Source organism: Gymnodraco acuticeps, unplaced genomic scaffold (assembly GCF_902827175.1).
Source record: "Gymnodraco acuticeps unplaced genomic scaffold, fGymAcu1.1, whole genome shotgun sequence".
Classification (NCBI taxonomy): Eukaryota; Metazoa; Chordata; class Actinopteri; order Perciformes; family Bathydraconidae; genus Gymnodraco; species Gymnodraco acuticeps.
In genome coordinates, this window is record NW_022990014.1 from 424,797 (window position 1) to 551,606 (window position 126,810).

General features: G+C 40.6%; 6 protein-coding genes across 8 annotated transcripts; 3 read left to right on the forward strand and 3 right to left on the reverse strand.

The window, feature by feature from the left end:
- Positions 1–10,017: 10,017 nt before the first annotated feature.
- On the forward strand, positions 10,018–29,429 carry tbl1x (transducin beta like 1 X-linked). The gene is made up of 15 exons (XM_034213274.1): positions 10,018–10,333; positions 21,655–21,760; positions 22,281–22,426; positions 22,698–22,917; positions 23,992–24,124; positions 24,295–24,436; positions 24,532–24,595; positions 24,733–24,830; positions 25,296–25,356; positions 25,476–25,597; positions 25,678–25,752; positions 25,836–25,963; positions 26,855–27,020; positions 27,115–27,216; positions 27,529–29,429. The coding sequence occupies exons 2-15, from the start codon at positions 21,703–21,705 to the stop codon at positions 27,553–27,555; spliced, it is 1,542 nt and encodes a 513-aa protein (XP_034069165.1). The 5' UTR covers positions 10,018–10,333; positions 21,655–21,702; the 3' UTR covers positions 27,556–29,429.
- Positions 29,430–29,439: 10 nt separating this feature from the next.
- gpr143 (G protein-coupled receptor 143) lies at positions 29,440–51,378 on the reverse strand. Of its 2 annotated transcripts, XM_034213276.1 has the most exons (10): positions 51,261–51,378; positions 36,958–37,251; positions 35,506–35,615; positions 34,847–34,941; positions 34,355–34,447; positions 34,019–34,128; positions 33,821–33,929; positions 32,936–33,053; positions 32,052–32,304; positions 29,440–30,153 (listed from the first exon to the last, which is right to left on the reverse strand). In XM_034213276.1, the coding sequence occupies exons 2-10, from the start codon at positions 37,211–37,213 to the stop codon at positions 30,050–30,052; spliced, it is 1,248 nt and encodes a 415-aa protein (XP_034069167.1). In that variant the 5' UTR covers positions 37,214–37,251; positions 51,261–51,378; the 3' UTR covers positions 29,440–30,049. The 2 variants fall into 2 exon arrangements, with proteins under 2 accessions (XP_034069167.1, XP_034069166.1); XM_034213275.1 differs by lacking the exon at positions 51,261–51,378 and having other exon boundaries at positions 36,958–37,334.
- Positions 39,933–52,764, forward strand: LOC117544336 (ankyrin repeat and SOCS box protein 9-like). The gene is made up of 7 exons (XM_034213277.1): positions 39,933–40,352; positions 40,485–40,564; positions 40,725–40,832; positions 49,731–49,881; positions 50,095–50,229; positions 51,283–51,474; positions 51,606–52,764. The coding sequence occupies exons 1-7, from the start codon at positions 40,268–40,270 to the stop codon at positions 51,755–51,757; spliced, it is 903 nt and encodes a 300-aa protein (XP_034069168.1). The 5' UTR covers positions 39,933–40,267; the 3' UTR covers positions 51,758–52,764.
- Positions 52,765–55,761: 2,997 nt separating this feature from the next.
- On the reverse strand, positions 55,762–73,378 carry mospd2 (motile sperm domain containing 2). Of its 2 annotated transcripts, XM_034213296.1 has the most exons (16): positions 73,079–73,378; positions 72,932–72,989; positions 72,339–72,494; positions 70,573–70,659; positions 69,999–70,153; positions 68,746–68,806; positions 68,577–68,615; positions 68,370–68,494; positions 66,748–66,921; positions 61,789–61,907; positions 58,507–58,600; positions 58,148–58,244; positions 57,639–57,759; positions 57,374–57,476; positions 56,867–56,896; positions 55,762–56,175 (listed from the first exon to the last, which is right to left on the reverse strand). In XM_034213296.1, the coding sequence occupies exons 1-16, from the start codon at positions 73,109–73,111 to the stop codon at positions 56,023–56,025; spliced, it is 1,605 nt and encodes a 534-aa protein (XP_034069187.1). In that variant the 5' UTR covers positions 73,112–73,378; the 3' UTR covers positions 55,762–56,022. The 2 variants fall into 2 exon arrangements, with proteins under 2 accessions (XP_034069187.1, XP_034069188.1); XM_034213297.1 differs by lacking the exon at positions 56,867–56,896.
- A 59-nt stretch (positions 73,379–73,437) lies between these two features.
- fancb (FA complementation group B) lies at positions 73,438–87,959 on the forward strand. The gene is given in 9 exon segments (XM_034213295.1): positions 73,438–73,984; positions 73,986–74,606; positions 74,695–74,850; positions 74,945–75,034; positions 75,911–76,039; positions 76,883–77,052; positions 77,838–78,262; positions 78,344–78,584; positions 85,726–87,959. Coding segments are annotated over 9 exon segments (2,541 nt in total). The 5' UTR covers positions 73,438–73,681; the 3' UTR covers positions 86,132–87,959.
- Positions 87,960–93,313: 5,354 nt separating this feature from the next.
- glra2 (glycine receptor, alpha 2) lies at positions 93,314–104,883 on the reverse strand. The gene is made up of 9 exons (XM_034213474.1): positions 104,424–104,883; positions 103,668–103,789; positions 100,876–100,943; positions 99,269–99,492; positions 97,873–97,955; positions 97,656–97,793; positions 97,347–97,561; positions 95,783–95,932; positions 93,314–94,996 (listed from the first exon to the last, which is right to left on the reverse strand). The coding sequence occupies exons 1-9, from the start codon at positions 104,507–104,509 to the stop codon at positions 94,712–94,714; spliced, it is 1,371 nt and encodes a 456-aa protein (XP_034069365.1). The 5' UTR covers positions 104,510–104,883; the 3' UTR covers positions 93,314–94,711.
- Between the last annotated feature and the right edge of the window lie 21,927 nt (positions 104,884–126,810).

Genomic DNA, 126,810 nt, shown 5'->3' on the forward strand with positions numbered 1-126,810 from the left:
TAGTAGAAGTCTCAAGTTTGTAATGCAGACTTTCTGATTTACAATTTAAATCTCACCTGATCGGGGTTATTTTATTCAAACTTTGGAAAGTGTCTCCAGAACTGAACTTATTGAGTTACCTTGGTAAAGTGCCCTTTTCCTGTAATACAAATGTTGACTTCCCAAATGTACTAAAAGGTAAATAATGACCTCAGTAATAATATGTGATATTATAACTATGGAACATTAAAAAAAAAAGAAAAAATTTGCTAAAAAAATTTGTTTATTAATTTTGTTTATTTCCATTGATCCTTCTCTCATTTCATAAATAAATTCATTTTTTGGCAGTTAAAGGTTTGTGACGGTAATAATTATGCTCCATCTACTTATTCACACATGATGCACAATGGAAAGCTAGATACACACCTGTCTGCTAAGCAGGAGGGTTTGCCCTACTGCCATCTACCGATGACACAACTCATCAGAAATGTGGAGAAGCCAGGTTTCCTGTATCAAACCCTCACATATGGCATTACTGAAGCTTTCCAACATCGCAGGGAAGCCCTTTCCCTTTAGCTCTCACTTCCCAGCTTAACAGTAGCTTGGAAAAGCAAATCTACTCGGAAAACTATTAAAATCATCCTGACTAAATTCCTCAAGCTGGACTACTAACTTCTGGCCTGAGGTATGGAGAAAATATGACATGTAGGAAAAGCCTGAAATCCTTTGCTATTTATTGGTGTTAAAGAGTGAGTATTTAATTAGAAAGTTCCCTCGAGGGTTTACAAGACACCCCTGCTTTTGTCAGCTCATGGAGTACTTCCCTGAACCCCATTACAGCAGCAACATAATGAACTTTTATAGGAGTTGCTCTTAAACTCTGTGCAGAGTGGGAGTGAACACACACTTACACGCCATCATTAGATTTGGCTTAAGTAGCCATTTTGCCGTTGGCCAATTATGCATTGAGCAAAATAGTTCGACCCATGCCTCTGTACTGAAACTGTAAAATGCCCATATTAGCAGATCCTGAACAGCAGACACTGGCTCTTTAATGGAGATTGTGAAATAAAAAAAATAAAAACATCAGACACATACCCCCATGTCATTCGTGAGTACTCAACACCCTCCTCAGTGACAGTAAACAGGCCGCTGTAATGAGAGCACTGCTCATAGTTTTGCTAAAGTAGGGCTATTTATCATACAGATCACCTCACAGCTTTCACATGATAAGATAGATGTCCAATCATTTCCCTGGTGGTCTCAGACACACAATGTAACTTGTAGGGAGAGATCCCTTGCTACTCTTAAAATATTTAAACACGGATGTCTGTGTACCTTAAAAACAGCATAATGGCTTAATTTGTTGGCTTATTACAGCCATGTGTGGTGGGGTTTTTTATAGTGTGCAGTGAAGGAAACACACTGTCTGTGTGCGGTCCTGATGTCTCCTGCAGCCTGTGGGACACGTACCCCTCCGACGCCATGCTTTCATTGACTGGGAAAAGCTGTGAACCCAAGACTATAAAGCTTAGAGAGGGATGTTTTTCTGACTGGATTTCATCTCTTACTCACGTCACTACAATATTTCACACCTATATTTACAATGAGTCACATGAGGCAACATATGTTTGCCAATGTAAATAGACCTGTGTGTACATAAATGGGTTTGTTATCCAATACAACATATTGTTATATTATTTTTCTGAATGCTGCACCCACTCTTTTATGACTTGATTTGTTTAGAACACATTGCTCAAACTTATATCCGAACGCAAACCAGTGGCTTAACACTTCTTCAAAATATGATTACCAGTCATCTATTGATCTCACACTCAGCACTATCTTTATAGTCATATCCCCACTCCCCAATTTACAAGCCAAATTTGCCGCTTTTCACAAAATACTATTAAAGTCATAAAAGAAACAGTCGATCGATGTCCCCAGGTGCAGTCCAAACCAAGAGGTGATGTTTTGTTTCTCTTTGCTCAATAGCTCCCTTTGATACACTGCAGCCTATTTCCCCTCGCTTTAGTTTGTATTTTTAACGATGGATATGCTGGTGTGGCGAGGGACAAGCTACAGACCTGGAGAAATGTATAGGTTTCTACCACATGATCTGAAGAAAGGAATCTCAAAAGATTACACACCAGTATCTTTTTTCAGCCTGCATACTCCTGAGAAAGATGGGGTATGGTGATCAAACACTTGAGTATCTTTGATCCTTGAAGGTGCAGGTGGGCTCGGAGTTCCCATCTTTGAAGAGAGGCCACCCGGATCAGAAGAGACGACCTGCTTCTGTGGTGAACACTGGCTAATAAAAGAGAAGGAGATTAGTGCAGATGAAGGTAATATTTCAACATGGATAACTGAAGTTTTATGACCCGGAAGTGAATTAATAATTCTAAAACATATCTGTCTTCTACTTCTAATAATATTTGCATATGTTTTTTATGTTTGCATTACCTCACCTGCTAAAAAACAGGTTTACCCCATGAAACAGAAAGAGTAAAGTCCCTTGGCGACCGAAGCTGTGAGTCTATAATTCCACCACACTTGACATTATCATTGCTGAATCTGTATGGGCTATGATTTAATTACATTGGATAATACAAGGAAAATGGCTTCAGGCAAACCAGCAGCCAACGCTAAATAAAAAACATGAGGTCTATCTCTAAGAGCAACAATGATGTTGCTAAACATGATGTCAACAATGACATCATGTCAAAAGATATCTTCAGTATCATCCACCTGGAAGGGGAGGAAACACTGAAGTCTGCCAACCTCAAGTCAATACTCAGTTAATTGAAACACCTTTTATCACATGCCAAGTTACGTAATTGCTGTTCGTGAAGTAGCCCACAGACAGGCACACACGATACAAATATATTTCGAAATGCATTTTGATTATTGATTCTCTTTTGTTCCATGTATTGAGTCATTAAACGTGTTACAGCGAGACACGGTTTCACTAGCAGTCTATCCCAAATATTGGTCATTTGAATGTATTATTCCATTTCACCATCAGACATTTATGTAGTATTGATAAGCAGGTACATTAGTTGTAAGCATATCTTGCAGAGGAGAGGGGGTAGATATTGATTTACAGTGTGCTTCATAATTTGGGTAAGAATCTACATTTTCATTGGTCAATTAATTGATGTTGCTTTTATTATCTTGAGTAACGCCTTTAATCCTGTGACTCTGTGCACAGCTATCCTTTCAGGTGAACCCTGAGTGGATGCTTGTTTCTTGAAACTAATAAAACATAGCTGTTGGAAAATATCTCTAAATAGGCTGTCTCACTGATAAAAAGCACTTCTGCTATACAGCCACTCTTTTGTCTATTCATATTTTCAAGTGTAATCACTCCTGGTGTGTTCACAGGAATTTTTAACTATCCCTGTGAAAATATTTATCTTGTATATGAGGTTGGAAAAACCTACTTCGCATGGAGGACTTCTAAATAGATGCCTGCATGAAATATGTTCCTTCTTTTACCACGACCCAAAACAATGCTGCGTTGTGCAATGGTGGAGGATGATAGTCCAGTACAAGCTGTTATTCACATATAAACCACCCACTCAGTTTTGGTTTCAGTTTAGACAGTGATGGTTGACTGACAGCAGGGTGTCCCTTGGTGGTTGTTAGCAGGCTGGATGGTCATAACTGCGCCTTTTACGAAGTGTGCTGGTGTTTATTTTCTATGCATAGACAAAGAGGAGACATGAGTAGGGAGTCATGGAGCACTGATTCAAATCATGTTCTCAGCATAAGGGCAAAAAACATGTTGTACAAATGTGGATGACCTCAATGCTTTTTAACAGGGAGTGTACCATTTTGTACCACTAGATGGCAATGTGTCCACAGACAAATTGCAGGTCCAGACATGTGCTTTGACACCTCTCCCTCTCTCTTTCTCACAATATTTTTCCATCAGATGATCCAGCTTTAATACCCAACAATGGGGAATTAATCAGGGGAATTTTGCTCTCTCGTCTGAGGCAAACAATTATCAGAAATTATGAAAACTAGAACACATGTTGAAACTCAATGTAATCTCTCTTTCTCTGTGTCTGTCACACAAACACATGCTTTCAAATACACTTTCAGGCAGATTAGCACAACATTCACACAACTCTTACATAGTGAGGTTGGATTTATTCATGTTTGATATACTCATTTGGTAGGGAAACGTTACCAGATGGTTATGCTATCTGGATCATTTTTTATTTTACAGATTAGATGGCATCATGAATGGCTTTATCAGGATGTGTGATAACACAGTTTGTTCCTTCCTGTCTGTTATACAAGCCTATCATTCTCAGCCACATGTAAAGCTCCATGCATCTCGTTTTCATCATCACTCATATTTGGAGGGAACCACGAGAACCATGACAGGCTTGTTGAAATGTCATCTGTTGAACCTGGAGGTCAGGGGGGTGATTATGTATGTCACATGTCACATGTCACAATGTAGTAATGGGTGTCTAGCTGTGCAGAGGCCCATTACACAGCATTATGTTGCTATGACAAAGCATGAGGCTGAAATCAGTGAACCACAGCACCGCAGACATGCCCATCCCCCATACCGCCTCTAAGCTAACAATACAGTGTCGCTGGGAGATCACTGCTCCTGTGAGACTCTCCCAGCTAGAAATCATACAGCAGGAATGTTTTATAACACCCTCGGGTTGTAAACTGAACAATAACCCCGCCCTTTATTTTCCACAAGAGCTCACCAGTCTGGTTTCTATAGATCTATTATGAGGTAACTCAACATTAACTTACAAGAAATAAGAAAAATAACTCAAAGGAAAAAGTTGGAATGTAATGTCATGTTAAGGGATAACATGTATTTGCTTAAGGCATGAAAATATGTCTGTTGTTCTGGGTTATTTTGGTTCAATAGAACAAGCAAACAAAAAGTGAATGGTGTGTTTTATCACTAAAACAGGGAGAGGAGATTATGTTAGCTGAAATTATTTTGGGTATGAACAAATTATTGCACAACTCCCCCATATGCCATGTAATTAAATCACAACATGAATACATTGTGATAAATAGCAGGAATATCACAAGATTGATACAATGGTCTCCATGGAAACCCATCTGTGGCATTTGTGCTGCGTAGATCTCCATTCAACTTCTCCATCAGTATTAACCATTATTGTTTTAAACACACTGGTTAAAACAAAATTACATAATGTAAAGGCCTAACTGCTATGTCTGCAATTTATACTCAATTATTTAACTGACACAAATGATTGGTCGGGCTCTTCTGACTAACACATGAATACATATAAACACTTTATAAGGATTGGTTTGACAGTTCGATAAAAATAGGCTTTATTGCTGAATAAGATGAAATAATTGATAAACCTGGTATGGAAGAATGCTGTCAATCTTTCCACCTAACTTTCAACAAAGATATTAAGAAGAACATTTCCTAAAAAATTATGTAGGCTTACTATGGTTTATGTGGGATATTACTCTACATCTTGAGTGAACATTTTGAAACTGTGTCACTTAAAGATTTAAATGTAACTGTAAGAAAAAAAGCTTTGTAAAGTCAATGACTGTCTTTGTGCCGGAGGGGGAGGAAAGAGAAGGCGAGTCTGTTGGATGCCCAGGTCACCAACCCTTGACCTTTGTCCTCAACCCTTGAATCTATGACATCTGTCTGCTTTTCCCGCCTTTTCTCCCTCCCCCTGTTCTGTCAAAGGAATTTGATTATGACGGAGGAGGAATGTGGCTTCCTAAAGTGACACGTCTGTTTAAACACCTAGATTTTCTTTGAAAAAAACATCTTAAACAGTGTTATATATAAACAGCATGTTTGTGGCATTTGTCATCACCTGCATAGAAAATTAAAGCTCAACTGTCTAGATGCTCATGTGAAACTAAAGCAATTACATCTGTAAATACAGATGTCTTTCTCTTTCCTTTTGCTATGCTTTGTCTGTAAAATAGGTCTGTAGACGATGACATAACAGTGTAGGCTACTACAGGAAGCCTCCTGCATATCAGGCTGTGTGGATGGTTGCAGTGGGGGAGGGGAGGAAGACACTGGGGGTGGTGTTGTACAGTACACAATGCTCTCTTTTTCCCTCCATTAATGCCACAAGCTCATAGTGAACTGCACACACACACACACACACACACACACACACACACACACACACACACACACACACACACACACACACACACACACACACACACACACACACACACACACACACACACACACACACACACACACACACACACACACACACACACACACACACACACACACATTGAATCATTTTCCTCCAGACTGGCTCTGACAGCCAGGCCCCCGTGCTCCCATTCAGCCGAGCTTAGGGAGCTAAATCCAATATGTCAATGGACACCAGAGCACAAAGAGGAATAGATACCGAACTGCATATTCCCCTGCTACAAACTGAGCTTTCCACGCATTTGCTCAGCCTAATAACGACACAAAAAGAGTCGTGTGACTTGCAGCACCCTTCCCCCACCCGTACACATTACCATTGCTCCTCAGTGCTGTCTAGAAAGGTCATGTGACCCTCATCAGCTTCCTGAGTTGGGGGAGGGGAGGCAGATTGAACCTGTTCTTTGTTAGGAGGTCAGCCCCAGCTCTATGGCAGGAAACGCGCCTACCATAGAGCATATAATAGAAGCGCAGAAAGGGGCAAAAGGCAGTGTGAGGGGATTACTGATTTGGGTTTCAGAGCATTCATGCAATAAAGAGCAAGCAAGCGAGATCCACAGTTCTAAAGCTTGCTTGACAAATGCAGCTCCAGTGGTTTTTATAATGGCACAAGGCTGATGTAAAAGAAAGAAAAATAAGTGAACCAAATGCTTGGTCTCTGTTTTTATTAGTGCTGGCTCAAATATCTGTATAACTTTAATAGAAGCATGACATTAGTACTGTTTTTGAGACAGCTCCAAGGGTTCAATTCTGGAGAAAGACAGCCAATTAAGCTGCAGTATGTGGTTATAAATTAAGGGGGCATTATTAATTGAGGGGAAACCAGTACAGAAGACTACTATTTTTGCAGATGAAGTTGTCCGGCAGACTGTAACCTCCGGCAGTTTGCAGCAGGGTTTAATGGGGCAGGGCCGGCCCTCGGCATAGGTAGTATAGGCGAATGCTAATCAACCCAGAAAAAAGCGCCGGAAAAAAAGGAAAAAAAAGTTAGAAATTAAAAATAATTGTTTTTTAAAATTTCATAATACACAATTTCCCGATTTTGGATCAACAAAGTACATCTTATTATCTTATACTAACAGAACTACTGAAATCTTGCCTAGGGCGGCAAATTGGTCAGGGCCAGCCCTGTAATGGGGATTAATACTTTAATAGTCTTTGTTATAAAGCTGAACAATAAAACACGCTTTCCTCTTCACTTTTCACTTTTCCTTACTCAAACTCAATATTGTTTCAAAACGCCTTCCACAGCATGCTGGGCTGAATTGAGTACTACAACAAATTATTACAGATTTAGAGAACTGGATCACTTTTTGGGTATATCCTTGAATCCAATTAAACAAAAAATACCACCTACAGATGACAAACTAATTAATGGAACCACCATACATTCCAATAAGCTTGCCAAAAGGCGAAGACCATTTTAAGCAAGCGTAACATTTCTATTTGTTAGTTGAGAAGCTCAGAGGTGATTGAACTGATATGTATTTTGTCTTGTTATTAAGAACATTTCATGTATGGGCTAACACCTCAGCGTATACATGTTGAACTTAAAGTTATAACTTCGAATTGACATCTGAACTAAATTGTTATTCAACACACCATGCAGTATAGCCCTTGTGTGCATCAGTATCTGCCAGTTCAACCAGGTTAACTGCAACTCCTACACTGTACTGCATCACAGCAACATTGAAGCATAATGTGGAGAACGCTTTGCAGGGCTTTTCAGAATTACACTTCTTAATAAGTGTGTTACATAACTCATCTAGTATGCACCACACATAATATATTGATAATTGCATTTTTTGTAATCATTAGACAAAGAAAGTAAGGGGATGAATCTTACAGTGAGTAGCATGGAGCAACACAAATAATTCTGTAAAATGCAGACAGGTCATATCTTGAATAAGGCCAGATATGAATGGGGAAACGTTTTCATTTGGCCTTTTCTTGAAATGAGATTCCTCACTTACTCCCTGAAATCTATATAACTGTGAATAAAGCACTCTGTAACTGTTATTTGGCAGGCTACAGGGATGAGCTCATATCCATTTATCTGCTCTCATCAAATATAGATTGCTCTAGAGAACAGCTCTGACAGAATCCTCTGTGTTGCATATGGTCGTGCAAAATATGCACATCAGAGACTGACTGACATATGCATGTCTTCTTTGAACTGTGTGTTTGTTACATTGTCTAATTCAGTATGTAATATACCACTATGGCTGGGTCCTGTGAGGATTATGGTCCAGAGAAAAATGTGTATGAAAGAAAAGAGGACAACAATGCCCGGCAATGGACAAAGCCATGAGGTGCACTGATATTCAAGATCTTACAGAAAACATTGTATGTTATGCAGGAAATCAAGAGGGTTGGTGGTATTCAATATGTGTTTCGTTGTTATCAAATGCCATGCATGAAAACACCAACATTTAGCCATAATGTTGCTATACTGTTATCAATGGAAAACCAAATCATGATGTAATTATTGTAGTTCATTCCTCTGTCCATTAGACCCATGTTGTTATCCAAAAAGTTTTAGAAATACATCACTGAACGACATGGTTGAATGGGGTGATATGTTTCACAATGAACATAGGCATTGTTTGTTTGAAATGAATCCCCCATGCGGTATCTTGTTGAGTATCCATATACTCAGTGGAGCACCACATTGATATTTCTCTATAGCTGATCATCTTCCTCAATAAATACAAAATGAGTTACTGACCTTAAGCTTCTAAAAGATTTGCTGGGATTTTGCTGTAGGTCAATTTTCCCACAGTCTTTGATTACATATGGGGACTTTTTAGTTTATAATCAGGGCTTTTGCCTGATTTTTAGAAATACTTTCCTTCAGTCCAACAGACATATCATTTGTTTGTTTACGGCCTGAGAGTAATCAACATATTATGCTTCTAAATTACGACCAGGCTTTCCAATGGACATGACATGTACATTTTTTAATTAAGAATGGTAATTCCCTCTTGGTTGACAAATCCCCCAAATTAGGCACCCTCGTAGATTTGGCTCTGTTTACAACCAAAATGGCTACAGTGTAGGGCAGGCTAATTCCTACCAACTGTCTTGTTTGGAAACAACAACCAATACTCACGTAAAACGTGTAGTAGGCTATGCAACTAACAACATGCAGTAATATACATTTCAGTTGAAGCAGTTATGGTTTAAGAATGGAATATTAAGTGCGCAAATACTGCCGTTTGTACGGTAACCAAAGGAATGTGTCACACCAGTGTAGAGCCGTAATGATGTCAACTTGTTATTTACTTTCCAAATCTGAATGACTGAGCAAGGCGAAAGGAGAATTAATCAACCGCTGGGTGACCGGGCAAGCGAAAAATAGTGTGAAGAGTTGGGGGAGGGGAAGTGGCTCAGACTAGGCCAGATAGGCAACACAGTAGACTGTACCCTTTGAGACTCAGTTTAGCAAAAACACCCAACATATTAAAGTAATAAGTCATTTTATTGGTTTTTCGAGAGTGTGCTATTTTAATAATATAGGTGGGGCAACCACATGTAGGTTTTTAGCCCAAAAAAGCGCCATTTTAGGTACATTTAATCTATACAGTAGCTATGTGGTAACAGCACACAGCCATTGAAAGCATGCAGTTCAATGAAATGTTATCTGGTATACGTTTATAAACTGAAATTTCAGCACGTCATTTAGACAACAGTTGGCAGATAAACACGATATAAACTACAAGTAAATCAATTAATAACCTTGTGTTTTAAATGTTTACCCCCCACCACCCCTCTCTCTCTCTCTCTGCTCTGTGTCTACGTCGCTCTCCCGCTCAGCGCCTGCTGCTGCTGCGGTGTCTACGTCTGAGCTCTCAGTGAATGGTGAAACTCCTCAGAGTAACTAGCCTCAGCCACAGAAACTCGGGTGTATTCCAACTTTACCGCCACTTAAGATTGTGTCTGAGCGATTACAGCTTTGTTAGCTCGCCAAATGAATCGAGAGTGAGTCACATATACAGCGGTGGTCGGAACTTGAAATATGACGATAAGCAAAATGGGAGGAAAGTCGTCGTTAGCTTGCTGAAGTTGGAGGTTCTCCTTGTGGAAGAGGAAGAGGTGGCGGCGGACACCACGAGTTCACTCTCACAATAAAAGGTAAGCCAGTTAAAGAGGCATGCTTTGGGCTGCCCTGCATTCAGCCTGCGTCTGTGTTTGTGTGTACGCGAAGAGGATAATGGCATTCACAAATTGGCGATTATGGTGTTGATTATGAGGTTACCGGCACACAGCTCAGTCACCCTTCGACTCCACACGTGTGTTGAAATTCTGCTTGTGTCTTTTGATTTTCTCCCTTTCGGTTGTCCAAACGTCCTACTTTCTGAGACTGTTTTTAACACTCTTGTTAAAGCATTCAAGGCAGAGAAGCTGTGGACTGCTCTTCAAAACACAATAAGTTTTAGAGGTGGTCACATTTTGGACAATTATTAAGATATGTCCGATTTGCCCAAATAGCACAATAGAAAACCTACACCACATTAAGTTTCCCCAGTGCAGTTTAAGTATTTTTGTTCAAGCTTAATATGTTTACATACATACATATTTACATTGCCATTCAGATTTAGGACGTGCATGCACAAGTGGGGTGAATACATCCGACTGTACTAGACAGTGCCAGTTCATAGTACTCTATTACTACAATGTGAAGCTGTTTCCTGACTCTTTGTAACCTTTAAAGCACAACAGAGGCACCAATGTATCAAAAGAAACCTAGTTAAATGAGAAGCTTGTGATGTTTTTATGTTAACATTTTCACCAAACACTTAATAAAAAAGTATTGTGACCTATAAAGTCTTGTATTTTCCAAATAGTTGTTCTTCTTTGAATTATGGGATACACCATGTACAGACACATGTCTTATTTAGCTTCTAAGAATCAAAGTGTTTGTATCTCCATTAAAGCAACACAGGAGAAGGATTCAGATGAACATAACTGCTAAAGCACACTGCAGTTTGAACCTTCTTCTACTTTAATGGCCCAAATAATTGATGCCTTAGTGATGCCCCCATTTTCATTGACCTAGTGGCTGGTGTATGTTCACACTAACTGATGTCAGAAGGAGGAATTTGAACAAAGAAGTTGCATTGATGTGAACCTCTGCAATGAGACACACTGACTGTCTGTGACTACATCCGACTATTTGGCTGCCACCGTTTTTTGGTCATAAGCTGTATGACACTTTCTAATCTTCACTAATTTCCTCACCAGAAAGATGCCTCAACTAATGTTAAAAAAAAAAGGCTATATTGAAAGATAAATTGTTATAATAAATCTTAACTTAACCCACTTAACCTCTTCTCACATTTTGTTTTGAAAATGATTATGATGTTTTCTTTGTTGACATCATAACCTAACAGATGACTTCAGGTTAGGTGTCTTGTTACTCTTGTTACTGTGAGGCCGATCCAAATCACAAACAGCCTAACTTAAATTCAATATTTTTTATATCTATCTATCAATCTAACCCTCCGATGCATTTCTTTTCAGACTATTTGGGGTCAATACTATTTTCTACATTTTGCCAGCATAGTTACTGAGGGATCAAGGCATGCTTTAGCTCAGAGCCCCCCCTGGAGCACTGGGACTGTCCTGTTGCACAGTCACAGTGTGTTGTTAGAGTTTGGTTAAATATATCCAACATTTTTGATAAACAGTGACTGTCCTATCATGAAGATACTGCAACGTCTGTCTTACTTATTATGGCTTTCACTAATTTAGCAAAATCTGGGGTTAAAGACACATTTGTGGATTTTATGTGATTTTGTTAATATTTTCTTTTATTTAAATTGTGAACCAGTTGTGTCCCCAAAGTGCAGCACTCGCAGTCAACCCTAATTGCAGTGGTTACAGGTTTAGTGCCACCTATTTAAAGAACAATAGGAGTTTTATTATGTCTTAATTGCATGTTTCACACCACTTATCATAGGCCTACCACATAACCTTTTCATTTATTATTCAATATGTCAGTGTCTAAAGTCATTCGTTACCTCTTATGGAGATGTCTGATTTTTAAAGAGTGGGTAGCTTTATGTTTTTTAAATCATTCCTAGTTTAACATTTTGTTCTCAATGGCTTTTATTGACCCTTTTTGATTTGGTTTTTCGGAAGAAGGACACGGTTACCTTTGCACTGAGCGACTGTGGACATACATTGATAATGCTGCTGTCCCACAGGTTATTGTCTGTCTGCCTCCTGTTCAGGGACAGGATTTGAGATGATTGTCTTTGGTTTTCAATGCTGTATGTTCTGACAAAAGAGGATTGCCTTCCTTATGTGAAGAATCATAATTCATTTACCCATTGGCTTGTAGTCACATCATTCTTTTCAATGTTATTATTACAATGGGTTTTGTACACTAAGGCCACAGAAGGGACGCCTGCAAAGCCAGAATACATTTGTGTTGGACTGTTCAAAACAGAAATGTATCCTCTGCTCATAAGTATGGCAAGGACGTCCTTGTCCCTGAGAAAGCCATGTCGGCCTTGTGGTGCTGCAAAGCTCTGTATCTGGCTGTCCAAACATCTCTGTACTGTAGCAGTATTTATTTATGATTGGCCATGGGGGGAGGTGAGCCTTTCTCTCCCTCCAAAAGAGTCTTGCAGTGTGCATGGGCGACCAGCCAAGTGGCACTCTAGTGGTTACTCTGAAATAACGCCCCTACAAGTTCTGCTAGTTCAAGGCTATAGTTATTCATTTGGATTTAGGGCGGCTCAGATAGCCGTGTGAACTTGTATCCATTGTGTCTTGACTCTGTCTTTGTGTGTATTATAATTAAAACAAGTATGAGGAAGCCAGATGTATTTACGGGTGTTTAAATGTTCTGCTGTTTGCGGTTGATTTGTAATCTGTAATGTTTGAACCCATCATAGCTTAAGATTCATTTTTCTTCTTTAAAGCCTAATTTTAGCGGTCCATCACATTCACTTTTCAACATCTCTCCTAATGTGATTTCAAAAATATTGACAACAAGCAATGTTTGAAAGGTTATGATTTATGTTTATATCATTCTCATTTTTAACCAGTTTTTCATGAGGAAGGGGTTTGAAGCACTATCGCGCCAGCTGGATGAGTGTTACGGAAGTTGTGCAAGCAATTAAATGCCCGAGTGAAAAAACGTCTTTACTTGAGCCAAGATTTGTGTGTTTTCATCCCCTTACTGATTCAGCAATGTAAGCTTATCTTTTGTAGACGGTGTAGCAAGTAAGTAAGAAAAGAGGAGCGTATCCTTACAAGCGGAACCGTGTCTGAGAAATATAACTGTTACAGGAATTTGTATCATTTAGTTCTGGTGATTCATGTCCATACAAGCCAAGAAGGTTCCTACTCCATTGTCTATGGATAAAAGATGAATGGGCTGTACTTTCCAACATAGCACCGTTGTATGACAAATAAGTGGTGGGAGATATTTCAAATAAACTACATTTTGCAGCTTGTATACTATGTGGGAAATGACTGTCGGCAACATTGAGTGCAAATATCAGGGACTCAGCATCTCTTGTGGCCGTCTCTCTTTCACAGATGCGTGTTTCTGGTCTAACTAGCTGCCAAGTTGTTTTGCTGCATGTCAACTTAATAAGTATTACAATTAGCGATACATTAAAGAAATTGAAATCGAAAGCCAGAGATGTTGGTCGACCACCCGAGAGCAGAGACAGTGGTTTCGTTCAACTGCATGAGTAGTTAGTTATCTTTCTATAAATTAGATCATGCAATGTTTTAAACTAATGAGTAGTTACCGAACCATTCATTGGTCCCGCACTTGCATGGAAGTCTGCAAATGTCTTTTTTATAAAAGGCAGATTTCAGTTTTTACTGATTGGTGAATAGCTTTGACCGGGCAAGCTTTGGTAGGTTTGTTGTTGCACGAAACTGAAACACGGATTTGAACGCAATTCTACTGAAACGAAACGACCACCTGCGAGATGTCAGTGAAAGTTTTGTGTTTGCTACTGCTGTAACTTCCTACTCCTTGTAGTGTGTCTCCGGTTCTTTCAATAGCCTACCTGTAACAAATGCCTGGCATAGTCTTTGGGGAAATGTTCTACATGCACCTTATTCCTTTAAATCACATCTATATGTCTATAGGTCATCTTTACCGGTTCCCTGTGAAATATTACAAAGTCCGTTTTTATTGCAGAAGCTTAATGGTGTATTTATTACCTCCCAGCAAGACAGTTTTTTCTGGCCCAGTGTCTTTGTGAGATATGTACTTCATCTGCTATTGGTATTTATCAATAGCTTTGTGTATTATCATACCAAATACTCATATAGCTAAACACAATTGTATACATTGTCTAAAGTAACAGTCTCACCAGCGTTGTGTGCAATCTTAAGTATCTTTATTTACAAGGATATACAAACATATATTCCTCATTCGCAGTCAATGGCTAAGCAGGATACACACACACACACACACACACACACACCCACCAAAGGGCTGTGTGTAGTATCAGTGCCATGTGTGTGTAAACTCTAGGTAGGGAAACATTGCGGGGGCAGCTTAGAATGGAGATCAGTGTTTTGGTTGTCTTTCTTGTTTGTTTGACCCTGATGTCAGATGGAGAGAAAGCTCAAGGAGAGTGGGGGGTATTTAGGGTGGCATGAGCAGCTGTTGACAGAGAAGCAAGATATTCTCGTCACCATAGCAACACTCGTATTGCCCACACTGTCGTCTCTCTATTGCTCGAAAAAAAAAAAATGGCCTGGCTGAGGCCTCTGTGTTGACTATTACAAACTCAAGGGCACTGCTTGTTACTACTGAATAAATGTAGGCTAAACTTCTTGGGTTTTTTTCTAAGTGCTTTGTGGAAGACTAACTGTTTGTCCCTTAAAGAATACTTTCAGTTCCAGTCAGCGGTCCAGACAAAAGGTGGCATGAACAATAAGTCCAGACTGCTAAATGTTCTCCGTTATAGAGTTTGTTATTTTGATAATGTGCAAATCGTTTGATCTTTATTTTAGACGCAGTACGCAGGAGCTTTTACAAAATAAAAGTCCAAAGCAGACACTGCCCTAGATTTGAAGACGCCTCATTCTACAAACTAGTCATTTTGAATAGCATTGCATTTGTTTAAGCTACACAAAAGGTATTGTGTTTAGTTCTTCTTTAGTGTCCTTTTCAGGTTATAAAAGCGCAACAACAATCCTTCCTTTACTAATTGTTACCTTCACTTACAGTTCTATGAAACCAGGGCATAGTATATGGTTGTTATTTATTGTGTAAGTATGAAGCAACAAATGATATGTAGAAAGTCTATAAAGCCTGTTATTCTTTCAAAGAGTATCAGTAAAGGACATTCTGTATGTGTGCTGCAGTGAGCATCAAAAGAGCTTTGTGTGTCCCACGATCTCCTCCGCACAACATATTTACTCGCCGCCCGCCTCCACACAGCCATATACACATGCATGCCCATTGGCCTGCAGCGCCCGGTCCCCCGTGTGCTTACATATGCGCACATATGAAACCAGGTTATTTTCAGAAACCACAAAATCGAATTGTTTTCAATGTTCTGCGAAAAACAGATTGCTGTAAAAGCTGGCTTTACATGTTGCAGTGCTATATCTTTTTTCACCAAGATGTACATATTAAAGACTGAACGATAGGAGATTATGTTAAAGCAAGATGTATTAATAATCTAGGACACATTTTAAATCCTTTTGTTGCTGCATTGATTTGAAAATGTGGATTTAGAAAGAAATGTAAATATGAAACCTCTGAAGCATGCTCCACATTTCTGCTTGAGGCTGGAGGCTGTATTAGATTCTAACACACCCACATATTATAACCAATGTTGCAACATCCGGTTATGTTGCATTGTGGATAATGTAGGCATCAAGCTCTGAAAAGGACAAAGAAATCCTACAGTGGTTTGAGAGTGGTGTAATGCTTTTAGCACGGCCACTACTACTTGGTATTATGCACATAAATATCTTAAACAGCTCATTGCAAGGATTTGCGTGGTTTGGCTATTCTGCTACAGGTACAGTTACAGGATCAAATACTGTTCAGGAAGACAGGTTGGAATTCTAATTGTAACTGAAATACTCTTCACCTCCTTTTACCTTATGTAATCATTACAGGTTTCCTTTGTGGGTGTATTGCCCAGATCAATAGGAAAGAACCCAAGCCGTTCTCTTCTTTGAACAATGCATGGCTGCTGATTTCCTTTGTTTCTACAGATAATAATAAATGACACCAATGGGCAAATGGGAGTCGCCATTTGTATTTGATGCTAATGGCTCCGGCGCTGAGGGTGGATCGTAGGTCCTGACGCTCCAGATTAGAAACCATTATGATGAATTCTTTCAATGATCTTTGCTGTCTGTCACCATCCCCCATCCCCCAGTAAGGAGAACACTTGATGGTAGTGCCTGTAATGTGCAATACAAGAGAAGAATACACATAACACCCACATTTCTGCAGATCTATATAGGTGTATTTCAAAGATGTCTTATTCGTGTGAGGATCATGGCATTGGGGGTGTGTTTGCAGTATCAGTGGCTATAACCCTGAGGACCCTTTTCATTGTTAACTGCTGAAAGACCCAGTTGATTAGGCCGACTGGTTCCAAGGGTGCCAAGCCCTACGTGTGTGTGTGCGTGTGTGTGTGCATGGAGAGCCAGCAGTTTTAATGTCGACCAATCACCTCAGCAGGTAAATTCACAAATCTCCTTCTTTACTCAAAGGGGTGCTAATCGGTGGGTAGATGATTTGGGTTGAATGAAAACCTGCAGACTGTTGTCTCTCATGGCGTGGGAGAAGTGTTTCCCCTGGAGACCAAGGGCTCCCCTCCCCCACCATTGGCCGACCTACATTGGCTGTCGCTAAGTGACTCATTGAGAGAGGCAAAGAATAATGCACAAATGGTTGTTGTGATTACCTGTGCAGGAATCATTATTATTATTATTCATTCCACCATCCCCCCACTCTGATTCCCCTCCCCCATTATATCTCCCTCACTCCCCTCCTCTCCCCCCTCAAGTCGGCAGCCCAACCAGAAGCTTCAAAGGCGGGTTTTACTCAGCAGAGCCGTTCAAGAGAAAATGGCTGCTGTTTCCAGGTCTTGTTTGCACATCTGTCAGGAGGTGACTGTTCAGGAGAAAATGGGGTCCGTGGTATGCCGCTTTTCAACATCATTCTGTGTTAAAACCCGCATGTGAAGCAGACGGCTCGTGTAGCTCATTGCTCCAGTATCTGTGTGTTCAAATGTTTATGTTCAGAAAGCATTTTTTTGTTCTCAGCGATGGATGGATCATTTCACACGATGTTACAGATTTGAAAAGGTTGTTCAAGGAGTTATTTGCAGTGGCATATTTTGTGTAACCAGGAATGCTGAGATCTAAAAAAAATAGGGTTTATCAATCAACCCATTTACTATTTATTTATGTACTCAACATGATCTCTCTTCTAGCTGAACATCTATCATCACAACCGCACATCAACAAAATGAGTGCATATTCATTCCATTACCTTAGACACTACTTCCTTCAAAAAAATCTTGATGATATCAAAGACACATTTGCCAATGTCTTAAATTGCTGTCATGTAGTCCTGCTTGGATTTTAAACACACATCGAAAATACAATTATTGCTATTTTACAAATGTAATATTGGTCTTTATTCCATCTAGTATGGTAATGACGAGCGATACATTTATGTTGTTTTTAAAATGTCTTAATTAGTTGCACGTCTGTTGTGACTTTTTTCACTCGTAGTATTTTCAGATATTTGATCTTACACAGGCTTTTGTTTACTTTCTGGGTCTTGTCATGCTTTATTTCAAATGGCTCATTACATACAGTTAGCCAAATAAATGGTGTTTATCAAACAATTCTCATTCTCATTCTGCTACACAGGGTTACAAAAAATGGCAGCTTTAACTTAATCCATTGTGCGGAAACAGAACAGTGGTGCATTCCTGAAGTGCACTTCCAAAGTTTGCCACAGGAGTAATGTGAAATGAACAGCACTAGAGCCACAAAGCACCACCTATGGATACGGCAAGCCAATGGTATCGTTTACATCGTAAAGTCATTGACCAACATTGCCGTACACATCCTAAAGTTGACCCTAATGATCGAGCTGACCGCAGCGGGGGTTCTCATCATTGACCCATTCAGGTTTCCATTGCTCAGTTTCCTTTCTGTTGTGTTCTGCTTTGGTCTCCTGTATGCATTTGGAAAGTTTGACATGCTTTCAAACTAATGTTACTCAACTGCAATGCAGTGGTGAAGCCTAAATGAAAATAACGATGCTATAGGGAATAGTTTTTTCACAATTTCCAACAAAACACATGGTGTCTTAGTAACTGTTTTTCTACTTAAGAGTTGTGGTCTTTGTTTCCGGTTTTATAAATGAGTCAGCAACAGTATTTTGTCACCAAGAACAGTTGTTCATGTCCTCTTGTTGTCAGTACTGAGTGATTGACGAGTCACAAGTCTAATCCGCTAGCTTAAGGAAAGATATTTTACAGCCGTGCAAGGAATGTCGAGGGAGAAACTTCTTTCGTCAGGATCTTGTTGTACAAAAAGTTTCGAGGGATACAAAGGGATAACAGAAGCAGCAAAACAGATGTATTTGTACTATGCGCTTGGCCAATTTCAGTCAAACAAACTAGTCTGGGAAACAAGATGTGGGCGTTGTTTTAAATGTTTTGGGGCGTTTTTCCAAATGTAAGTATGAATCAATCTCAACATATTTGACTGCTACAGCTGTAGTGCTGGGAAGATAGTCAATGTCAAAAAGCTTGATGGCCATGTTAAATTAAAACATCCCTAATTGATACACTGATGGGATTGAATTAGGAAACAGGATCCCTGGCAATAAACAAACTAAATAATTCCCATATGCAGTTAGAGAAGTTGAAGAGTAAACCGGAACATCTAGTTATACTTGATGTCAATAGAAAGGGCTGATGCATACACAATATACGTATCACTACGAAAATCAGTTGTAAGTCCTTAACTTCTTCAAGCTTGAATGCAATTCGTCAAAACTCAGCACACCGATAATCCTCCTGCACCCGGGTGTCTGGACCTCTGCGGTAAGACACAGAATTCTAGTTTAATCGTACTTTTTAAAAGCCGCAATATCACCTCACTACTATAACCATATGCAAGGATGAACGGCTGTCTATTTGATCATCAATATTGTGCCATTCTTTGACATGGTGGACATGTTCTTGGATTACCAGTGTTTTTGTAGCCTTTGAAGTAAGTGTTTTTCCTTGTGTGATGTTTTTCTCTCAAAGGCACCATATCTTCAGGCTCTGACTCCACTTATCACTACAGCGGATAAACCTCAGAGCCGTTGCAGAGGTTGGCATTTAGTCTGGTTTCCCGGAAGCCTCATTGTTTGGTCAAAGGAGGCTCGGATGCCCAGGGAGTTGTGTAATGGGTGGTGGCATCAAGGGCCCATCTGATAGAGGGATTATTGCTGCGGCCCGCACCAGTGGGACCTGAGCCCCTCCAGGCTGCCTGTTAATTACGTTTCCAGTTGTTTGGTATGTAGCTGTGGCCGCTCTGAAAACAGCGGCGCCTTGCTTTGATGTGGCTAGTCGTACATGTAGGCTGAAATAAACACGGTAGCTGTGGTCAAATGGGGGCACGGTGGCTTTTGTTGACAAACTACAATGTTGTTGTGCTGAAGAGAACGTCAAGCATTTACTTTGCAACAGTGATATGAACCCAGTATTGTTTTCTTTTGATTAACATTTTTGTTCTGCTATTTTTTGAAGTCTCAGGATTATTATTTTCCGCTCCTCTTGTTACCTCAATCTTACCTGTGTGGAGTCTTGTATATTTATGAGCTGGCCCCTGCCTTGTTTGTCTTTTGCATGAGAATTCATATGCATGCCATACACAGCCCTGCATGCGCCAACAACGGGAGTGAAGAAGAAGAAGAAGACGGCTACCTAGAAAACAGGGAGGGAACAATACCGGACTTCGAATGTAAAATCATCCAAGCAAATGTTTTTATGAAGAAGGAAATATGAGTTAGTTTGACGTCAAGCTTCTGAATGAATTGAAGTGAGAACAACAAATGTAAACATAACAATTGTTTTATGTGGAACTCCGCAAGGCACCTTTTTAATAGCTCTTCTTTTTGGATTCAAAGTGTATATTCATTTCATGGCTGCAGCAGTTACAGGGGTTGTTCTAATTCCAGCCCATAGCACGTCCGCTGTGGTTGGTACAATAAAGCAGGCTCCATCTGAAAGAATATACCAAGGTGAAAGTGAATAATTCATGTTGAGTAACATGTTCATCCCCTCTGGCTGTATGCCTACTGGTAATTGGGACAACACCATTCTCTGTCTGTTTTGCTCGATCTCTCCTGTTGCTATGCTACCGAAGGGAACTTGAGTGGGCCTGGAAAGTGTTTGCAATGAAAGTTGGACAGCCGTGGCGTCTTCATACCTGACACTACCAGCCCTCTAGGTGTCTTTGTACTCTCAGCACAATGTCTGCCATCTCCCAGTGAGAGAGCAGGAAAGAGTTGTATCGTTTTTATATATTTGTATACTTGCCGTGACTCATTCTCAACTTGCTCTTTTGTTTTGTTAACAATCTTTCCTAACCATATTCTGCGCACAGAGAATTACCTCTCTTCGTTTGTAGGCTACTGTACATTTGTTTGTGTTTACACTGTGTGCATGAATGTATGAACAATGTGGTTCCAGCTTCATTCAACCTACTCTTGTAAAGCATATGCGTGAGCCGTTGGGGAAATGATGAGCTCTACAACAGTATTCTTACATTGTTCATCAGCCTGAAGACAAAAACAAGATGGAATTAAAAATGTAATTGCTTTCTGTCTCCTTGGCTTCCTTCAGTTTTGAGACAATCTCAATTGAAATGTTAACACAAGCTCTGTTAGGCAGCACTATTTGTTGGAAATAACTCAGAAGTGAAGGTCAGGCTTGCTGCTATGAATAATTTGCCTCTTGCTCTCTTCTGTAATTCACTAGATGGGAAGTAGACAGGCATTTCATATCCTTACTGCTTTATCAGGACTCTTTCTATCTGGATGGTTGGCCGGGTCACCAATGGGAAGCACCATACAGCTCTCAGGGAAAGCCAAATGGATAAAGACACTCCTATTAGGCCAGAGAAGAGAGGTTGGAAATTCATACATTCAGAACTAGACAGATGTGACCCAGCCATTGACATGGTAATAGAAAGGAATCATGAATGAAGGGTACAGGACTAGGCAGGCACTAACTCAGTGGGCACGGTGTTGGCTCATGTCCGCACCACTAAACAAGGATCACTGCAGATTTGTGCAGTGTGCAGAATTTGCATCTAATTTCATTGCAGTGTGATAGAGATAGCATTATCTTCGGAATGTCATATGCAAGAGCATAACATATAAATAAATATAATTCCCACTCCCATTTTTTTTCTGTCTATTTTTCCAGGAGTGAGCCCAGCCTTCCAACGTAGCTCCTCCCTCTCACTGGGCTAAGATGAGTATTACCAGTGACGAGGTGAACTTCTTGGTCTACAGATACCTCCAAGAGTCAGGTTTGTCTCACGCTGGAACTGTTGTATGCGAACATTAAATGGGCCATTATTATATGCACATCGTATTTGGTCAATGTATAGAAAGCACATTCATCCTGCTCTTAATCCCAGGCTACTATATTCACTGTTGTGCAGGATCAAACTTGAAAATACCTTTCCTCAGCATATAGTGGGTGTAAATAGACTGACCATTCAGCCCCTGTAATACGAACACCTTGTTGGTGCACTGAATATATCCATGGCAACAATCTCTTCATGCTTCAATATTATTTTGAACAATGAATCAAATCTAATACTTCTGAAAGCATCCGACAGAATACAAACTAGTATCCCTGAGAGGTCAGCATTGCTATAGACATGCCCTAAAAACCTCTCAAATATCATACTTGTTGTTTGTTGTATCCGTTTACTTTAGTTTTGGATCACACAAGACATTTCTTTGAATATTTGTGTTGTGTTTTTGTACATCTTGTGCTTGGCACTCTCCCATAAATGAATGTGAATGGTGTTTTGGTGTCAGGTTTCTCACATTCAGCATTCACCTTTGGCATCGAGAGCCACATCAGCCAGTCCAACATCAATGGAACGCTAGTGCCCCCTGCAGCCCTCATCTCCATCCTGCAGAAAGGGCTTCAGTACGTGGAGGCAGAGATCAGCATCAATGAGGTGAGGGCAGGGACCTGCTGTCTCTAACTCCCACAGAGGTTTTCTTTTTGCTTAATGATACAAAGACAATCTTAGATCCCTCTGACAACAAACTAGATAAAACTGCCAATGATTATAACATTTACCCTTCTACTATATATAACACTGAAGTCAGCATACTATCACTGTTCACCTCTATAATCGGTTATTATAAGGAATCATGACTCTATAAAAGTCATTTGTTAAACGACATAGCTTAATGATGTGTTAATAAGTCTTAATGTCCCAATAGGATGGTACGGTGTTTGATGGTCGGCCAATCGAGTCGCTGTCGCTCATCGACGCGGTGATGCCAGACGCGGTGCAGACGCGGCAGCAGGCCTTCCGCGAGAAGTTGTCCCAGCAGCAGGGCGCCTGTGACATCGCTGCCTCCACCTCCGGGAACCAGAACAACGCCCCAAAGAACGGAGAAAACACGTTCAATGGGGAGGAGAATGGCACGCACAACATGAGTATGTTGAATCCTTTATACAGAAGTGTCCCAGTTACCTTGAATTAGGAACTCAAAATAGTTATTTGATCAAATGGTACTCAAGAACAAATATAAACAAGTAGATCCATTATGAGCTCTTTAGCAATATAAGTAAAAAAAAATCTAAAAAAAGCTTCTTGAAAAAATGGGTAAAATTACGAGTTATTAAATGTGCTTGTTTCTGCGCAACATTGTTATTAATAATCTATACATTTAATTTCTTTAGTTTTAATTTTCACTTCTAGTAATGCTTATTTTTGAATTTGAAGTGAACACGCAAGCACTACATTAATGTTTAAAACACAATGTTTCAACCGCACCAGGATATAAATCTGGATTTGGAACATTTTCAAAGACATTGCTGGCAACAGTTCCTCTGCCTGCACTCTGTTTTTTGGCTCAGTGCTGTCATAAGAAAGCATCCAAGTAGCTGCATTATTAATCAGAGCAAACAACCCATACTTTACTTCGGGTAATACTTCTAAAATAAGGCAAAACTTTACACATGGAAAGAAAGACAGTCAAGTGGTTTTCACAGATTTCGATATAATTAGCAGCTGCTAAGCTTCCTCTGAGTGAAACCAGAGAGGTGTAGATTAGGTGGAGCTCTAGACAAGAGGAAGAGGAGAAGAAGTTTGTGTCAGCACTTCCCTAAGAGTGTAATCTGAAGGTGTTGATGGCAACAGGAAGAGTAAGGTGTCACTGTCTTTCAGGCTTTTAGATGATCTGAAAGCGTTCAAATATCCTGAAAAGCTGCATCCTCCACTGTGACGGTGTTCTCATTATACTGTGTAAACGGCACACTCCAAGTGGGTCAGTATTCTCAGACGGAGATAAATAAAAAATAGCACTGGCATATACCAGCAGAAACCCATTATTGATTTCCTTTGATATCTCCCTGTTACTTAAAGCTATCCCTCCACCTCCTGAAGCATCCATTAGCGCTACATTTATCAGCATTTTATTTATAGCTTGCTGACAAGTGTGGACCGATGTGTGTTTGCAAGCATGTGTTAATGCATACTGTGTGTGTGTCTGTGCTCTCTCATCTCAGATAACCACAATGAGGCCATGGAGATGGATCTAAATGTGGAGATACCATCCAGTAACGCCACAGTGCTGCGAGGCCACGAGTCTGAAGTGTTCATCTGCGCCTGGAACCCTGTCAGCGATCTGCTGGCCTCAGGGTGAGTCCCTGTCTGCGCCGATTCCAATCATAATGCTACTCAATGAGTCGTATTATATTATGTGCATGCCTTGGCTTTTATTCTGTGAGATATACGGCCTCATCAGATCCATCGCTGACAGCTTGTATTTCAACCATCTTTTGACCCTCTCCTGCCGCGTTGGTATTCAGCTCGGGGGATTCCACGGCCAGGATCTGGAACCTGAACGAGAACAATAACTCCAACTCCACCCAGCTGGTGCTGCGCCACTGTATCCGAGAAGGTGGCCAGGATGTCCCCAGCAACAAAGACGTCACCTCACTGGACTGGAATGTAGGTTCCTGATCATCCATCTTCTTTTTCTTTCACCATGTGTCGAACAGCTGAAGACAGTTAACTAACAATTCTGACATCTTTCCATCCCGCAGAGCGACGGGACTCTCCTGGCGACGGGCTCCTACGACGGATTTGCCAGGATATGGACAAAGGATGGTATGTCCTCCATTACAGCACGGTGTCGTCTCTCGGTCATTAGGTCTATGCCATTGTTATCGAGAATAATGCTACCTCTGTGACAATTTTTTGAAGGATCATTTCTAAAAGAAATGGATATGGCTCTAATCCATTAGGAAATCTGGCAAGCACCTTGGGACAGCACAAAGGGCCAATATTTGCTCTCAAGTGGAACAAGAAGGGGAACTCGATTCTCAGCGCTGGTGTAGATAAGGTATTTCGTAATGTCTTAATAATAATATCCTCATGTTATTCTTTCTTTAACAGTGCGAGTCTTGAAATGGACTGTTTGATCAAGAGCCAGAGTGTAAATCTGTAACATATCATTGTTCTAGTATTCATAAACCACAGAGCAAACTGCAGTGTTATCAGTAAATCTTCTGTGCACTATAAACTCAGCATATAGAGCCCAGAAACGATTAGATGTATTTTACATACGTTATTAGATATTTCACATGCAGCATGTAACCATATACACATGAACAAAAAAACATTATTTATGCAAGATTTATGCGCTACACTGACATGACAAGCATATATGCATATTAATAACTGTTGGTAAATATGTCACGCCCTGGTAGTTCTCAAGTAAACGTTTTATGAACCTTTGATATTCTTACTGATGGTGCATTCATAAAGGTTGCATTTGTGGTTTGTGACGCTCAATTCCATTTTACAGACGACAATCATTTGGGACGCACACACAGGAGAAGCAAAGCAGCAGTTCCCTTTCCACTCCGGTAAGCAAGTTCTCCCTGTATCAACACATTGGAAAAAATGATCATTGCAGAACAAGATGCAACATGTTTGCCGCTCTGTTGTGATTGTATAATAAACCTTTGTTCCAAATACTCCCCAGCCCCCGCCCTGGATGTGGACTGGCAGAACAACACCACCTTCGCCTCCTGCAGCACGGACATGTGCATCCACGTGTGCCGCCTCGGCAGCGACCGGCCCCTCAAGACCTTCCAGGGCCACACGGTGAGCAACTCTTCCTCCGTGGCTCTTCTGACCTCACCATGAGAAGATACAGGCTGCTAACACATTGTTGTGTTTTACAGAATGAAGTTAATGCCATTAAGTGGGACCCATCAGGTATGCTGCTTGCCTCCTGCTCAGACGACATGACCTTAAAGGTGAGTCCTCAGTCTTTAGAGCTTCAAGGCAACAAACCTCAAAGGTGATTCCATTCACACTTTGCTGTTCCCCTCACACACAGATTTGGAGTATGAAGCAGGACGCCTGTGTCCACGACCTCCAGGCTCACAGTAAGGAGATCTACACCATCAAGTGGAGCCCCACGGGCCCCGGCACCAGCAACCCCAACTCCAACATCATGCTCGCCAGGTGGGTCGCACATAGCTCACGTTCAGCACCGTAAAGAGCAATCGGGTTCCTAATAATTCAAGAAAAGTCCAAGTTTGTGTGCCCAGAACAAGCTGTGTGTACATGTGTGGGAAGGGGACACTTGTCATAGCCTGACATTCAGAAGAAACCGTGTTCCCAGTGCTATTTACTGTCAGTGGCCGACAGCGCAACACCATGACCCAGATCTGCATGCATGTGTAAATGTTCCAGTTCAAATACCACAGGAATTTACAGCCCTTACTGACAACCCCGCATACCTGCCTGTAATCCGCTCCGTCATAAAACTGCCATTGTTGCCCCCGCTCGGAAGGAACCTGATAATCTTAAGTAAATGGCAACGTTGAACAGTACGTGTGCAATACATTTTTAATTGACTTCACTTTTGCTCCCTCCATAATATCTTTCTGATTTCCCTTTCATTTGTTGCCAAAGGCTCCCATAGGAGATTAGTCTATTTATACCTGGGTGAAGAAGATGTGTTAATTGAAATCCTCCTTATATTATCATCGTTTTGTTTAACAGTGTCTCAGTCTTATTCACACGATCTTTTTTGTGTAGCTTTTTCCCTTTTTAAAGGAGCATTTATTAATTGTTTCCAAGATGTTTTCTGTTGCTGTTTCACTTGTTGGCTTTTTGAACTCGCTGAGCACAAAACTGATGCTAACGAAAACACAAATGATGAGAATTTGTAGCGTCTTACTTACTAAATAACTGCCCCTTTTTGTATTTATTTATGAGCTTTTTGGCTTCATTCACCGCTTCAAAAATCTATTAAAATATTGAATGCTATTTTTAAAGAAACAAATTCCTTTGAACTTCATTTTTATGACAAATATTGTTTTCTAAATCAGTCATTTTCCACACCCACAGTGCCTCTTTCGACTCGACAGTGCGACTATGGGATGTGGAGCGGGGGGTTTGTATCCACACGCTCACCAAGCACCAGGAGCCCGTGTACAGCGTGGCCTTCAGCCCCGACGGCCAGCACCTGGCCAGCGGCTCCTTCGATAAGTGTGTCCACATCTGGAACACCATGGTAAGGGTCTCAAACAGCACAGGGGGGGGGGGGATTCATTGTGAGGATTCATCTTTAAGGAACGGTCATGAACACGTTTGCCCTCTTGTTTCAGTCTGGCGCCTTGGTGCACAGCTACAGGGGGACTGGAGGTATTTTCGAGGTGTGTTGGAACAGCACCGGGGACAAAGTTGGTGGCAGCGCGTCCGACGGCTCGGTAAGCCCCGCCCACTGGGACGATGATTATGTGATTCACTACTATTAGCTGTTTTTAAGACGATGAGGGCCACATGGAACAAGAAACTGTCAGAATTACGACTTTTTTTTTTCTTTCACATCCCCGATTTTATTTTATTTTCGTGTGGCCCTAATCCTCTTCCGTAACTCTACTTAATGTACTTTGGTATTGTTTAACTTGGTTTGGTGCCTGCAAATTAAATTGTCTGAAAACACACATTTATAGTACTAAAAGTTATAAAAAAGGAATGTTCAAATGTGTTATTAATGCTCCCTAATCTTTGCCCTCTAGGTATGTGTTCTTGATCTCCGAAAATAGCTGTCTTGAGACTCTGTTGATGAATCCTGGAATGTGCAGCGGATTGCCTTCTCCTGACGTCAGCAACAAACCCTCTGTGCTCAGTTAGAGCTGTGAGGTGGAGCGAAGCCCCTCGTAGGAGTTAAACCATATGACTGCAGAAGCCTCTGAGGAAACGACACCAACTGACTTCAGCGCACCTTAAAGTTTGTTGATGTGTGTTTTTATGATATGCCCATTGGAAACATAATGGAGGGAGGTTAAGAGATCCCGAAGACGGGATGGATTCCAACTCCCTGGGTGCATCCGTGTTTTAACAGGTTTCTAATGAGAACGTGCTGCCGTCCCTCCGGGCCTCGTGTCCAGCTGTTATCGGGGTGTAGGGTGGAAACGCAAAGATGAGTTTTATATAAAGAGAAAAAGTGTTAATGTGTTTGGCAACAAATTAGGAAAGAAAGGTTATGGTTTGAGATTTCCTCTGAGCAAATGTTACCTCATGTCCAAACGAACGAACTGTGGACGTGATCAAACTGATGCACTGGTGTTGTGGACAGTGTGCTTTACTTCTTCTCAGTGGGGAATAGTTTGTTTCAAGAGCACTTCTTGCTTTTTCCCCCACAGATGGACTTTTGAAAGTCAAAATTGAATGTGCCGCTACAAGGTAGTTCTCAGCTCACATCTAACATCGGGTCAACAAAAGGAAAACCTGCCGAGAAAAAGTCCTAACCTCCTAAAGTGACCTGAGATTAGAAAAAGTCATTTTCTGGACAAGTGTGGTTTACAAAGAGAATGTTCTCCCTTTTTGGATGTAAATTAAAGAATGTAAAGATATGTAAATTAGATGAATACACACTTATATACTGTGTATATATGTTTATATACAGTACACTTTATTGCCATCCTGTAGGGGCTCATTAGCTATCACACCTTGCTGATAATGCTTGGCAAGACCTCTTTTTAAATGAAGTGCATGTGTCATCAGCTTCTTTTAATAGTCTTTTTCAATCATATCCAATGCATCATGTTGTTTTGCTTTTCGGTGAGTCACAAACAGCGTTGACACAGATGTGTTAAGCAGCTTTGCTTTCCACTATTGATCCCTGAAAGCCATCCTTACCAGCATTCAGGCAATTATCAGCTCAGCAATATGAGAGAAGAGTAATCACAGTATTCTACGTGGAACAGGACATCATAAGAACAATGCTAATGGTATAATGCAGACCTACGGAGGAAACAAGTACAGCTACATTTAGCATTACCATGGTTTCTCTTTGGCACTTCCCTCTGAACAATCTACTGAAAATCAGAGCACATTTTGACCAGAAGGTGGAGGTCAAGCAAAAGTCCTGCTGACGTTAAGAAAAAAAAAAGCTTATGTTAAGTCCCGCCACATACCGCTGGCTGGTCAGATTTGAAATGCGCAGTAAGTGTTGCTGACAGGGATCTCATGGAAAATATAGTAACTTCAAACCAACCTGCCACCACTTTGATTTGCCTTTTCCTGGACCCTTTCCCTTTCAGTCAATGTCTGCTAGAGCAATGTCAAGTGCACTTTTTGTAATGGTGAATACTGCAAATGTTCAGATTTTGCTGAAAGTTGAAGGGCCAATGTTTTATTTTTCTCTTTTTTTAATGTCAAAATTGGATGTTAATGGGTGGTTCATTGTTTTCTGTACTTTTTCATTTGCTGAGAGCCATTATTGTCTGTGTCAGACTGAGAATCGAGCTGTGGGATGGTGGCCGTTGTTGGCATGCTGAGGAGCCCGGTTTGGAATAAGTGCTGTGACTGCTTCTATCTCTCTCACCCTGGTCCGGGGTGCAGTCACCCGTTTCAAAGACAAAACGTTGAATTCATTCAGTGTCTCAAATAAATCACTCTATTTTGATATCAGAAACCATGGAGCCTGTGTGTTTAATTGTGTTTTAATTAGCACAGAAGTATTTGTGTTGGTCTGCAACCACTCAAGACATACAAAAAGTGTCATCAACAAAATGTTTTCAAATATTTTGGAAATGTAATATAGTACAAAATAGATGTGTGCAAAAATACAAGATGGACAACTGTAAATACAGTAATTGTTTAAAAAACAGACACTAGTTAGCTTATTACATTCTGTCATGCTTTCAGAGGTTAATGACAATAATTGACAAACATTAATGTAGTAAATCACCCGGGATCATTTACTGAAGGCACTTTGAAAGGTCAGCCTGTTGGCTGGTAATATTTAAATGTCGTGTTTGTTCCATTGACTGGCTGCTAAAGAGACAGTGACATATTGTGTACTGTTCAGCTTCAGTTACAGTACTACACTTAAACAGATTGAAAAAAGCTTTGAAAGGCTTAGAATCAAGAATTTCACTTTTTCTGTTTTACCAACTAATGAAATCTCATGACCAGTTAATATCTGGAGGAAATCTCAATGGGAGAAAATAGGCTAAGAGAATAAATCCTAAAACAACAGTAACTTAAAGAAAGATGTCCCACAGGAGGAGCAGAGGGAGGCGGGTTGTTCAGCTAGTGCCTCACAGAGTTCTCCAAGGATTCTCCGTCAGCGTCTACATCCTCATACTCTCGTGGCTCGCTGGAAATGTGGAATTCAACTGTACTAGACTCTGAACCTATCGAGACAAAATAAGGCAGAATACCGGGTGTTACTGCACAAACACCTTCACAGCTCATCAATGGACTTATCTATAGAGATGCTGATCTTTGATTTATACATCCCTCAGCACAAATGTATTTTGGGAACGTTAACATATCCTGTAAATGCAGTCTGTAATGATTCTCATGTCTATACCTGAATTTGAGTGGAAGACGGAGTCAAAACTATATGAATGAATGAAAAACATAAATCCTTTAAAAAATCTTTACTTTATTTCTAATGAATTGTAATTTCAGAGACACTGAATATTGACACAAAACATTGAATAGACTTCTAACATGTACTACATTGTGCACAAACAATGTATACAATGCTTTACCGAATCATCCCAAAATACATTTAGTAATATAGAAACAGCACAGAAGACATATCAAAGTAACAAAAGTAAATGTGTCCCAGTAAAAAAACACCAAATCGATGTTCAATATACACTCAGTAGCACGATTATTTGGTAAACCTAGCTAAAACTAAAGTGATGTAATACAACTGTCTTGCTTTTAATCTTAGTTGCAAGTTTATACTATTAGCGGCTCCCTTCATACATATTAATGAGTTTAAACATGTCTCTTAGTACAATACAAATATAATTGAACAGTACAAAAAAACGACTATCAAGTTTTACATAGTTTCACTTAATGGACATTTATTCCCATTCCTAAAGATTAATTATAAGACTGTTGTATTAAACTGGACTAGTTCTAGCTGGCTACCATGTACACATGCAACTGAGTGTATTTCACATGTTTATCCTAATAATCTACAGCTGTGCCATTGTTCTCTGCATGTCATTAGATGCATTTCAATAATGACAAATGATGTGAAGGAGCCACAGTTGCAGCACCCTTAACAGAAGGTCAGGATATGCACACATGATGTGAAAAAGTACGCCCTGACCTGACACGGTGAAACACATGCTGAATTATGAAAATACCCGATCATTATGAACAAAAAATCCGTAACAATTTCATGCTACTGTACTCAGTCGGCGTGGATAGAACAGAAAATCCTGCAGGGGGTTCATGACCCTGAATGCCTCATGACCCTGAATGCCTCATGACCCTGAATGCCTCATGACCCTGAATTACTGCATCCAGAAGGAGTTTTCTTGACTATTAAAAACTAATCACAGAGAGCTTCAAGTTCAAGCTGGTCAATGTCACCATGTCACCAATCACCATTATAAAAAAAATTAAAAAGCTTTCTTCATTAGAAACACATCTCTCAGTAGATAATATCACAGTATAATGATTCCCTAAAATAAATCACATGCTTCATATAAGAAACCAGTTCAGCAGACATCATGCAGCTAGAGGTGGGAAGTAGTGTTATTTTTCTTCTTACATTTTGAACACAAATATCTGTACTTTCTACTTCTTACATTTTCAAAACAGGCTGGTTACTTTAGTTTTAATCTGTGTTTGGTGGCGTGATCATTATTATTTAGAGTCATTGCGTGCCTGTTGATTTTAACACGATCCGTGTATCCATCATTTCCTGGTCTTCTCTAAAGAAGAGGGACCAATGAAAACGTTGTAATTTTGCCGTTGTTCAGCATGGAAACATTCATTAGCTAACAATGACATTATTGTTCTATTAATATAAAGTGAGGTCAGTTGGTAGTTATGGCTACTTTTTACATTTCGAAGCCCATATTTCTTTACTTTTACTTGAGAAAAGAAGTTCATGTCAGTACTTCTCTTTTTACCAGAGTATCTTTAAACACGAGTATCTGTACTTCTACTTGAGTAAAGGATGTGTGTACTGTTGCCTTCTCTGCATGCAGCCCACAGGAAGCTTTAGAGCGTCACCAGCCCTGATACACAGGTGAGCTGTTACTGGCACTAGCCCAATTACCTTCTGAGAGCACGCTGATGGCGTCAGAGTGCTGTCCGTTGCTCATCATGTTCTTCTTGGCTTCCTGGACATGGCTCTGGTAGAGCAGAGTGGTGCCCACCGTGGGATTGTGCACCTCTGTGTTCGGCACTGAAGTAGAAGCGGAGTCCCAGGCCAGCTTCCTCCTCTGCTGCAGTCTGAAGTCAACATCTAAGCCCGTCCAGCCGTGAAAGGCCAGGGTGTTGAGGAACGCTTGCATAGGGTTTAGGATACCCTGAAAAGGTCAAAGGCAAAAAGTTGAAGGTTTTAGACAGAGATGACAAAAGTACACACATCCTTTACTCAAGTAGAAGTACAGATACTCGTGTTTAAAAATACTCTGGTAAAAGTAGAAGTACTGACTAAACCTCTTTACTCAAGTAAAATTAAAGAAGTATGGGCTTCGACATTTACTCAAGTAAAAAATAACTACCAGCTGTTTTAAAGATTAACTGACCTCACTTTATATTAATAGAACAAAAATGTCATTGTTAGCTAATGAATGTTTTGATGCTGAACAACGGCAACATGACAACGTTTTCATTGGTCCCTCTTCTTTAGAGAAGACCAGGAAATGATGGATACACGGATCGTGTTAAAATCAATAGGCACGCAATGACTCTAAATAATAATCATCACGACACCAAACAGATTAAAACTAAAGTAACCAGCCTGTTTTGAAAATGTAAGAAGTACAAAGTACAGGTATTTGTCTTAAAAATTTAAGAAGTAAAAGTAAAAAGTCGTGGAGTAAAGTACTGATACCAGAAAAATGTAACAGTAACGAAGTATGTGTACTCAACTAGTTCCCACCTCTGGTTTTAGATATTGATAAAACTAGTGTGCTTCATTCTTTGTGTACCTACCATTATAAACCATGTGATGAGGGCTGCGTTTCTGATATTCCTGAAGCCGTTGTCATTGATGTCTGTCTGCATCTCCAGGTAGAAGAGGAGGCTCTCGTTGATGATGTTGGGCACCCAGCTGAAACATCAATATGTCTCATTAGCATTTAACAAATCTGTAAATGAACCCCTCTTAAAACCAACAGCTTTAAATGACATTATTATTTTCATTAAGTAAATATACAGCTGATATCCAGCTCTTATTTTGCTGTGGACCATGGTTATCACGACCTCCTATAAACGACAATCATGCATGGATTTGCATGAATTGGTCACATTATAGCAAGTGTTACCCTACTACAGCAAGATGGCTCAATTATAGATGATCTTATCTGTTATAAAATGTATAACCTAAGTAATTCTTGACTAATGCATGACTCATGGTGAGGTGATGCATGAGTTAATGCAGGGTGCATTAGAGGTTGTGTTGTGAATTGTGATTAGCTAAGGAATATTGATTCACTGTTACGTCATATATTCATTACATGCAATAAAATATAGAAATGCATGGTTTAGAGTTGAGAATATAAAACATAATGATATGGTCCTTTGAATAAACATAATAAAATATTCTTATAAGAAAAAAGTGTAAAAACTAAATTACTTCCTTGAGTCTTTAGTTAGCTTTAGACTAGAGGTGCTGTGTGGTAGATTGTATTGCTTTGGAGTGCCAGGCTAGCTCGTTGTGCTAAGCTAACTGGCTGCTGCCTAATACCACTCTCCTGTCTGTATATTAAATATATATAAGTTACAATCTTCTCCCTTAAACCTCAGCAAGAAACGTGCTGCTGAAAATGTCAGACTATTTCTTTGAGTGTATCCCTTTGATAAACAATGTTAACATACCAGATGAAGAACACCAGCATAATTTTAAAGAAGCGTATCTTTATCTCATTGGCCAGCCGTCTCTCATTTTCTGTGTAGATTCCTTGTCGTCCTTTTAGCAAAGATGTCACTAGATTGGAAGAACAAAATAAGTAGATATTGAAAACCCATGCATGTACATGTGTAAGAAAGTATATAACATAAAAGTATCGGAATTACCTGCAGATATGGTCCGATTAAAGAAGATAGGATTGGCCACGAGGACCAGCAGCATTGGTGCGTATGTGGTGACATAGTGAGGGATAGCATGCTGGAGGCCTTGCTCACAACTGCACACAATGCAAGAGAACATTAAAGTTAGCATTGGTAATCACAACTACATCACTGGGAGATAAGTTCTTAACCCAGTTTCAACATCTTTTTTCTATGGGCATACACACTGACTTATTCATCCACAGTTTTACTGATAGCCTCAGGCTCTTGAAAGACAAAAGACAGTGACAAAATGCTGGAAGGTGCTAGATCGTGCATCTAAGGAACAACAAAGGGACTTACTCAGAGATGGATGGATAGTAGAGCATGGCCACTCCTTCCACACACAGCAGCACGGCCAGACCCCATGTAATCATGTGGTAGAGGATAATGGTGCTGATGGGAAGAGAAACAAGTCATGAGACTGTGCTCCCAGCACATGCTGCTCTTTTATCTTGAGGATACATTTTCTTTTCAATGGAGAAAACAAATGTCCAACACGGACTGAGGTTTAAAATGTATTGTTAGCCCATTGAAACACAGGAAGAACGTTAAAACAGTATAACTGATCCATCTGTACACCTTTAGGAAATGCTCTCTCTACAAGAAATTGCAAACTAGTTTTAGGGTAAGTCATGCGAGACGAAGCAACACATGACTAGCACACAGGAGGAATAAGTGAGAGAAGGATGTTTCACACATTCTCAGCTCAGTTTAAGGCTTTGCGCTTCATCTTGTGATTAATGGAGAAGATGTTAAGGTGATAATGAAATATGGAAGGTGATGCTCAGATACCTGATTCCTGCAGAAGTTTTCACCACCAGGAAGACATCGACAGCATAACAAAAGGTCCACCAGAAAGAAGCGCTAAAAAACAACTGGATCCACATCTGTAACGCATAAATGAGACAGAAGACCCTTACTATACAGGTCATAATGTTGATCATTCGTCATAATAAGAAGCATGAGTAACTGAGGTAAATATGTTATGTGTGACTTTACAGTTGAAAAGCCGTGGGCTAACAGATATTTTACAGTCAGTCGTGCATGCTTGCTGAGCATGAGTGAAATCTGGATTTCCCAGGATCACGCATGATTTAGAATAAACAGAATTATTACATTACATTACATTACATTGCATTTAGCTGACGCTTTTATCCAAAGCGACTTACAATAAGTACATTCGACCAGGAAGACACAACCTTGAAGAAAACAGAATCATAAGTACATCAGGTTTCATAGAGCCAAACATTTCAAGTGCTACTCAACTGGCTTTAGGTAAGCCAGTCCTTTATTAGTATTTTATAATTATGAGTTTGTGTCCGCTATAGCGCCTTGTTCTGTCATCTGTCAGGCATGAAGCTGAACTTAAACAACCTGTATGGTAAATGTACTTAACTTAACTGTTTGACTGTTAAAAAAGGGGAAGATTTGTCAAAATGCATCATACATACTGCGCTGCCGACACAGAAAACCTCTGGCCAGACCTCGGTGCTGTTGGCCACTGAGATACGCTCAATGACGTTCGGCAGGCCCAGCCAGACAGATGACCGCACAATGATACCTGGAGGAGGAAAACAACACATGATCTCATGTTTGTAACCTGTTGAGAGAATCAGACGAGGAAATAATACAAAACAAAACAGGGATCTGGATTTGATTAACATTTAAAGCATCATTTCATTCTGCATTATTAAGTGTGTTAATTAAGTACATTCAGTCATGGGAGTCCTTTTAATAGCAGATTTATGTCATGGAAATATGAACTACCTCCAGGTGTGTTTTATAAGGGTGTTTCCATTTCCTACACAGGACTCTTCACTGTGGATGGAAAAACAGGGAGCTCTCCCAGAATGTTAATGTGATGCAGACTACATGCTATTATTTCTCTTTAAACTGTGTCATGGGTGTGCTTCTAGCTGTTATTCCGCAGTTGTGGATGGATCTCGCCGGCACTAAGCACACAGTAATACATGACTTCATCTGCCTCCTCTCTCACCAGGCAGGAGCACAGGCAGGGTGGTGAATGAACAGCTCGAGTGTCACATTGGTTCGGTGCGCTGAAAATACTCTTACAGCCTTTTTCAGCAGAGGTGGGAGAAGTACTCAGATCGTGTACTTAAGTAAAATAAGAAGTACAAGAGTGTAGGAATACTCTGTTACAAGTAAAAGTCCTGCAATTAAAATGTTACTCAAGTAAAAGTGAAAAAGTACCAAAAGTAAAAGTATATTCATTATGCAGATTGCCCATTTTAGAATGATATATATTATATGTTTTTATTATAAATGATTGATGCATTAAAGTGTTATCAAAGCAGGTAAAGCTGCAGCAAGTGTTGATTATATTCACATCATTAATCCATATCTGCAGAGTAACTAAAGGTATTAAATAAATGTAGAGTAGAAGTAGGCTACATTATTTACCTCTGAATTGTACTGGAGTTGAAGTACAAAGTAGCAAAACAATGAAATACTCAAGTACTACTTAGTTACTTTACACCACTGTTTTTCAGTGTTAATAACATGTAGGTAGTGGTTGCTATAAGAACAATGCTGCATTCAGATCAACAGGAACAAATGGTTTGCAGGAGTCATTCATGACTCACATGAGAGGATAATGATTCATTCTTTTGTTTCGTAATAAGTTGCTTTAGAACCAAACATCTCAAATAAAGCTATCACTTTGAGTTTAGATTTGCGTATTCAAAGTTTGTTATCAAGTTTTAAGTTGACCAAGAGCGGGCAATTTTTAAAACTTGTGTTTTATGTTATTCTCTGTTTCACATGTCACATAAACTGATGCCGTGCAACAAAACGGTTAAAAACAACATATTTGCGAGTGTCATTAAATCCAGAAACCCACGTTGTGAAACAGTTTTCTGAGTGAAAGCAGGACTGTTCTTTACCTATGCATCCCAGTATGTCACATAAACTGATGATGAACACTATCCGGGAGGAGGATGCGGGTCTCGGCAGCGGATACTGCCCGAGTCTTCTGTATCCTTTGCGTTTGGGCAGAATTTGTAAAACGGCAAACAAGAGACTGAGAGTCGCGCTGGCCAGACCCAGAGCAGCGAACAAATCGGGCTGGAAGGAGACCACGAAGTCTGTGGCCGCGTCCCGGTTCGGACAGCAGAAGGTCTCCAGCCGAGGGGAGGCCATGGTTCTCCGGGGAGAGAGGAACAGAGAAGTGGGCCCCGCTGTCAGGAGAAAGCAGAAAAGACAAGGAAGGTAGAGGAAATGATTGGGTGCATCAGCCGACTCAGTGAGAAATCACGGGGTTGAATCATCATGTGCTTCTATTTAATCCCTGCAGTTGTAGCTTAACTGTGCCACAATGCAAGAAACCGACAAAGGCCTGTGTGTGATTTAGGTCTCAAGTTATGAGTTCAGCAAGCTACTGAATATCTAATATTTTAGTGAAATCATGAACAGTATTTTGCTGCAGTATCCCTGAAGAAGATACAGCAACATAAAAATACAAGACGACATTTTTGATTTCATATACTTTATTGCAACACTGAGGCTAAATTGTGTAGCCTATAGGCTCATAAAACACTGCTGATTTATTACAAAGAAAGTACAATGCATAATGTAAGTGAATGCAACGACTTTATTCATTATCTACTGTGAACATAGATTGTGTACTTTTTAATTATAACAACACCACCAATTACTAAATTCATAGGCTTCATAATCAAAAACGTAATTGTTGAGCTAACGCCTATTAACACCAGATGTACAACAAATCATGTTTAACAATGAACAATTAGGTCAAGTTATCAATAAAAAGCATACAATATTTAGAATTTAGATTTTGAATAGATATACAATATGTGGCTAGTTTAAGGTGGTCCGTCCATCCATCCCATTAGCCTCACTGTGTGTGGTATATTCTGGGAGGCTGTAACAGGGATGTATGTGGAGCCTGCTGGAGGGGATGTGAGCCAAACTCTGTAACTCATCAACAGTCTGACCCACTGATAACCCTTGTGACGTACTGATATATAACAGACCTAACCATGTTACATGTGAAATTGGTGACCAGTGAATGTTGCTTGATGTCCTTTGCAACAACCACTTTACCAACCTGCCATTTATGGGGCACGCTTTTGTAATAACAGACATTTTCCTGAATGTCAGAGCGACTTTAGGACTGGTCTCACATAGACAGACTGAATTTGAGTTTTAATCCGAAAGGAATTACATTTATGTTGGTCTAGCCTAATACAATTATTGGTTTGAACATGAACACAAAATCTGATTTTGATAAAGAAAAAAACCAATGGCTGTCCGTATAGTAGAGTAAGCAATGTCCTCTTTTCTCTTTGTTGTGGCTGTAGTGGAAAGGTCAGAGCTCAGGAACAAAGAGTTAAAAGCACATTTGTTTTGGCATAAACAGAAATGGTCAGCCTAAGAAAAAAAACCTCTCCTGTCCTCAGTCTCATAACAAGGATGACATGTGGTGTTTATGTGAGTGACCAAGACCTTGCCTTGATATTATTTCCCTCCCAGTATGTATGCATGAGACATTGGTCCACGTCCAAATACTGGAGAGGTCAGGGCAGCGGCTGGATCTGCCTGCTTGGACAGAGATCTGAGGAAACGGGTGGACATTTCAAGCAGATTTATTTGGGAAACAAAGCATCAAGGGCGTCCATTATTCAGTACTACAGAGAGGGCATTCATTGAGTTTGTCCAATGGCTTTCTAATCTATATGCACCTTCTCCGACCAGGCACAAAGTCAATTGTATGGCAAGCTTGTAGCCTGCTGCCAGGGATTAACAACTCCCTGAAGAATATGGTTAGCATCGATTTGCTGTTTAAATATCTGTTGCTGCCCTCTGCTGGTGTGCAAACAATGGAGCTCAAGAAACAACAGATATTGCTGCTTTTGGGAATATCTTTTTGTGGAAAAATATAGCTACTATTACACATTATTGTACTATATTTATAGCCTACATGAAGCACTAGAAGCAGCCTAAATCAATACTTATAAGGGTGTATACTACGCCATAACACAGCTGTTTGAAGCACATTTATTTTATTTTAAAGATACAGACTTTGTGTGGGAACCTGATTGAGCTTTTTTAGGGAAGTCAGAGGTTGTGTAAGTTTATTGCCGGTGGTACTGATCCCTGCCTTTACTTTAAAGAGAGTCTGTCTAATTATCATGCCACCCATCCGCAGTCTGTTAAGTCTGAAGTGGATTTCCTGGTTTCTACAAAGCAAGCCATGAGATTATCTTTGTTAAGATCACTTGTGACCAAAAGTAATTAGGCAAAATGTTTTTTTTTGGGATATTTAAAAAGACAATTCTGCTGTTATCTCCGCAAAATGTCATTACCATTACAAAAAGGACAAAAAAAAGAATTGAACAACTAGGTTGATTTAGAATTAAATTAAAGAGAAGAAAACAAGCGAAGAATAATTTTAAAAGTATTAGTACTGAATAAAAAAAAAATCATCAAAATCGATTCAGATTTTAGGGTATCCTATGAGTCAAAATACACGGCCGTCTGGAATCAAACTCTGCACAAACATCATTCACAGTGACACGTCTTAAAACATGTTTAACGATGTGCACCTCTGCAATGGCAGCACAATCATTCCTGAGGCACTTTAGATAGTTTAGTAATGCCTTTATCCAACAATTGAAAGTAAAGCAACGGATTAAAGGATTGCTATCAGTGCAACAGGTACTGTGTTATTCTAAACAGGCACAATATGAAGAAATATAGGCATATGGTACATCTTTAAAAGTAAAATCACATTACAGCTTGCTACATGGTGACTACCAACAATACATAATGCCCACAGATCATTATGTATATAAATGGTTTCACTTCCATCCAGTTTATCCTTAGTTTTACTCAAACAACTGAACGCCGCCCATCTCCTGCTGGAGAGGATGGGTGTGGCTGTACAGTGTCAAATTACACTGAAATTACAGACCTGCTCAACAGGCCCGTCTCCCACTCCCTCTGCACCTTCATTGGTTGAGAACCAGCAGCTTCATTGTACCAGCCTGTTTCCTGCAGGCAAATACTTTGTCAAAGAGGAAATGACATCACAGCAACCAGACCTGCCACCAAAAAAGTGAAAACAGATGAGCAGCAAACGCCTCTCAGATGTATTTTGACTTCGAGCAGCACACAGTTCAGCCTCTGTTGTAAAAACAGCTTAAAACAGCTTTTAGAACGGCAGTGAGAAGTATGTCTGCTGGACACAGAGAGACTCCGCCAGACACTGCATGTCAAAACAGAACTTCTGTTTTTTTCTCCAACCCTTTGATGAGTGGTGAGTATCTGCGGGCAGCTTATGCTGACACTGCAGTTTGTTTACTGCTCTGGACAGAATGTTTCTGCTTTTCATTTGAATGCACATTTATGTTACTTAAAGGTTGTTGGTGGCCACTGTTTCTATACCTAGATACTGAATCAGATTGGTCTCCAATTCACGATGCTGCCTTTAATGGACGTGTCCTCGCTCTGCAGAGACTCATTGCACAGGTCAAGTTTAACTGCATGCTACTTTATAAAATGAAATGTATCTATGTATTTATTGAGAACAAATCTGAAACTCATCACATTGCTTATACTGAGATCTTGTAGTAACACTAAACGTACTAATATGCATCTACAATGTTACATTTGCTGTGTGTGTTCACAGGGTATGTGTGTGAATCTGAACACTCTGGACCAGGTCTCCCCCCTCCATGGAGCATGTTTGCAAGGCCACACAGCGTGCGCCAAGCTTTTGATGGAAAATGGGGCAAATGTCAGTAAGGCTCCATTGTCTGGATATGTCTTTTCTTTTATACATATAAATACATTTAAGATGATCTCAAAGGAAGACAATATGTTTTGTGTCCTTATTTACCAGAATCCTCCCCTAGTCTAGTAAGGAAGCAGCCCATCAATTATTACTAGGTGTATCTTTGTTTTGGTGCATTTAGTAAGAGATTAACCAAACAGAGACAAAGCATGCAGACACATTAAGGCATGCACGTTTAACATAAATCTGAGGATACAACACTGCAGGGGCGGATCTAGACAAATATTCATGGGGTGGCAAGAGAATTTCAGGGGTGGCATCCCCTGGCAGAAGTATATGCTGATTTAATCCCAGTCATATCAACAATGTTAACTTGGAAAGCCACAATATTTATATTTTAACTCAATAACATTAGGTGACATTATTGTGGTACAACATTAAAGCCTTACATATAAATATATAAGGTGGCAGACATCATTTAATGAATTTTAACTGAACAATAACTGAATGAGTTTCTATCTATGCAGACTGCTGCAATAAGTACATTAATTAACTGTCTCGTCGATGTTTGTCTGAATGAATATGATACTATTAACAATCATATTATTCCTATCAGCTGTCAATCACTGTTATGATTCACATATTCAGTGTTATTATTAAATAAACTATATCTTTTGGAGGAGTTAATGATGAATGTTCCTCAAAATGCTTGCTCACCCTCCTTCAAATTTGAAAGACAAGTAATTATCATAAATCAAAAGATTCAAAAGAACAGTTCAGCGCCCCACAACTTCATTGCAAACAGTTACAACCTTGACTTTACATCAGAAAGAACAAACATTAAAGAAGTGACTAACTGCATCAGTTAGGGTTAAAAAACGTGTATTCAGCTAAAATATAATCATTGCTGCAGTTATTATCCAGTGGAAAGTCCTTACCTACTGGCCTAGTTAAATCATAGTGGTTACTTTTTTTGGCTGGGCAGTGAAGTTTTACACACTGTCTTATTTGACTTTCTCAGGACTTGAAACAGTTTTTGGGGGCAGACCCCCACAAAGAAGGCAAATGTTATACACACACGTAAGGTCATCATTTTAACAGTTTATTATTCTCATCGACTCATCCGTGAGCAGAGCATTAATTTGGCATGCCTATTACAGCTGAATGTGGCGATTACCATCTTGATCAGCAAAACGCCTCACAAACTTATTAAGATTTAAAGCTATGGTGCTATGGTTTTGATTCAATGCTGAGTACAGCCAAACTTGGCAGGCTCTTCTCTGTCATTGTAGACCACAAACAGTGGCAGCTCCAGAGTATTTGTGTTGGGTAATCTATGGTAGGGCTAACCCATACAGTGGTGGGGCTCAAGTCAGTATTTGCAATGTAATTACATACACGCTCCCCTTGACAGTGAAACGCCACGCGTGAGGTTTAGATTATTTCCCTGTCTCAATCCAAATTGAACTGTATGAAATAAAAAGGCACATTTGTCTTGTAGTAAATAAAAAGGGCGACCTGGAGCCAATCCTGCAATTTCCCCACAGGTGAAAGAGTTGACATGCTGAAAACCCAACCCCTGTAGGGGGGTCTGTGGGGATTCTCCCCCAGGAGATTTTTTGAAATACTAACATAAAATACACATTCTGGTACTTGAGAAGACAAATAAAAAATACGTCTATTACTACACTACATATGAAAAAAAAAAAATGAATGCCATTTTAGTTTTTTGTTACTTTGTTCTGAAAGCTGAACCTGCTGCTCCTCACAGAGAGAAGAGGGAAGAGGCTGTGTGAATTACTTTACATTGTGGATAAGGGTGGATAGCCCCCATTGTTCTGTGTGTCAAAATGAAAGACAGCCCACACACACCTATCAATCATCAAACCGTGGGGTCTTATTTCATTACGTGTTGATTTCTATCAACACGTAATGTTGTATCGATGTATATGTACTACAGCAACATTATTCTCCGTCGGGACTTCCTGCAACAACACCACGCCGTTATTGTGATTCTGATTGGCCAGAAGACATTATCAAAGATGTTCTATTGAGAAGACGATCACTACGTGTCAAAAGTTTTCAAAACCGTTTCTAGTCTTCGGTATTTCCAGACAAGTGGCTACTGAAATCAATCTTACTAACTGCTGTCTGTGCAATTTACTCCGCGCGAGTTGGCGGACTTTATTTTTGCTTACTTTAACATCATTTTTCATGGTGGGGCTAAGCCATTTCTTGGTATGGCTGTCGCCGTAGCCTACCCCAGCCATACCCTGACCGCAAATACCTCATTCCTTCCGTCTACTTGGATCCGAAATGCTTCTCGTTTTGAGCTGTCTCCGCGTTCAAATGAAATCGCCGCCAATCATATTTCCACGCTCGCGCCATGGCCGGGGGGCGTCTATCGTTTTTCCAACAGTTTAGATCCCACTTCCGCATTACGCAAGCATCGACGCGGCGTTACGTCACAGCATCAACCTGGCGTTACATCCCTATGGCTACATCACTGCCTCACGCGGCACACCCGCGAAATCTGAATCTGACAAGCGAAATACCATCCTTTTAAACGCCACATGATATACAATATACAATATAATAGTGCTTCTTTGTCAATATGACTGACGACCACACTTATGCAGTGCTGAGGAATGTTTATTCATCATTTAATATTAATTCCTGATGGATATAAGAGGGATACATTAACAAACATCTGTGTGGTGACACCATGTTGGACCATAATTTACCTCTTGTATTGTGTTGCTACACGGACCCTTTAGTGGGAACACTGAGCTGTAGCTAATCATTCCTGCTAGGCTAGCTTGTCATGCAGAGCAGTTCATGTATTAACATTAAACGAGAGTTTAATGAATAATAAAGTGTGGAAGTCAATTCTTAATAGCCTCCGACTCCCTTTTCACGGCACTACACTGGTGACCCTGACGTTTCCGAGATAGTTTCCGGAAACTCAACGAACATGGCTGAGCGCGATGTTTTCGTAAAGCTGCCGGAATTCTGGGAGCACGCCGCGGAGGCAATGGCATGGTTCGCGTGGAGGCGCACTTCGCCTGCCGACAGGTCCGTAACGGGAACCTGAAATATTACCATGTGGTAGCAGCGCTGGGAAGCTCCACGTCGTCCAGGTTGGTTGGATTTGTCGCAGCCCCCCCACACCATGGCAAATATGAGGCGATTAAGGCCCTTCTCCTTAAGACATTTAGCTTATCTGCTAAGGAGAGGGCCCGCCAGATACTTGACATTCAAGGCCTAGGAGACAGCAAGCCATCTCAGCTAATGGCGAAAATGCTAAATCTGCTAGGGGGGGAAGATCCCCGGATTTTATTCACGGAGATTTTCCTGCGTCACTTGCCTCCCCGGGTCCAAACGGCACTGGCCAACACGCCTGTCATGGAGCCCCGTGCCTCGTTTTTTCCTGGCTACACAACAGCCCGGTGCAGAGACGTTAGCCGCGACGCTCAGCGGCCCATCTGCAGTCAAGAAAGCGTGGCGGAGGGCGGACACGGCTGTATCGAGCCGGCGTGGAGACACCGGAGAGTGCTTTTACCACGCACGTTTCGGGACAATGGCAAAGAAATGCATCGCTCCGTGCAGCTAGTGGCTCTGAGCGTCGGCGGCACGTGCAGGCTCCTCTTCGTCAGCGACAGCGTTTCGGGGAGCCTGTTTCTGTGTGACACGGGCGCTCAACGGAGCGTAGTTCCAGCGTCGAGTGAAGACGATTCTATAAACAGAATAGCTGAAACTTTTAACAAAATAAATAACTCAGTTACCTCTAATCATTAACCCATGTTTGTATAATTGAGTTAACTCCGTGTGTTGCTGCTAGCATACATAACACCTGACGTGGAAACGTTACTCGTGGATGGGGCTAGAGCTACTAGAAAGACAGTCGAACCCGGTGCATTCCTCCGTCTGAATGTGGTGCACTTTTGCTAAATGTTTAAACAAATTGCTCGTGTTACCGCCCTTACATGCTAAACTCTTATTCCACTTTTGGCAACGAGCATTGTCGACATCGAGACGGGTAAAGTTTAACCACACCTCGGAGCCATGCTCGGAGCGCGTTCTCTCCGCCATCTCCTCCGTGTGTTGCTGAATGTAGCAGCTGCGTGTGTGTAAACTGCCCCGCCCCCTCGCACACAGACGGGGGAGAGAGATCTCGTCTGATCGAAAATACATCATAGACGCATTTGTTTGTTTTTTTGCATATTAGAAACTAGTTGGCGACACTAAGACTGCGATATAATGTTTTTGTAGCAATAATACATGACATGTATTTTTTAAATGTCTCCGGTGGCGGTACCGATAAAAAGACCAATAACGTTGGAGCTTAACGGCGCGTAAAACACACGTGATGACGTCACCAACGAATCGACGACTGAATTAGTTGGCAACTAATTTGGTAATCGATTTTAATCGATTAAGTCGATTAATTGTTGCACCCCAGTAAACATCCACCAGGATGGTCCATTGCCCTCCTCTCAGGGCTTTTCCTACCTCCTCCTCACCATGGTGGACAGGACGACCCGTTGGCCGGAGGCGGTCCCGCTCGTTTCGACGTCGGCCGCTGACGTTGACCGGGCCTTCATTGCAACGTGGGTGTGTCATTTTGGCACCCCGTCGGACATTTCTTTAGACAGGGGCTCTCATTTCACTTCCGAACTCTGGAACGCCGTGGCAGGCGGTTTGGGGGTTAAGCTGCACAGGACTACCGCTTACCACCCTCAGGCTAACGGCCTCTGCGAGCGCTTCCATCGCTCCATGAAGGCGGCCCTCAAGGCCGGCGGCCTTACGGACGGTAACTGGGTCGACAAGCTGCCCTGGGTGATGCTGGGCCTGAGGACCGCACCTAAGGAAGATCTGCAGTGCTCTACAGCGGAGATGGTCTACGGTTAGCCGTTGAGAGTTCCAGGGGAACTGATGCATTTCCTCCCGAATGCATCAGCTCCCTGGTCTGCCACGGCCCAGCGGGTTTTCCTACGAGACGCAGCGGAGGCTTTCGCTCCAGTTCCGTCTACCCAGCATGGTGCGCCAAGGTCTCAAGTTCCCGCGGAGCTACGCTCGGCTGGGCACGTCTTCATACGTCACGACGCACACAGAGGCCCCCTGCAGCCCCCTTACGAGGGACCGTTCCGGGTCTTGGAACACGGTGACAAGCACCTGATGGTCGACATGGGCGGCAAGACGGAGCACGTCTCGGTTGACCGGGTGAAGGCTGCTCATTTGGACGTGGTGCTGGCTCGACCACCGAGACGGGGCCGCCCTCCGGCTTTGATTCCTGTCAGGGAGTGTGGATCTGTTGTTCCGGTCCCTCCTTTGACGGGGGCCGCACAGGCGGAAGTCGCTGTACCGGCTCGGTGCGCAGGACTCGTGGGGGTTGGCTTGTTGTTCCTCCCCGCCATATGGATTTTGTTTACTTGTGAATTCTGGGGGGGCTTGTGTGGTGACACCATGTTGGACCATAATTCACCTCTTGTATTGTGTTGCCACACGGACCCTTTAGTGGGAACACTGAGCTGGAGCTAATCATTCCTGCTAGCTTGTCATGCAGAGCAGTTAATGTATTAACCTCAGAGAGTTTAATGAATAATAAAGTGTGGAAGTCAATTCTTAATACCGCCTCCGACTCCCTTTTCACGGCACTACAATAGCCTATATATATATATGTGTGGGGGGGACATTTTTAACGGGGGGTGTATTCTGGTGCATTTTAACAGGTGGTTTGATACTTTTATGTGGCTATACTAGCATGAGGGAAATGATGGGTGCATTTTGTAATTTCATCCAGTAGTAAATAAAGGAAACATATTTGATTATTAATTCAGAGCCGTCTTTTAATTAATAAAAAGCAGTTTAAATGCCCATTTTTTTGTACATTTATATACAACAATAACTATTTGTGAGTGCATTGAGAGATATTGTTGTGGAGAGTCATTTATATATAAATCGCAAAATACATTTGTGAATCCTTCTGTGAGCATGTATTAATATTGAGACTGATCTGACTCCATACAGATGTTAAGTTCACCTAGGAATGGTATCATTGACTTAAATGTTGCTCTTCTGTCTATATTGGTCATATGATGCCCCTTGACTGAAATGCTTCCTGTTCAATATCCCCACTGATTTCCTTAACATTCTGGGATGAGAGTCCACATCACAATTTACTCTAAACTGTCATTTCCCTTTCATCACTCACCTCAGCAACGAACCTCTCTCCACTGTCCCTGTGTTATGCCTCTGACTCATTCTCAAGCACCTAGATGTCAAGAGAGGTGGTGAGGTGATCACTATTTATTGTGCAGTATACTCTTTCACATTGAATCATAACAAGTCATACTGAATGTAAAGCCTGGACTCTTACTTTAGAGTCAGTTGTTGACTCTAAAGTAAGTCCCAGTCTGTGACATTGGACATTTTGAAGACTCAAAGTCCCAAGCAGTAGGTAGAATATTAGCTGTCTATGTAATGTGCGCAGAAAATAAATAGTTAACTGAATACTGGGATGGAAATGGCCTATAAGCACTCAGTAAAACATAAACACACACAAAAAGCTTCTGAATGATAAGAAGTATAATTAAAACATAATGCACATTATCATTTTGAGAGAGAGTACCGAAGTTAAAGAACTCAGAAAATAATCTCTTATCGAACTGAGGCTCCAGTAAAACACACTGACTGCGCCTCTACAGTACATCATGGTGTTTACATGAGCACAGAGAGATCGGGTTATTCATGTTCCCTGTTTACATGATAAATACTAGTAACCTGGCATTTCGATGCCTTTTCTCATCTAAACTATTCAGTATTTGTATCTCTCTATCATGATATAAAGACGAAACTCCTCTCCAGAAGTGAGACGCTTTTGCCGCCGCCGCCATCACTGTTAACTGATTAATTGCTACCAGCTGATGACTTACTTTCCTATTCTTTAAAAAAAAAAGTGTTATGTCCATGTTGTCTGGGGGAGAAAACATATCAAACCAAGAGATCGTCAGTTTTGATTTTCGCTGTATTAACCATTTCCTGAACACTTGGTGTGTGTGCCTTACCTCCGCTACCGGCATCGCTTCATATAACAGATCTGAGCTGTCCAACTATGACAACACTCCTTGAACATGCGCGCGCTATGGGAGAATCTGCCTTGGTACAACTCAGTGAAAACATGGTACGGAGTTTCATTGATTTGGGCATTCTCTCAATAAGCAAGTGGAATGGATTTGATAGTGAAGCACTGACACAGCGCTCTACAAAGTGCGGCGAGTTGAGAGACCGATTCACGGACTTTCCACATGGTAAAAGTGGGGGGGGGGTCTAAACTAATCATTTGAAAAAGTGGGGGGGACTTGTCCCACCCTCATATAATGGCTGCGACGCCCGTGATATAATGTTTCGTTTTTTTGTATGTCATGTAACATATTAACGTTTTGACCTTCTGTTTAGGATGTAAAGGTATCTATTTAATATTTTATTTAAAGGTAGACATTTATAATATGTTATAAATGTCTATTTTATTATATAATACAACATATAACATTTATTTAAAAATAGACATTTATAATATGTTATAAATGTCTATTTTGTTGTATAATACAACATATAACATTTATTTAAAGATAGACATTTATAATATGTTATAAATGTCTATTTTGTTATATAATACAACATATAACATTTGACATTAATAATATATTAACGTTTTGCCATGTAAAAATGAAACAACTGTCAGGTGGTGTTATTGATTATCTTTGCAAAAGAGCCCCCACCAATATTGATTTTGAAAAATATATTTTAATTGAAATATGGGAGCAAAAACAAAAGGGTAGAATTGATCATACCATATCATGTTATTATTGCAACTGTTGTACAGTGGTTGTGTGTTTGTACAAATGAATTAATATAAAGTGTATATATGTGAGTGTGTATAAATGAATGAATACATCTGTGTGTATAAATGAATAAATACATGTGTGAGTACATATAAATGTGTGTTTATATATATATATATATTAAATGAATAAATGTGTGTATATATATATATATATATATATATATATATAAAATAGTATCATTAAATAATGCTGTCAGATAAATGAAGTACACAGTAATAGTCAAGGTTATATTCTGCACTTACACCAGCTGATAAGATATTTAAAAGGTTTTAAACGACATTTGAGGATACACACAGGCTATTCTGATAAGATATTTATCTAACGTCTTTTGTTTGTCCTGAAAACGACATTTGAGGATACATACAGGCTATTTATAGATGATAAAACACCAGTAATACAATCTCAGGACTCTTCGATATGGCTTTGATTATAGGATCGTTTACAAAGGATTTGTTTTAGTCAACAAATCCTTTGGAAAGACAAAAACCAACTATTCAATATCCTGCTTCACCGCGACCGCTAAACTGCCGAAGATGAAGTCTATGACGCTATCGCGTAGAGTTACGTCGATCCTTGCATAATGCCGAAGTGGGCGTAGTTAAATCTAAACTGGGTTGGAAAAACAATAGACGCGGCCGGGGGAGGTGTTACAAGGCTCGCGTCTGGTGCTGCATTCACTTGCACTCGGACATTAGAGATTTTCTCTCATAAATGTTCGATGAGCCACAACTTTTCTTTTAAAACAAAGCTGCCAAATGGGGTGGCAGCTGGGGTGGCAAGGCCTTTTTCTGAGGTGGCAGCTGCCACCCCGTAGAACCATCACTGCAACACTGCATGTTTAAAGGCAGACCCTCACTGAATATGGTATAGCCTACATATAATCGAGGCTATATGAGGTTTATAACTTAAAAATGTAAATCTTTACACTTGCTAAACAACCTTTTGGTCTTGAATTTCTGGTAAATCGTCTCAAAACTATCCTCCCCCTTGTCAGGTTAATGGTTCAACAGTGGATGGACAGACTCCCCTATCAGAAGCCTGCGCTCGGGGTCATGTGACCTGCGTAACCCTGCTCCTTCAGCATGGAGCCAGTCCTCTGGGGACCAGCCTGACCAGCTCTCCAATCCACAGGGCTGCGGCCAAAGGTCAGTTTAATCAGTCACTACATAATGCACAAAGGTTGGCAACCACATCAGAAAACATGTATAACTCATCAAAACAGAAAATGTGTGTTGTTTTAGGCTACAAAGTAAAACAACAGCATATTCTTCCCTTGATACCAAGCGAAGGCACATTTCAAAGCACATCCCTTGTTGTACATCACTTCTCATTGTGATGATTCTGGTAACTCTGTCTAGGTCACATAGAGTGCATCGAGCCTCTTGTTCAGCATGGTGCAGATGTGGATCAGTTTATCGACCAATCAGGGTTCCCTCTCCACGTTGCCTGCTCCAATCAGCATCTGAGTTATGTGAGGAAACTGCTTCAACTTGGTAAGAATGCCTTCAGCTTCAAATTTTAACCTCCAAAGAACGTGTTAGTATTTAGGTTATTTAGACTAACACTTTTAATGGTTTGGAACGAAGGATAGAAGGATGGAAGGATTATGATGCAATGTTATAGAGTTTAAAGAACCAACCTGTATATAAAATGGTTTATTTGAGCAATTCAATCAATTCACTACAACATTTAAATGCTACTTACACATTAAAGTACCAGTAATAATAATAATAATCTTATAATATAATGAATGATCATTACACTCAAAGGAGCCAAGTCTACTAGTACTTTTATTTGGAATACTTTAAGTACGCTAATCGCTAATCATTCTCACACACTTAAGGGCCCTTTTTTATGTAGTATTCTTCTTTTTTTTTTTAAAGATTACTCTTTCTTGTAAAGTTACGTGTGTTTTAATTTTAAAAAACACTGGCCAGGTAAGTGTAGTGTATTAATTGTATAAAGTGACATTAAAGGGACATTTTAAAGTAAATACATTCTAGACTAAAAACGTTTTGAGCAAGTGTAAAGAGTTATGTTTTTAAGTTATAAATCTCATATAGCCTTGATTATATGTATACCATATTCAGTGAGGGTCTGCCTTTAAACATGCTGTGTTGTATCTTCAGATGTATGTTAAATGTGCATGCCTTGATGTGTCTGCATGCTTTTTCTCTGTTTGGTTAATCTCTTACTAAATGCACCAAAACAAAGTTAAACCTAGTAATAATTGATGTGTTACTCAACAGTAAACCTAAATGCAGTGCTTGTGTCCACACACACTGTTATGTTTACACTGCTGGCTGATTCACACATTATATAACACGCCTGATGTATCATATCTAAAACATCCACTCATTTGGGCTTTCTAATTTGAATATACATAACCTGAGAGTAAATACAGTCCAGCTAGGAAATGGCCTAAAGTATTTCATGTGAGCAATACATTAGATAAGTGGTGCTGTAGGAGACGGGGCTGTCAGAGACCCTCTCCCCCAGTTATGTAATGAGAGCAGGATCATACCTCATCACTCTGCTGTGTTCAGGTGCCAGAGTGAACAGCAGCGTGTCCGGAGAGTCTCCTCTGCACATCGCCGCCCGCCTCTCCAGCCCTGAGCTGGTGTCTGTCCTGCTGGACCACGGGGGGGATCTATCCCTCCGGAACTCTGAGGGCAAACAGCCGCTGGACCTTGCCCCCCCCAGCAGCCTGGTGGAGAGGCTGCTGAGACAGGCAGGAGGTATTCAATCCAAACTAAACAAGTAGTGGCGATTTGCACGGCCTTTACATTAGGCTGGTGCCCTAAGCCGTAGCTAATAATCAAAACATCTCTCTGTCATGGCTCCTCTCCCCCCTCCCCCCCCCGCCCAGGAGCCTCTCCTCTCATGCAGCTGTGCCGGCAGAACATCAGGAACACTATGGGCAAGCAGAGACTGGGTAGGATTCTCGACCTTCAGCTTCCCACAGAAGTGAAACAGTATCTTCTCTACAAATCAGACCCAGGGGGAGACCAATTGCACTGAATAAATCAGACTCTGTGTCAGACTCGCAGCATTTAACTTCTTGGTCAGTAGGGGGTGCAGTTGCATAATCTTGCAGTGAGGCGTTGTGGTTTTGTTAGTAATTAACTCTAGTCTCCAGTGTGACCGGCCTCTGTAAACAAATCGACTCTCAAGATCAATCTGGACTTTTATCTGAGAACTTGGAGCAAGTTTTTATCATTAACTATTCATATCCATGAGGTCATACATATTTAAAATGAGAATATGGGCTCATAAAGTCTAATAAATGTTGCATTATTAATGTTAAATAAAGGTTTCACAAACCGAAACAATATTATTTTAATTAGACAACCCTCTACATTCAGCTTATATGCTTTTCTTTTGTTATTTGAAACTGAAGATCCTGTTTTTGATGCTGCTGTTTTGGTTTTCTTTAGACATAAAAACTAAACTAAACTTACTTTCAAATGAAATCCTGTAAATGGTGTATTGTATATCATCCTTATAGGGCATTTAGGAACATGTTTCCAGAGCAACTTTTTAAAAAAGCATCTCAGTCGATTTAAAGACATCATACAGTAGAAAAGTGATTTCAAAGGCAAATCTCTGCAAGTGAAAACATCTTCAAATCTGGACTCATCAATAGAGGGATAGGACTTGATCAATTCCACAAACACATTCTTGTACTGCGATTGTCATGACTAAATAATTCAATCGTGGCAGATTTTCTCCTCCCTATTTTAAATAAATCAGATATATCTACAGTCTCTCTCCGGCTGGGGGAGATTTCAGTGTTTTATATGTCCTATGTGGCTTCTATGCTAAACCAGATATTTTAAACTTGGTCATGCTCTTCTGAGGAATTAGTCTACATAACCAGAAACTATGACTCGGCAGATTATGAGCACAAACCACTAGAGGTTTGAAGCAGAAGTTATTTTGGATTGTAAAGTGTATTTTATAATGTTCCTACAGATTTAAAAAGAAACAAAATAAATAAATGGATCTCCAGATGGAGAGTGAATAAACATGCATTGTTCATTCAGCAACAGCATCTGATGTAAGGGCTTTGTTGTTGTGCACAGGAAGTGTTGAGAAATTATGCAAATTCTCCTGTGAAATAACTGCTTCTCCCCAGAGTCTAAAGAGTATATTTTTAATAAAAAACGACCACAAGGATCAAGCAAACAATAAAAACCCAAACATGATGTGAACACTGAATGTATACAGGTAGAAAAAAGGCAACACATGTTATTATAACCAAGACAAGACACTTCACCCCAAATTGCTCCTTGTCCACAGTATTGAGTAAGTTGCTTTGGATAAAAGCGTCTAACAAGTAACATGTAATATTATAACCAGAGGTGGGAAGTAGTGGAGTACAAATACTTTGTTACTGTACTTAAGCAAATGTTTCTGGTATCAGTACTTTACTCCACTACTTATTTTTCTGACGACTTTTTACTTTTACTTCTTACATTTTTAACACAAATACCTGTACTTTCTACTTCTTACATTTTCAAAACAGGCTGGTTACTTTAGTTTTAATCTGTTTGGTGTCGTGATCATTATTATTTAGAGTCATTGCGTGATTTTAAAACAATCTGTGTATCCTTCATTTCCTGGTCTTCTGTAAAGAAGAGGGACCAATGAAAACGTTGTCATGTTGCCGTTGTTCAGCATCAAAACATGAATTAGCTAACAATGACATTTTTGTTCTATTACTATAAAGAAAGGTAAGTTACTCTTTAAAACAGCTGGTAGTTATGGGTACTTTTTACTTAAGTACATTTCGAAGCCCATACTTCTTTACTTTTACTTGGGTAAAGAAGTTTAGTCAGTACTTCTACCAGAATATTTTTGAGTATCTGTACTTCTACTTGAGTAAAGGGTGTGTGTACTTTTGCCATCTCTGATTATAACCTAGTTATTACTATTTTCCCAAAACTTCAGTTTTGTTTAGCACAGCCACGCATATACAGTCCTACATCGGAATAATAAACATCTAGAAATCTTCATGTCTCAGACAAACACAAGGAAGAGTATTTATGTGAGGCTTCTTATTTCCTTGGCCTGTTGCGTATTACAATAACCCGAGATAGAGAGGGCACGGCAGAGATAAATCTTTGATCTACAATTCCCTATTCCAATTAATTCAGATGGTATAAACCAAATAATACAACGTTTTATTTAGGTCACTACTCCTTTCCATGGCCCAGATCTAGTATTTAAGATGTGCTGGCATGATTTCATGCTAATCATTTTGCTTACCCTCAGCCTGAGGCGGGAACACCCTCTTAAAAGTGGATCCATCTTGATTATCTCAATACTTTTGGGCTCACAAGTTGCATACATATTGAGTGGAAGTGAGGCATCATTGGTGATGTTTTCCAAAGTGTCAAGCAGCATGACAGCTGTCAACACATATCCTTCAAGGGCTCACTGACCTCTGACCTGTGTGTGTCTGTCCATGCAGCCAATCAGTGAGGCTGATGCAGCCCAGGAGGGAAAGCATACAACAGGATTAAGACAGATGGAAATGGCAAGGAAAATAGTAAAGATGGAGAATACACTTTTTTAATATGGCATCCTCTTTCTGGTTACAGCCCATAAATACATTTTACTACATAGTTAGGGGAGATTAGTAATATGGACCACCACTCTATAGGCATTGATTTCAATGAGTTCATTTACAGAGATGATGAAAAGGGCAGCATGTGGTACACCAACATCCTATCCATGGGGAGGAAAGCACAATATGCTCGTCACCCACCCCATCCTTGTTAAATGTAGCACTCATTGACTTTCCATCAACTCCCCCCCATGTCCCAATTTGCTACTTGAACTTAATCATTTCCCCCCCTTAAACCTTGTATGAGTGCCTGGGGCCAGTCGCACATTGACTCGGGTTTCGATTCAAGTGGTGTTTAATGTTGAATCAATACTGTGGAGGAGCCTCTGCCTGGTGAAGCTGCGGAGGAAGACATATGGCAACCACTGTAAGTAATTACTGACAAATAGGCAATCAGGTGAGATGAGTCCGCCTGGGAATCAGTGTCACATGACCGCTCAAATAATTTTCCACTTCAGTCATTGTGGCATCACTGATAGCAGTGTTGTGTTTGGCCCTGTGCAGTGCAGTGTATCTGATTGACTTCCTGGGTTCAGTCAGGTACCGTGTGCCACTCGGATGCACTTAAAGTCAGCCCACCTATGTGTGATACCAAGGCTTTTACTTTTATCCTCCAGAGGCAAACACTCCATTTACCACCATGCTTTCTTTTAGTACATATGCACTCACAAATGGCGCCAAATGCATCTTACTGAAAGTTTTAGTGGAACACAAAATGCAAGTTTTACATCGAGAGAACACACTCACTTAAAAACCAATTCCTTTGACGAAAAGATATTACTGGAGAGATTTTATAAGAACCATATGAAGGGTTGGCACTGAAACAGAATGCAGAACAAGCGACGCAATGCAATCTTCAGGGATAAACACTTTGCGGCTCCCCAAAACAGCCCAGTGTTTATAATCACCGTAGGATTAGTTTACCCGTTATTGCACAAGTCCTTCCAATCATCTCCACGGCTACCACCTACTGCGAACAAGCAGCAAGTGTTTACGCCCGACAACCCTTATGTGCACACATCTAATAACCCAATTGCGATCATTCCTATTGCGACGAAGCGCATCCTGATTGCTCAGAGCTGGATCTTGTTATAGATATCAGCGCTTTCCTCTAAGCTACAAGTGGGTTGCGCTGTGTCCTTGTACTCGCCAGTAATTGCTTTGGTATTTTTAGTTTGCCAGTGTCGGGGTAATTAAAACAAATAGAGGAGATAGTGGGAACAGAGATCTCCTGTGGCTCCTCGGGCTGAGTGTGGGAGAGGTTTAGTGGGGTCGCACACGGCAACGTTTTCAATTAAACACCTCTGTACTAATGAGGGTTTATTAGGAAGTAACCACAACCTTCACATGTCTGGATGAAGGCGCATGTGGAGAGACAAGGAGAAAAAACAAGTTGACAAAAAGTGTTTATTTTGTATTCTCTAGATTTATATAATATGTAAAAATTTGTACATTATGATCACAGAATTAGTAATTGTTCCTCCATGTTTTGTTTTTAGTAATAAATACACATTTATATTTTGATGCATCTTAAAAAATACATTAATGCTTTGATGTCACATTGTTAAAAGAGTCCCTCTCAAGTGCCTGAAAAGAGACCAATACAGTCTGTTCAGGAAGTGTGAGTGTCTGCGGTGGAGCGGGCGGGGGCAGGTCAGGATGGCTGCTGGGAGCTGGTCAGCAGGCGCAGACACAGCAGGTTCAGCAGGACCAGGATCAGCACCAGCCCGATCAGAACCTTCTGCACCCACAGACACGAGTTCAGCTTCTGCTCCAGCCGGGCGTTGCAGGTTATCACTCGCATGAGCTGGTGAGATACAAACTGGTTTAATCTAACACCGTTGCAATGAAAGAAGTCATGGCAGCAAACCAGGCTATAGATGTTCGGTTAATTTGGGGGAAAAGGGTGAAATACGCCTATTCTTTTTCTAGAGTTAGATGATGGATTCTACTCTCATGTGTGATATAGGAAGACTGGAGGAAAGAGATACAAATAGCCTGGCTTTTGCTAAACTATAACTGTCTCTAAGAACGTATCAACCTGAAATTCAAAACGACAATTTGTGGTTTCAGGGGGAGTTAGGTGCTACTGTGTGTCAACTTCCTGGTGAGAAGCGGTTGATTGCAGTGACTTCCTAGATCATAACTGTGAAGTGGTGAGGAAATAAGCAGAGAGGCTACACACAGACATATCAGTTCTATTGAAGAGAAAGAGTACTAATTAGGGAACTCTAGAGGGGCAGGGAAGAGGACTTTGACATTATTATACAGAGCTAGGCTAACAATTTCCAATTTGTATGCTAAGCTAGGCTAGTTGCCCCTCTTTTCCAGCTGTAACACACAGACATGAGAGTTGAGTTTCTCATCTAATGAAAGTAAGAAAAGCAAGAACAGTTCCCCGAAATGTTACCATACCGTTAAACATGTAACAAATAGACGACCAACAAGACATAATGCTACGACCTAATGAATCTACACTCAACCTACATAATACTTACTGATGTGAAATGTATGTTATCATCCAGTGCCTGGGTGTGGGATGTTTTTGGAGTATGCAATGCAAATACAAAGACATGTTAATGACATCTGTAAGGGTGCGTCTTCATCATAGAGTCATATTGGACTACAATGTGTTAGGGATGGCAGAGTATAACATCTAAATTGGTGGTCAAAAGGATCTCCATGAACAAATGTATTGTGAGTAGGGCTGCTCAATTAATCGGAATTTAATCGCGATTACGATTTTTTTTTTTTTTTGGTTTTTCAGTTGAAATTATACTTAAAGTTCGGGGTAATCAACTGTTAAAAACATACTGTTCCATTTTTTTTTATCCAATAAATGGATGTTTTCAAAGTCAATGAATAATTTGAAAGCATTTAATAAATCGCAATTACAATTATTGACCCAAATAATCGAGATTATTTTGCCACAATCGAGCAGCCCTAATTGTGAGTCAAAGATAACGAGTACTGACGAGAAGAGGCTCCTCTCCAGCAGAACTCACCGCAGTGTGAAATTCCTGCTGCTCGCCGGAGCCCGTCTCCACAGGGCTGTCTCTGAGAGGACTCACTGTTTGTTTCAGGCTCTCCACAACGTGACAGCGCAATCTGTGGGAAATTCACAACCTAATGAGCGGAGGCCATCAGGGCGATACGCAGCCGACAAGCTCACGGTCACGACTGTAATGAGGACACTGGGGCAACGGGACAATGTACTCATCATTTGACAGATTTACTCTCATGGCTGTATCAAGGAGCACAGACTCGTACCTGTGTTCCATGATCTTGGCTTTCTGCACTTCTTTCCAGAACTGTGCGAGTTCTTGTGATAAAGAATTGTCCATCTCGGCAGCCATGACCAAGAATCTGTCCTGTGGCGATGCTTGAGAACCTGCCGGAAACATCCAGGGCAACAAAACACACGGCAAGTCAACATAAATAATGGAAAGGATTTGATTTGTTGAGGAAATCTTCAGCCGGAATGAGACAATGCATTGCTTGACATGACATTGTGAAAAAGCATTAAAGCAACCCTGAAATAGGTAGCACTGACTCTTCCAAGGTATTTGCAATAGAGTGTCGATACACGATTTGAAGGCCCTAACATGCTTAACCTCAGTTGTTTTGGGCAGATTCTTCTTTTATCACTTTTAAAATATGTATGCTGGGCAAAGAAGAGTGGCTGCTAGCACTCTGAAGGTAGAAGACCAGACTTTTTGATGATTCTGAAGTGCGGCTTAAGGAACGATCTATTGTGAGACAGAGCTAGAGTGCAGTACCTCCATGTAAAGACACGACTATATCTACTGACGCTCCTGGTTCACAGAAGCTGCTGCTGGGCTTCACTCTGTACTTCTCAGGTGCTGTGGTCCGTACCTGGAAAGACACCAAGGGCACTCTAAATAAAACATATTTATTTTCAGAAAGTGGTTTGTCTATGAAGATCAGAAAATGGTCCAAACATAGAAATTCCATGAACATTGATATAAAGTTGCAAAAAAGCAGAACAACTTCACATTGGAAAAGATGAAACCAGTGAACTGCTATTGCGCTAAACAAATGACTTGACTAAATGTAATTTTACTGTTGATCAAATAACAGAAAATGTTACTTCGGCACAAACGCTCCTCATTCTCACCTTGAAGGCCACTTTATTTTTGGTCACATTGCTCAGGATAATGAGGCATCTTTTCTCCGTCTCTGCAGAACCAAAGCTGAGCTCCTCTGCGGGGCTGGAGGGAGAGAAAACCCACAATGCGAGACAGGAGATACGTTAGGAAGCTGTCGTGGTAGGAAGGAAGCGCCTGTTCGTGCACTTGTACGACTGCTCTACATGCAGACTGGAGTTCCCTTTGCTCCCTCAAATGCTTTGTTCTTTCTCTCTTAGGCTTCGTATGAATACAGATTGGGCGGATACTTCATGTGCTTTGCGGTCTGTGTGCTATGATTATCCTGGGACTTTTCCTGCTACACATCCCTCTAAATATCTGCTATAACCATCGTTATTCCTGAAGGATGTTATATAAAGATTTGCAGCAAAAAATAAAAAATTATACTTTCAAATACAGGATACCTGTTTTTACATTAATCTAGATGTGGTCAGAAATCAATAAACCATGTCAAAGTCCGAGGCTGAATCACCGCACTATGGGCCCCTGGGGGACAGAATTGAGTTGTAGGTTCTTGTTGACCACAACAAGTGCATCTATACATGCGTCCCAAGTGACTACTTGTGATTGGATCTCACTTAAAAACACGTTCATAATTTCTGTTGACAGCTGCAAGCATTGACGTATTTTCCTGTTACATCCTAGTTGGGGACACATCAGGAGGCCTCAGCATTTACACTATAAATATGTGGTCCTATGTGGACAAACCACCATGGCAACCGTGATCAAATCACAACGAGTCTTTGTGGTTGTTGCATTCAGAGCTGTGGTCTTGTAACCTGACCCCCTAAGACACATGAATACTCGATGTAAACAGGGTCTAGGTGCCTTCACAGGCTATAGGAGGAGTTAATGCTTTGATTTAAACTGAAACCACTTAGTAGTCCTTTATGTCATCACATTTTTTTGGTGTATCGTACAAGACATTTGCAGGTAAGATAACATAATATTTGTTGTGCCGCAACAGAGCAGATAGCTAATGAACTATTTATCATGAAAATCAATGTTTGCCGTGCTCTTTCCCCCGGTGAATGTTTGTTTGGTGGCTGGTACAACATGTCAAAGTGCAGGACAAGGTGTTCATGTTGGTTAGTCAGATCAAAAGGATACTTTGTGTGCTGTGTAGCAGGATGTGTGTGGCTTTTAGTCAGCGTGAATGTCTGCACATGATTAAATGCTTTTGTTACTGCTTAACGCAAATATGGTTCCAAATGAAGCGATCTGATTGGTTGTATGGAAACAAGATGTCCATCTATCAAAACGGAGAACTCATGGTATTAGAATAAATGATTGTCACTATTTGGTTTCAGATTTTGATGCCGAGTAGAACACAGGAGATGTGAATACTCTAGCAACTTATTTTCAGTTGGACTTTAAACTGTATGGAGCGCTGATCAGGCATCACATCTGATGTGAAATGTTGAATAAAAACAAATCTGTGACCCAAAAACTTGGGATGAGGCTCTTTCTCTCGCAGTTTGTGGTCAGTGGTGGTAGTTGCCGGCTCTCGCTGTTTCCTCTAAGCAAGTTTGCAACAGTCTAACTTAGCTATAAACAGCATGTTATTCGATATATTCAGACAGATGAAACCCTTTTTTATTGGGAGTTTTTATCAAGAAGAAATTAGAAAAAAGATCTGAATATCTGCCTCAGCTTCTCCTTGATGCCTCATGGACTGACACGGCTAAGAACAAAACGTATATTTCTCTTACGCAAGTCTCCGTGTTATTTCCCCGGTTCTAGACATAGAGGCTCTTTCCCTCAAAGTGAGTTTTCGGTCTCTGAAAACCTTTTGCAAACATGAGATCAAAGCCCCCTACTCCCCACTAAAGCCCCCCCCAGCATAATTGCATTTAAGGCTCATTTAAATCTGTTTATCACTATAACTCACAGCCCAGAGCTGTCAGAATCCTCACATCAAAGCCATTCCTCCGTTAAAACAGAACTCAACGGACAAATATTCATGAAAATGAGAAGTAGTATCATTCAGTGTGAGAATGCACCGCTAATTCTTTACCCAATAGCCAAACACATACTTGTGTGATTGCTTTTTTCTTCTTTGCAATACACCGCTCTTGAAGTCGACCCCTCTTTTGCAATTCATTGAATGCTGAATTAAAACATATGATGGTGTGTGACGACATGTTCAGAGTGGACGAGTGCTCCTCTCTTAAAGGTTAATTGATCATTGGCCAGTCTCTCATTGAACAAACGATCGCTAGCATCCTTAATTCCTGCCCCATGTGAGCGGATCAATCAGGCCATAAAAGGCGCACACATCAATAATGACTCATGGCTTTGAGCCGATACATGAAGGGGACATTTTCGTCAATATATACAAGGCAATTAAAGTTATATATTTTTGCTAATGGCTTCTTAACGGGCTTATTCCCAGTTACCAATTTATTACCGCAGTATCATGTAACATCTTACCTCCAAGGACGTTATAATGTTTAGTTTTAGCTACAGCTCTTGAAAAAATTAAGAGACCACTCCAAATGATTCTTAAATCTCAATCTCTACACGTATGGCAGCCATTCCATTCCGGGGTCTGTTGAATGAAATATAAAACTATTATTTTACTCAAACACATACCTATAAATAGTCAAACGTGAGAAACTGATAATGCTGCAGTGGTCTCTTCATTGTTTCCAGAGCTGTATCTGTACATTGACCCTAACCCTAACCCTGAAACCAGCGTTGGAGTGGAGATTGGCAGATAGGACGGCAAAGGAGGATCATTTAGTAGATACATCTACTACCAGTTCTTCTCAGCAAACTAACAATCCTTAGGTGTCCAGTCAACCTTTCTGGCTACCTTACTTTATGTTTCCCAAACACAAATGAGTTGCAGTTGCAGTGCAGAGGTGCTGAACATGTGTGCATAAAGTCAACACCAGTTGGGTTAGGTCAACAACAAATTCAGTGTACAGCTAAACTGTTGGTTTAAAAAAAAGCCTCTGACATTTTCTGGGTTTATTTAGGCTCGTGTAGAAGCTGTCAATGTTTCCAAGAACACTTGAAAAGGTAGGATAGGAACACTTCCAAGTAATGGTAGAGATGAGGATTTAGCATTATTACCAATGATAAACCTCAAAGAAATCCATCAGCTGATTGTGAACTGTCTACATGTCGGTTTTAGAGCTTCGTCATCCAAGTAGATAACGTCTTCTTTTCCAATATAACTGCAACTTGAGGAAATGACGTGTAGAATAGTGGTAAGAAAGGAGATTGTGAGCAAGATGGCCTACCTAACATCTAGCAGAGCGCCTTTGAAGGTCGTCAGTGGCTTTCTGGTCCCTTTGGTCCTGGAGCTAGTGTCTCCTTTATCATTGTCCTCTGCTCTCAAACTGTCTTCCAGGAAATTCACCTGAAACAACAAAGAGCAGCTAATTAGAAAAGAGACTCAGAGAATTGATAAAGCAACCGTGTGACCTTTGTCTGGTTCCTTCCCTGAAAATAAAATGTTTGAACTTTGGCCTTTAAGCGAGGAAAGCTATCAGTTAATGAAGCTATTGCTCTTGATTGATTGATTGATTGATTGTGAAATAATTGTGAAGTGTTCAAAACATGTTTTTACTACTGAGAAACCTCCGTGATGACTCCTCACCCGTGTTCCTGGTAGTCTCACAAACACATGACAAGACGCTTGAACATAAATAGTTCAGTGAGTCCAGGAGTCAGAATTAAGACTCCCACAAGGATACTTTCACTTCAGCAAAACATCCGTACACTTTGACCCAAATCGTCCTCGGACAGATCACGAGATAAGGAAACAGCTGACAGGATAGAAATTGCGAAACGTCAGCCTAAGCACTACGGATAAAGTTGTTGGGTTGGGAGGAGGATGCCTTCACAGTGATGCTGGCAACACATATTGTGTAAAACAGATGGGAGAGTGAGCACATCATGGGGGAGGGGGGGGGGGTGAGGGGGCAAAGGTGAGCGGGCTCTGCATGTGATGGGAACATTTGTGACTCGGAGGGGTAAGTGTGTCATTTGCTGTGATAAGCAACACAACATGTCATCTTAATTCAATGGCTGACTGTCATGCAACTGCCACAATGAAGACATCAAGAGATGATCAGCTGCTGATGAAAGGCTTCATTTATTCATCATTTCAACACAATGAGGTCACAATGTGAGTCGAAGAAGTCAAACATACTCACATTTTTAATTAGAAATGAAACGTGAAATAGCAGGCTGTGTCACACACATATCATCATTAAAATATCACTGTCTTTAAGAGCTTTGATCCTTTTCGTAAGGCTCATGGAAACAACATTCCATTGTAGATTAACAAAGAACAAAAACATTAGGCAATTTCTTTCAATTCAAAAAACACTATAAGCAAATACAAATAATTCAGATTTACTCCAACACAATTAATACTACATTTGATACCTTCATGTTTTCTACACATTGTGTAAGATTTGAAATGCAAAGACAATAGAATTATTAAAATATTAGTGAAATGCTCATAAGAGGAGTGTCAGTACATATTAGTAGGCTTTACACATGATACTTGATATCGTCCCCAGTGTCACAGACCTGGTCAAAATAGTGTTAAAAAACAAGGCACTCATGGTGTTAGTTAAGATATGCATAAAAGCAAAGAAGTTAGAAAACGTGTTAATAACTGGTTTTACTGCAACATAGCAGTAATTATTTCAGTCGTTTTTATCTGAGGTTAGAACATACAGGTCATGTAAATGTGTTCCTGGCGGGCAGGGACTGTGCGATTAGTTTCTCAATTTGAAATGTAAGGTCCAGGACAGATGAACATGTGCAGGGATGAGATGACAGCAGGTGACTGAGGCAGGCGCACTCACAGTAATTCAGTCACGTGAGCACACCTGCCTTTCCAGCCGGGAGAAAGCGCCTGGACTCTGAGCTCCGAGTGTGGGTTTGATCCTAACCTGCCTTACCACAGCCAGCCCTTGTTCCAAAACAGAGAGAAAGGCAATTAGCTCCTTTAAGCCATCAAGTAATCAGCGCGATTGAGGAGGGACGGCGGCGGAAGAGTCGATGGTTTGTTTAGACAAGATGGAATGTGCTCAGACGGGCTGAGGAGCCGGCAGGATGGGATATTACAGAGCAGCAGGTTTAGTCACAGCACAGGCATCCAGGAATTCATCATGCCCGATGAAACTACGCCACTCTGTGCAACAGAAGTGAAGCTGGTTTGAAAGATTCCCAAGAGACATCATCTCACTCTCCTTTCATCTTGTTTTAAATAGTAAACCATAACTTTCTGTCCATATTGTGATTGTTTTGATACTCTTGATAGTTGGACAACACCGAACGTATACTTACTTTTGTTCAAAACTATGGGCTTTAAAGGAAGTACCTGTGCAGGAGTTATTATTAACCATGAATTAATACATTTCAAAAAAGAAAGTTGGGCTTGTAAGGTTTCCAGAATGAATTTATAATTAGAATGTAACCTTCAGCCAGTGGCGATATTTAAAGTCACATGAATTACCATTCATTTTCAATCGTTATACAATCCACCATTTAAAGACAAACTGTTGAGCTACTATTCTCTTAGTCTGAACATTCATCAACTACTTGAGACATAGTGATTGCTGTCAGGCATATTTCAACATCAATCATACCAGACTTTCTAGCTCTTCAGGCTAACATGAAAAATATCTTTCCCTTTCCCACAGACAATGTTTTGAATGTCAAATATGAAGTCAAAAATGCTTGAATATGGAAATGTGTACCTTTTCTCTTGGGAATAGTGGGGCTTGTTCATGACGCTTACACCAACAACATTTACAACCTGTAAGTTATTGCTTGGGCTAACATTTGAGTGATTTGCATATCTTTGCTTTGTAAATCTGAATCTGTTGTGCATGACCAATGTGGTATTTATTAACAATAAGAGCTCCGTTTGTTTAGTGGGTCTTAGGAGGCTCATGGGAGAAGCTGTGGGTGACACAGCAGCAGCTCTCACAGGGTGCGTCCTATAGGCAACAAAAACTCATGAGAGCGGCTATAAATCACAACACAGTTATATCACGACCAGTGTTGGGACTAACGCGTTACAAAGTAACTAGTACTCTAGCGCATTACTTTTTAATTCAGTAACTCAGTTACCGTTACTACATGGTGCGTTACTCCGTTAGCTTTTTTTATATAGCCAACAGCCAGGCGAACAGAGATGAGAACTGTACTTAAGTACAGTACTTGAGTAAATGTACTACAACATGCTGGGACGAAGCTAGTAGCTAAGACCACAGAGACTCAGCCGACGCCACTCCACCTCCACCTAAGCAACAGCGGCTGGATTTTAACCAAGGGACTGCTGGCCAGGGAAAAGTCGATAAAGCCATTGGTATGTTGTAGAACACATGCAGGCTATTGCTACAGTGGAGTCACCCGCTTTCAGGGAGCTAGTTAGCATGATAGCATGTCCGGGCGGCACACGGCATATGGGACGGAAAACTTTTTCCAACTACCTGGAGAAAGAATATACAAAAATGGAAAGCCAGCTAATATCGATGCAATCCAGATTGCATATAATGCATGTTAAGTTGATCAACAGATTGTATTATTCTCCAATGCAATAACAGTACTGAAATGAAGGCTATAAGGGCATTAATGGGAGCCATTTTGCCAAGTAACTAAAACGTTACTTTTCACAGTAACGCATTACTTTTTGGTGTAAGTAACTAGTAAAGTAACTGATTAAAAAAAACAGTAACTAGTTACCATAACTAGTTACTTTTGAAATGAAGTAACTAGTAATGGTAACTAGTTGGTGGTTTTCAGTAACTAGCACAACACTGATCACGACTCACGTCGAATGCAGGTCAACCCCAAATCTGCTGCTCTTTGGCTTTAACAGCAACATATCTGTTATTCAGAAGGGCACAAACCTCCCCAAGGCCGATTCCATCGGACTTTTATTTTGTATATATTGATTGTTGTGTTTTCATTTAGGTCTTAATGTGTGCACATGTGTCTTTGACTGTGTATATACATTTTCTGTATACATTGTTTTCATATCTGCAGGTCTCCCTTGAAAAAGAGATCATTGATCTCAATGGGATTTTACCTGGATAAATAAAGGTTTTGAATTGAATTGGGATTGTGGGAAACAGTATTTGGATCTCTCCATCTGTACACACAAACTGGAAGATTTACATTAAAGTTGACTTTGATGATTCGGCTGTGCTTTAACATTTAATGACTTCTTGCTTGACCCATGCTTTAGTTAATAACGGCTGCAGCAAAATAATAATTAACCATGCTTGAAAACAACCTGCACCAACATATTGCAAATGTACAACTTTCTAGAAGTCGAGCATATCCTGAGCCCTCCATCTATTTCCATGCAGGCTTTCTCTGCATGACGCTGTGCGGGAAAGTAGCTAAATAGATTAAGAAACTGGATTGTCCTGTAGGAGAGTAGAATATGTGACATAAGCTGCAGCCTTACTGCATGTGGGTGGAATCGGGTGACACCAGAGAGAGAGGGAGGTTGACAAGTACCTGCAGACATAGTTAAGATAAAGCCTGCGGGGCGTCTCAGTTATGTTGTTGGGCTGCTTGCTGTTGTTTGGCGAGGAAGAGGAATCCAGCTGCAGCAGGGAAGAGCTTAAGTAGCTGACTTGACAACCTCTGCGGACCGTATGAGGGCGGAGAGGAGGGGAGGAGGAGAGGACAGAGCGCCGGCTGCGAGGCACTGGCTTTGTTGGCAGGATTTAATTGCAGCCGTAGACATTAGGAGTCACCTTCACATAGACAATGAGCAAGAGCTTACCATCTTCCAAATCAGGACATTACTTCCCATTTCATTCACTGCGGTGATTACATGCTGTAATCTCACGCTCAATTTATAGAATGTGAGTGAAAGAAGAAACGACTATAGGCCGCTCAGTTTGATTCGTAGCAGAATGCCACAGCTATAAGAGAATTAATCATGACTCAATTACAGACGAGAGCAGCTACACTGATAACAACGTCACCACAAGTCTTGCTAACTATATTAGTTTCACACATTTTATTCATAAACACAACATTCACTCCATATTCAGAAGTTCGCTGACTGAAACCGAGTCGTGCCAGAGTGGAGACTGACAACACAGAAGGAGCCCTCCTACCTTTTGTCAGTTTTGTCTTAATTACATTGAAGGACTTTTTTAAGCCGGCTCCATTCTGAAACTATGATAATAACTAGATATAAACAGAAAATGTACCTTTTTGGGCTTTACTGCTACCTCAGAGCTGAAGCTGGACTCCAGGGCGTCTTTGCTCTCCATGTCCCCCTCTTTGCTCTCCAGCTCGTCCTCACTGACAATCGGCCCGTTTTCACAGATGGGTGTTTGGAAGTCGTCATCAGGGAGAGGAGGGTAGCTGTACTTGAAGGGGTCCTGGAATGTAGCCAGAACAAATATATCAAAACATGCATGGTTTTTAAAAGCGTGTACATTGTCAATCTCAATGAAGGTCATCATACTGACTGTTCTTGTTAAGCAGAGAAAGTCCCATGACTTGAATATGAATGAACATAATGATATGGCTTATGCTGGTTAAATAAACAAAGTGATTTCCGTCAGTTAGAGCAGTGGTTCTCAAACTTTTCTCAATCATGTACCCCCTTTGAAAAAAAAATTCAGCCAAGTACCCCCTGATCAGCGCAAAAACAATTTGTTAAGGAAAAAATGCCTATATAAAGAGGTACAGTAAAACAACAACCTTGTAACTGAGAAACACTTAAATGCTACATTTCAAATGTTTACAATCCATCACTAAATTCATGACAAAACTATTTTAACATCATGCAATAACACAGAGACGACATTAGTTGCATTGAACTGATCTTTTTAATAAGTTGTACTTAAAATGTAGTGAGAAACATGGGCTTGTGCTTCACTGAGGATCTTTGTCATTCTGACAGGGAGGCAAACTGCAGTTATTACACTTCGCGTTTTGAAATATGTGAAACTCTGTTAATATAAAACCCACACTGCTCAAACTTCCTTACTTTTCCTAAAAATGGGTATATTTATTTATTTTGGGGCGTGGGGAATGAAGAGGAAAAAATATGAGCATTTTATGAGCATGGGATTTTGACCCCTCATATAAACATATGCTAATGCTGCGCTATACTTTGCAACCACAAGCCGTTGCCAAGCAACGCTTATTGTTTAGGTGTCCTTTGAGAAGCAGGCAGTCATATCATTAACTAGAACTATCTAGATCTGATAGATTTGGACAAAAACGCGAGTGAAGTATAACCGGACGAGAGAGAGATCAGATCAGCTGCTGCTGACGGAGAACACGCAGCTCTACCGGATCACAGCTCGGCCGCGGACCGTTGAGTGGACCAAAATTAAATACACTAAGAGTTAGACCTAACACACTTAACTAGTTTATCTACTCTGGAACTAGCTAAACTGGTTATAAATATATGTATTCTTTACTGTCGGGTCACTTAGTACAGGTTCAGCGAGCTGCACGAGACTGACGGGCTGTCAGGAGAGGGAGAGGAAAAGAGAGCACCACGTTTATTTTTCCCATTTTATTATCCAGAATTACTGTAAACCTTTGAATAAAGTTGTTAATCTACTATTAGTAGTTTGTTTAAATGCATTACTTATGTTGTTTTTTTCATTAACATTTGTTCAGTATGAATAAAGGTTACACAACTGAAGTATTCATCAAATCATCATTAAACATTACTGAGTGATGATAAACATTCAGACGAGTCCTAGTTACTTCTGCATCGTTTAAATCTGTCCTTTAGGCATTAGCTAACGCGCTAATGCTGTATTTGAGATATTTAATAGAACACGTAACGAAACACATTGTAACATACCGTTCCCCCCATATGGGCTGGCAGGTACTCGGGGTCTATGAATCCATGGACCTCAGATCTCGAAGCAAACTTGAGCTTGCTGACTGCCTCGGGACCCAACCATGACTTCACAATTTTCCACGCAGCTGAAAAAGAGACATGTCATGCTCCAGAAAATAAAGAGAAATAAACATGTTTCTAGGATGGGCTAGGAGGACGCTTTCTCACCATTCATGATCCAAGGCATATCCACGATGATCATTTTGGCTGAAATGATCAAGAAAAGTACAAAGCTTGTCCATTAGAATTGTTCTTAAAATACCCAGGTTTGGTTGTAAATCATAATTAATATGTATAATTATTTTTTCTGCTTTTGTGAGACTTTTATGTTACTTACATAAAAACGTTGGATAATATACTTTGAAGCAATTGATGATGTACTTTACAAACTCCATGTCCTGAAACACAAAGTGGAAAATGACAGGGATTTTAAAAAGTTAAACCGAATACAGAACCATAAAACAGGCATTATTTTAAATAAGGAGAATGTATGTTAATTTTAAACACCTCTAGATCTGAAGTACTTCAATAGAAAGAAAATGTATTAAATGATCCAATCACAAATACTGACCATATTACCTATTATAGTTATTAACCATTTGCAAAAAAGAGAATTATATTACACCGTTTGAATGCATTTTAAAGACTTGACACATTTCTAAGGAGACTGTGTTCCCAGAAAACTAATTAAGTTCACATTATATGGCTCTTTGACTTAAATGGAACTAAATGATAAAGGGCTTCGGATTAAAACAGATTATCTATCAACGCTTTAGTTAGTGGAAGAAAATCAACAGATGAAATAGATTTTATAAATCTCATCTGGAACCAACTGTCCAGGTGAAACACTTCAAACCAGTTTGTATGTGAATATGATGAATGATCATCTTACTTTTGAATGTTAATCATCAAACCAAACCGGTGGCATGTCAATAGAAACCGCGTCTAGATCCTGGCTGGGCTCCATAATTGGCTCGGAGCCTCATTGCTATGCAGGAGACTCTCCAGAGCTTTAATGAGATCATACTGGCTAGCCTTAGCTCTAGCTTCACTGTGGTTCAACAAGGCGGCAAACTGATTTTCTAATCTACTCATTTCATATTTGGGTTGCATAGCTATGTATTCTTTTTGCAGTGCTTGTGCTGGTATATTTGTATTTAACTGAGCCATTTCTCTCCAAGAGAGCCGAGCCAATGAAATGCACTCTCTGACAGAGAGCTCAATCAAGGAGCTAACGCTGTGCGACACAGCGAGTCTGCGGATTAGACAGTGCACTCGAATTGACCAACGGGATTTAAAGGTTACTTTAATCTACGAAGAGTAAAACCATTAAAGAGCATCAGTGCCTGCAAGACCACCGCTCAAACAGCAAGAAGGAAGAGGACACTCAACAGCATTTCAAGGACACTCACTGGAAGGAAACAGTCTTTTATAACATGAAAGTAAGCTTATTTAATAGAGGGAGAGCAAAATGAAATATAAGCTTCGTCTTGGAGACCTGGATATTATTACAAGAAATGAAAGAACTTGACAGAGAAATAAGAAGTGATACGATGACAAAAAACTAATTAAAACACATGATGGACTTACTATATTGCTGAGGCCAGACTCTGCCATATCAAAGATAACAGTGAGCGGCATCCCAGGTTCCTTCTTCGCATACCGCTCCAGCCAGAAGGCCACGTACTTCTTCTTGTCCACGATAGTTTTAGTATCCTTGACGTGAAGCTTTACCTTGAACCAGACTAAACATAGTAAACAGAGATTCAAAGTCTTATTGTCATATGCACAAAGCTACAGTGTAGAAATGGCAATGAAAGTCTTATGACCTGAGCTCCTCCAACAATCCAACAGATATAAACAAATATAAAAAATAAGAATACAAAAGTAGTGCAAAAAGTCTGTATACATGTAAATAGAATATCATATGTACAAGAACAGAATGTTAAATAAAATAATGTAAATTAAGACTAAATTAAATACGGTTTATTGCTTGGATAACTATTTATATAAATAAGTATATTGCAAGAAGAAAAGTTGAAAAAATAAAAGTTGTATATTTGTGAAGAGAATCTTAATGCAACAGATAACTTGTAAAGAAACGCTAAGTTGAACATGTTTAAGAGTGTACTGTAAGGAGGGCTCTAATAGAACATGTACATACAGAGTTTGTTGCCCTCTTTGTCATAGCCGTGGAGATAGACAGCGCCAGTCTCGAACATCCATCTGGGGATGGCGCTCTCAGTGAGATCTGAAACACAGGCAGAAACACAACACTGTTAACTGGTGTTTGACATACTTTAAATATTAGCTGTACAGAACATGAATTGTAGGCTAAGGGCTGAAGTTGTTTGAAATAGTTTTCTTCAAGACTATTGGCTTCTGAATTTAACTACTTATCTAAATTTGAAAGGCACATCATATTTAAAGTATAACTCTTTACGTTTTTCGTAATTTAATAATTGTTATCATGTCTGGAAGGGTGTGAATCTTTTGGCATCTCACAATTCAGTTTTCAGTGCAATTCGGTGCATATGGGTGCTAACTTCAGGATCTACTCCAGTCCGCTGCGTGTTAGTAAAGGCACATTATTGCATGAAAGCAGAGTAAATTGTGTATAAGAATATGGAGATGATATAGTGTACTCTAAAAAGTTATATCCAATGAACTTCCTTAACTAAACGTTTTTTTATATTTTTTTCTCAGTGACTGTAACTATAGCAAGTTCAAGTTATAAAAAAAAAAATGATGCTTGTTACTACATTCATAGAATTGTTAGGCTTTGAATAGTTGCCTTTTCGTTTCTCAGAAACTTCCTAATTCCAAATAATTTTAACAAAAAACTGTATTGTGAGATTTTTATAAATATCACACAACAATAACTGACAACAATTTGCTATCACTAGCAATAACTAGCTTATTTTGTAGAAAATAATGATTTTAATGACCATCAATACTTTCTGTAAGCAGTTAATCAATTGAGGATCCGGGTTGATAAGAATCTGCATTATTCCCAAAGATAAGTCATCGGAATTTATAATATAAATATTATTCAAATTGGTTTGTAACATTCATGTAGGTGAACCAGGACTGGACAGATGCACTTTTCCATTTTAGAGCAAGAGGTGTTTCGCAGTTATTATTTAATACTTAAAACAATTTTTTTTTGAGGATCCCAGCTTCCCTATAACCTAAAGTGCTTCAATCCCTTTCAATAGATCAATAAACAAACTTAACAACATGACTTAATTATATCAAGTTATACTAAAACAACTAATTGCCATATTGAATTAGCTGGATTAAAGACTAACAAACTCTGGGAAATTCCTCAGGAAACAGAGAGAGTGGGGCTTGTTCTCGGGGGTAATAGCCTTTGCAAGGCGATATGGGTGTTTAACACACAATGGAACTCTGTCCGGATTCATTCTAGAGCAGCACAAAGACAACCGCTGATGTCTGTCGAAACCTTCAACCAACAACAAATAAACATTGCATGTCAACATTTACTTAGAACGGACCGGTTAAACTTGACACTGATGAAGCTATGCATGTCGCACTAGATAAGGAAATGTTACAGTATCCAAAATATATCATTGGTCTGATTCATTATCTTGGTCATGTAGATCCCGTTGTATTTTTGACTTTTTAAAAAAAATTATCCAGAATATTTTATATTGTTTTCTTTTAATCATATTTTTCCTTTTATTTTTAATTGTTAATTCTCTTTTCCACTTTTTAAAGTATTGTATTATAAAGTCTAAACACACTTCTGCTTCAGTGGAAATCTATCTATCATGATTTTGAAAAACTACAAACAAAAATTCCAAAATATTGTACTCAAGATTGGAACTAAGATTGCCTAGCCCCACTTTTAGGTAACAATTTTCATATCATAAGACACACTTTTAAGCATGACTTCAAAGTTCTTACCATTTACACCAAATTCCTTTCTCCACTGAAGACTTTCGTCAATTAATTTCAAGGCATCTTCGACAACACAAAGTCTCCATTGAAGGTAGCCCTCCACTAGGGCATCATCTTTGTCAAGCCTTTCCACATCTCTGGAGTCATATTTATCCGTCGATTCTGTAAACACAACCCTGTAAGTGCTTAGTCACATGACGCTCGGCATACAAAAAGGTCAAACACAAGGGTTCACTTCCAAAACATAGAGTGTTTTATACTTTAAAATACTGCTGAAGCCATAAATGACCACATTGTGCTGTCAACTCATATAAAGTTCACCTAGAGGTCATAACGATATATACACATGCTGTATTAGTCAAAAACAACTAGCTGCATGTGGTAATAAAGAGTTAGCTAGGTTAGTTGTATATTGGAGCTTATCTAAGCTCTGAGCATTTAGGTCATGATGTTCACAAAATGAAAGTGAAGCAACAGATCGTTCACTTTTAGTAACAGTTAACATTATATTTGAAGATAACATTACCGCCACATTATTGCATTTGCAAGTGGCTGGTCAGGGAGCAAGTGTATGTCAAATGACATAATAAGTGAGTTACCTTGCAGGAACTCATTCTTAAATTTCTGTCTCGTCTCCTCAATTTTCTTCTTAATGTCCTGTCAAAACAGAGTAGTTTTATGTTACAGAGACACGTCTTTTGATTAGACAGATTAACTAACGCATTACTAACGGTAGTTAACGTTACCTGCTCTCCTTCGTGTTGCTCAAGTTCGGCCATGTTCCCCTGTCACCGGGTTTCCGTCTCTGAGCTGGTTCCCTGTTAAGCTAGCTACTCAGCTAACGTTTAGTTCAGGATAATCAGTGCAAACTGAGAAACTACCGTCCTGTCGTAGCCATTTTGGCTCCAGCATTAGCCACACCTCTCCGCTGTGTTGTTTGTTTAAAGTAAAAGGGCAGATGGAGTGTTCAACTGTACTCAGCAAAAGGATTTATATCTAATCATTCATGCAGTCGATTCGTTTAATTATGACTAGCGCGGATAACTGTTTATCGTAATATCGTCAACTCACTGTTGTTTATCAGTCTTACCCACAATGCACTTGGACTGACAGGAAGCGTTCGATTTGAGTTGGCGCGCCACTTCGAGTGTGCAACAGTCTCTATGCAACGTTCAATACGGCTTAGTTTCTTTCTCACAAGTACATTTAGCAACTAGTCGTCAATATGTACATATTGTTGAGGCTTCTGTCATGAGAGTGACAGCTCCAAGCTTAGCAATACCGTTAACTCAGCTTGTCAATAAGGAAAGATCGAACCAGGTCGGCATCCGAAGCTTCCCTCTTGCATAATGGAGTTATTACCCTCGGCAGATGTGTATCTAAATCTCCATCGTCTTTCCCTCTTTGGAAAGATAATCTTATTTAACTGTAAACGAGCTTCAGCCACACATGACAGCGAAAAAAGTGAGTTAATATTCTGCAGTCTTTCATTTGAACGGGAAGACAACACGTTCCTGAAGGCAGCTGATGGAGCAGCTGTCATCAGCAGGAAGAGATCTGCGCGTGTGGATATTGTAAAATGTAAATGTGCCATAAACGTTCAGAAGAGAGTCGCCATGCCGTGCATTTTAGTGACAAAGAAAAGCGAAAGGGGGGGGAAGTTTCCACTATAGTCTTCTCACACTGAGCAGCTCTAACAGACTGGAGCCCTGCATTGAGTTTAAACTCCCTTATCAAATGAAGGAGAATGTGTCTATCCTCCAGGGCCCCACAGTGTTGTGGAGCCATGCTGGGAATGTCTTCTTTGCATCTCTGCAGGCAGGAGAGGTGAAACAGATACCCATTGAGTTGTCCCATAGTGTTATTGGAGAACTTCCCCTCCACAAAGAACAGGTATTTGTTCTTGGACTAAAAACACTTTCAGACCATTGCTCAAATACTCAGTCCACAGGACAAACCCTGGGTTATTTTGTTGAAAGTGGACATGTGTTTGATGGCTCTATGGTCTTGCCTCATCCCTATGTTTGCATCACACGGTGCATCTTGGTGCTGTCAGCTGAACAAGTGGATGATGTGCTGGAATCCACTTTGGTTGCAGCAACTTCTAATCAGCAACTTGTATATTTTGAGAATGGCATTGTGAAAGATGTGTGTCAGCTCCCCTTTGAACAAGCTGAACACATTCAGATGGTCAACACAGGGAGAAATGGCTGCCTCTTTGTCGTATCTTTTTACCAGGGGCATGTATGTGCTATTCGCAAGGAAACATTTCAGGTAAACCAATGTTAAATATCTTTATTTTAATTCTATGTTCTGCTTGACTCTCCTTCTCTAAGCCTACTTTGTAAACTCTCTCCCCCAGATAGCCTCCCACTGGTCAAGTGTCAGTTCTGTTCATGTGGATGACTTCCTGGGATGTGGAACAGACCAGATGCTGTTGGTTTTTAATAATCAAGGCACAACAGGACAGCCTATAGAAAAATATCTCCTCACTGACCTTTGTGGCATTTCATATTCTGTAAGGCATAACATGTACTCGTCATGTGGATATTTTCATTATTAGAGAAAACATTGGTTGGTGGTCAGCTAACTGATTTAATTACACTTTTCAGCGTGGTCAGGACGGTGGTGCACCAAAGACTCCGCCTCCTCCACCAGAGAACGATCTTCTCACCCTTAGAGCTCTAGAGTCCAGACTACAGGTAAGCATTCCTAATCTATTACTGGACCGACAGCACTAGTCTTTTGGAAAGGAAAACAATGCTTTTAGCATAGTCAATCATATATCCTAATGATATTATTACATCATAATATGGTTTTTACAAAAAAATGAATTAATGACGCAAAAGGACAAATGAACAAAATGATGTAAAGAGGTGAACTCTTGTTCATATTACTGAAAATGCATATGGCTTTATTATATATAGTTCTTTTTTTTTGGACAGAACATTATGAGTATTCATTTCATACAACACATCACAAAATAAACTACAATTTAAAATCATTTGTTGAGGGCAGTACACACTTTCTCATTCTTGTCATTAATTTAAACTGTTATGTCTGCTTTTCATTAAAAAGATAGCCTGGACAATCTAAGACCATTGTTCTTTCCCTGGAGGCTCAGCTTCATAGAGCTCCTTTGTTGTCAATAAGCACAATTCTGATGTCTGTTCTTTTTAGACCTTTATTCCCTAGGTACATCACTGCATGGTTGTTTGGAACATCTTATCAATAGTTTCATTCAAATAATTCCAGGCCTTAGTTTATTGCATCTCTAGAACACATAGATATTGTTGGCCATAATTCACATGTAGGTCGACATACATTACAATATAAATGATGTGTATATACTGAAGATGTCAGAAAAGTATTGTATTAATACTGTAAAAATATTGAAGTTAACCCATAACACCATATTATGCTTATAGTACATTTAGCGATGGTTATTTTTACGAGAGATTTTGAAATTAAACTTTCAAAAAACTAAATCTGGGGGGAAACGTTCTCGTAGACCCTCAATGTGTGTTTCATCTATAATATAGATCTAATATAGACTCTCAACTGTGATCTGTTTGCAGAGTGGATTGAGCGTGCTCCAGGATCTTCAAAGGGAGCTGAGAGTGAAGGACAGAGTTCTACAGCAGTCCGTCCAAGCCCTTACCAACGTGGTCTCAGAAAGAGAGACGATTCTCACCCAGCCTGAGCAGGTACAGAATATTGGTATTTTCTCCTTATATTAGTGCAGTTGAAGATAGACGTAAAAGGGGGATAGAGTGTGGACAACATGCAGCAAGGTACCGCAGGTCTGATTTGATCCCACCGCTGTAAGTAAATGTGTCTCTATCCCAGAAAGGTGCCCTCTCTAGCACTAAGACTAGATAACATAAAGTCTTATCACATGGTATTAGCTGGTGCTGTTTTCAGTTGCATCTATGATAATAATATATCTGTAACACTGACATGCATTTCAAATCAGTTAGCAACTTCAATGCGATACATTTTATAATACATTTTTGGGGGAATTTAAGAACACACACAAAAAAAAAAACGGTGAGATTTGTATTACTGTTAGTCCCGCCCTCCTCCCCCTCAGTTCTTTTTACTCCAGCATTTGTCACTCATGTTAATACATTTTCATATTTGAAATGGCATCTCACATGAGGCTGATGTAGTAATTGCTCCTATTCCTGCCTGAGGCATTGAGGAAGCAAATACAGGCAATAAATGCAAACGGCTTGATGTCATTTAATGTTTTTTATTTTAAATGTTTTTCTTACTGTTGCTTTAATTTCCTTTTGCTGTGGTCACAAGACTTGCCACACAGATCAAATGATGAATGTGGCCTGAAGGAATTCAATAAATATGCCAGGAATAATTCTACTGTATTTGACAGAGAGTATCACTGGCACACTCTTTGTTTTTGAATAGTATTATGAAAGTCCACTAAATATGTACCTGGGCAAATTGAAATATTTGACATAAACTGCTATTGCTGTCAATGCTGTCACACACTGTCATCGCTGATTATAGTATTTTCACCTTCTGTCCAGGAAGGCCTTATTGCTCTGTGGGACTGTGATGAGTCAAAGGATGAGGCCATGGCTGACAAGACACAAGATATGCCAGCAGGGCTTTCAAAACCTCAAGTTGACAAGCTGTGGCATCGCATTACCGAGGAGCGAATGGTTGTGGGAGTGATACTAACTACTGACAGCTCAATGTAAACATCATTTGTTTTTTAATTGAAATGCAATGTCTGTGAAGAATGTGTGAGCTGTATTCACCGAGGCATCAGCCTTCTTAAATATTCCTTGAATATGACATTATCTAAACACTTATCGGCAGTTCTTCTAAAAGACTAAAAGTGTAGTTGATTTATTATGATAAAGATACAGGCACAAATAAATGGCACTCCACTTTTAAGTCTAGTGAGAAGTGCTTATGTCTAGCTGTCAGACCATATCAATACTTCCTGATAACATTTGTCAGAAATAAAAAAAAATGATGCAGGTGGACAAATTATATCAAATTAATCACATTTGTGAGGTACAATTTCTACCTGTGTTCATAGTTTTTTTACATGATTAATTCAATCTTAGTCTGTTAATCTCAGTCAACAACAGCTCTGACCCATTATTGCTTCTTTGATTGCTGCCAAATATATATTTATCGAAGGCAAATGCAGCGTGGTAAACTGGTCATCAATGCAACATGTTATTTAATTACTCTCCAATTTCCTTTTTTGAAACTTATCAGAGTCCTCTCTCCACCTGTTCCTGTTTTTATCTGTGAACATGTGGAGGAAAGCTACTTCTGGCCTAATTGCTCCCTAATGCTGTTTGGATTGCACTTGTCCAGCTGATGGCATGTCGCCACCTGGAGATGTTGGTGTTTTTAATCAGTTCTCAAGCTGTCAGGCATTTAAAAAAAGAAGTGATTTCAGTATGATACCCTACTGTCCATGTGATATCTGATATGTTTTATGATGTGTTATTTTTGCTCTAGACCATCGGCCAGTGTGAGCTTATCCATCCTGACAGAGGCGGGTCAGAGCTCAACGCCTGCAGTCATCCAAACCCAAAGCCAAGTGTTCTTGCTCCCTGCGCCCCGCTCCTCCTCCTCATCATCCTCCTCCTCATCTGCCTCCACATATTCAGAGCCTGCAGCCAAAAGAAGCAAGCAGCACAAGGCAGGCAGAGCCAATGATCTCAACACATGCAGACTTGCTGTGACTGCTGTGTCCAGGCTGACACCTCTGTTGACCTCTGGCTTTGTCAAGTGCCGTGTCGTGCTCCATTACGTCCAGAGACAAGATGCTTTTGCCCCTGTGTGCAACCCAAAACCGGTGGTCCTGCATTGTGGTCAAGTTGCTTTAGACATCCACAGTGATTTCCAAACCAGACTGTTAAAAAACCCTGAACTCAAAACAGGTAATACCAAAAATACACTCAATTTGAGATTAAACAATTGGCTTGTGTTTGTTCATTGTTGTCTTCTTTGTTTGTGCCCAGATGAGGTTGAAGAAGACTTGCTGAGTTTGATGGCGGTGCTGGATCGTTGGGTCTTCCTCATAGACTCTCCAGATCACAGCCTAGGTGATGTGGATGGCTGGATTCAGAGAAGAGAGGGCTGTAAGAGGTTGGCAGTGAGCCCTCAGTATCTTCTGTTAAATTCTTCAGGACCATCTCCTCTCATGCTGCTTCACTGGCATCAGATAACCCCATTCCAGGGGGAACTGTCAGTCCACTCCAGGTAAATAACTCTCTTTAAAAGAAGCTCTAAGTTGTCAGTACTGCCTCCGAGTTGTAAGTGTTGGTAGAATGAAGAGATTGGCCATAATCATGTCAGTTAAGTGAAATCAATGTGAAATAGTGTGGCTTGCAACAAATGGTTTATCCATTTCCTCTCATAAAGTGTTTGCAAAGCTGATTTTTGGAATATTTAGAAACCTGCATTCGTTACATTGTGAGACTGACCGTTGAGCGGCCCAGACTAAGCAAGGAGGCAGAAGCAGAACGTCCAAAAATATAACCCGACGTGGGCATTTATTAAAATCATGTGCACAAAGATCACAGCCTCAATCCTGCTGTTCTCCTTGCACACATCCTGCAGCCACCAGGATCTCACACACCCAGTTACAAGGAAACGGCACCTAAATACACACATACTAACAAGACATAGGTGAGGGGGGAGGAGACAACACAGAACACCAGGTGCACACAATCATCAGCCACAGACATCAACATATTATTTGCACCCTGATTACTCTCAACCGCTGTCATCCTTACACCAGCATAACTACTCTCTGCGCTCTCGCAAACTCCCCAATCTTTTCAGGCGGAGCCGAGGACCCGACCAGCACCTGCCAGACGACATTCCAATAAATACGGTTTAATCAGTTAAAAGATACTACCTCAATAATTAGTATAAATTATGTGCAAATATGTAATGTCAACTGTACTGTGCAATCACGCTAATAAAGTGCAATATTACCCGGCCTGATAACACTCCGTTCGATGTCTCACTATGGGATGCGCCTCATCGTGGAGCAAACAGAAGCATCAATCTCATTACGCCAATCCTGATTGGCTGGTGATCTTGACGTCAACGTCAGGGAATCACCCCCTATAAGTAGCTTGCACCACGACGCATGCGTTATTCAAACACCTCTTCTCGCTTCAGAGCACATCTCTACAGTAGCCGGACAAGCTTAACAGTCCACAGACTGAACCCAAATCCAAAACATTTCGGTCGACGGGCGCTCGCCGGCTGCTCCTTCTGCTTCGCAAGAAGACGGTAATACTAACGGCAGTTAGTATTAAAATCGACCTCGCCGTTTCTTTCCCCGGAAAGTAAGGTAAGGTTTTGATTTTTCTCAAGCTAGCTACGCACCTGTTGCTAGCTAGCTTCCCCTTACTACCGACACCACGGTAGCGAGGACGCTTTTCTTTTTCTCTCTCACGGAGGAGAAAAGGATTAGAAGTATATTGACACACCAGTCAATATTCTTTGAGAACAAAGGACCCACACCGTCCCTTTTTCTCCGGATTAAGGACGGGTTGGTAACACTTTTCTCTCAACGACGTACCTGTTACGAGCGGGTCCTCTCCACGCCACGAGGCGAACAAGATGGACGCCTCTCCCCCTCACACCAGAGGAGTCAGGGACTCAGAGGCTCGGTCATGCGGCTGCGGGTTGAAGATAGCAGGCACAGACTCACACCAGGTCTGCTCGTCCTGCCTCAGGCTGGAACACGCCCAGGAAGCTATCGACAACCCCGGCTCGTGCGGGCATTTTGCCCGTTTCATCCGAAAGAGCCTCCACCGACGGCTAGCACACCAAGCTAGCTTGTTGGAACAGGACTCCCTCATGTCCACTGATTCGCCGTTTGGCAATCAAGACACGGGGGCGTCCGCCGCAGAGACTGAGCCCCTCACTGTGTCGGTCTGGGGCTCACTAACAGCGGCAGCTGCGGAACCGGGATCCCACGCCGTGTCAGGCCGGGACCCGGTGGCGGCAAGAGACGCGGGAACGGAGCCCCACGCCTCACCAGGCGGGAGCTCCCGGCGAGACCTCACCATGGTCTCGCCCGCGGAGGATGTCCTGGAATTAGACTACATGGAGGACGAAGAGGACACCTCTGAGTCCCTCCTGTCTGATTCGGATGAGCAAGAAGAAGATATCTTCATGTCATCGGCTCAAACGGCAAAGCCGGGAGCGATGGCTGCTCTCCCGGGCGATAGCACACCAGCTTCGCCCTGTCTGAGCATGGACCTGCAGGCCGCGTGTCAGCGCGCTGTGTCCAGGCTAGACATCCCGTGGCCCGAAATGGCCAAGGAGACCGCCAGGTCCCGTTACGAGGGGAAACATTCTCCCCGCAACGAGGACAAGGAGGCAACTCCTCCCGGTCTTCCCGGAGATGTTGGATGAGGTGTCGGTCTCGTGGAGGGACCGACCCTTTAGCAACAAGGCCCCAATCCAGGGTGCCTCCTCCCTAGACTGCGACGGTATGGAGAGGCTCGGCCTGCTCCGCATACCGCCGATGGAACTGCTGGTGGCAGCCCACCTCCTACCGAGGATGGGACGTCACCAAGCAGGAACCCCACGCTGCCAGCGAAGGTGGACCGTTTCCAGTCGACCATGACTGAACGGTCCTACAGAGCCGCAGCGTTGTCCGCCAGGCCACGTTTCCTCACTGCTAACCGCATACCAAGCAGAGCTCTGTGAGGATATGTCGATTAATCCTGGACCGGCCGTTCTGGACGAGTTGGCCGCGGTCACAGACATTTGTCTCCGTGTCCAACGCTGCGCCGTCCAGGCCACGGGCAAAACAATGGGGATCATGGTGGTGCAGGAAAGAGCTAGATGGCTCAACCTCACCAACCTCCCAGACCGGGAAAAGGAGGATGTGCTTGACATGCCCATCGTTCCCGAGGGGATTTTCGGCTCCGCTCTTGCCTCCATGCAGAGGAGATGCGAGTCGAAAAAGAAGGAGGACGAGGCCCTCCACCTCTGCCTCCCTCGAAGGGCCCAGCCGCTGCCTTCGCAGCGGCAGCCCTTCGTCCAAGCTGCCCCGAACCCTGCTCGGTTCAAAATACCGAAAACGCAGAGGTCGCAGCGAGCTGGCCTAGAAAATCTCCGGTTCCGGCTGCAGTCCAGGCGCAGCCAACCCAGAATTTCGGCCAGCAGTCGAGGAAGAAGAAGCGAGCGGCGTGACAGCCCCTCCTTCTCCCCTCTGTGACAGAGCTGGAAGTCTACGGTTCCCCAGCTCTAAATGTGTTCCCGCCGCCTCGAGAGATGCCTCAACACCATCCTCAAGTCCGCATAAACACATGTCACACACTTATTGATTTTTCTGTCATAAAACATTTTCCGCTGACGCATCCAGGCTTCGAGCCAAGGGCGCAGCTCGAGAAAATGAAAAGCAAAACAATAAACAGTCCGTCAGCTGTTCCCCTTCTGAGAGCAGCTACGGCCTCTCTCAAAGGGCGGACAATTGACGGGTCTGTGAAGGCACCACTGCCACGCGCATGCGCAGTGCCGGCTGGGGCTGTAAAGGCACCACTGTCACGCGCATGCGCAGTGCCGGCTGGGGCTGTAAAGGCACCACCGTCACGCGCATGCGCAGTGCCGGCTGGGGTCGTGAAGGCACCACCGTCACGCGCATGCGCAGTGCCGGCTGGGGCTGTAAAGGCACCACCGTCACGCGCATGCGCAGTGCCGGCTGGGGTCGTGAAGGCACCACCGTCACGCGCATGCGCAGTGCCGGCTGGAGCTGTAAAGGCACCACCGTCACGCGCATGCGCAGTGCCGGCTGGGGTCGTGAAGGCACCACCGTCACGCGCATGCGCAGTGCCAGCTGGAGCTGTAAAGGCACCACCGTCACATGCATGCGCAGTGCCGGCTGGAGCCGTAAGGGCACCACCGCCACACGCATGCGCTGTGTCGGTGGGGATTGTCGAAATGGGGCACCACAGTGCTCAGACACTGGAGGGCCCCATAACACAACAAATAGAGACTCAGAGGGGAAGAGACGTGACATCTCAGCTGGCTCTAAGGAGCATACAGCGGGAGATGCTCACGACATCTGCTTGGGTTTCTCAAGACAGTTACACGGAGCTACAGACTCCAAGTCACCGTCACCCCCCCTCGCTTCTCGGGCTATCTGTATTCACAAGCCGGGGAGAGTCAACCCATATTCTGGAGAGAGAGATTCTCAGAGTCAGATTACACAGACAAATGTCCTCGTAAAGCACCTGCTCAACATGGGTCTCATAATAAAACTAAACCCCGCGCGCCACGGCGTGCGGAGAGTATTGGTTATTATGAAATGCGTAGTGGCACTACGCCACTGGCCGCACCCGACTTTTCTAGTACGGGGCGCGCCTACGGGTGCTGTCCTTTCACGGAAGGTGGTCACCACGGACGCATGTCTGACAGGCTGATAGGGTATTTACGAAGGTCGCCCGGTGAGGGGTCTCTGGAGCAGAGACCTCCAGCGGGCGCACGTAAATCACCCGGAGCTTTTAGCGGTGTTCCCCACCTTAAAACGCTTTCTGCCTTCTCTCAGAGGACACCATGTCCTCGTGAGGACAGACAACACGACCACAGTATCGTGTATGAACCGCCAAGGGAGGTTGCGTTGTCTCCAGTCACACACACTGGCAGACCAACTGATCCCTTGGAGCGGCAGACATCTCCTCTCTCTGAGAGCGACGCATGTGTGAGTGACAGAACTACTGTCCAGAGGTGCACCACTCTATGCAGACTGGACTCCACATCCAAGGATCGTGAGTCCGCTGAGGGTGCGTTATGGCAGAGCCGCGTTAAATCTGTTCGCATAAAGACAAAATCCTCAATGACAGCTGTTCTCTTTAATGCACGATTTAAACGCACCGTTAGGCGTGGACGCACTCGTACACGATTGACCTCCGGGTCTTCTGTACGCGTTCCCACCCCTGGCTCTGATACCCCCAACTCTGGCCAGAGTGAAGGAGCAACGCCACACACTTATCCTGATGGCTCCGCCCTAGCCCGCAACGTACGGGCTGGCGGAGATATATCAGCTGTTGTGCGGGCAGCCATGGCAGCCCCCGCTACGCAGGGACAGATTGTCTCAGGCGGGGGGGGTGATCCTTCACCCACGCCCAGAGCGCGGGGCACTATGGGCCTGACCCGTGAGTGGTACAATCTGAATACAGTGGGACTCCCTCAGAAGGTGATAAACACTATTCAGAGTGCGAGAGCTTCCTCCACCAGGTCTCTTTATGACTGTAAGTGGAGGGTGTTTGAGGAGTGGTGCCTTCAAGAAGGACACATCTCCTTTCAATGTCCTGTCGGGGTGATTTTATCATTTCTACAGGACTTGATCGATAAACACAGAGCTTTCTCCACGATCAAGGTGTACCTGGCTGCTATTGCTGCATGCCATGTGGGCTTTGAGGGTAAGACGGCTAGCCAACATCCTTTGGTCTGCCGTTTTATGAAGGGAGCTCGCAGGCTCCTCCCTGTCTCCAGGTCACTGGTGCCCTTATGGGACTTGGCAGTGGTTTTAAATGGGCTCAGAATGACCCCATTTGAACCCCTGGAAGGAGCTGACATGAAACATCTGTCACTCAAGACAGTGCTGTTACTGGCCCTGGCATCCGCCAAGTGGGTCAGTGATATTCATGCGCTGTCTGTACATCCTTCATGCACTCAGTTCGCCCCAGGGCAAACAAGTGTTGTTGAAGCCCAACCCTGCCTTTACACCAAAGGTGGTTGGTTCGTGTACCCCAATTGACATTAAGGCATTTCCTCCGCCGCTGGTTTCCTCCGGGGAACAGCAGCAGGATCTGTTGTGTCCAGTCCGTGCTTTACGCACATATATGGACAGATCAAAGGAGCTTCGTCTTAATGACCAACTCTTTGTGTCCTGGGCTAACCCTCACAAGGGCAAGCATGTTACTAAGCAACGGCTCTCCCACTGGATTGTGGAGGCAATTGCTTTGGCCTATACGAGTCAGAGTTTGCAAGCACCTTCGGGTCTGCAGGCTCACTCGACTCGGGGCCTGGCTACATCCTGGGCTTTGTTCAAGGGTGTTTCCATCCAAGACATCTGTGCAGCGGCAAGCTGGTCCTCGCCGCTCACTTTTGTCCGCTTTTACAGGCTAGACGTCTCCGCTCCAAGCGTGGCCCGAGCAGTGCTGGGCACCTTGTTGAGTCGGGACTCTACCTGTTAAGTTCTGGTTGGTTGGTGATTTTCGAGATAAGCTCGTCTGGCAATACGGGAGCTACAATTTCCCATAGTGAGACATCGAACGGAGTGTTATGAATGAGAACTATAGGTTACTTACGTAACCCCAGTTCTCAGAGTAACATGAAGTGAGATGTCTCACCAGACGGCCCTCCTTGCTATGGTGAAGCGAGAAGAGGTGCTTATTTTGAATGACGCATGCGTCGTGGCGCAAGCTACTTATAGGGGGTGATTCCCTGACGTTGACGTCAAGATCACCAGCCAATCAGGATTGGTGTAATGAGATTGATGCTTCTGTTTGCTCCGCGATGAGGCGCATCCCATAGTGAGACATCTCACTTCATGTTACTCTGAGAACTGGGGTTACGTAAGTAACCTATAGTTACCTTCGTCACATACATCCATATTTACTTACTAGTAAGGCATCAATTAACAGCTATATAGGTTCATCTCCTATTACGTTTTTTTAAAGGATTTGGGTTATCATTTGATTGTTAAAATGTCAGAATCAATCATTTGATTATTTTTGCTCTCTTTACTAGCAGTCTTCTCCTATTGGTGCATTATAGCCACCTGCCATCCGTGCAACAGTGTGGCACCTGACCTTTGGCAGAATGTTGTTTTGCGTCACTCACGTTCATGTCCGTCCATTAAATGGAGAAGCACCGATGCACTTTACATTTTTCTATTAGGTTGAACTTTCTTTGGTTATCCTACTGGTTATGCCATTACGTTAACAGTGTCATAAAGTAAAAAACATAGACTATCTTGTCCATTATAGATATTTCCTAATAATTTGCAAATGATATTACTGCTCTGGTTCAAACACTACTACGAGGGACTCGTACTGAATTATTCAATTGTATTTAAAAGAACTAAGGAAGGTAGTAGAGGTGGGCACTGCCGCTCAATTTATATTAATGGATTCAAAGTTGACTGGGAAGCGTGTCAGTGTGATATTCCACTGAATATCAAAGTGATTCTCTGCCCAGCACTTAAAATGACAAATTCTGCAAATCAACACTGAACAGGTAGGTGAGTATGAAGCAGCTGATGAATGATACATTATAAATAGACATAAAGAAACTCAGACATGTTTCTATCTATTGCAACATAATATTATAACGTGCAAATTGTGTCTCTGTTTTTCCTTTGCAGCCAGTTACAGACCCTCCAGTTCCTGAACTCTCTTCTGGCGTTCCTCCCTGCGTGCTGCTCCATCCAGCCTGTCAAAGGTACAAGAGGACAGGAAGCTGCTCAAATGTTGTCTCTGGCACTGGAGAGAGAGGTGGTGTCGCTCAGAGACTGTGTGTCATCGCTGCTTACTGATAAAGAGGAGGGGAGGGATAGCCTGGGACACGAGGAGACCCCTGAACCAGGATCTGTGAAGGGACTCCAGAGGTGTAGGGACTTGTTTCAGCGGGACGTGGAGAGGAGTAGGAGGAGGTTGAGCCCCCTGGTGGAGGTGCAGAGTTATCGTAGGCTAACACAAAGCATGTCCGAATTCCAGCTCCATGGGGATTTGGCAGCTCTGTTAGAAACTCAGAGGACTTTGCTCAGCTGATATGCTGTTGACGTGGTTGTTGTTGAAAATCAAGAGGGTTCATCATGCTTTTTGAATGTCACCTGTACTGAAAGAGGCCCTCTTTGCTGGCTTGTTTACGTCTCTGGTGTATCCTGTGTGCGTCAGTCTCTCTTGGGGTTTATACAGTATCTAATAGTCTCTGCTGCTGTGAAGAGCTTCAGCCTATTTCTACTGAATCACCTCTTCAGTTCCACAGCCTTAATCTGATACTGATGGGATGCTGCTCCTGCTTCTTCTCATGTCCCCTGTATTTATAAAAAAAACACTCTTTAATGTCTGCTGCTGCTGTTGTTGCTGTGTGCTTTTCTGTAAGAGACAAACCACTCTCATCCTGTAGTGAGCAACCGTTTGTGTTATTAATAAAGGCAACAGATGATGGCAGAGCAAAGGGGTTACACATCTGCACAGTGACTGGAGTTTACTGAAAGCTTTTAGTGGTGTTTTCCCCTCACGGTTCATTTATTTCCCTTTTCGAAACGATGTTTGTTGTTCCTTCTAGTCCGTCATCCTGTTTCTCTTAGGCTGTCAGCAGTGTTAGTTAAAATGTTGTTCATCCAAACCTCATATACTTGAAAAGACTGAGTTTCTTATATGAGGACTGCGGCAGCTTGGCCATACTGTCTGCTGAAATGGCAGGGAAGGGTTTTTGTTCCCCCCTGTGGAGGCTGAAGAACATGAATGTGCATTTAGTTTGTTCTGGTAGCTACTCCATGGGTGTGAAGTACTCCGTCTGAGGAGAGAGAGGAACCCTCCCTTTTTTACACCTTTAATATGTCTGCTTCATTGCAAGTAACACTTCCACTGGCAGCTGCCACTGCACACAGCTGAGTCATAATTACTTCTAATTGAGTGATTCCTAACGTATTACTTTATGATGGTAATGCAGTTTATGTAACAGAAGTACTACATATATATTTGTCTTGTTTAGAATGGAAATAAAGCAGCTCAGTTAGCTTTTGCTCTTTTATTGATACGACTTGACTTTCCACACGAAGCTAGTTCACCTCACACTTCTCTCCCCTCCTCACACACACACACACCACACACACACACACACACACACACCACACACAACACACACACACACACACACACACACACACACACACCTCACACACACACACACACCACACACACACACACACACACACACACACACACACACACACACACACACACACACACACACACACACACACACACCTTTCTGTGGCTGTGACACAAACACTTCTGTCACTTCGAGCACAGAAAATGAATTCTGAATTCTGTACAGTAAATAACACCAGGGAGAAATACTTGGATCACATGTGAAAACGAAAATTAAATTGTATTGGTGCTCCCTAAAACAGCCCTGACTGCCACCCAGAGTAAAATATATGGTTTGTCATATCCCATTATTGTCTGTTAACTTGTATTAACCGTGAGTGGTGGAAGAGGGCTGCAGGGTTTCTAGCCTCCGCTGAAGTCCTCTCACTTTAATGAAAAATGAAAATGTGGTAGATGAATAATGTTGCTGTTTTTGCATGTGTAAACCAACATCTAAATCCCATCTGACTTATTGATGCAGACAAATTGAACATAAATACATCTCTGCATCGGTCACCTTTGTCGATGCATCAACCGTCACTTAAGCTTTAAACAGTTTATTGAGTTAAAAAAAATAAAATGTGACTTTATATCAACACTATGAATAAAAATGTCATACTGTTATATTTGTATTCTAAATGTGGTTGTGTGGTGCACATGGCGGAAACGTTCTGCCATGCTTTTGTATTTAATTCTTCTATTAATAAAATATCTAAAAACCTATTCTTGATTTATTCAATATAGTAAGGTACGTTTATATATTGTGTCATATTATTTTTGAGGTTCAAATAGTCTATTTCATTGTTTCCTGGAGTTTGACCCTCTTGTCTGCATATCATTCTCAGATAGTGCGTAATCATTATGTTGAAACATCTGTGATGATGAATGGTGCTGCTGACACATGTTAAATTGATGATGTGTGAAGAGGGAGCTGGTCTGGTGTCTTCCTGCTGTTGACTGTTATTGATCAGGGTCAGTCCTCGTGACTCTGAAACTCAGAGGGTCAACCAAACAAAAAGGGACTCCATTGATTAACGCCACATCCACACAATAGTCTATTCTGAGGGGGCTCAAAATGTGAGTTAACACGGCAGTTAAAAAATAGAAAATACTCACGAGTAACTTGAGTATTTTCTTGAATCTTAATGTTTCCATATTTTAATTATTTAACCTAGAAGCTAAATTGTTTTAGGACATCTCACCAAATATATAAGCCCTTAGGCAGGGCCGCCCCTGGCCAACTTGGGGCCCCAAGCGACATTGTGAGATGAGGCCCCCCCCCCAACCGACAGTTGTTTTTGGAAACAAAGTAGGCTACTTTGCAAATATAATTCCTGTTTATTATTATTATCAACACTTTTTTTATACAGTGAGGTAAATGGTAAATGTGCATGTATGTCGCTCAGTATGCGTTTACAGGTGAATACGTCTGCATTTCCTGCCAAATACTAGCCTCAAAAAGATTAAAATATAATTAATGCAAATAAACTACTTCTACTAATAATAATAATAATCATAATCAATTCAATAATATAAATATATTATTTTATTATAATATTGTTGTAATATAGTCAAGACAAAACATGCTTATGACATGCTCAAAAACTGATATTTCTTAAATCTGTATTCAAATATAGTTCCCTCTGTCAGCAATGTATCAACAACTACACACACATTTATATCAGTATTTCTCTGTGTTGTGGTTGACATGATGATGACTGTTAGGAGTAAAAGTTTACTTTTTATTCATGTACTTTTTATTCATGTATTTTTTCTTTTAATGTTTCTTTTATTATCTTTTACTGTTTTTAATGCCTTTGTCTGAATGTCTTTCTTTTTTGTAAAGCACCTTGAATTGCCTTGTGTTGAAAGGTGCTATATAAATAAACTTGCCTTGCCTTAAGGGGAGAGGCTGAGCGTCACCATGAAATGTGCAAATAGACATAAAAATGAATAAAAGGGGAAAAAATGCTCCATGTTTTTTAGGCTGCAAACTTTAACTGTTATGTAAGCCAACTAAACAGACAGTGTATCACTCTTCCTCCTGTACATCAGCAGATAAAAGGCATAACATACTTGAATGAATGGTAAATAAAGAATGCTGGAAATAACTGCAACTCCATTAGCCTGTATGCTCTGCAGAGACTGCCTTCTTCATGTCCTGAATTGCAGCTGATGTTTTAATATGGCAATTGGCAATTTGACTTATACAACATTCACAAGTTGTACATTTGACTCATACAATAACCCACCTTCGAGTGATGCTCTAGTTTCTTCATGTTTTGTTTTTTTCCCCCTCTTGCTTGCCCCGGACTGAAACTGTCTTTTCACCGACATCTCTTCACCTGCACTAGTGGCCGTATCAAAGCCGTGATTGGTCAGATGTCGATTCATTGCAACGGTGTCGGGTTATACACGTGCTCCCCTTGTCACCTCTCACTCTCGCGGGGGGTGCGCGGAGAACTGAGCGGAGAACTGAGCGGAGAACTGAGCGGAGAACTGCGCACAGCAGCTGAGGCCCCCTGCGCAAGGCGGGGCCCCATGCAGCCTGCGTGATTGGCCTGTAGGGAGGGGCGGCCCTGCCCTTAGGCCTAATACTCTAGGCCAGTGGTTCTCAAATGGGGATACGCGGACCCCTAGGGGTACGTTGGAGTACTGCAGGGGGTACGTGAGATTTATTTTATGTTAATGAAAAAAAAAAACATAATTAATGCATTTAAACAAACTGGATAATAAAATGAGAAAAATAAACGTGGTGCTCTCTTTTCCTCTCCCTCTCCTGACAGCCCGTCAGTCTCGTGCAGCTCGCTGAACCTGTAATAAGTGACCCGACAGTAAAGAATAAATATATTTGTAACTAGTTTAGCTAGTTCCAGAGTAGATAAACTAGCTAAGTGTGTTAGGTCTAACTCGTAGTGTATTTTGCTCCACTCAACGATCCGTCACAGCAGCGGAGCTGTGATCATGCAGAGCTGCATGTTCTCCGTCAGCAGCAGCTGATCTGATCTCTCTCGCGTCCGGTTATACTTCACTCGCGTAATGTCCAAATCTATCAGATCTAGATAGTTCTAGTTAATTATATGACTGCCTGCTAATCAAAGGACACCTAAACAATAAGCAAAGTATAGCGCAGCATTATGCATATGTTTATATGAGGGGTCAACATCCCATGCTCATATTTTTTTTTCTCTTCATTCCCATAGCCCCAAAATAAATAAATATACAAATATACCAATTTTAGGAAAAGTAACGAAGTTTGAGCAGTGTGGGTTTTATATTAACAGAGTTACACATATTTCAAAGTGCGAAGTGTAATAACTGCAGTTTGCCTCCCTGTCAGAATGACAAAGATCCTCAGTGAAGCACAAGCCCATGTTTCTCACTACATTGTAAGTACAACTTATGAAAAAGATCAGTTCAATGCAACTAATGTCATCTTAGTGTTATTGCATGATGTTAAAATTGGTTTGTCATGAATTTAGTGATGGATTGTAAACATTTGAAATGTAGCATTTAAGTGTTTCTCAGTTACAATGTTGTTGTTTTAATAAATCAGACACTGATGGTGCAGCCATGTACTGTATCTCTTTATATAGGCTGTTCTTCCTTAACAAATAGTTTTTGCGCTGATCAGGGGGTACGTGGCTGAATTTTTTTTTCAAAGGGGGTACATTATTGAAAAAAGTTTGAGAACCACTGCTCTAGACATTAAAAGGGTACACAACATGTGAATAAAACCTATTTAATGTGCCAGGCTTCTTATTATAATTTGTTCACCTTGAATATTCAGGCTGTTGGCAAGAAACTCTCACACAAGGTCCACTTCTCTCAAATACATCTCATGGCCTTCCTCAGCAGAGACGGTTGCCAAGTTGAAGATGGTTTAGTTGCATTAAAGTAGCTGTTTTCAGATTGATACATTTGAAGATGGCTTCTGGGGACACATGATTAAAGAAGAAACTACCAGGAGCTATAAGAAAGGAGTGCAGATCAATACAAACGGCCTGCAGATGATCAATGAGAAATATTTGTGTTGCTGGAGTGCCAAGTGAAACACTTTTTGTGCAGCATTTATAGACCATGTAACGTGCATGTCCCTCACACACAGTGCTGGTAGAATATCAGATTTAACCACAATCTAATATCCTGTTCCAAAAAATCAACATCGCCATATCTTTGAAAAATCGGAATAAAAAAAGAAAATCAGTCAATATCATTTTAACTTTATTTATTGCATGTTTATCTTGGTAAAAATTTTAAGTATTTGATACATGAAGTACAATCATGAAGTAGTTAGAAAAAGATTCTGTAACCATAATTGTACAAAAGCATTACATTAGACACAACATTATGTGTATTCGAACACATTAACGTATGGGTTAATAACGTTACATTATATTTATATTTTATTTCTAATATATTGCAGGTTATTGTCAATACCTTTATATTCTGACAGATATACAAGGAAGCATATTCCTCTGAATGAACAGGAAACAGCAGAATTTGTTGCAGATTGTATTCATACTTTAATTCAGTATAAATGAATGTTTAATTAAAATAAATGCTCAGGCGTAAGAGACGCATTTTCGGCAGAATCCTGCTCCAGTGTTCTCAACTCCATTCATTTTCTACTTTTCTCTCGCACTGGCCTTCTCAATTGCTGTGTTGTTGCTATGGTAACCCTCATTTCTTGCCTCTCTCAGACCGCACAAAGCAGCCTCCTTAAACCTTAATGAAAGATGGAAAGTTGTTTTCCCTCTTAAACACAATTATAAGCTGCAAATTATTTTCCCTTCATAAGCCGTCATACTGAACTTGATTGCATAAAGGCTATTGCATCCCTGCATAATCAAACAGCAATAACACTGGGGGGTGATGTAAGGCTGTGTCTGTGAAATGGATGGTATTTCCAGACTAGGATTAGTATTATTGATTAGTTTATAATCCCTGTGTGTGCATTAAAATAGTACTTGGATAATTCATGTGGCCTTCTTAATAAACCTGCTGCCACAGACCATGTATTATTAATCTTTAAAATAAATGTTGGATTGATGGATCCTGGTATTACCCATACAATGATAAAGAAAAAGCATCATTAGTGTAACACTAGGATAAAAAGGAGCCACTCCTGTCTCTTTAAGGATGATATATTTGGGTTTTTTCATGTATTTTCTACATCAACATGTGTCCCCTCTGTATAAAGAGATTTTCAAAGTTTCAGGAACAAATATTTTCTCTCTTTTTGTCCTGCTCCATTTATATAAAAACCTGTCTGAAAATGAGCTGATCAGATTTTGGCCACTTTATGATGTCATAATGATGTTTTGGCTTGTGTAACCATTAGCCAATCACCAACCAAGGTACCCCCCCCCCCCCCCCTTATCACCTGAATCTCCTCCTAGAGCACCATTGTGTTCTTTTTAACCAAATATCTCGGGCGTGGGGAGTGGCTCCTTATTTTCATCTAAAGTAACAGACAGAGAATCAGCACTTTTGAAACAGGGCTGAAACAGAGGGGATTATGGGTAATGCTACAATGATCTGTTTGGTATTTGGAGCCAAACACTTCAGAGACATGTTTGTATATATCTGAGACCTGTAATATATTGATGAAAAAGAGTATAATAGTGGACCTTTAAGAAACATCTTTATTTACTGTATTAATATCTAATGTATTGGTCCTCTCCTGTCTGTGTACATAATGCCAGTATTTTCCATTCAACTGGTGGGTAAACCCGAGCTGATGGAATCATAACTCTACAGTGTGAAGTCCATTATCGTGCATTAATGGAAACCCGCTGTCAGATCATATCTGTGTCACCCAACGATCCATGGCATGTGTCATCACCCTGACTTATGGGCTCGGTGAGGGGACTGTGTTTGTCGTTTTCTCTGATCTGATCTTCAACCCGATCACAAAAAGCATTTCCATGTGTTTGTGTCTTATTTTGTCAGTATTTATTTTCCTGCAAAGGCCTCTGTGTATTTATTTATTACATGTGAAGGAAGCAATATGGTTGCATCAAAACAAGAGAATACACAACAAAGCCTTAAACAAGACAGGAGATGTGTAAATAAAGTGGTGCAGTCAACTTTATTGATGTACAGAGCAGTAAATATTTTTTCTTCAGGTTTAGCATTCAAGAAAAGAGTTCTTCACTACAGTATATCAGGAGTGTGAGGGCCATTAGCTGCACTATACCTTGACTTTAATGCAGAACTTCCTTCACTGTGGAATCGCAACATATGTCAAACAAACAAGCCAAGTGAAGGGAAACAGGCCACAGCGGAGGTTGAAGAAGTATACAGAAAGCTTTTTTTCTTAAGAACATAACCTTTTCTTCCATTACAATAAATATTTAATCTGACTAAATCTACAAAAAACAGTCTCGAACTCTAAAACCATACCTTACCAGGGGTTTTTATTAACCTGGAATATAAATAAATGTATGTGCATATGGGCATATGACAACATTGAGTAATGCAGTGCGTGTTCACAGTTTGGAGGCCCAGTTTTAAACTTGATCATTATACTTTTATGAACTTAGCCTGTGAAATATATGACATTTTGTATAATCAATTATTTTAGAATAAAAACAAAAATGTGTGACTTTTATAGCAATCTGAATAAACTTACACAGATTTTAAGTGACATCAGTTGTACAGAAATATGATCTATAATACACTGAGAGAGAAAAGAAACAACAAGAAGTACCTTTGGATGTACTCTGGCCACAGGTAGAAAAGATCAAACACTGCATTCAACTCTGATAGACCATTAGAAAGAGGTGAGGCTTGAACAAATAGAGAAGCACAGCACTTCATCTCTCCAAGTCTTTGATATCTAAGGCCTCAGGTATTTCATAAAAATGCAGTATCCAATTCTCAATTCCATATTTTAATCTGCTTTGTTCTCTTTCATGCCTGATACGTGTCCCTCTCCTTTTGTCTGAAGGATCCTTAGTACTGTATGTGTTTTCTGCCTATATACTTTGAATTATATTAAGTTTGCTGCGTTGTGAGTGGATGAGAGTATTAAAATATAAAACAGTCCTAAACATCCTTAAGAAATAACCTTTTTGCAATCACAAACAGCCTTTGAGGGTCTGGCTATGTTACTGTTACAAATCCATGGAATGTTTCTTTGTTCCTTGTACAGATGGCAAGGCAGAATTTATTTAAACAATATTGGTCCCTATTCTCCAGCATATTACTAAGCATTGAGTTGAAACCATTTCTCCCAGATTTGGCAGGAAACATTATCCAGCAGTACAACAACAAAAACATCTGTGTCTCAGAGCATGAGCATTACTGTATGATGCATGGACATTATACATTATCCCTGAAAGAACTCCACCATCATCACCACCATGGTACCTCTCAATACGCAGCCTCCCATCTCATCTCACTGTGCTTTCCAAGCATTTCTCAATCTGAGAAATGACAACAAAAATAAAGGTTGCTTGTCAAGGGTTAAGTCTTTACGTGGATGTCCTCGTACCTGATGATCTTGTAGGTGACCCAGTAGAAGACATTGAAAATGAGGAACGCCAGAGGAAAGCCGGCCCTGGAGATAGTGTCTATCCTCTTGGCTCTGTCCACAAACTTCTTCTTCATGGTCTCTAAGTCCTTGGCGGCTGATTGTTGAGAGTTCAGAGCTGGAGCAGCGTTCTTAACAGCTGAGCCATCCTTTGTTGGCAGACATTGACTTTTATTGTAGCCAGCTAAATTAAAGCGGCCATCACGCATGTCCTCATCCTGAAAAAAAAAAACACATTCACATATGGACAGAATTAATGTAGGCCCTACTCTTAGATACCCCACTGAAAGTGCTTAGTGTTGCTGTTAGCATAGTGAACTTACATGAACAGTAATCATGAGATAACACTTTTAAATTATAAAAAGATGACCTGATGCAGTGTATTGATAAATCTCTCAGTGCAAGCCTATGGGGATGAATATTAATTCACTGTTTGTGCTACTTCAATATCTCGTGCCATGTAAAGTGGAAGTTAGCCACAGTGGTTCATTGTGCTTAAAGCTAATGCTAGCATGCTCACAATGGCAATGCCACATGGCGATGTTTGGCAGATAGGCCTATAGCAGAATTATTATATTACCATGCTCACATTTTAAATGAAACTGTTAATGTGCTAATAATTGCACTTAAACACTAAACACAACGAAGCCTACAACTGCGGCTGAATTTCAGTATGTTTGTAGGTATTTGGCCACTTAACCAGAATTAAGACCTGATGACGGTGTAGAAAAAACTCAGAGAATCAGCTCTCATCCTGATTTTGCACATTGTATTTTTATTATTATCATTATGTCATAGTGACCTGGTAATCCCCGATGTATATTATGAATAGCTGTCCTAAATATTGGGCCAATTGACCAGTTGGTGGCACTACAGGAAAAGTTAGAGCTTCACCAGAGTTGTTATGATTCATCTTCTGGGTACCATGAATGTTTTTATATCTTTCAGTTTGGACAACCACTAATGTGGATAAGTTTGATATCCAAATAACTTTGTAAGCCTACCTTGTTATTCCTCCTTTGCCTTCGCCTCAGACGAAGAAACTCTTTCTGTTGCCTGGAGACAAAATTAACCCCGGCATATTCTAGCAATGCAGCAAATACAAAGAGCAGACACACAGCCATCCAGATATCAATGGCTTTCACATAAGAGACCTGGAAGTAAAAAACAGATATCTTTTGTTAGATCCTTGAAGGTGATCATACTGGTATCAGCTAAAAGTTCAGGCTGACTTTTGCTAGATTTGAATGTTTCCGTATTTATTTCTAAGCCCTAGAGATCAATTCTCCTATTGCAGCTGTGGACCATTTTCATTATTTTTTCTCACCTAACCTTGCTCATTGTGGCAGTTCAATAGACTTCTAAATGACTGTAATTATAGGTCATGTTTGCTAACAAGTGTATCAGAGCTGCCAGTAATGTCAGTGAATTCATAAATAAAGGGAAATAATTGCTGCCTTCATTACCATTAGAAAGAGATGAGTTCCCTTCCTGTTTTTTTGAAAAAGTTGAAAGTGAACTCCTCACTCCATGACAGCTGATTAGCATCTAAAGAAAACAACTCGGCGTTTTAAGGAACAGTTAAGGCATATTAAGGTGTTGTTTTCTAGAATCGAGGCTCTCAAAGGCTTTTCTTTAAATATGTAACAGTATGCAAGTCTTTTATGTGAGAATCTCTTACGCAGCTGCGGTCTTCGGTGCTCAGGTGCGGCCTGATGCATGGAGAGTGATTGATCATCAAGATCTGACTCTCAGTGCTTGTAGTACCCTTCACAACATGTGCATGGTAATTCACTCTGATTGGAAATATGCTACAACAGAAAACCACTGCTGTAGGCTATGTACATGCTTTAGATAGCAACATCTTCACAGCTGTTACAAACATGTTGAATGCTGTGAATTGCACTGACCAGGACAACAGAGCTGAACTGTGTCACTCTCAAAGAAACTGTCAGTTACAGTAGAGAAGTAAACAACCCACATTTAAGCTCCAAGGACGGGCTGTGTAAAACAAATTGAAAACGAATTGATGTATTTAGTAATCTTACATTTAAAATAAATGTGGGTCTTTAGGTCTCTTTATCTTTATCCCATATCCTTAAATTGTAATTATATAATCAGAATCGGTTTCTATACCAAGTAGGTTTACACAAACGAGGAATTTGCTTTGGTATATGTGGTGCATACAAAGACACAGAAAGAAGAATACGTAGCAAAACTAAATGAAATTAAAATATTACATATTTACCTATTACAAATACTAGATACTGTATTTAAAGTGGATTGCTGTGCTGATTTAAAAGAGGTAGTGTGGAGAAGAAACACTGAGCCATGTGTTTCAACAATACATGTGTATATTTAGACATGTTATTAAAATATTTATAATTATTTAATTATTAAATCATTACAAGAAGAAGAGACCACAATCAGCAATGTTTGTATTTATAATAATCATAATAATTGGTGCATGCCTTCATATCTGTCTCTTTTATATGTTTCACCATTAGAGATTTGTGATGTGTTTTTATGATTTATGTTTTTTTTTATAGAAACCAAACAAGGGCTCACCTTTGGAAGAGAAGCCCTGGAGCCGGAGCTTTGGGTGGTCATGGTGAGCACGGTGGTGATACCCAGTGCCACTCTGGCTGGAGCAGCGTCCATATTGATCCAAAAAGACACCCATGAGAGGATGACGATGAGGAGGGACGGAATGTACATCTGGATCAGGTAGTACCCCATCTGTCGCTCCAGATGAAAGTTCACTTCTATGCAGGTGAACTTACCTGAAACAGCGAGACACACAAATGCAGTTCAGCTACCAAAACATGAACCATAGAAATGCAAAGGTATATTTGGTGTGTGTGTGTGTCCTCTCACCTGTGTTGTAGTGTTTTGTACAGTAACCCAGCTCCTTCTCTTCCCTCATAATGAACTGAGGCAGTGTGAGTCCATCTGACACCTGCACCGCCCCGTTCTCCAGCCACTCGAACACCAAGTCATTCATGGTGTACCCGACTAGAGAAAGAACAGAATAGACAAATCAGTATCTAGATATGTAAATCTAAATCAAAACTGAGACAAAGTCAATGCTTACAACTTTCCAGCTGCATTGTACAAGTTTGGACATCCATCGGAAAGTTCTTCAGGTCCATTGGGCAGGACAGAATGAGAGTTAACCTGTGAGCAAGATGCAGTGAACAGAAAACACCAATGAATATTTTTGATTCAGAAAGCAATATATTTATTAAACTTCAGTCGACACATGAATAGAAAATAATTTGCTTGCGACAGTTGGTGCTTTTTGGTGGTAATCCGTGCGCCTTTTTCTCCTGTGTGATAGTGTCTGAAATATCATGTATGATTCCCTTCAGCAGGTTCCTATCACACTTTCATTACTCCAATTTATTGTCTCTGTGATGCATTGTCTGCCCACTCTGTCGTTTCTCTCATGAACGGAGGGAGCGACTAACCACCTTTCATCTCTCCCGTTGACCCGCTCCGCCTCCACACCTGAGCCTCTCTAAATGGACTCAAAATTGATCTTCACATCGCATCATTGCGGAGAAAATTGAATGCTGCGTGTGATTGAAGTTGTATTGAAATAAAATGAAACATATTTTCATATCTTGTACTGAGTTTTGTTCAGATTTTCAGCCGATGGGGTTTCAAAATGTCATCCATCCTGTCTGCTTGTTTCAGAGTCTTTAGCAATGGTTTTATGGATTACAAATCTTCTGCATTATTTTCATACGCACAATAGATAAAGGGCAGTTGTTGCCAATGAAAAACTGTAAGTCTCAGGCTCCAAAAATATAACATACAGTACACTTAAACACATCAACAATGTTATGAAATAGTGACGTAATGGTGTAATTGAAATGCAGGTTTATACATATAAAATTGAAGGCAGAAAAGAATCTAAGATGAAATGCTATACAGAAGAATAAAACACTGTATGATGGGAATATGGAATATTAGGGAGTGTGTACTACACACAATGTAGTGTTTCTTCACAGAACTCAGGAGTTCAACAGTCCAACATGAAGACCGATTCCCACTTTTATCTTTGCTTCGGATTCCCCACAATGCCCCTGAGATTTGCTGGCCCTCTTCCAATCAGTGTTCTTTTATAAAAAATCGACATCGCATATGGGGATGTACTGGACTTTATTGAATTATGCCATTTCAAAGGAGTGATCATAATATGATAAAATCCATTTAAAACTGTATCTTTTAGATTGACAGTCTTTGATGTTTGAGAGGAAATGTAAGAAAAGCAATAAGTGGACATGTCCTTGGGTGATCTATGCATCAGAGCTTTTGGTTATTTGCAGATTCATTTTTCACTCAGCACAGATTCCTACAAAATCCCCCGGGGTAAACTATGTCTAACAGTTATTTTTAAATGATCAATTTGCCTTAAACCTCTTGTCTCATCACTCTTGTGTTAACCTCCTACTTGACTTGTTTTAACTTGTGTTTATCTTCACCTGATACTGTAGAGAACAGTCCCATCTTTGAAGATCCGCAGCAGCTTGTTGTCTGTGGTCACATCGTGGAAGTTGGCCCCTTTCTCGTTGGCAAAGAAGAGATCGGGCTTCCATATGGAGTCCAACATGGATGGGTCCAGGTCCAGGGAGGAATCTGGATATTTACTATACGCCAGCCGAGGGTCATTCCACTTCTGACGCAGGAAGATGTTCACTCTGTAATCCTGCACAGATGACAAGCGGCTTTGCATATGTTGTAGTCCAGCGATTGGGGTTATGAGAAAGCAGTCATTTGTATTGGTTTTAAATATTAGTTATCTTTCTGATGAGGTAAAGAACACATTTACATTGGTAACCTTATGTCTCCATTATTATTTAAAAAAAATAATCTGATAAATGGAAAGCAAGGCACTCAAATTATTCAATTGCAATGCTGAGGTATTTCCATACTACTTATTATTTAATTATATACAATAAAATATGTATATACAATTGTGTAAAACAAGAATGCTCTGAAGGAACCATTCTGCATAATGAGTACTTTTGATTACTAAAGTACACTTTGTTGCTAGTAGTTGTTTACTTTTACTTTAAGTATCACATTTCACTCAAAAACAGTCCTGTAATAATAATAATAATAATAACACATGAAAAATAATAAAATGGATGAGAAACAAGACATTTATTTTAAGGCAGATTTGGCAACATCTATATCTTGCAACACCATCAACCATCATCTCGGTGCCTAGAATGTTACATTATACATGATGTTCACATGACCAGTGTGATGATTGTCCATTGTTGCAAGTTGAATTAGCAAACTACTGACCTTATAATAGTTTTTCTTATTTACCATCTTTTTTTTCACCGCCATTATAGAAGCTAATGGTGGATTTATAAGATCAAGTGGCTGATGAGGAGAACTCTGACAGTGCAGTAAGTAAACTGAGTTTCACAAAGCTCAGTTTCTCAGAGTAATTGAAATGTCATGATGATGAGAGGCCCTTATGTTGTTTGACATTTCATCAGAATATTGGCGGTTCAAAAATATTTGCATGCGTGTCAAAAGCTGTGTAATTTCCTGGCAATCTTATGAGCCCCTGCTCACGCGCAAATTAACAACCTTCATTCACGATTTAAGTACTCATTATCACTCATTATGAATCCTTTAATCGTGATGAGTTGAGATGCAGCCTAACAGGTTTTATATTTGTACCCCTAAGGCATGGCAATGTTTCACATCATATTGTAGATCAGCTGGTATGAAAGCCTCCCCTTCCCTAGAGTTATTGGCTGCACTTAAAGGGACTTGCTGGTTGAAATGTATTCTATTAATTATTAAACCAGCTTGTGTGTAAGGGCTGTCAAGGGAGAAGAAACCAATACTTATTTGCATAAACGTATAACAGATTTCTGTGTCTTATCAACCGCCAATAGACTCTTTGATGGCAAAAACAAAGTATGTTTGTGAACAGGTACACATAGCAATGATAAATGTTTTTTGAAAAAAAAGGTATAAGGTCAAAAATGTAAAATAGGATGATTCAGTCTTAACTTCTGAGCAAGAGTCAGGACTTTAGATTGTCCAAGCACAGCGCTCAACTCACCATTGTAGTTTCTGCTATAGAACCAAAGCTGTTGATAAATATGTTGCAGGTAACATTAACTGGTGGACCTGCAGGTTGAGGGATAGATAACACATTGTGCAGAAATCAGCCAAAGTGCCAGAGGAACTCACCATGGTTGTCTCTGTGACAGAGCTGAAACTGTTGATACAAATATTGCATGTAACATTTACGGAGGGACCTGTGAAATGGAATGACAACCACATGACAGGAGAAAGCCTTAAACCATATGATCAGGGCCAATGGGTTTGGATGAAGTTATTTCATCAGGATATTTGGGACTTTGGTTCACAAGCTGCTGTTCCACTGAGTGTGTCAACATGCATTAATACCAACAAGCACTATTTATTTATTACATTTTCTTTAAGGAGCTCCAGAGTGGATGGCGACATGCTGCATGCTGTGTATAACCAGACACAAAAGATCAAAACAATTGTGGTAAATGGTGTGAAAATGTATACTCCAACTAAATATATTAATTGTTAACAACGTCAAACTGTTTCACCTTGTTAGAATATTGATGATTTTGAAGTGATGTGGTGATCTTTTGTGGTTAACACGCTTTGAAATGTATTTTTCTGCATTCTGTGTTTAAGAATTTAGCACACACTACATGCACACAATGACAAACACATGCACACACACACACACACAAACAGTCATTTAGATCTGCAACTATAAGCCTGATAATCAAATTAATCTGCATCAAATTTGACAGTTTACTACAAAATGCCAAATAACTTACTTGTTACAGTCTATATCAAATGGGAATATGTTCTACATCTTCCATGAAACTACAACAATTATGACTGTTGGTTATACAAAAATAAGACTTTTAAATATTTCAAGTTTTTGTTGTACTATTTTCTAACAAGAATACATTATTCAAGAGAGAAATGCACCCATATTTTAGATTTTCATCAGTTGCAGCCCTAGTCATTTGTTAATATCAAAACACTTAAGGTAAAAAGTACCATGCATGCTATAACGAGTAGTGTCCTTTTCATGACCTAAACAGAAATGTTGTTGCGAGGCTAAGAAGGTTATGCCACTTCAGTCACAGCAAATGTGTTTACCGAATCTGATAAGTGAAGTTTTAAGCCCTTGGTAGTGCCCTTCCTCTGTGCTTTTCTCATCAATATTGCATGGCACTAGGTATTAATATTTGCCTCAGTTTGTCGTCAGGTAGCTACATTTAACAGCAGAAGCAGGAGAAAAAAAGAAGCAGTACCTGCACACAACAAAGTCAGCAAGGAAATCTAGGTCAGCCTTCAGAAATACAGTTCACCGTACAGTTCACTTCAAAGTATGACTTGGAGGATCGCAACTGAAATCATCTGTTTACATCGCAGTGGGTTCATGCAAAAGTGTTTGTTTTCTAGCTATGAGATTATTATAAAATGTGTATAAGACAAGAAGCTGTATCTGCAGAGAATACAAATATAACCCAGCACCATTAAAATCCTTCTCATTGCATCTTCATCCACGTGTGCTCGGCTTCTCTTCATTAGAAACAGTTGCTTTCACTTCCTACCCCCCTGAAAATACCAGCTGGTGTTACACAGGCTGTCCTCATCCCATTTTATGTCCATATTCTTTCCTTTTCCAGCAGATGGAGAGAAAAGGTCTGAGCCATGTGCTTCTGAGTCCTGTTGATCAGTCCCCATACTACACTTTCTTGGCTGCTTTAACAACTGGAAACCCCAAACCCCCCACAACAAATCCCAGCCCACCTGACCCACCCAGAGCGGGCCTGAGCCCCAGCAGCCTCTCCTCACTCAGCTCAGTTCCACTGACAGATGCTGTTTGTGTCCCATCTATAACAGCATCAACAACAGTGGGAGTCAGCAGCCTGCAGGCTTGCCTTGGGGGTACCAACCCTCATTTGGCCTGTCATGGGGGCAACCCTGTCCGTGATCTTTTTGTTTGGTTTCTAAAATATTACTTAATGGAGATACAGATTATATCATCTGTTCAACATCGCCTTCCAATAATAACTCAATCTCCCCCCCCCCCCACTTACACTTCCATTTCTGCCCCCTGTTTTATGTTTTTATGTTTTATGTGTTGTCCTTGTATGTTTCTTTGTAAAGCGACCTTGAGGTTATGAAAGGCGCTATATAAATTCAAGTTATTATTATTATTATTATCATTCTTGTTAGAAAATTGTAAAAAAAAAGCTTGAACTAAGAATAGTACAAAATAGTACAAAAACGATTTAAATGTCTTGTTTTTTATAAACTAACAATCCCTTTTTTTGTAATATCATAGTAGATTAAGAAAATATTCCCATTTTTTATGAGGATGTAACCATTCATTTATTTGGCATTTTGTAGTAAACTGTCATATTTGATGCAGATTCATTTTTACGTCTATCAACTATTTGATTATAAGGCTTAGTTGCAGCTATAAATGACTGTTTGTGTGTGCATGCGTTTGATTTGACCACATTACAACAAACGTGCAATGAGGGGTTAGTTGGTGATTTAATTCAAGCCAGGACAACCATGTTACTGTCAACTGAAGTGATTGATTGTGCTTGTCTAAGGCCTGACAGCTCAGTGTCTTAGCATCAGATAAAAGCCAATGGATTTCCAGATAGGTAATAATGTCAAAGAGAATGGGAGGTGGGGATGGGATACCGTTTTTTTGCATGCAGAAATTCTCCATGCACACCACTTGAAAAGAAGGTGTTTCTGTGGTTGTGTTGCAAAGGTAAAATTAAGTTTGAATTGACATGTGTGAAGATGTCCAAAATACAGTGAAAAACAAACCTTTAAAATTCGGTCTTATTCGTGCATCATATCCGGACGTGCGACCCATGAGTGAGTCCAGAAAGTCTGACGGAGACAGGTTGGTGGATGATCTGGAATCGTACTCCTTGGCATCCACAACTCTGTAACACACATAGTGAGATAACAAAAAAATCACTTTATCAAACTGAAGTCACGGCTGAAACCCAGGAGTTAAACCTTATCTGTCGCCTAGCAGCTGCCAGGGAGTGATGGGCAAGCACAGAGAAACTAGAAAATGCGTTTAAGAACACACACGTATCGGACAAATCTGGGATTTCGACGTCGTAGGCATTTCGTTTTTTATCAGAAAGACCTACAATTCTGTCACATCATGCAAGATTACCGGACAGATTTCACAGCGTGATGTAGTTCCATATGAAACATCGCAGATATATTGGTATGATGACACAAGAGATTGAATAATAATAAAATGACATGCGTAAATCTCACACAAAAAATAACACTGAGGTATTGGACAGTTTGCGCACATTTTAAGGACGAAATTGTGCTTAGAAATACCATTTAAACTGTTGGAAATAGAGAGTAACTTTAGTTAGCCCTAATCAAGCTCAAGCAATTACCAACTTAGGCTGTGCAGAGGGAAAGTCAATGCTTATATCTTGCTTGTTTAACGGCGCCTACAATTAGTAATATATCGTATTTACCAAAGTAAAGAAGGGATAACTAATGTGTTTTCATATCTGTAAATTCATATCGGTAAATGAATTGACTTACCTGAAGTTGTTTGTCGCCATGAGATATGTAAATAAAGCTGCCAAAACCCTCGTGAAAAAGCGATTCATTCCTGGAGGTTTCCCCATGTGCTCACTTTTTCATTTCTTCCATATGTTTTGGTCAAACACATAATCCAAATAGGGGAACCGCTTTCTTCCTGACCAAGTCGCGGGCGTTTGGATGTTCTTGTGTCACACAAAAATACATGAGACATTCCTCGAGGCAGCCACAGATCATAGTTTAGTTTCATAAAACTCCCAAAAACAGATCTCCGAAGCAGAGGTGTGAATAAACATCAGTCCTGTGGTCAAACGCCGAGAGGGTGAAACTCCAAAAACGCTCGAAAATCTTTTGGCTCAGATCTGACAGCTGGCTCTGTGAAGACAGCCCCGCTGGCCCCTGTTGGTAGTTATGAAGTGAAATCTTTCGCAGGTCTTCTGTTGAGGAATGGGAGTGAAACGCCTTTTCTCATTTCAGAAATTGGACAGCTCCCGGCTCCATTACGCGCAAGCGCAAGGCTAACAAATGATAGACGTGAGTTGGTTTTTAATAAGTCCAATAAACGAGGGGGGTAATCATTAGAAACACATTCAATCATTGTCTTCAGTGTTGTTACGTAACGAAAGGTTTCCGTTTGTAATGTCACAGCGTTACTATCAGGGGCATCGCGCCAGCTGCGCATCATGGATCAATTGGCCTCAGTAAGATCCATGTTTCCCACTTGTGTATTTAAGCAGTTTTGAGGAAATTAGACGGAACATGTGGGAGTCCAATGTCACATTACATCCTTTATTAAAAATATACCTTTGACAAATACCGAATCATAAGCATAACAGGAAACAACACACTCATACTGTGGGTGTACAACATAGGATTGCCTGGGTTACTCTGACATCATCTTTGGTTTAATTTTTTACACAATGTGCCTTTTTGAGTTCCCATTCTTGTCTCTTTAGAGCAACCTACATCCTCACACAGATATGACAAGTGTAAATAAAGGACGCACAAGCCATAAGCCACTGGGAGAGTATTTGGTACCCTGGTTGCCCTGGAAACAGATTTCCGAGGCACATCATTGGAAATGCTGAAAGGTTGGCCTCCCAGAGCGAGACTGAAGAGAGTTGACTGACAGACACAGACACAGACGAAGATGGCAGAAATATACTACAGGTTGGATGGAGCCCAAGGGTGGAAGGGTTTAGTAGGCTGCCACATAGATTTAGTAATAATTATTCAATATATATGTATATGCAATCTTGGCATTGATGCAGAGGCTGCATGGGAAACCTGGCAGCGTGAGGATGTGAGTGGGATGTGAGGCTTCATGGACCACAGGCATGAATGACTCATTCCACATGAACACAACGGCATGTGCTGTGGAAGAAACAGCTTAACTTAGTGAGAAAAAAAAAAGTATTTCATTCACATCGAGCCAACCACAGACATCTTATTGTGAGATGACGCTCAGCACATCACACGCCTCATTGCTGTGACATCAGGGCCATATTACACTTGAGTTTGACACTTGGTTACTGACCAGTTTCCAGATCTCCTTGGCCTATCTAATCCTGAGGAGGAGTCATCGTATTTGAATGCTAAAGCCCAAATTACAAGTGTCATGTTGTATCTCATGGTTGAGGATGTGTGGCTTGATTCAACATCAGCATGTTATCAGAGGTCTTATGAAAGTCGTGTTCTGAAGCATGTTTGACTCCATAAATGCATACTGCATGTTCAGAATAACAAAAGGAAACATACAAACTTTCTCTCACCGGTATTATGATGATGTGTGTTATATTGATATGTGTCATGATGATCTACATGGATGAATTCCAATTCCAATGCGTCTGACCGGAGGCAAACATAACATCTATCAAATCAAACACATTGTGAAGTGGCTTTAATGAATACATTCTCTGCAGGTTAAGGGCCACAATTCTGTCTTTGTACTCATGTCCTTTATTTCCCATCTCTGGGACAGCTGCAGGATTGTCTTTATAATGACAACCAACCTGAGCTTCCATTGGCCATTAGTTTCCATAAGGGAGAACTCCGGGGTCAGGTGGGTCACATAATTAGAGGAGAACAAGTCAAATGTGAGTGTCATTAAAGGGGAGAAAGATGTAGTGCATCTCACACTCTCTGAAAGGAGCGAGTAAGACAGAACAATTCTTTAGACTAGAACTGTCTGTGTGTCTAATTTATCCAGCAGTTTCCTCACAGCCATTAAAATTACAGGCCCAAGACAGGCACTATTTTAAAGCTGCCCACACACAACAAAGATTGGTCGCTACCGCCTGTTATTCTGTGGGGAATTAGGGATTTACATCATCTGCTTTATTGTGTTGTCTAAAAGGATTTGCAGGACAATTTATTGCTTCGATATGAAATCTTTTGTAATCTTTTTGTCATGATATTGCAACCCAAAATAAAACACATGTCAGGTTAGCCTGCTGTAATACTTCCGGTATATTTAGGACAAATTAGGTTGCAGTAACCAGCTGGGTGCTCCATTTAGACCATTGATCCCCCCTCAACGACTGAAGAGTTGTGGACTGGCTGGGGGAGAGTTCACCTGGAAACAACCAGCGGGCTTTACCACCTCGATGCTCGAGTGCACTGGACTGGAGACAATTGAGAGCGGCAGAGTATCTATTGCTCCATCGATTCCTTGTATCTTTATCCCACTTAATGACTTTTTCGCTCTATAATTCAACTCATGGAGCTGATCCCAGGGCCTAGTAGGGATACAGGGAATAACTTGTGGTGGGAGCAATTTTGATGAGACGAGGCAACATGCCGGAGGAAGAATGCAAAAGGATTTAATGAGTGGATTTCTTGAAGAGAAGGAAGGATTTGCGAATCCTCTCGTGCCACAAAAACACCCGACACACTTATCATAATCTCCGTCGTAGCTAAATGCTATTTTGGGGCACACAAGAGAGTGATACATGTGGTTAGATTGTACACACATCCTGGCTGAAACACAGACGGAGAAATTATACAAACATTTTCATCTGTGGATATAGTAGGAGCTATAGAGTGAACCTTGGGTACATGAGCATCATAAATGCCCCACAAGGATTTCACTCCTTAGGTCCTGCCATCTCTCAGGCCATGTGCAGGCAGTGCTGGTTTCATCTGTCAATCACAGCCTCCCTTCATCAGTGGGAGCAACCTGACAGCCACAGAGCCTTTCTCCATCACTGAGCACTGAAAACCCGCTGATCCTCAGTCTAGACCCCCATCCACGCCCGACAGTCACTCGGTCTCTGCACATCCCCACAGCTAAATAAAAAGCAACATTGTTTTTACAGCATGTGTACATCATATCCAAGCTTAAAAACGTGTTCCGTTTGATAAGCAATTACTTTTCAAGCGGGGGCGAATCCATCGTGTTTTCTCTCAGATCTGCATGTCAGGATGTCTCCCCTGAGTTCCACTTTCTGTGCACTCACCCACACTCTGAACAGCACACATACACATACTTTTCCCTTGCCAATGTCTGCTCCATGTTGACACAGGCTCACTATTTATCTATTTCCAGCTCACAGGCTTGTCTCACTGTCGCTGCAGTTGTGCAGCTGTCAAAGTGATGCGAGAATAGATTGAAGATTGAATGAAATGCCATTTGCTGAACTGGTTTATATCAGTTTTTTCCTTTCAGCGATCTTGAATGTATCTTATGGGAGCAATTTCTAAGGAGAGGGACACAGTGCTTGTTCCCGGGCTTTTTTAGATGTTATGGGGAAACTAATCTCCTATATGCAGAGTCTTGGGTTGAATATTAATGTGTGTTGGTATTCCAACCGAATGTGACATCATTTTCTTTGGCTGGTATATTCCTGTGGAAGGAAATACTGTCAAGTGTAGCCGGTTGCAACATCTCACCAGGTCTGTTAGAAGAAACAAGAAACGTTTGAATTGTTGTCATATAGGAGTATGTGAGGCAAAGGGTTAAAGGCTCACTGTGAGAGTACAAGACGTGGTATGCTTGTGCTAACATGGCTTTATAAAAGTGATTAGCATGCAACCTGTCAAATGGAGAACACATTAAAGATGACTGACTGAACCCAGTTCTATAGAGGCGAGCATCACACTGTACTATACTGTGTGTTGCTTTCTGTCCCAGTAGTGCATTTAAAACTAAAGCACAACTTCAAGGTAAAGCATTACATTTGTATCTTGTGGCAGATCTGCTTTGAGTCCTCCTGAAGTGAAGAAGAAAAGGATTGCTTTCTGCCTACAGACACACTGTTCTCTATTATCAGGCATCAGTGTCTTCTTGAATGGACACTCACCGCGTCTCTTCTCCTTCCCATCATGTTTGTCTTGCTTTAAACTGTCAGCAAGCATTGAAGGTATACTACATTCACAGCTGTGCCACAACTCTATCTGCTTTGAAATGGTCTTTCACAGACGAATATTTTTGTAATCATGGATCAGACTGGCATGCCCATTGTTTTAAAAATAAAACACCTCCCAAAAATAAAACACCTCCCTAATCTCCCTCATCTCGCGCTAATTGTGATAATTTCATATAAATGTGTAATGGGATAAAAGGGAAGTGATGTATTTAACATTGATAAAGCGATTAGTTACCACCTATACAAAACATTGTCACGATTCTTGTGTTGTGTCACGTTTTTAGTTTTGTGTGTCTGGTAGTGGGTGTTTTGCTTTTCTCCTTGTCATGTTTTCCTCCCTGTGTATTGTCTGGTCTTTCTCCCCGTGTTTTCCTGTCTGTCGTTAGTTTCCCTGGTGTGTCTAATTTCCTGATTGTTTTCACCTGTCACCCCTTCTCTGTGTCTCCTGTGCTCATCAGTGTCAGCCCCGCCCCATGATTGTTCCCACCTGCAGCCAGATTACTGACTCGGTCCAAAAAAACATGCCACATCACTCCGATTCTTTCTGCCCTGCACTGGTTCCCTGTCCATCTCAGAACCCAATTCAAAGTACTGGTCTTCACATATAGAGCTGTCCATGGCCAAGCCCCAGCCTACATCAATGACCTGATCCACCCTCTCACCACAAACCGGGCCCTGAGGTCCTCTGAACAAGGCCTCCTAAGGGTGCACATCTTCCGGCGCAAACTGAAAACTCATCTCTTTCGACTCCACTTCGAGCGTTAGAACTATTAACGAAGCACTTTTATACTAATAAAGGACTGGCTTACCTAAAGCCAGTTGAGTAGCACTTGAAATGTTTGGCTCTATGAAACCTGATGTACTTATATGATTCTGTTTTCTTCAAGGTTGTGTCTTCCTGGTCGAATGTACTTATTGTAAGTCGCTTTGGATAAAAGCGTCAGCTAAATGCAATGTAATGTAAATGTAATGTGCCCCGAACCAGGTTAAAGACTAAGGGTGACCGTGCCTTTGAGGTGGTGGCCCCAAGGTTTTGGAACAAACTCCCTCAGATAATAAAAACCTCGGCCTCAATAGAGATTTTTAAGGGGCAGTTAAAGACCCACCTGTTCCGACAGGCCTTTGGGTCGTCGTCGGAGGTGAGTTAGTGGCTGTCCTTTTTTATTTTTATTGGTGTTTTATTGTATGTTTTATCCTATGTATTACCTGCTGCTGTTTTATGCCTTTTATTCTACATTTTATAGTTGTACTTTCAATTGTGTCCTGTGTACTGTACTGTAAAGCACTTTGTACATCCGTGTTGAGAAGGGTGCTATATAAATAAAGTTTTACTTACTTACTTACCTGTGTCTTGTTACCCTGTGTTTAAATTCCCCTGTCTCCCAGTGTTCAGTGTCAGTTCGTTTTTGTCTATCTATGGTCATGGTCAGGTCTATGCTTCTTGTCTCTTGTCATGGTCAGGTCTATGCTCTTGTCTTTTGCCTTGGTCAGGTCTGTGCTCTTTTGTGCTCAAAGAAAAGTTTTGTTCCTCACCACGTGAGCGATTTATTTTTTGTTCTAATTTTTTGTCATCTCATCCTGAGATTAGTTAGTGACCATATTTTGCTGTATTTTGGAAAATAAAGTATCCTACCAATACTTTACCTCTGTCTCCCGGGTCGTGCAATTGGGTCCTACCTCCTAAGTGCCTGAGTTCTTAACAGAACGAACTGACCATTATGGACCCAGCCGACCCAATAACGCTTCATGCTGCCCTGTCAGCACGAGTCGAGAAGATTTATCGCTACGGGGAACAGCTGGGCATAGCCGCCCAGGGAATAAAAGAGCTGGTAGGACACCAGGCAGAGTTTCAGGAAATCATCTCTACGCAGATACAACAGCTGACTGCACAGATGAATCAATTCTTCACTCACCTACAGACTGCTCCAGTACCGGCCCCAGCAGCCATGGTTCCGGCTTCACTACCGGCCCCAGTAGCCATGGTCCCGACTCCAGTTTCGGCTCTAGTACCGGCTCTTCGGCCAATGCCAGCTTCCTGTGTCCTGTCGGCTTACCGACCGTCTCGAGTCCCCTGTCAAGTTCCTTCTCAAGTCCCCTCTCGAGTCCCCTGTCAAGGTCCTTTTCAAATTCCCTCTCCAGTCATCTCTCGAGTTCCCTTTCAAGTCATCTCTCGAGAGCCCTCTCAAGTCACCTCTCAAGTCACCTCTCAAGTTCCCTCTCGAGTCCCCTGTCAAGTTCCTTCTCAAGTCTCCTCTCGAGTCCCCTGTCAAGTTCCCTCTCCAGTCCCCTCTCGAGTTCCCTTTCAAGTCATCTCTCGAGAGCCCTCTCAAGTCACCTCTCAAGTCATCTCTCGAGAGCCCTCTCAAGTCACCTCTCAAGTCTCCTCTCAAGTCACCTCTCAAGTCTCCTCTCGAGTCCCCTGTCAAGTTCCTTCTCAAGTCCCCTCTCGAGTCCCCTGTCAAGGTCCTTTTCAAGTTCCCTCTCCAGTCCCCTCTCGAGTTCCCTTTCAAGTCATCTCCCAGACTCCCGACTTTCGCCCTAGAGCCCGGTCTCCTGAGTTCCCCAGCCGAGGACTTCACCATGAACTCTGCCTTGCCCCCGGACCGTCCGCTAGAGAACTCCATCATGGGCTCTGCCTTGCCCCCGGGCCGTCCGCCCGAGGACTCCATTATGAACTCTGCCTTGCCCCCGGGTCGTCCGCCTGAGAGCTCCATCATGGACTCTGCCTTGCCCCTGGGTCGTCCGCCCGATACACCCATCATGGACTCTGCCTTTCCCCTGGGTCGTCCGCCCGAGACACCCATCATGGTCTGTGCTTTGCCTCTGGGTTGTTGTCCCGGACTCCCTCCACCCACCCATTTTGGATGTTTTTTTTTGTACGTCTGGAATCCGTCCCTTGAGGGGGGGATTCTGTCACGATTCTTGTGTTGTGTCACGTTTTTAGTTTTGTGTGTCTGGTAGTGGGTGTTTTGCTTTTCTCCTTGTCATGTTTTCCTCCCTGTGTATTGTCTGGTCTTTTCCCCTGTGTTTTCCTGTCTGTCGTTAGTTTCCCTGGTGTGTCTAATTTCCAGATTGTTTTCACCTGTCACCCCTTCTGTGTCTCCTGTGCTCATCAGTGTCAGCCCCGCCCCTGATTGTTCCCTCCTGTGTCTTGTTATCCTGTGTTTAAATTCCCCTGTCTCCCAGTGTTCAGTGTCAGTTCGTTTTTGTCTATGGTCAGGTCTATGCTTGTCTCTTGTCATGGTCAGGTCTATGCTCTTGTCTTTTGCCTTGGTCAGGTCTATGCTCTTTTGTGCTCAAAGAAAAGTTGTGTTCCTCACCACGTGAGCGATTTCTTTTTTGTTCTAATTTTTTGTCATCTCATCCTGAGATTAGTTAGTGACCATTTTTTGCTGTATTCTGGAAAATAAAGTATCCTACCAATACTTTACCTCTGTCTCCCGGGTCGTGCAATTGGGTCCTACCTCCTAAGTGCCTGAGTTCTTAACAAACCTTTAAAGGGTGTTTTTTTAGAAATTTGCATTTGACTGCATAACAGATTTGGCATATTGAAATACAGTGAGACACATAGTTGAAAAGTCTAATGAAACGTCTTCAGTGAGCCGAGACACGACCATTTTTGGGGATTTTGTAGTTATTTATATGTATTCTTTAAAGCATTCTCATCTTTAAATTGAGCTGTCCCTCTAAACTCATTCCTAATTGTGGCCATCCTGGTCTTATTGTATATGGCATCTTCTACTCTGCACCTCTCTGCTAATGTTCTTATATATCATCTAAACTTGGGTTCGTAAAGGGATAGCGGTTATAATAAGTGATTAGCATTCACATGTTGTTTTTTGCTTTAGTTTTCATGAAAGTGCCAAAATGAAATCCTTGAACTGATTGTGTATTTGCACAAACAATGTAAAGAAAATAAAAAGATCATGATATTGCTCAGGATATACTGTAGCTCCAAATGGGTTTGTCACAGTGATCTTGACATTTGACCCTCTAAACTAAATCTGGCCATCCTTAACTCAAGTTGGACATTTGTGTAATTGTTTATGATAAATTATCCTACGTAACTAGTTACAATTCTAGTTTGGGATTCTCAAGAGTGAGTGCACTTTGATGCACCCACTTCATATTTTACAGTAAAATAGTGCAGAACTAATTTAGGAATAACATTGCTTTGATTCTACTTGGGTGGCGGAGACCATGTGGAGCTGTCAGATCGCCCAGATAACACACCTGACAGCTAACAGGACTTAATGTGTCTTTGGAACAGTGCCGTCATTAAGCCTAAGGATGACTGGGTTTGCTATCCTGGCTCCAAGATGGTGGAATGAGCTCCCCATTGACATCAGGACGGCAGATAGCTTGCACATCTTCCGGCGCAAACTGAAAACTCATCTCTTTCGACTCCACTTCGAGCGTTAGAACGATTAACGAAGCACTTTTATACCAATAAAGGACTGGATTACCTAAAGCCAGTTGAGTAGCACTTGAAATGTTTGGCTCTATGAAACCTGATATACTTATATGATTCTGTTTTCTTCAAGGTTGTGTCTTCCTGGTCGAATGTACTTATTGTAAGTCGCTTTGGACAAAAGCGTCAGCTAAATGCAATGTAATGTAATGACTGAATTCACTCTCTGACCAGTTAGTGGTCTGAACTCATAAATCATGTATTAAAGAACCACTGGAGCCCTCTCTTTCATTCATTCACAATCATGAAGCTCATTACCCTGGAGACATTTATTAACCATACAGTTTCAAATGAACCAGAACACCATTCTTTAATTAACTCCTATTTAACTTGCTCAGTGAAATAATGTCAATTCTGTACAATCTATTCATTATAAGCACGGATCACAGATTCAAGTATTCAGCAGACGTTTGATTAGCCACAGAGTACACTCATTAAGCTCATTAATCTTAAAAGGAAACAAAATATATCAAGATGAAAGAATCTGATTATTAGAAGTTGAATCACAGCACTGATCACATTCACATGATTAAACAAGATGTCAGAGCTTTCCTGAACCCAACTTCTCCCCAGTGACAGATGAATCCCACTTTAAACTTGATGAATGCAAAGTTATTTCCTCCTAGCTGATTGCCATGGGAACAGAGCGGTAACTTTCTCCTCCATCTAAGACGGCTGATAATTGTCTTCTTCAAAAGACATCTTAAAGAATTCACAGTGCGAGAAAAAAAACCTAGTTTGTTAATTAAGTATTGAGACACATCATATTATGACTAGCTAACTCGTATATGAGTGATTCCATTTTTTGTGTTTTTCTTTTTCAATCAATCAATCAATGTTTATTTATATAGCCCAATATCACAAATGTTACATTTGTCTCAGTGGACTTCACAGTTTGTACAGAATATCAGTATGACAATACGACATCGTACATCGTACAAGGAAAAACTTCCGGAGAAAACCCACAGTTTAAAGGGAAAAATGGGAGAAACCTCAGGGAGAGCAACAGAGGAGGGATCCCTCTCCCAGGACGGACAGACGTGCAATAGATGCCGTGTGTAAATTGAAAAGATAATACATGTGCAACATAGGTAGTCCAAATGTTTGGAAATGCATGTGTGTATAATAGGAAGATGAATCCACGAGGATATCCATCCAGGACCACAGCCACAGCCACAGCCACAGCCACGACTCAAGATCCAGGGCTCGCGATCCAGGACACGGGACCGCAGGATCATCCATGACTCCGGATCCCAGCGTATATAGACACCAAAAAGAAAGAAATTTGGGGAAGCTGGGTTAATCGGAACATGAGAGTACACAGGTATAGACAGAGAGAAGGAAGAAGTAAGATGTCCCCCGACAAACTAAGCCTATATCAGCAAAACTAGGGGTTGAATCTAATCAGCCCTAACTATAAACTTTATCAAAAAGGAAGGTCTTAAGCGCACTCTTAAAAACGGATAGGGTGTCTGCCGCCCGAACACAAACTGGAAGCTGATTCCACAAATGTGGAGCTTGATAAGAAAAGGCTTTGGCTCCCATTGTACTTTTAGAGACTCTAGGAACAACCAACAACCCTGCATTCTTGGAACCCAATGCCCTAGTAGGACAGTAGGGTATAATGAGTTCTTTAAGGTAAGATGGCCCTGCCCATTAAGGGCTTTGTAGGCGAGAAGAATAATTTTAAATTCTATCCTGTGTTCTATAGGGAGCCAGTGTAAGGCAGCCAGAACAGGAGTAATGTGGTCCCTTTTCCTAACTCTGGTTAGTACACGAGCTGCAGCATTTTGAATCAGCTGAAGCGACTTGACTGACTTCTTGGTACACCCTGATAATAAGGAGTTACAATAATCCAGCCTTGAAGTAACAAATGCATGGACTAGTTTCTCTGCATCGTTTTGAGGCAAGATATGCCTGATTTTTGCAATGTTACGTAGATGGAAGTAGGCGGTCCTTGAAATTGATTTTATGTGGGCGTTAAAGGATAAATCCTGATCAAATATAACACCAAGATTCCTTACAGTCTCACTGGAGGCCAAATTAATGCCATCCATAGTTAGTATATCTTTAGATAATTTGTTTACCAAGTACAAGTACAATAACTTCAGTTTTGGTCGTGTTTAACATCAAAAAGTTTAAGGTCATCCATGTTTTTAAGTCCTTAAGGCAGTCTTGAATTTTATTTAGATGATTAATTTGATCAGGCTTGATTGATAAATATAGTTGAGTATCATCCGCATAACAATGAAAATGTACAGAATGATTCCTTATAATATTGCCTAACAGAAGCATATATAATGTGAACAAAATAGGTCCGAGCACTGAGCCCTGTGGCACTCCATGGTAACTTTGGTTTGCGTGGAAGATTCATCATTGACACATACAAACTGAGAGCGTTCAGATAGATAGGACCTAAACCAGCCTAAAGCAGTTCCCTGTATGCCAACTAAGTGCTCTAGTCTTTGCAATAAGATATCATGGTCGATAGTATCAAATGCAGCACTAAGATCGAGCAAAACAAGATTAGAGACAAGTCCCTTGTCAGAGGCTATTAGAATGTCATTTGTGACTTTAACCAGAGCTGTCTCTGTGCTATGATGTGTTCTAAAGCCAGACTGAAAATCTTCAAATAAATCATTGTTTTTTAAGTAATCACACAACTGTTTTGCGACTGCTTTCTCAAGAATTTTTGAGAGGAACGGAAGATTAGAAATAGGTCTATAGTTGGCTAAAACCTCTGGATCGAGGTTGTGCTTTTTAAGAAGCGGTTTTATCACTGCTACTTTGAATGATTGTGGAACATAGCCTGATAATAAAAACATATTCATAATATTTAATAAAGAAGTGCTAATTAATGGAAAAACTTCCTTTAGCAGCTTAGTTGGAATTGGGTCTAACATACACGTTGATGGTTTAGAAGAGAGAATCATTGAATTTAATTGTTTATAGCTGAAAAGCATTCAAGTTTACTATCTAGTGTAATATTAGAACTTACGTTTCCGGGAGCTGTTGAAAACACTATACTGGTCAAAGGCAAGAGGTCATTAATTTTGTTTCTAAGAGTAACAATTTTATCGTTAAAAAAGCACATAAAATCATTACTACTGAGTGCTATGGGAATAGAAGGCTCAATCGAGCTATGGCTCTCTGTCAGCCTGGCTACAGTGCTGAAAAGAAATCTTGCATTATTCTTATTCTCATCTATTAATGAAGAGTAGTAGGCTGCTCTCGCTTTACGCAGTGCTTTCTTATATTCATTGAGAGTAATATGCCAAATTAAACGAGATTCTTCAAGTTTAGTGGAACGCCATATCCTTTCAAGTTGTCTCGACTTTTGCTTTATTTTGCGGGTTTCGGCATTATGCCATGGAGCTAATCTATGTTGTTTTATTTTCTTCTTTTTCAAAGGAGCAACAGAGTCTAATTTTATTCGCAGCGTATCTGTAGCACTATCAACAACATGATCAATTTGGGGTGGTGTACATTTTGTATAAGTTTCCTCCCCTACATGCAGACATGCTATCGAGTTAAGTATTGGTGGAATCTCTTCCTTAAATTTGGCTATAGCACTAACAGATAGGTTTCTGCTGCAGGAGCTTTTGACTAATGCTTTGTAGTCTAGTAACAGTACTTCAAAAGTTACTAAGAAATGGTCGGATAAAGCAGGATTATGCGGTTCGACTAATAGTTGCTCAATTTCAATACCATAAGTCAGAACAAGGTCGAGAGTGTGATTATAGCAGTGGGTTGGTTTATTTACACTCTGACAGAAACCAACATAATCTAATATAGAGTTAAATGCAACAGTAAGGCTATTTTTATCATCGTCAACATGAATATTAAAGTCACCTACGATAATTACTTTATCTGTTTTAAGTACCAAAGTTGATAAAAACTCAGAGAATTCAGATAAGAATTCTGAATAAGGACCTGGTGCACGGTACACTGTAACAAATAAGATTGGCTGCAAAGTTTTCCAGGTCGGATGCGTAAGACTAAAAATGAGACTTTCAAAGGAGGTATAATTTAATTTTGGTTTAGTATTGATAAGTAAACTTGAGTCAGAGATTGCTGCAACTCCACCTCCTCGGCCCATGCCTCGGGCAATATGAGTATTGATATGGCTGGGTGGAGTGGCCTCATTTATGCTGACATATTCTTCATGTCTCAACCAAGTTTCAGTGAGACAGCATATATCAATATTATAATCTGATATTAAATCATTTACCAATATTGCTTTAGATGCTAGAGATCTTATGTTTAAGAGACCACATTTAATATTCCTGTTTTGTTGCACTGTAGTAGTTGTTACATTTACTTTTATTAGGTTATTATGTATGACACCTCTATTAGGTTTTACCTTAAATTGTCCTTGGGCAGACACACACACCACTAATATTGGGTATTTTATTGGGTTTGGGATTCCTATGGAAAAACAAATTAGCTTGAATTTTTGAATCCTGTCCTTCACCTTCAAATGAAAGCACTGATGGAGAATAAGGAGGTTGAAGTGAGGGCTATTTCGCCGCTGTGGAAACATAATCAGACTCACACAAAGATCTTCTCATGGCACAAAAGGACATATCCCAAGGTGTTCAGGTAATGTGCCAACAAAAAGCCATATTATTAGGAGAAGAAAGAGAAATAATGACATGAGTAAGCTTTTTTAAATCCACTGTTTGGACTGAGAATAGATTGCCACAAGGTCAACTTCAATTTATAATTTGGCTCTATCTAAATTGTGCTCTTCAGCTCAATATATTCAGCACTTCTCCGGAGCAGCCAGCAAGAATTATGAAGAGTGGTTTGAAAGAGAAGGGAAAACAAAGAAAAAGGATAGAAAGGGTGGATTTTTTTGAATTCACAGTTTTTACAAATGCTTTAAATTGTCATATTTATTAACCCTTAAAAGGGCATTCAATATTTTGGAAAGTAAATATATATGTAATGCTATCTTCTAACTTATACCCCAATTTACCGTTATTCTATCCATTTTACACACACTGTTATTCGACCCATATTACACCCATGTATCAGCAATATTACACCCATATTACACCATGATTTCACTGTTACTACTCCCTTATTAAAATCGTAATAAACCGCTAACACACCCATATTACAAAATGAATACACCGTATTACACACATGTTACACCCATGTTTCACTGGTATCACACCTATATTGACACCTATATAACACTGTCATTAGACCCATGTACACCTATATTACCCTTATGTTACATTGTTATTACACCCATTTACACATAGGCACAACCAAATAAATGTATACTCAAAATACAGAAACCATTTAAGGGTTAATTATGTATTTTGACATTGTATACAAATCATATGCAATGGTTTGTGTGAACTGAAACTAACATTTCACCTACAATGTCAATCATTGTCATTGTCCGTCACATCTTGGCTTTCTCTAGTCTGGCACCGTTATCACTTTGGAACCATTTTTAGAACACTGTGGGGCAGTAAACACAGTTTCCATGGAAACATTGCCGAGACACACATTGATAAGCGGATTGGAGCAGCTGTATTTCTCTGATGACGAATGAAACCTCCAAAGCTGGAGAGGGTTTCAACTGGCGAACACAATTAAACGCTGCCAATAAATTCGGGAGGGATCCACATAAGCAAAGGAAACTGTTTGATTTCTATGTGAAAAAACAGATACTGATAACAAATGACTCTTATCTAGTTTCACCAAAAGCACCCGCTGGCTTTGCCTGACAGCAGCCAGCGGGTGTGCCGTGTGAGTGCAGTCGCAAATGGACAACAATTTCCAATTAGATGTTACTTTACAAATGGATATATTGATCTGGTGCAGCTGCTTTCATCAACTGGAGAGAAACAATCAGGCACAGTTTAATTTAGCATCAGTCAATAGTCCTAAGAAGGTGAAGAAGACACAGAAAGGTCAGATACTGTATGTTTTTAAAATAACATAAAAATACAAATGTTAGCAGATAATGTGTCACTCACTTTGAGGATACTCCACAGAACAAGGCGTACAGTATTTTGATGTTGAAACGGTACTCGCAATGTGTTGTGCCTATGTTACTTCATTTAGATGTTTTTTCAATTCAAGGCTTTATTGTCATGTGCACAGTAGCTATACAGTGTAGAAATGGCAATGACAATATTATGACCTGAACTCCCCCAAAAATCCAACATATATAATAAAATACAAAATAGAAATTAGTGATACAATAGCGCAAGAGAATGTTTTGAGATGTGCACAATGATGCATGTTCAATGACAGACTAAAGAGCAGAGGAGATGAGTATTTTGTTGCATTTTTATTATTTAATTTCATGTCAGACTCAAAATAATTATACCAGGTAATATTCTAGTTCTCGTGGGGGGAGTTTGTGTCGTTCACTAAGAATAAACCAGGAGCCTTTATTAAATTGTGTCTCAATGTGCTGAGACTCAGCTGCAGGACACACGGAGGTTGATCACAGAGCCACTGATGGTGTCGTGAGAGATGCTTTGCCTGAGAGCAGCACATCTCCCCTCTGAGGCTTTTGTGGTCTAAAGCGCTGCACTGACAGTAAGAGAGCACTGACCCAAAAAGAAAAACGTTTCCCCACACATTTAGCTGAGAGAACATATAGCTGGGTGTAAAGAGAACTGGTGAGACAAATGGTTTAAAAACACGCCAAAACCCTTAACTGCCCAGTGTTAGTTATTGTAGTGATATTAAGCATTAAGGTGATGTATGTCAGCACCATTTTTACTTACCACACAACTTGTTTTGTCTGCCTTGATGAAACCCCTATGAAGTTTCTATTTGTCATTTTGTTGTGTGGATCAATGAGCGAGAGGCTCAGTGATAAACTCGTTCCCCGCTGGCAGTCTGATGGTCTATTTCTAATGAAATAGGGCCTCCAGAGAAATAAAGGACACTCTACAGTCCTCAATCAAAAGGCCGGCTATGTTCCTCTGTCTTTGTACAGTGGATGCTATGAATAGAAAATAAACCAGTATTATTCAAACCTGAATGAAAGAAATGGGCTGAGCATGTGAGGATACAATTGGAAGATTTGCTCTTGAGTTTCTCTACGCTGTCTAAAGCAAAGAAAGTTGGGTCGAAATGTTCCAATGTGCCAGACATCAGCTTCAGGGAGTCATTGGTAAACATAATGGAAAATGATAGTAAACGTCTGCTATAGCAAAAAAGTACTCACCATCATGTTCACAAGGAAAAGCCCAATTTCCCTAATAAAGATGAGGAACAGTTAACACAAATAGAACATTATATACAAATTGCAGAGCATGTATATCATGTTAAGACTCGCGGTGGCACATTTTGTGATCCTATGGAATAAGTGTTTATTAATGTAATAGATTTTTCTATGTCACACTGAAATAAATGTGGCAAACCACATACAGTTCAGCTTATTTGCTCGTTCCAAGCCAAGACCAGAAACACCAGGGAGAGCGTATAGATCAAATCTGTTTGGTAAATTAGTAATCACACGAAACAATGCAAAGAGCTCACAGTGTACAGTATATTATAAGACTCACAGCACTAATGGCTTCTCAGAGAACTCATGTCTTGTTTGTTAAAGTAAGCACAAAACCACATTGAAACATCACCAGTTAGAGGTCAGCAAATCTGTAAATGAAATAAATATGAGAAGATTAATGTCTCTCTAATTAGCATTGATATTCTGTCAGGGTAGGAGACATGTAAATTCAGGGTTGGTGAAACTAATCAGCCTTTAAATGGATACTATGATGTATTATTTCAATATAAAACATGAATGATGCTACTATTCAATTTGATATGATTGCATCTTAGTAATGGTAACACAGAACAACTTTTATTCATATGCATAACTTATTACATTTTGAGACTATATGTAGCCTACTGTATATCTGTAGGCAGTATGATCACATCTGTTCATTTCTTTGAATAAATCAGGGTGGCCCGTTTTTGCTGTTTGACTTACAGTGCACTATTGTAACAGGAGAACATCTGCAGGGGCAAGAGTGTTAAAGGAATCACACATCAGGGAGTGAATGGCATAACAATCCAAATCAGTTTAGCAGAAGATTGGTTTCTTGCTTTTATCAATCGCAGTATTAACACTTTAATTCAAGCATGTACATCTTGCTAAAACTACCACTTCCTTCACTGTATAATCGGTGATAATTAATGCTGATTTTGTCATACTTGTAAAGGCTTGAATCTCTTTTTATTTGCAATTTGCTTACTGCTATGAACACGTTATTGTATCAATCACTTATGCATAAACAATAGTTAATAAATAAGAGCCACGTCATGTATTTAGGCACAGCAATGCTTTGAGTTAAATGTGTGGCATAGTTATTATTATCTTTTGTTACTACTTTTTATAAATGTTGTACTGATATTTTTCTAATATGTTTTTAAATGTTTAACTTGTATTTCATTAATGTTAAAGTCTTTAACATGTGTTATAAATATTAATAAAAATCTAGCAAAACTTAGGTCAAAATGAAGAAGTAAATATCTATATCTTTATAATTTATAAATTGAATGTCTCAAAAAGCTGTTTAGAAATATCCAGATTAATATAAGAATAGCAATAGTAATCTAAACAACATTTTGCAGGTAAATATTTGACAATATATTTGTAAAACAACCAACAAAGCATTTTAGAAAACCCAGAATGGTTTTCCCATTTCATTAATTGACTCCTTGTTCTTTGGATTTTTATTTGAAGAAATGTTCGTCTTTAGACTTCAAATTGAGATCTTAAGCCCACTCAGACACACGAGTCTACACGCTTTGATTTCAGACTGGAGAGAGTCAACAGCTGCTTCGAGGTGATATCATTTAAATAACATAAGTCGCCTGTCAACCCATGAGTTGATCATTTCCCTCAGGTAAACTCAGGCACACTACTTTCTTAATCTGTCAAGTAACATAGCAGGAGTCCCTTTAGGCGGACATGACTTTCAACAGAACTGATAGGAAGAAAACTCACAGTATGGCAGTTGTTAATTGAAAATACCTACTAATCTGCTGCTAACAAACAGACAGTATGTGCCATCATTACATGCCGACTTCTACTTCGATACAGGCCGACTGATGAGTTACACTGCTTTGTGAATAGTCGGGTAAGGGTTGAACACATATGATGGATGTCTGTCTTAAAAAACATTGTGTAATATTTGAAAAAATCTCCCAAAAATCTTTTTCAGTCAAGCTTTTTTCCCCCCGTTCCATAGATGTTTGACTGTTATCAACACTTTGGCTCTGTACTGCATTTGAGGGAATAAATGAATTCTCTCTAGATGAATGGTAATACATGTCAAAACAAAACGTTTAAAAACACACAATTAAATTCACTTTGCGCTAAATGGATTGAGTACTTTTATAATCCCAATGGGAAATTCAAAATGACAAAAAACAACAAACCAATCCTTCGAGAAAACCTCATGCTGGATGCAATTTTAGGACAAGAAGTGCAGTAATGAATACTGAAAACACTAAAATTGTAGGTGACAAAAAGATAAAGAAAATTGTTTTGTGTCTGAAATTTCATTTTGAGTTTTTAAAAAACGTATTTGAACGACATTTCTTATCTTTGCACTTGAGGGACATCACATCTTAGACCAACTGTGCTTTTATGAGTGAATCATCAAATTATAAGTGAATACATTTGAAGTTTGTATTATATTTTCTTTCTGTCTTTAGAGCACAGGCAAAAGAGCGTCTGAACAATTAAAATAAAATGTTGTACTTTGCACCTCAAGGCCACCATACAATAATCCACTAGATGGCAGCATGGTATAGAATGGTGTGAAGACTGTTGCCAGTTCCTCTCAATCAAACCAAAGGGTTACTTTCCAACACAAATGCACCCACATCCATGAGTTTCAAACAAAATGTAAAATGTGGCCTGAAACACAACTTTGATCTGATAGATGACATATTTACTGTAATGTGTTCACTGCCCAACCGCTGCTGCCAGCCAACGTGATTAGTGGTGAGGGAATGGTTGACATCAGTATTATGGCAATATTTGCTTGACAGAGTATCCAGTCAAGAGGACCTCACTCTGATCCACGCTCCATATTTCTGTCATCCCCTTGTTGTGCTGCATCTCTGAAAACTCAACACACCAAGCATTGTTTGTATCCTGTATACGGTGGAGAGTAACAGAGATGCAGTGACCCAATTATCTCTAGAGGCAGAGTCACGACGAGGGTGTGCATAGTTTCTTTTTCCATTCCCAGTCTCCAAAATCTGGCCACTCCCAACTCTTTTTCACTTTTACACGAACATAAACTAAGGGGCAGCAGATAAAACCACATTTGTATCACACTTACACCACAGCTGGACTCATTTCACACTTTTAGCATGTCTATCCACAGGGATCCAACATGTTTTTTAGTGTGATTTTACAGGGATCCAAAAGCAACACAAGTATTTTTTATTAACTCTTTCTTTTTACACAGGGCTTGAGGAGATAGTTGGATGTAACTTCCTGCCCAGCTGTGCATGGAGTTGTTTTGTGACTGCCCTCTGCCTGGGGCCTCTGGGGCAATAAATTACATTAGCTCAGCACTGCGTGCACGTTCATCATTCCCCTCGTCCACAAACACTCCACAGTTTTTTTTTACTCTTACTCACGGCTGATGTGTTTGTAGAACCTCCAGCAGGCCTACACAACCCTTCAGAGACATGCCATTTATTTAGTTAAACTCCAAGAAGAACCAATTTAATTCAATTAAGGTTGACACAATCAGAATTCCCCAGTCAGGTTTTGGATTAATGCAGAACTTTGGACAAATGATTCAAGCACAAACATGCGTTGTCTCTAAATGGCATATGGTTTCAACTAGGATTTCATTTTATAGGCAAGTTTAATGAATTCAACTCTTTTGATAGCCTTTTGTGGGTGGTAGTAAACATTATATTTCCTCAGTTTTTCCCTGATATGGCAATAACATTATTTTCCACTTCTAAACCAGATGTTAGTTACACACTAAACCTCATCTGTTGTTCACTTCACTACAAGGTCAAAGTCTCAGGAATAGTTTTATTCAGCAACAGTGAAAACATCAAACTGAATTGATTCTTCTTGACAATAGAACGACACAATGCCTCTGTAAATAAGACCAAAGACATCAAAAGTAGAGTGTATTGTGTTTATAGAAGGTTTTTTTCTGTATCGGTAAAATTGTGGCTTTTCTGGGAAGAAAGTCAAATGTGTCTACATAAAAAAGCACACACACATTCAGCAACACAACATTTTTATCTGAAAGGAGTTTGCACCAACCTCATTGAGTTTCTCAGCTAACGTGTGCATTAACTGGATTGGTTCGATTACTTATTTCTTAACATCTGTTTACCGTTAGAAAACTTATCTGGAAAGACTGAGGTCATCTATCGGACTATTTTTAGCACACATTCAATAATGGATTGCATATTTCCCCGGATATTTAGTCATGCCTTGTTTTCTTTAAAAAATCTTTCATGTTTTTCATCACCAGTACGATCAGAGAGAACTTTGCTATTCGAAATCTGGTATGCACGATATGAAGTGACACATTAAGGAGCACTTTGAAGACCATAGTTGTCTAAACAACTCGTGTTTCACTCAATCTGATGCCAGCTTCACTCTGAGAACACTTTAGACCGCCTCTCATTGGAGCCTGCCATTTTCTCCCCGGTTTGTAACCATGGTGGAGGCTGTTATCTCTGGTGCTTCAACAGCTTTTCTTTATTTGCAATTAGACGCTGCAGGATTTACAGTAATTTTTGATTACAGTAATTACAGGCAAGTAATTGCAAGTCTCTTCAGTGAGAATGTCACAAAATGATTAAAAGAGAAAAGCGAAATTCTGGAAAAAAAAGTTTAAAAAAAAGTTAAATTTTGAAGAAAAAAAAGTGAAAAGTCAAAATCTGAGAAAAGGGGAAATTCTAAGAAAAAAGGCATATTTTGAAGAAAACAAGTCAAATTCTGAGAAAAAAAGTCAAATTTGAGATGCATTGTGGGACATGTAGTTTATGGGCAACGTGCTTCTGTAAATTGCCATGTAACCGTATAATAGACATATTATATTATTTCATAGCTCTTGCTGGGCCACAGAAAATGAAGTCGCGGGCCGGATTTGGCCCCCGGGCCTTGAGTTTGACACCCCTGACTTAGAGTGGGGAAAAAGGGGAGACACCGACATGCCTCGGGCAGAAGAGGTTAACTAAACTACTTTTTGGTTTATTTGGTAATGATTGTGGAAGGGGCACATATTTTTGTGTTTTTATACTAATTTGTTTCTTTTGAAATTGTAAAAAGTATGGCCTATTCCATTCATGTCGGCCAGGGCACTGGATTTGTGCGTGCTGGCTTCCTGAAATGGCTGTGACATATTGGAAAAATAATACATGTAATTGATAGAATGATCAATCACACTTGTGTTAACTCTGCAATGACATGACAACATGTTTGTTTTAAATGTACAATGTCACAGAGTCAAAACTGTTGCCAGTTCAGTTACTCTAACAATCAAACCAAAGGATTATTTTCCAACGCAAATACACCCATATTCATCAGTTTCAAACCAAATGTAAAATGGTGCCTAAAACACAACTTTCATCTGCTGGATGACATATTGTCTGTAAAGTTTTCACTGCCCAAACACTGCTGCCAGCCAACAAATGATGGGAGTGGTGAGGGAATGGTTTTACAATGTGTTTTTGAAGTAACTGCTCAAAACTAGACATTGCCATTATATATTTACTGTAGGAAACACATAAATAGGTAAATGTGACACACAAAAAAAAAAGAACTTCCAAAGAAACAGTAAAGTTTTTCTTGATAATCCAGCATCCTACTAAGAATTAAAACGCCATGCCATGGGCGTATTGGTCTACAGTAAGTGACACAGACACATGAACTGCGTAATGTTGGCTAAAAGGCTTTGTCTGATGTATTTGGTTTTGCCATGGTCCACCCTAATAACAGTTGCATGCTGTCTGCCAGCTGCTGTAACAGCCAGCGCAGTGCTGGAATGTTCCCATGCAGGTCCTCTGTTCACACACAGCGCTACGTTAGTGGAGAAACACACTGCTAATACCATTCTCATATATAAGCCAAACATATTCTGTACGGTAGACCAATGTGCTTTATTTCAAATAACGAAAATATTAAAATATATTGGACTCGTGCAGTACTGGCATTAAATGTTAAAATGGATTTGAAGGATGACCGATACAAATATATCAAATATAAGTGATCAAATGTAGGGCTTAGTTTCCCTGCAGGTTAAAATATATGAATGTATATATTTGCAGTAAGTGCAGATATGTATTATTGGCCATCCATACACAAAATGAAAATATTGAAGAAAAAAACCCTGCTGACACCTACTCCATATCACAGACCAAAAGCAGATACATATAATCAATATATTCATGAACATTTTTGATATTGTCTTTGTAACTCTGAAGTTGACCAGTTACATATTTGCCTTTCTGAGGCTTTTGTGTTTGCCATGTTGGGCAGATGCCCTGTTTGGCCATGAAAAAACCC

Bases quoted from the DNA above. Each gene is read 5' to 3' on its own strand.
- tbl1x (XM_034213274.1), top strand. From the start codon at position 21,703: ATGAGTATTACCAGTGACGAGGTGAACTTCTTGGTCTACAGATACCTC. The intron at 24,437-24,531 runs GTAGGTTCCTGA...TCCATCCCGCAG, and splicing joins TCACCTCACTGGACTGGAAT to AGCGACGGGACTCTCCTGGC. The intron at 27,021-27,114 runs GTAAGGGTCTCA...CTCTTGTTTCAG, and splicing joins TCCACATCTGGAACACCATG to TCTGGCGCCTTGGTGCACAG.
- gpr143 (XM_034213276.1), bottom strand. From the start codon at position 37,213: ATGGCCTCCCCTCGGCTGGAGACCTTCTGCTGTCCGAACCGGGACGCG. The intron at 34,129-34,354 runs GTAAGTCCCTTT...CATTGTGTGCAG, and splicing joins TACTATCCATCCATCTCTGA to TTGTGAGCAAGGCCTCCAGC. The intron at 30,154-32,051 runs GTAATTGGGCTA...TTGTCTCGATAG, and splicing joins CATCAGCGTGCTCTCAGAAG to GTTCAGAGTCTAGTACAGTT.
- LOC117544336 (XM_034213277.1), top strand. From the start codon at position 40,268: ATGTCTGCTGGACACAGAGAGACTCCGCCAGACACTGCATGTCAAAAC. The intron at 40,833-49,730 runs GTCAGTAAGGCT...CCCCCTTGTCAG, and splicing joins TGATGGAAAATGGGGCAAAT to GTTAATGGTTCAACAGTGGA. The intron at 51,475-51,605 runs GTATTCAATCCA...CCCCCCGCCCAG, and splicing joins GCTGCTGAGACAGGCAGGAG to GAGCCTCTCCTCTCATGCAG.
- mospd2 (XM_034213296.1), bottom strand. From the start codon at position 73,111: ATGGCCGAACTTGAGCAACACGAAGGAGAGCAG. The intron at 70,660-72,338 runs GTAAGAACTTTG...CCTGTGTTTCAG, and splicing joins AAAGGAATTTGGTGTAAATG to ATCTCACTGAGAGCGCCATC. The intron at 66,922-68,369 runs GTATGTTACAAT...GCTACATTCCAG, and splicing joins CAGCCCATATGGGGGGAACG to GACCCCTTCAAGTACAGCTA.
- glra2 (XM_034213474.1), bottom strand. From the start codon at position 104,509: ATGGGGAAACCTCCAGGAATGAATCGCTTTTTCACGAGGGTTTTGGCA. The intron at 97,562-97,655 runs GTGAGAGGACAC...TCGCTGTTTCAG, and splicing joins TACAAAACACTACAACACAG to GTAAGTTCACCTGCATAGAA. The intron at 94,997-95,782 runs GTAGGCTTACAA...TTTTTTTTTCAG, and splicing joins GGCAAAGGAGGAATAACAAG to GATGAGGACATGCGTGATGG.